This window comes from Oryzias latipes, chromosome 14, assembly GCF_053564925.1.
Source record: "Oryzias latipes strain Hd-rR chromosome 14, Olatipes_Hd-rR_3.1".
In the NCBI taxonomy this organism is placed as follows: Eukaryota; Metazoa; Chordata; class Actinopteri; order Beloniformes; family Adrianichthyidae; genus Oryzias; species Oryzias latipes.
Genome location: NC_136250.1, coordinates 30064713 through 30186608, shown reverse-complemented (window position 1 = coordinate 30186608; position 121896 = coordinate 30064713). Strand labels below are relative to the sequence as shown.

At 41.4% G+C, this 121896-nt stretch overlaps 4 protein-coding genes across 11 annotated transcripts; 3 read left to right on the top strand and 1 right to left on the bottom strand.

Annotated features, from left to right (window-relative positions):
* The first annotated feature begins 600 nt into the window (after positions 1–600).
* LOC105355710 (rho GTPase-activating protein 24-like) lies at positions 601–8055 on the top strand. Its single transcript, XM_020709172.3, has 9 exons — positions 601–785; positions 2038–2151; positions 2267–2474; positions 2557–2689; positions 3114–3187; positions 3829–3950; positions 4527–4749; positions 4948–5802; positions 6687–8055. Exons 1-9 carry the CDS (start codon positions 734–736, stop codon positions 6922–6924), a joined length of 2019 nt encoding a protein of 672 aa, XP_020564831.1. The 5' UTR covers positions 601–733; the 3' UTR covers positions 6925–8055.
* A 1176-nt stretch (positions 8056–9231) lies between these two features.
* LOC101158222 (putative monooxygenase p33MONOX) lies at positions 9232–20418 on the bottom strand. Of its 7 annotated transcripts, none has more exons than XM_078930874.1 (9): positions 20148–20418; positions 17413–17530; positions 17284–17347; positions 14833–15008; positions 14636–14750; positions 14332–14459; positions 13713–13813; positions 13448–13635; positions 9232–10842 (listed from the first exon to the last, which is right to left on the bottom strand). In XM_078930874.1, exons 3-9 carry the CDS (start codon positions 17306–17308, stop codon positions 10637–10639), a joined length of 939 nt encoding a protein of 312 aa, XP_078787000.1. In that variant the 5' UTR covers positions 17309–17347; positions 17413–17530; positions 20148–20418; the 3' UTR covers positions 9232–10636. The 7 variants fall into 7 exon arrangements, with proteins under 7 accessions (XP_078787000.1, XP_023818505.1, XP_078786999.1 ...); XM_023962737.2 differs by having other exon boundaries at positions 9232–10845; positions 20148–20403; XM_078930873.1 differs by having other exon boundaries at positions 9232–10845; positions 17284–17313; positions 20148–20308.
* Positions 20366–54204, top strand: pof1b (POF1B actin binding protein). 2 transcript variants are annotated; one of them, XM_023962734.2, is made up of 13 exons: positions 20366–21138; positions 23105–23185; positions 37507–37778; positions 39927–39960; positions 40083–40163; positions 41333–41425; positions 42742–42855; positions 43361–43513; positions 43600–43716; positions 44947–45087; positions 49730–49800; positions 49999–50113; positions 51372–54204. In XM_023962734.2, exons 1-13 carry the CDS (start codon positions 20452–20454, stop codon positions 51390–51392), a joined length of 1980 nt encoding a protein of 659 aa, XP_023818502.1. In that variant the 5' UTR covers positions 20366–20451; the 3' UTR covers positions 51393–54204. The 2 variants fall into 2 exon arrangements, with proteins under 2 accessions (XP_023818502.1, XP_023818503.1); XM_023962735.2 differs by having other exon boundaries at positions 20369–21138; positions 51417–54204.
* Positions 54205–69105: 14901 nt separating this feature from the next.
* Positions 69106–88494, top strand: LOC101169966 (protein sprouty homolog 2). Its single transcript, XM_023962612.2, has 2 exons — positions 69106–69656; positions 83345–88494. The coding sequence occupies exon 2, from the start codon at positions 83445–83447 to the stop codon at positions 84306–84308; it is 864 nt and encodes a 287-aa protein (XP_023818380.1). The 5' UTR covers positions 69106–69656; positions 83345–83444; the 3' UTR covers positions 84309–88494.
* Positions 88495–121896: the final 33402 nt, after the last annotated feature.

Here is a 121896-nt window from a genome sequence, read left to right as displayed (position 1 = left end):
TCCACCACTTGAATCCCTTAGAAAATGTCCAAAGTGTGGATCTTTTGACTTCTGAAAAGCAACAGATAAAAGGAAAAAAAGGGTTTGCCAGAGGATTTTACCATGGAAGCCTAATAAAAACGGAAGTGTTGATCCAGTTCAGGCATCCTGAGGAACAAAAACATCCTTTTGCATATTTGGGACAAACCTTTCAAAAGGATTTGTCTTCTGTTGTGAATATGCAAAGGTTTCTCGTTGGCTTGTGCGAGGCTGTAGGACTCGTAACAAGGACAGGATTTTTTTCAAGATGCATATTTTTAATGCAGCCAACCAGGGTTCTCTTTAGGAAGAAGTATTGTGCTCTAACGTTCCCAAGATGCAACATCCATCGCGGACAAGATGAGCTTTATTTAAAAAAGAAAACTATGCAAACCGTCTCAGCATTTCAGCTGACTTTGCTGGCGTTTTATGATGCATTCAGTGCAGCGTATCTGCTGCAGACCAGCGTGTGACAATAACCAAGCAGCGCTTTTCCTTTTATGGCTGCATTTGGCTCACACCATTTTCTGAAGATCTATCAAAAGGACCTTCACTTTGGATTTGCATTATAGATCCAGCTTGCACATCACGGTTGGTCTCTTTTATTTATAAGGTTTTTCTGGTGTCTGTCAGGTTCATCAGGATGTAGCAGCTTTGCATTCTAAAGTCCACAAAAGTCCCTGAGGATCCTCAAACAGACCAGAAGTCAAGCAGCATGGGACTCAGCTGCTTCAAGTCTTGGAAGCATGACAGGACAGGCCACAAAGGTAACGTGGAGCTGCACGCACCATCAGCATCACCTGAAAATCCATGCAGACCCCCTCAGCTCTGTGCCGTCCTTCAGCTGGGACATTGAGAGAGACAAAGAGCAAAGCATGATGGGAGAAAAGGACAATGCATGGAAGGGTCTGAAACTCTGAAGGTCAGCAGATGTGGTTGGGTGGAGGCTGTGTTAGAGCTAAGAATAGATTTACCTGAAAATGTCTGAACATTTAAGATCATTTAGGACCATTTTAGTGTCTTGACGCATGCCTGAAACAATTTTAACAGCAAAATAACATCAGTAAAAACTCAGAAGGCTCTTAAAGCTGTTTTGGTTGAAAATAAAGTCTTAAAACTGCCCCTAAAAAAGCATTCATCTTTTAAATAAACTGTTCAGCTCTCTAAAAAAAATGAAAAGCCAAACTCTCCAACAGAAATCACAGCTAATGTGTCAAAAGTGTTTAAATGTGTCAGAAAAATCAAAAACACAACAATCCATATTATAAAATACTAAGTAAAATTACACAAGACCGGTTTAAAAAAAGTGCAAACAGAAATAATGACAGTAGAAATGCATGAATTCTTGCTGTGTTAAAAAAATAAACTTCACTGTAAAGCATGGCAGTGGAGGAATAATGATTTGGGCTGATGCACAGCCAAAATATATCTTTCAAACCGATTTAAAATCAGATTCAGACATGGGGTGGAGCAGTGTTGCCTCACAGCAAGAAGACCCCTGGTTCAATTCCGGTTGGGGGACCCGAAACAGAACAACAAGGTGTGGAGTTTGCATGTTCTCAGGCAAAAAGAAATCATTTCCAACAAATCTATTTGTAAAACTTGCTTCCGCTGGTTTGCAGGGTGGGTGGGTCCCATCCCACTATTGTCCACAAAGTGATAAATTAGCATTAGCCTGTGGAGTTAGCATGTTCTCCAGTGCATGTGTGGGTTTTCTCCGGCTTCCTCCCACCGTCCAAAAACATGCTTCATAGGCTAATTGGTCACTCCAAAATGTCCGTGAGTGTGAGTGTGCATAGGTGTGTGATATGTGTGACCCTGCGACAGACTGGCGACCTGTCCAGGGTGTCCCCTGCCTTTGCCCACAAGTGGCCGGGATAGGCTCCAGCAGCCCTGTGACCCCGAAAGGGATAAACGGAAGAAGATGAATGAAAAAAATGAAGGAATGTTCCCACTAAGATTTTCCTTTGAGCATCTGATCCCAGTTCAGATGATTTTTATCTGGATCGTTATCTGCAGGTAACAGAGACGTGCTGGCCAGCCCGGGTTCCTACTTCTTCCTATCCAACAGCGCCGGTCAGGGTGATGAGTGGTTGAAGAGCCTTAACAAGGGAGTCTGGATCCCTTTTACAGGTGCAAGTGTCAATACTGAGGTTTGGCCAATAGTCGACCTTAAGTATGGACTCAAGACGAATGTTCAGGTCACAGGTTGGTAGATGTGGTTGTCTGCACTTGTTCTCTCCTGCAGGGGTGTTTGGTCAGCGTTTGGAGGAGACCGTTCTGTATGAGCGACGCTACGGCGTACGTGTGGTTCCCATAGTCGTGGAGCAGTGCGTAAACTTCATCAGGGAGCGGGGTCTAGAGGAGGTGGGCTTGTTTCGGCAACCTGGACGGAACAGTTTGGTCAGAGAACTGCAGGAAGCTTTTGATTCGGGGGAGAGGCCGTCCTTTGACAGGTTTGGTCAGCTGTGGCTCTTTCAAATGCATTCTGATCACATTGTTGCAGAAGATCTTCATTACTGTGCATTCCCAATGCAGTACCACAGATGTCCACTCAGTGGCATCACTGCTGAAGCTCTATCTCAGACAGCTGCCAGAACCTTTGGTTCCCTACAGTTGCTACCAGAACTTCCTCTTCTGCGCTCAGAAGCTGTCGAGTGATCGCACACTGGTAACAATTCCCTATTCTTTTCAAAACGTCCAAGCATTTAGCTTCTTTAAAGTTTTTGTAAATCTAAAAATCTTCCTGGGATGCAACCTCAGCATTCTAACAAACTGGATGACTCCCTCCCCAAAAAAACAATGTGCAATGGGGAGGTTCCATCCTATCAAACAGTTGCATCAGTAAAACCAGCATTTAGTAATAAACAGCTACAGGAATGTTCATTAGCAAGTACTCACCTATGTGAAACTCTGTTGTAAAACGGACCGTCCTTCTCACCAACAACAGCTTGAAGAAATAAACCAATGGAATACCAAATAAAATGAGCAGAATTAAAACCAGCCGATTTACTTACCTTGTTTTACGTTCTTTAGTATTTCTCCTCCATTATTCCCTTTATTACTTTCCTTTAACCTTCTGCTTCTTCTCCAAGGGTATGATGGAGTTGAGGAGTCTTCTTCACGAGTTACCGGTTTCCAACTTTAACTTACTCCACTTCATCTGCCAGTAAGGAAACCTCTTGTTCGGTTGGACAGTTTGTTACAATTCAACGTAAGATTATTGTTGATACTTTCAAGATGATCAACTGTGGCTGTGGCTCCGGGTTCTTTGACTCTACTTGGTAGAGTCTCTAATGATTACTGGGTCACTGCTTTCTATATAAGGGATGGAAAACATGCATGTCCAAGGACCACTGTCTCTGTTTCCTTCCCAAAAAACACTCCTATTGGCTGGACAAGGTGGACGAGTTAATCTGCTATGTTTAGGCCGTGGGTGTCCAAATCCAGGCCTTGAGGGCTGCCCTCCTGCTGGTTTTCCACATATCCTACTTTACCAGCTGTTGTTTACCGGGACCAGGTGTGTTTAGCCAATAGCAAGCTTTAATGGCCGGTTGGTTTATAAACATGTAGGACCCAGCCCTTCTAGGCCTGTAATTGGACACCCCTAGTTTAGACTGTTCAAGGCAAGAAAGGATATCTAACAAACCATGACAGTGATGTTTGAGGGCAGGAACTGACCCTTAAGGCACCAACAAATAGCCTCAGTGAGGTAGATGTAATCTGTAGGGTCCTAGTTAGAGTTTGCTTTGAGCAAAATGAATGAAAGTAGAGCAAAAGAAGACGATCTGCACCAACGTTTGTGAGCAGGTTCCTGAATGAAGTCCAGTGCTACTCCAGCTGCAATAAGATGAGCGTCCAGAACTTAGCAACTGTGTTTGGGCCAAACATCCTTCGAGCCAAGGCTGAAGACCTGCAAAGCATCATGGGAGGTAAACTAAAAAAGAAGATCCACGCTTACAAAGCATAATTAAAGGCTGTGTCATACAGCCACTTTTTGCGTACATTTGGCACATTTCCCACGTGTGAAAATTCGGGCTTTCGTGATCCATGCGTGATATACGTCATTCATAGGTGTTTCTCGCGTTCGTCACTCGTCGAGCGTGTAGATGTCAGTTGAGGGTTTCGGCCGACAGGTCTTTGCGTGAATTCGATTTTGAGATTTTCCAAATTTGTAGTTGGATAAGAATAAAGCGGTTTACGCATATTTTATAATATAATAATAGTTTGTATTTATCTGTGCTATTCCAGACGCTCAAAGTTCTTACAATGTGTCATTCATCACTCATCCATACTTGGTGATGGCAGCTACTGATGTAGCCACAGCTGCCCTGGGGCAGACTGACAGAGTTCGCACCTACTGACCATCACGGGGACATTCCTACGCATTCACACACCTGTGGCGCCACACTGGATGCAGGGAGGGTGCAGTGTCTTGCCCAAGGAGAAAATGTATGCAGTGGCTGTTTGACACGACTTTAAGTTGTTCACACTTCCTGTTTCCAAAGGTGCAGCTCTAGTCCAGACTTTGATGTTGGAGCTGATCAGAGAAAACGAGTCCCTGTTTGCTAAGGTTCCTCCACCCATCAGAACACGGCAGGCCGAAGGTTCACGTGCGTCATCCAGCGCTCTGACGCAGCCTCATCTTCAGCCGCCGCCCTGCCTTCGACAGCGGTCTCTGCCTCTCATCACAGACAGCTCTGATGAAGATGGACACTCAAACAACTCCAGGTAAGAAAAAAACAACACATCCATCAAACACAAGATGGATGAAGCTGCTTGAACGAGTGACCAATGGTTTCAACAAGAGAAGACGTCAAGTCCAGAAGCCATGACTTAACTTTAAGATGACGCAACCATCAACCTGACATTTCTCCAGGTTTTATGGTTCTCTCTTCAGTTCTGACCTTCTTGCTTGTTTTTCTTCAGCTGCATCTTCTCTCCAGCAGTCAAGTTAGACTTTTCCTCTGGTCAGAAGAGGCGTCTTGGTCATCGACACACTTCGTCTCAGCCCGAGAACTGTATTTACCCCCCACTGTCCTGTAGTCAGCCTCTTCAACACACTTCTGCCAGAAACGACGTGGATTTATGCCAGCATCACGACGGTCAGGGACCATCTCATCTCCTTCAAGCTGCCAAATCCAACCTGCAGCTACATGACCAGGAGCCAGACGGCTCTGTGTCCGCCGGGCTCAAAGGTTGGGAAAAGGCTTGGTCAGGTCTTCAAGAGGAGGAGATGGGTGTAGTGCCTGAGGCAGCCAGTGGGGGCAGCAGTGAGGCACAGGAGGACAGCACCCCCTCTGCCTATGACAATCTGGATAGAGCCTCTCTGGATCCACCAATGGAGATCGCCACATGTGCAACCAACTTCTCAGAAGGCCATGTTGGAACTTCTGCACTAGAAGTTGAAAAACCGGAGACAAAGCAATCGACTCCGTGGTCGTCTGCAGAGATTTTACCATTTGATGAGAGCAGTGAAGATGTGGAGGCAGACACTCCTGGTTTGTCACCAAAGAAACCCAAAGAATTCTCCTCGTGTGAGAAACCAGAAAAAACTGAAGATCTTCACAACGACACGCCCCACCCAAATTCTCCGGCCTCCTGTTCTGCTCTTAGCGACAGTCCTCTTAGCACAGGAAGCTCAGAGGTGTTTCTCCCCTCTGCTCCTCCAAACCTCCAGGAGGCAGAGCATCTTTGTGCCAGCAAGGATACCCACTCCTTGGTGGCAAAGCTGCAGCAGCAGATGGTCCAGCAGAAAACAGAGTACCAGACACGGATAGAGAGGTGAGCAAACACTCCGGGACCTTTGAAACACAAATGTTTTGTAGCTCTCTGCAGGTCGTGGGTGTAGCGGTTGACACTCTTGAGAAGGGCCTGGTTCAAATCCCTGCTGGCTCATGAAAAAGGGGTCAGGTGGGTTTGGAAAATGGATGGGTGGCTTCTTCAGGAACCATCACCGTCCACCAGTTGTACATTTCTTTACAGAAACAGTGTTAAAGTGAAAGAAATGTTTCAACAATGGGAAATGCCACCATTTGTGGCAGCGTGTGTCAGGCAGTACACACACACACACACACAGGGTGTGCACGTGATACGCAAGTACCTCCACACAAACTACACTCTGATTGGCCTCATTTCTAACGAGTCAGGCTGCAGCAAGGAGCGTGCACGTTACACGTGAACACCTCTAACGGGCAGCTGACAGGATTTGAAAAAAGGCAGAATCTGCCTACTTCCCACTTGTGGGTTGTATACGTGTTCACTACGACCCGTCGCCAGCGGCATGGTCACCTGGGTGCCCCGTACAGGTTTTCACCCAGAAACAGCCCATATCCACCCGTGGAGCAGTTGGGATTAAGGCGTCAGTAGTAAAGTAAATTATATGTTCCATAGTAAAGTTTTTAACACTTTTAGTGTCCCATACTTGTAGATTTATCCACCTCCAGGCACGGTCATAGGCCGCAAAGGCATTCTGGGTAAAAACTGAGCCAAATCACCCTGTGATTCTTTAGGCAAACAGAAAGACAGCTTCACACCAAATGCTGTGAAGCCTGAGACAAAGAGGAAGTGGTCATAACTTGATGTACACATGTTGGACTTTACAATCTTTACTTTTCAACGTTGGGGTAATTGAAGAGACCATGGAGGTTTGTACATGTCCTCTGCAGGTTGGAGCGCTCCAACGACGCCCTGGAGCGGCAGGTCGCCGTCCTGAGGCTCAGTCTGGAGCAGCAGAGGCGGAGCCAAAGCGTCGCCGAGATTAAAATCCGCAACATGGAGCGAGCTAAAGTGGATGCAGACCACCGGAACAGCAGCCTGCAGAGGGAAATGGAGCTGTTCTTCCACATGTACGGAGAAATAAAACGGAGAACCGACAAAGGGGGAAGAGAGGCTGGAAGCATCTGAAGAAGAGGGAACAACTACAAAGACTTTCTGGGATGGGGAAGGGTCACATTTTGTCCTTGACGGGATCTTAAACTAAACTTTATCATTCTAATAGGGCGGATCCAGACTTTCAGAAAGAGCCAGAGTCTGACTGCAGGTTTGCTGAAGTGGCCGTGTTTCACTGGGATGGAGGGAGATTTTACAATGATACCAAAGCTTTGTCACAGATCTCAGCTTCCCTGTCTTTAAGGGGTTTCCGTTGTCTTACGGCTGTCTCAAATCCACAACACTCAGTTCAGAGCTGAAGAAACGTTGTGGGAGGAGTTATAGAAACCTGTCAACTAAACAGGGACTAATTGGAATTAAAAATGAGATTGTGGCAGCAGAACAGGCAGGTGATAACGTTTAGTAAAATGAAAGAACTACTGCAGTTGTACTCATAAACGGTCTTCAGACGGTAAATCAGTCAAGATTTGTATCTCAGGTGTTTGATTTGAGGTCATTTGACTGAAACTTGTTCGGTCTTTCTGCATGAGTCACTCCTGAAAATCTGATTTTTTTTAAACTTTAGCTCAACTCTGTCACACTTTTTGCTCACGGGTCACTTTGACTGACTGTTTATCCTAACCTCCACCTTTCCACTCCTAAAGATAAAAGAACATTTGAGAAGTTTGAGACATTTTTAAGCAATTTATCAGGCAAATTTCAACAAATTCCAGTGAAAAAGAGGTTCTGAAGAAACGTAAAGCCGTCTGTCATCAAGTCCATCCATGTCAGTCACTTTATGAGTCGATGACAGATATTTCTATTCGCCTTTGCTCTTCTTCAGCAGCTGCAAAAACACGTTTAGGTTGACAGACTCACAGATGTTCAGCCTCTAGAAGAGTTTCCAACTTTTTCTTTTAAATGGACTTGTTGACTTCGTGTTTAGACTGTCCACATTTCTTCAAACTTCCAACAACTCTGGAGGTCAAACAAAAGAAATTCAGATGAGCTGCCAATATAAAACTTTTATCGAAAAAAGAAAATGTGTTTTCGTCCCATCACCACAGACTTGAACGAGAAACGTCCTCACCTTCATTTATCTGGAGAAAATGAGCATGATTACGTTTTTCCAATAAAACATGAAGCCATTCTTTGATTATTGATGCATCAGTTTGAATCATTGAAGTTTTAAATGACATCCACAGATGTGACTCTAAATCTACTGCTCAATGAAAAGTCCAGGCAAAATAGTTTGAAATCCACAAAGAACTACAAGTCCCAGAGCCCCAACTCTTCATATTTTGTATGCCTGGAGAGCCCTAAATGTCCTCAAGAGATCCAAAAGGAGTCCGTTCAGTGAGTGGGTTTAGAAATGTCCTCTACAGAGAACACGTTAGTCAGGAGGATAGAATCAGCCCAGAGAACTACAAAAATGGCTCTTTATAAAATAGATATATGCGTTTAAGCAGCTTGAAGAATGTGAGGATATGACATGTCTGTGTTGTCATGTTTACATTCAAAAACTGAAAGTTGGAAGAGTTTCCATATTTGTGGTCTTTCCTGCAGAAAACTGCAGTTATTCAAAAGTGGCTCCATCAGCACTGAAACAGGTAACCGACAGGTGAGAGTGAAGCTCGCCAAGCAGCCGAACCTCTCTGACGCTACCACCAAAAACCGCCAGAAGGTTTTTCCAAGAAGGAATCAAATGGTTTCAATTCCTCGTCTTAAATCTAGGATCTCAAAAGTCTGTAACGGACAACATTTCCCTTCATGCACCTTGGCGTTGTCTCACATTGCTGATCAGCTGACTGAACACACCTGATCCAGGGGATCAGCAACAACTGAAAAACTAGCAGGTGCACGGGTCCAGAGGGTGGCGAGCTCGCAAAAGTGGCGTTCCCCTGCTGAGCGCACATTTGTTGCGTGAATATTTACGTGACGTACAACATTATCGCATTAGATATGTGGGCGTGGCTAACAAAAACTTCTGTTGCCAAGGAAATAATGTTTGCCAATTCTTTAAAAAAATTACATTGACCAAAACATAAATGGTTGCTATGGAAACTACAACATCCAAGTCTCATCGGGGGGGGGGGGGGGGAGTGAGGGGCATAAACTGGCTGCTCAGCCGGGTGAGGGCTGGTCAAAAGGGGGGGGCTAGCGGCTCCAGAACTCTAAATTTACTCCCCAACATGATCTCAAATCATAGAATAAATGTCCACGCTAAAAATGCACAGAGCTGAGGAGAGAGTTTAGCATAGATCTACTAGAGTGAAAGGATTTTTTTCCAGAAGGGACTGAAGCTCAAAGCTGCAGACAGATTTATGAATTCACACTCGCATGTTTCTGTTGAGAATCGGACTTTTATTCTCACGTCGTTCTGGCAAAAACAAACAAAAAAAGAACTTTACAGTCTACAAAGTCGTCACAGAGAGTGGGAGGTTCAGTCAGTACAACGGCGGTCAAAGGGGGGTCAGAGGTCACGGGGAGCGTGTCGTACTGCTGTGAGAAAAACATCAACACAAACATCCAACACTGACTGACAGTAAAGGAACCGAGCGGCTGCAGAAGGACATGTGACACGGTTCCTTCATCAGACAGACAAGGGCGAACCGTAACGGCGAGATGCGTAACGGCGAGCTGCATGCGCTTCTGAACATTCCGCTGAAAGTCTGAATTCTGCTGCGTCCTTTCAGAATAAGACGCGTTTTTGACAGAGGGCTGCAGGAAACATCGGCCATCGTTTGATGGAGCTGTGGTTTCTTCTGCTGAGCCCCACGTGGAATGAGAACAAAAACCCAAAGAAAAATCCAAGAAACAGACCGAACTTCAGTGATCAGGAGCTTTTCCTGAGACGCCTTCACAATGAATATGGAATATGCCTGTTCTACTCATTTGGTTTATACCCAGCTGGAGCAGGTGAGTCCTCTGGAGTCTTCAGAAGAACGTTTCCTGCGTTCTGAAGGAGGGGATAAAGTGCTTCTGACGCGGGATCTGTCGGAACCAGCGGATGGACCTCCAGAAGTGATGGGAATGTGGGTGGAGAGGGGGGTGGGGGTGGGCTCCCGTCAACCTGAAGGATGAAGAGCAGCAGAGGCTCAGATGAAATGTCCTTCCTGCCTCCCGATGAGCTCAGCAAACACGCAGACGTCAATACCACAAAGTCCACGGACCGACAAACCGCCAGAGCGGACTGTGACCCTTTAGGAACACAAACACCAAGACCTGCAGGAGAACTGTGGGACATGACTGTGGGACCTGCCGCTGGTTATAGCTGCCAGTAAACGAGGATCAGAGCTCACAGGTCAGGTCCAGGTGAGAGCTGGGGGCAGGGTATGCCTTTCAGGTGAGAGCTGGGGGCGGGGTCTACCGTCCAGGTGAGAGTGGGGGCGGAGTCTGCCTTTCAGGTGAGAGCTGGGGGTGGGGTCTACCATCCAGGTGAGAGTGGGGGCGGAGTCTGCCTTTCAGGTGAGAGCTGGGGGTGGGGTCTACCATCCAGGTGAGAGAGGGGGGCGGAGTCTGCCTTTAAGGTGAGAGCTGGGGGCGTGGTCTACCGTCCAGGTGAGAGTGGGGGGCGGAGTCTGCCTTTGTCACCACTAGGCCTTTCAACATTGTGATTGAAAAGAAGCAAAGACGGATGTTTTGGAGCTAAAGGGGGTCCATATCCAGACAGCTACAGAACCAGAACACCGATTGAAGGAAGCAGAGGTGGGCGGGGTCACAACGAAGTTACGGGTGCCCCCCCCCCTCAGAAGCCCGATGGCGTCAGGATGTTCATGTCTCGGTGCTTGAGCTTGTGCGGACGCGCCCCCTGCCGCCGGCCCTCCACCGTGGGGATCTCCATCTTGGGGGGGGACACCTTCTGAGGGTCGTCAGTCAGACGAGCCGCCTGCGACTTCATCACCTCCATGGGCGTCGGCTTCTGGGCTCCGCGGTACGCCTGCAGCGCAAAGCCTGCTGGGAAAGAAATTCAGCAGCAATAGGTTTTTGTTGAGAAATCCGGAAAAATGATTTGAAGGTTAAAAGTTAAACATCAGAAATGTCTGAAAGTTATACATATAATAGACTGTTTTTTTTAAATATTTGATTCTTTTTAGCTTGTTAAGCCTTAGTCTTTTAAAAAATGTTGCCCACTGTGTTTTTAAAGAGTCGCGTTACAATAAGTTCCATGTTTTTTTTCTAAAACGAACAAAATTCTTCAAGTTGAGACTTTTCTTAAAGTCTCATCTTCTTAAAGAGTCAGCAGATCAAAGGTCAGGTTTTCCCCTCCACAAAGCTCGTTTTTCAGCTGCAGAAGGATCTGGAAGGTTTCTAGAAACCTTCTCAACGTGACACTGCAGAGACGCAACATTTCCTCGAGTATTTCTGTTTAGTTTCTGCTTTAAATGTCTTATTAAACTATTATAAAACTAACTTTCTAGTAACTTTTCAATCAAATGTAAAGACTTGTTTTAAGGCAACAAACCCCAGTAGCTTGTGGAGTCATTTGATGTTAATAACATCTTATTTTAGGTTATTTCTTAGATGAAACTGTTTTTTGAAACAAGCATTTTTAGGTTTTGTTGTGATCTTGTTTTGACAAACATATTTGTTGGATTTGAATAACTGGAAGGTTTTGATTGAGTAATTAAACTTAAAAATCATCCAAACAAATTGATCTTTTAATGTGTTTATCCTAGTCTGACTAAGATGATTATGGTCTGTTGTAGCTCCTAAAATGGGATCCATTTGGGGAAGGAGTGCATAAATATACCTAATTCCTCAATTAATTACAGTACATTTTAGTATTTATATTCTTACGATTTAATCTTGTTTTAAAGCACAGAACATCCCAACTCATTTTCAGAAATCTCACAAAGGCAAATTCTACTACAGCTAGTTCAATTTTTCACCTAAAACAACATAAATCCTTTTAAATTCCATTTTTATTTAAACTTGTTTTTAAGAAGAATCTGTTGTTCCCAGTTTAAAGCTCTTTGGTTGTTTAACTCGGCTCTATCTGACTCAGTGATGAAAGTCAGGTAAGGAAAAAATCCCTGAACTTTTCTTTGAGCGATATGGCGGGCACAGAGCGAAATTTTGGAAAAATACGTGGTCTTAGATGCATTCTGGTGCATTCTGGCAGCTAGTTATTCACTTCTTTATCAAGAAACTAAGACTAATTGGAGCATCATGATTTGTCATTCAAACCCCTAGTTTGACTCTCCATTAAGGACTTGCTGGTCCCAAAAAAGAATTTGGAAAATTGCTCAAAGTAACACAATCCTACAATCTACGCTTTTCCTTAAAGCTGCAAAACATACAATTGCTAAAATATAGTAACATCAAAGCCCCAAATGGCAAAAAGAACACCAGTAACTATGATATTCTATGAAAATACCTCAGTTATTTATACATTATTTCTGCTTTAGAAATGACTGATGTACAACATCCACTTGCACTGTTTTCTCAAACTATAATTACATCAAAATATGGGATCTGCTTTAAACTATAATTCTATAACATAATACATCAATTCTTTAACACCAATACTAAGTAATCTGGGAAATATCAAAACAAACATACAAACTAAACTAAACATTGTAAACATTATTTTTTAAGGGAGTGCGGGTCCAAACCATCAAATACTTATAATTAATGTCAACTATACTGAACTAAATCATGGTAATTAGGAAATACAAATAAATTAGATAAAGAAATGTATTCAAAATAAAAACTGAAACTCAAAACTAAAGTTGAAATTATTTCAAAATGTGGTTTTGAGATTATTTTACACAAAGAAGTATTTGACCTACACTACCTTAAAAATCTTTTTTTTCCAGCCAAGACCACTTCAATTTGTTTTTTATCGTCTTCTCACAACTGAGGTCGTGACCAGGCTCAATAATGACGATGCCTGCCATTATTTTAACACAAATTTGATCGCAAACTCTTCAGATGTGTTTGTGAAAGTTTAGCGTGGGTCCGCCAGTTTTGGTCTCTAGGGAAGCAAGTCACGCTGACCACGTGGTGCAGACAGAGCCAATCAGACCCATCGACGCATCCGAAAGCAACTAAAACGTCCCGTCATTGGTCAATTAGGCCCGGAAGACGAGAGATGGCCACGACCATAGAGGAAGCGATCTGCGGAGAAATATAGAAAATAAAGCTAAAATTAGCTGATTTCAGACCATTTTCTAATCCGGAAAGCGATTTGTCCGTAGAGATCAGGTCTTTATTTCCCGGAAAGTACGTTCGGTTTGCTCAAAAACCCGGATTTCCGGGAATTCCCGGAAGACTTTCATCACTGCTGACTCCAAACTGATCACCTACCTAAAGTCATCCTGGAAAAAAAGACGGTAAAAGTCTGCAGCTCTGCCCAACGTTCCCATGTGTAAAAAAAAAAAAAAAAAAGTCAACTCTGCTGGTCGTCAGTCACCCGGACCTGAACCCTCTGAGCAGAACCTGCGTCATGTTTTGTACGGCCAATGGGGGCTCGGGTTGCTGGTTTGTTTACAGTCTGAAGGTCCGTCCATCGCGTTGTCGACGCGGATCATGGAAGAACCAAAGAAAGTCAAACCTGCAGCGCTGCCGTCTGATCCCAGGTCAGAGGCTGAATGCTGAACTAGCGGTCGAGGTCCGAACACGCTCCAGCGTTCCACCGCGCCGCCGGCTCCTCCTCCTGCGGCCGGGTCCAGCCCCCCCATGTCCACGCTGCTGTTGGAGGAGCTGAGGCTGACCTCTGAGCCGGTGCTGCTGAACCAGCCCCTGCACAACACACAGCACGCCGGCGTCAGCTCCATGCGTGTCCGTCCCCCCGGGGGAGGGCGGCTGGCTGAGCGTACCTGCGCTGCGCTTTGGGAGAGCTGTGAGGCGTGTTTGACGGCGTGGACTGAGCGGACGAGCTCTTCTCCTCCCTGACGTCCAGGTTCTGGATCTGCAGCTTCTGAACCAGAAAAGATCCCGTTCAGAAAGTCTCATCACTTTTACCACATTTTCAGCAGATAAACGACCCGGAAGTCAAAGAAAAAAGACAACAAAAGATCAACAAAATATAGAAAATTATTTGTCGTTTTCATTTTTACGTATTAATAAAGTTTTCTTCCATTCAATTCTGTTTTTTAATCAATATATTTAAGACCAAAAGGAAAAACGAAGAGGAAACAAAAGAATCTGATCTGAACACATTTAAGGGGAAAACTAAAATGAAATCTATAAAGATAAATATGGAAACTAGTAATGCAGATGAGATGAAAACATTTTAACTAATCAATAAAAAGATGAATAAATAAGCCAGACTAGTGTATTTATTTATAAATTGTTTCTTATGTGAAAAACAAAACAATCTCCTGAAGTTTTGAGGATTTCTCCGAAAACTGCATCTAAAATGAAAGTATTGAAGCAGCGTCAGGAATGTTGCAGTGAAGTATTTGAGTGATGGGTTGGTGACGGCGTCCGGCTCACCTGCAGGGCCTCGGGCATGCGGTGGTGGTGCCGGGTTTCCTCGGCCGTGAGGCCTTTGTGGGGGGTGTAGCTGGTGTCAGTAAGCCCCGCCCTCTGCTCAAACTTGGACATGCTTTCGTGGGTGTGTTCTGAGTCCAACAAAAGAAGCATCGTTAAGGTGTTTTAGCAAGAAAAAACTAAAACTGGGAAAATCATGATCAGAATGAACTCCACGTAAATTAAGATTAATTCGAGACCACTATTTCCAATTAGTTTTTTCCCCCGTATTTTCCAGAAATCCTGAGGAAGAGGAGCGGAGACGTACTGGTGATGAGAGAATTCATGATGATGGAGGAGGCCTTGGTCTTCACTGCTCCTGGAACCTTGAAGGAGGCGGTGTCCGGCACCGCTGACTCTCTAACCGGGCCGCTCTCGACCTCCTGGAGGCGAGGGGACAACGCTTAATTGAATCTTTTCAACCCCCCCCTCGGCTGAAGTGGGATCAACCGGCTCAGTCTTCACCTCTGCCAGCTGGGAGAACTTCCTCTCTGGAATGACGGGGCGTCTCCACAGGTTGTTGATGCTGATGTCGTGCGGGGGGGTGGACATGGGGGCCTCCAGGTTGTCGTCGTAGCTGAGGGCCCGGCGGGTCATTCCCACGGGAAGCTTCATCCCCCCCATTCCAGAGCCCTCAATGGCTGCAAAAGAAGAGCGACAAAGAAAAAGTTTGGCGTGAAACACATTTGATAAATAACAACAGATTTTTATGGATATCAGACCAATGTAAATATGTGTTATTTCAGAGTACATTTGTGTTACTTCAGAGTAAATTTGTGTTATTTCAGCGTAGAAAATGTGTTACTTCAGAGTAAAATCAGAATCAGAATCCTCAGAATCCTTTTTATTGTCATACGCACAGCTTTTACACCGACATACACCGAGTAACGTGTGTTTCGTCAGTGTACATTAGTGTTTTTTCCCAGTGTACATTAGTGTTTTTTCCCAGTGTACATTTGTGTTTTTTCCAGTGTACATTTGTGTTTTTTCCAGTGTACATTTGTGTTTTTTCCAGTGTACATTTGTGTTTTTTCCAGTGTACATTTGTGTTTTTTTCCAGTGTACATTTATGTTTTTTCCAGTGTACATTTGTGTTTTTCCAGTGTACATTAGTGTTTCTTCCAGTGTACATTAGTGTTTTTTCCAGTGTACATTAGTGATTCTTCCAGTGTACATTAGTGTTTTTTCCAGTGTACATTTGTGTTTTTTTCCAGTGTACCTTTGTGTTTTTTCCAGTGTACCTTTGTGATTTTTCCAAGTGTACCTTTGTGTTTTTTCCAAGTGTACCTTTGTGTTTTTTCCAAGTGTACATTTGTGTTTTTTCCAGTGTACATTAATGTTTCTTCCAGTGTACATTAGTGTTTCTTCCAGTGTACATTAGTGTTTTTTCCAGTGTACATTAGTGTTTTTTCCAGTGTACATTAGTGTTTCTTCCAGTGTACATTAGTGTTTCTTCCAGTGTACATTAGTGTTTCTTCCAGTGTACATTAGTGTTTCTTCCAGTGTACATTTGTGGTTTTTTCCAGTGTACATTTGTGTTTTTTCCAGTGTACATTTGTGTTTTTTCCAGTGTACATTTGTGTTTTTTTCCAGTGTACATTTGTGTTTTTTCCAGTGTACATTAGTGTTTCTTCCAGTGTACATTAGTGTTTTTTCCAGTGTACATTAGTGATTCTTCCAGTGTACATTAGTGTTTTTTCCAGTGTACATTAGTGTTTTTTCCAGTGTACATTAGTGTTTTTTCCAGTGTACATTAGTGTTTTTTCCAGTGTACATTAGTGTTTTTTCCAGTGTACATTTGTGTTTTTTTCCAGTGTACATTTGTGTTTTTCCAGTGTACATTTGTGTTTTTTCCAGTGTACCTTTGTGTTTTTTCCAGTGTACCTTTGTGATTTTTCCAGTGTACATTTGTGTTTTTTCCAAGTGTACATTTGTGTTTTTTCCAGTGTACATTTGTGTTTTTTCCAGTGTACATTTGTGTTTTTTCCAGTGTACATTTGTGTTTTTCCATTGTAATCCTGCTTTACTTGAACTTTTACCTGATAAATGTTTAGTGAAAATGCCTAAACCTGAGCAGCAGATTATTCAGCAGTAGCCTCACTGACACAACAAGCAAAGCTGATTTACTTTCTGCTGTGACCATTTCACTGCAGGAAGATCCAGTTTCAGGCAGAAATCCCTTGAAGGTCACCAGGAGAGACGGAGTTTGAGGTCAGGAGATCCTCTTACCGTCAGAATTCAAGTATTGTCAGCAAACAGAGCGATGCTTTGTGAGTCTGTGTGGCTCTGCTGTTACACATGTGTCCTTCTAAAGAGGAAGGTTCCCTTTATCCTTAGATAATTATCTTAGCTTTGTCTGGCTGAGACCATTTTCTTGATCACATTATGGTAAAAATAAATTTTCTTATCAAAGAGAGGGTTGTGCATTACTGTTTCATCAACTTGGGTAAGATCCACAACCTCTAGATTTGATTTGGTTTAATATAAATTCCTTTAACTGAAGTAACAAGAACATTTATTTGTGGGAATTAAGAATTATGAAATTTTTTAGTCAAGAGTCAAGACTGAATTAAAGTACAAGTTTTAAACACAGACTATCATTAAAGTTGTTAGATTGAAGAAAAAATAACACAGTTAGCAACTAATTGGAAGTACCTTATAGTAGAAGTACAAAATATTTACCAAATAAACTATGAGTAAATCACAGCACCAATAATTAACATCAGTTCTTCTTTCTTCATACAGCTGAATAAAAAAAATTCATTTGTCTTTTATTTTGAAGAGAACAACTTGTTTAAAGCTGTAGAAACTATGAAACAGGAAGTGACACAAAATAGCTTCCTGAGTTTTTTTCATGACATTTGAAATATTTTTTTGTCTCTAAAATGTCCCGTAGATGAAGGCGGTTCTTCTAACCTGGGAGATCTCCAGGGCCAGACATGGCAGCTGAGACGCAGAAGAAGATCAGAGAGAGCAGACGCTGCAAACAGAAACACCTGATGAAGACTTGGAAATCTGAACAACTTTCAACAGACAGGATCATACCTTCCAAGGTGGATGCTCTAATGTGGATTAGATGGAGTGGTGGTTACACGGGCCTGTTTGACATACACGACTGCCTTTGGCAATGCATTGTGGGAGAGCAGTAAGGCCACAGAAGCAACTGAGGAGACAGGAGGTTCAGCTGCATCACTCAGATACGGAGAAAGGACAAACGTTGGAGCTGGACGTTTCTTCTGCCTGGACTGATGGAAAACAGTTTGACTGAAAGTCTCATCTACTGTCCTTCCAGCTGCACTGAAACTGAGGATTTTATTTACATTTAGCAGAAGATCTGATCTAAAGTGAATGAGCACCACAAAGACACCTGATGTGATGCTGAAAATATTCATGAAGAACCAACCTGTGAGACCAAAGAAACATTTAGAAATCATTCAACAGCGAACGAAGGACATTTACTTAAATGTTTAGAAACACAATTTGGCTCCGAAATCTGCTGGGTCTCAGTAGAACTTAGTGTCAAAAGTCAAAGCAAAATTTTGATTTATTAAAAACAGAAAATTCCCAAATCAGTTTTTGTTTGGTTATAAAAAACTGCTTTCACTGCAGATGCACTAATATTGATTTTCTTGGGTGTAAAAAAAACAAGAGACACTTTGTTATGGTCCTGAAAAACAAATCAAGATATGCTTTAAAAGGAAAATAGATTTATAGATCTGATAAGGTGATGATGAATCTTTAAAGTGAGGATCAATTTGATTTGATTGTTGAACCTATTGAACCCAGTCTTCTTCTTTTTAAAAAAGAAAGGTTTTGTGGAAAAACATTTAAAAAACAACCAACATCAAACTGGTCTGTAATATAAATTCATCAGATTGATTAATCATTTTTTTTCTTCAGTTTTAAAGGCGTTCGTTAGTTATTAGATTAACTCACATTTTCAAAATAAAAGCTTGACCTTTGATCAGTTTGTTTTGTTGAGGTGAAAACTGTTTTTCAAACCATGCAACTCTTTTCAATGGAAATTTAACAAAGATATCGATGCTAGGATATTCAACCCAAATGAAGTGACACTCTTCAATCTATAGTAACAATCTTAAATTCAACAGACATTTAGACTATAGAAAAACACTACCCTTCTGTTTATTTATTAACCAAACTTTGACAAACCATCAAATTAAAATCAACTTATTAAGATCCAATGCATAATGAAAATAAACCGTTTAACCTTTTTTTAAATTAAATGTTGATTCAAGAACCGACTACAAAAGATAATTTTTGTTAAAACTAAATCCAAAATATTTAAGTAAAAACTAATTTCATGTTTGATGTCTTCACAGCAGTTTGAACCCTTAATTCAAAATGCTGCTTTGTAAAAATGAGGAAAAATTAAGGTTTACTATTCAAAGCTTGATCTTACAGGATGGTTTCAAAAACGTGATTCCTGGTTTTCTAAATGACAAAAAGATGTTTGCGTGTTTCTTATTTATTGTTTTAATCACTGCGGGGTCGTTCAGGCGACGCTACGTCACCTCTGACGTCACTGACGGAGTTGCTTCAGAATAAAAGCATGCACTCTGGAATAAATAAACAAAACTGTGAATTAAATGTTTTATGTTGTTCCCCAATAACGAACAAACGAACCCCCACAAAATTCACAAAATATCATGAACTGTCACGCGACATACTTAAATGTAGTTAAAATATAAGAAGATTTCAGATAAGATACAGTACATTTTCTGCGTTTATGAATTTTAAGGTGAAAGAACCGAGTAGCTAACACTAGACAGTAAGCTACGTTTACATTAAGACACAAAATACAGCTATACTTTCTGACCAAAGACGAAATTCTGGTGGTAACAGGAGGATTATTGCCTTCTTATGATGTCAAGCGTGTGAATTAAACTATTATCAAATTTCTGCTTGCTGGCTTCTTTCCTCGCCTTACTGCTTATAGCGGAACCGGAGGAGGAAAGATGCTAGCAGCAGCTTTCGGTACAAGCAGCCCAAAGCGGCGCTTCTCTGAAAAACCTCCGATGTTTTTCTCTCACCTTCGGTCAAAGGCAGCCTCAGACCAACGACTAAGACAACGCGAATCCCTTCGTTCTGACTGGTAGACTTAAAGAAGACGACAATACTCGGGTTGCAGCCATTGTACTCTGCACACAGAAAACCCTTCTCGACGGGAGCTGGCTTTGGCTGTTCTCGGGGAATCTCGCGAGAGTATGTTGAGCTTGCGTGTCATTGAAATCTAACAACACGAAATAACAATAAACTTCATTACAAACCCAATTTACACGACAAAACACGACTTAAATTATATTTTTGAATAAAAAATAAAAATTCAATTCTAAACAACCTAATATTTGACACGTATTTCACTTATTGGTTCTAATTTTGGAATAGGTTTATTTCAAGAAATCACGACAAAACAAATTCTTAAAAGAATTCAATGAGTCAAACTCCTTCGAGGATCAAATTTATAATAAATGTTTATCCTAAAACAACAACAAAAAAAACGATGTATTAATTTATGTATTCATTAATTGCCCGTAGTTATAATTTTCCAACTCTCCGGAGCAACATTATAGTTTTTGTAGTAAAATCTAATTTGAATTCTATTAATTATGAATTACAAGTTTGAATTTTAGAAAGACTCAATTTTTTTAGAATCAGGAGGTAGTGACACTTTTATGGCATTCAGTGAGTGAAGTTTATAAAAGAAGCATTAAAACACATTTTCATTGTTAATAATGAGGAAAGGAGACAATTTAACGGACCTGTTGACTCGCCAAAGTTTCAGGAATTTCTTTGTCTTTGTCTCCACCTAGCGTCTGGTATGAAAAGTGCAGCTTCATTGCTTAGGTAGACGAGGTAGACTGTGCTCGGTGTTACGAAACATCCCAGTTGGTTTTTCTTTGTAACGAAAGTTTACAAAAATCCCAAAGGAGTTTCTGGTTCCAAATGACGCGTTGTAAGCTCTGCAGGCCTGCAGGAAAAGGTTCTGCAGCTTCTGCAGCTGTACAGTTCTGTCAGCTGGTTCTGGCAGTAAAGTGTGAACTTTGAGTTCCCTCCCAGGTTGTGATGCACATTCGCATTTGCATACAGAGGAGCAGGGCGCCTCCCTCCCTGGGTTGGTTTTTGGCGACTTTACTGTGCGCAGACGTTGTTACAGCAGAGGAGGAATTAAACAGTCCGGTCCGGTGGGATCAACCTCTGTCTCTATTCCCCCCACTGAGATCTCCGGAAAGAATCCGCGGATACCCGTCCAACTTTTTTCACCTCCGCTCTCCTCGCCTCTCTTCCGGCGTCCGTCACAGGTCTGAGCCCCGCCGCTCCACCGACATCATGTCCATCCAGACGAGCGAGAAGACGACGCGGACCTTCAGGACGCTGGACATTGGCTCCTCGAACCCGGTCCCCACCAGGACGATGACCTTGGGTCGAGGTCCTACCAAGACGCAGACCGTGCAGGCCATGCCGTACGCGCTCAACGGCTCCTACGAGTCCGTGCGCTACCTGATGCCGATGCAGCAGTCCGCGCCGCAGCAGTCCTACATGATCATGCAGCAGCAGCAGCCGGTCATGCAGCCGGTCATGCAGTCCGTCATGCAGCCGGTCATGCAGCCCATGATGCAGCAGTCCGTCATGCAGCCCATGATGCGCTCCGTGGTACAGCCGATGTACGTGCAGACCCTTCCGCGCGTCAGCAGCACCGCCAACCACAGCCAGGAGTCCGAGCAGCTGGTGGTCCAGAAAAGTACAGTGGAGGTGAGTTTCAGCAGTCTGCTTCAATGACTAAACTTCACTACCTTTCCTGTCAGAAGGTACATTTCAGAAGCAATTGACTGTTTGGAATTTGGCCAACAAATTGTTATTTTTAGATCTTACGCAACAGGTGATTTTTTTTTTAGTGGTAGAAAAGATTAGAGCCTGGCTTCAGCATCCTCACACCTGAAGCCCCTGGACATGTCTGACCTCTGTGACCCCAGAGAGAGCTCATAAATCCAGTTTCTGCTCACAGTCACACCAGGCTGCAAACATCTCTCTTTATTAGTTTGCCAGGCGCAGTGGTTCTCAGCTGACAGACAGAGCAGGAACCTGGACTGCTTTTTCTGTTTGGTGATGGATGGAGGAGATTTTTTTTTTTTTAATCCAGCAGCATCTCAGCCTGGATGGTCTTTTTTTGACAGGGGTCTGCAACCTGAGGAATGAATGATTCACTGAACGTGAATGATCGGAGTATGTAATGGGATTGTGGTGACTTTGTTTTAGTTTAGTACATTGTGGTTTATTATTTAAAAAAAAACAACTTCAAGCACTCATCATCTCAGAGGCAAAATTCTTATACTATCTTATTGCGTTGACACCATTGTCGTAATTTTTTTAATATTTGGCAGAAAAGAAGAAACATGATGGATAAACATCAGAGTTATAATAATAAAAAATGTCATGTTTGATTTCCTGCATTTCAAATTCAAGTACAGCAGGAGGATCTTATTTGACAAAGGTGTATTTTATTTTGAAAGGAACTCGTTTGTGCTGGTGTCAAGAGTAGCATGAATTGAAATAGTTATAGAAAAATAAAAAACTGTAATAATTCAATCATTGTAAGAAATTAAGAGGTACATTTTGTAAACGAATAAACATAAATGACGTGTTATTGTTTTAAACAATCTCTTGCTGGGATTTGGTCAGTAAGACACTGAACTAAATGGCTCTTTTAGTCTTAAATTCTGTAGACTATGTAGTAAAGTTGTTTTTATTGAATTTGTGTTCATACAACTATAGAATAAAACATTAAGGAAGATCTACATTTCATGGTTCTTTAGGTGAGGCATTCATTTTTGCTTTCAACTTACGTTCATTTATTGGCTTCTAGATAAATCCGTTCATGTTTTTGTAATGGCGGTTATTTACACAGTTGTCGGCTGGAAAACGTGTTTCTTTAGCTGTTTTGAATCCAGCTTAAACACAGTTTAAGGTCTGCTGATGGTTCCATGAAGAGTCCTGCTCTGGTTCACGTCTCAGTCCCAGCATCCAGAGGCAAGTTTGGTCAAAAAGGAAAAGAAAAAACTTTAGAAGCCAGTTAGGAAGAATACTAATAAACCGCAAAATTAAGAAATATGTTGTTGGGAAAACAATCTGACCGATATGAGGGAGTCGTATTTGACTGGCGTATGCCGAGTGTTTGTCTTCATAGCAGGAGTAGTTTTCACCTTTTAAAGATCAGAAGATGCTTCAGTAGTGATTTTTATGGGAAAACACCCAAAATACTGCAGAAGCAATGTCCAGGTTCTTCGTCTCTGTTTATTTCTCCGTTTTGGTGAAGGTGACATATTTTCTTTGTTGATGTTCCCGCCTCAGTTTACTTTACTCTCATTGAAATGTTGGTTTGACTCGTTCCTCAAGGCGCCTTCAGGGCTTCACCAAAGCTGCTGTTCAGTCAACATTCACTCCATGGGAGAAGTTTCTTTGTTTTGTGACATTAAAATTGATTTTTATTTAAAATGCTTGTAATCATGAAGCCATTTTCCTAATAGCTCATCTTCATCATGACATCAGTGGGCAAACACGGAGAGTCACAGCCCACTGGTTTTATTAGGCTTTGGCTGGATGCTTTTACTTAACCTGTGGGTCACATGTGCTGTTTTATTGGGAGTTTCACACCATTATCTGTAAAATAAAAGGCTCTAAACTCCGATTCTCCTCTCTGTCTGCTGCTCTTCTTCTCCAGACCAACAGCAGGAAATCCTCTTCAGTCTTCAGCCAGTCATCCAGTCCCACCAAGAGTCCTGCGCCAAGCTTTGAGGAAGAGGTGAGAACACAAACAAAGCTGCAAGTCACCGACACACAGAAAAAAAGAAAACTTTTTTACATTCAGAAAGATGGATTAAGATAAAAAGAAAGCAATGTGGCTAAAATTCACAGATTTGGGGGGTTATTTGACGTTTCACTCCAGTTTCTTGTTCCCATGGTGGCCAGTCATAAAAATAGGATGTTTAACCTCTGCAAAAAACAAAAAAACAAAAACTAAAGAAATAATGAAAAACAAAAAGGTAAGTGACTAAACTAGAAAAGCAACTGAACGCAACGAGCTACCACTACATTCCAGAAGGAGAAGAAATACGGATTTTGAACAACTGTAAATACATTTTTATGCTTTTTCTGTTTGGTTTTGGGGGTGTTAGATGAGAAGTGGTGGACGGTAAATTTCATAAAGTCCAGCTCTGGAGGAGGTTTGGTTGTTGTTGTCAAAGCTCCACGTTCCTGTTTACGTCATTAAAAGACGAGCATGAGCCACTGTCCTGGACCTGCGTTTTCCCTCCAGGCTAACGCGACGCCACATGGCAGTAACTATGAATTTATGACGTGTGGAGGGATCATAAATCATGGGTTATATAGATTCAGGTCTCTGTCAGGTATAGGCCACACCTGTGAAAACCCTCCCACTGTGGACCGAGATAAGGCGTTCAAAGCGGCAGCCTCAAGGGTGGGGTGGCACAGTACTCAAAAAGGCTCAGAACAAAGTGAAACAATTTCACCACCAAGAGAAGTTCTTGTAGATAAAAGTATCTGCAAAATGCAAGCTTGGTGTTTGTTTTGAAGATTTGTACACAAGGTTCTGGGTGTTAAGTCCAAATTGTCGTACAGTAAGATGTTCACTTTGGTTCCAGATGCAGTGAAACAAAAGTGCCAGAACTTTATTTTGAAAATTTTTATATGCAAATCTGCCTTTTGCTTGTAGAAACACCAAAAGTATTTGTTTTTTGTATTTGTTGGATTTCTTTCTGGAAAATGAAAACAGAAGAAGATTAAAAGAGACTTTTGTCATCAGGCGTCTGATGCCAACATTTTGCTACAAGTTCAGACTTCTCCTGCAGGTGCTCCACGTCGAGAACGTCACACAAATACATTATGGTTTGTTTGGCTTGTGGCTTGTTTGGACACGCTGCTGCTGCATTCTTCAAAAACTGAAGTTAATAGAAGCTCCAAGAACATTACCCTGAAAACTTCAGAGACGTTTTACTGTGTTTGATGCAAAAAGGAAAGAATCATGAAGAAGAATGAAGGTCAACAGATATTTGGTTTTAGGTTTATACAGAAATAAGAAGAAGAAATCGAACATCCTATTAAAGTATCAGCATTTCAAAATATACTTAATTGTTTAATTTTTGTTAAATATTTGGTTGAATTCAACTTTTCCTGTCTGAGGCCAGCAGCAGAAACGTCTGAAGGCCGAATCTTTCTGCTGAGGCCGCAGAGACGCTCGCTGTACCACAAAGCCTCACAGCTGTGTGAAAGTACAGCCGTTCGGCTCGGAGCGCTCCGCTCCACTCTGGCACTTTGTGTTCGTGCCACGTCCCGCCTCCGCAGTCACACTGTTACAACAACATTTCTCATCACAGGACCTTAAACTGTTGCGCTCCTGACGAGGCGCGAACGTTAAACTGAGGCGTGTCTGGCGACTTCCCAGAGGCCTCTGCTGTAGGCGGGGTCCCTCCTTTTGATCCGTACCTGCAGCGTCATGCATCTGGCTTTTGTCACAACAGGGCGGGTTTGCAGGCTCTGCAAAAAGCTGAAACTGTTCACATTTACACCAGCAGAGTGATGAAACCCAGTGATGCAAAAGCTGTAAACAAAGCTGCAACAAAGTTAGAAAATGCAGTTAATTCAAGTCATTTTTAATATTGACTTTAGAGTAAACTATAAAGATATAAAGAAGGGAAATTGTTCATCTAAAAACAGAACAACCTTTAATGACTTTTGTCAGCTAATGTAGTCCATTTATGAATCATTTTTATAATTTCATGACTGGTTACAGGAAAAAAAGAGCTGCTAAATGTTTTTTCTTCTTAGTTTTATCAGACAAAGGTTAATTAAGCTTTTCTTTGTGTGTCAACATTTTCTGAAGGAGTAAATTAAAGTAGCAATCGTGCAAATGAAGCTTGCTTTAACCGGACTGCAGAGGTTCTGAAGAAATTTGTTCGGTTTGGTGACAACAAAGTCACATGAACCTGGTTGTGGGCTGCGGGTTTTTGGGTTGTCCGGGTTCGTGGAGGGTCGTAGACAGGAGAGGCTTAATCTTATAGTTCCCTTGAGGTGGTCGTACGAGTCTCATTAAAATGGAACGTACCAATTTCTTGCGTGGGGTAACTGTATTGTGAAGTACTTGTAAGGTTAATGGAAGTTTCATGTACTTATGACGTACGGGTGATGCTGTCATACGGTGTCCTTATGCCAAACTTTAGTCGTTAGTAAGGTACGAGTACTGGCTCTTTACTCATGCTGCACAAGCAGGTTGTGCACGTGATCCACAAGTCCCCTTAGGACGTCCGCACAAACAACACTCCATCTAATTTCCTCATTTCTAATGTCAGGACACAGCAAAGAGCGTGCACGTACCACGTGAACAGCACCAAGGGGCTCCTCATGCAGTCCGCAGGATTTAGAGGGTTCAAAAAAATGAACAATCCGTCTCACCTATTTCCCCCTTTCCTTCCCCTTACGTGTTGTATACGTGCTCATCACTACCTGCCACCCGCAGCATGAACAGCATGAACGTAGGACAAATGTGGATGAGCATTTTCTCCCTACAACTTTGATATTTCATGCAGGTTGCCTGTGTGTCGCGTACAGGTTTGATCATTTTTTAGCCCCAGTCCACCCGTAAGGGCAGTTGGGATTGAGGCTTAAGGTCAGGTGAGGAGTTGTTGACTAAGGGCTGCTCTTGTGCACAAATATGTTCATTCAGAATTTCTTCTTTTAGCTCATCAGTGATCGTATTCAAGACTGTTTAAGCAAAATGTTTTTCAAGAAATACTGACAACTGTATTTAGTGACATCAGGTGATTAATAAAAACTCAGACAAAATGATTTACTAAACAATTTATGTTATATTTGGTTCATTTATACACTGAAACACCATTAATTATAGGGTGTGCTTTTCTTTTTTGTCCTTTAGAAAAGTTTTTGGTGAGAAAATTTCTGCCTCAGTCTGATCTGTTTTGGTAACAAATCCCTAAAATTACGCCACAAAGCCTAAACTGCACCAACAAGTCAGAGAATCTAATCCTCTCATTGACTTCCCAGGTCCAAAACTAACAGTGAGGATGAGTGATCTGTAAGGACAGGTGTGGTTTAAACCAACAGACTCCTCTGGATCATTCGCTGTCCTAGAAGTTGAGAAGAAGTCCTCAAACAGATCAAAGGAAGGAAAGAAATGTTTGACTTTTAAAGTTCAGTTATTGTTTGGTTCTGAGTCTAAAGGAACGCTGTCAGGCAGCAAAAATGTCTGCAGTGAGTCTCTTCTTCTTCTTGCCGCTGTGCTGCAAATGTCCGCACACCTGCACAGGTCTGTACAGGCTGGAGACACACCTGTGTATGCTGGGATGTTAATGACATGGGAGCAGGAAGGAGGAGCAGGGGGTCATCACATGGTCACATAACTTTAGAAAAATAAACATGCTGCTGTGCTTTTGACTTTACTTTTGTTTGTTTTTTCTTAAATCTACCCAAAGACAATCTCGGTACTTCATACCGGTGCCGTTTCTTGACGTTAAAGCTAACATGACGTTCGTAACAGCGATGGAGGAGAGGCTTTCTCACTGCACTGCCATGGCTGCTGCCGGTGGAGACGCTGAAAAAGATGCACCCCTGCAACCGTTTGCTCTTTCCTCATGAGGTTCAGACGAGGGGGCAACAAATTCCTTACGCTGGATACTTTAGCGGTACCAGCGTGTGACCCGGCAGCTGACTGTCACCAGGATGACCCAGATGCAGGACCGGGCGACAAACCGAGAGTTTGTAATAACTAAAGAGCCGCTCCAGGTGGGAAAAATCCACAACATGACAGAACTCAACACTGGAATATCAGATAAAGCAAGCTGCGTTAGAGCAGCAAACTAGAACCGTTTCATTGCAGCTCAAACTAACTCACCTAAAGAGCAGGCAGCTGTGTGCCAATCCATGGAGAGCCACCAGAGAGGGGGCGGAGCCCCCCAGCCAACCTGCACAGAAAAACACTAGAAAGAGGAAAAACACAACAGAACTGACAAAAATGCATCCACGCACGACTTTTAGGACATCTCAGAAACGCTGAGAATTGTCGCTGCAGCTTTGTTGGTTCCGTGCCATAAAATATTCATCCATTGTTTTCCTGTTTCTCTTTCTTTATTCTAGTATCTTCCACCATCTTTTGCTGCTTAACTCTGTCTAAATCTTTCATCTATTTCAACCGTTCAACTTTTCAAATGTTCAGCTCTTTTAGCTTTTTCCAGCTGTGACGTCTGCTCCTTCAAATCCTTGAACTTTTCCAGATATTCCAGGATTTCTAGGATTTCTTCCTCCATTGAAATACATGGGGAATCCTTGGTGCAGAAGCTCGCTGGTTCGATACCCGACTCTGACATTTTTCACAAGCATATTTTTTTTGTTATTGTGCTGTTTTCACTTTATTTGTAGTCAGCTTTGATCATTTCTTAATTTAACTATTTTTTTTCCAATAATTCCCTCTTAAGTTTCGCTGCATTTTCTTCTGGAAATGCAGCTCCTTCTTGTTTTATTTGAATTTCAAAATGTTGCTTTTTACATTTAGCTTTGATCGATTAATTGTCGTTGTGATGTTTAGTTTGTTTTTGTGAGGAATGGTGTGATTTGTCCTTCTGGACCACCATAGCTGACAGATACTGTTTGTTAATAGATTTTTTTTAATAATATCAGTTTGCAATGGTTTCATAAATGTGGTCTGCTTTTGCAAATATTTAGGTAAATGTTGCCATAAATTTTGATGATTTGTTTTGGTGTTTTCTCATTTTGGGCATTGAGAAATCGACCCAAATGGCTCTTTATGCGTTAAAGGTTGCAGACTTCTGGCTTTAGGGTTTGGGTTCAACTGGACCTCCTAACAAAACAGAACCAAACCATAAATAATTTTGATTTTTGAACTTAATTTGTGTTTATTTCCAGCTGATTAAAGTCAAACTCTTGCTTTTTCCAACAGTAACGTTAACAGACTGTGGAAGGGGAGATTAAAAAACACAAACCATGCAGTAAAAGTGAGGATAAGCTGGTTAGTTGTTGACAGAGGATTTGATTAAATGATGTTCCTTCACAACATTTGCGGAGGATCAAATAAATCCGCGATGATCTGATTGGAAGAAAACATGTTGGAGCAGTGTTCATGTTCTTGAGGCCTTTGTCACTTCTGCAGGGTGTGTCAAGAATTCAGGCTTAATTACAGGACGCCACAGAAGGGCGTCACTTTGCGGTGAGTCCAGAAAGCGTAACATGCATGTAATGTTTTTACTGTCAGGGCATAAATCTGTAGAGATTTCTGAGCCAAAGAGGAACAAACATTTAGCTTCTTTGCATAAACCGAGATCCAAATATAAAGCCCGACGGTCAACTTTTTCCTTCGCTGACAAACGTGATGATTTGGGTGTTTGATGTGGCTCTGCTGCTGCTGCTGCTGCTTTGCCTCGGCGTTCTGAGTGAACGGATCATTCTTTTCAGCCTGCAGGCACACAACGCTGCAGATCTTTGTACTGTAAACCCAGATTGCTCCACTTGAGCAGCTGGTTGGGATTCAGACATCATAGACAGGTCTTTGCTTCGTCTGCTGGCATCCGTGTCTGCCGCCTCTCTGTAGATGGTTGGGTAATTCTAAATTAGGCAGGCAGAAAACATTGTGGTTTTGCATCGTCATTCGAGCTGCAGGCAGAGCTGAACATGTGATGGTTGGAGCTCCAGTTCGGTTCATCGCAGGGACTAGAGGACACTCGGAGCTTCAGAAGGTAGAACGTTTAAAACTGACAGCCTTCAAACAGATGCTGGTCCATAGCAACTGCCCACTTATACAATGCAGCTGGATGTTTTCTCCTCTTTGCTTCAAATAAATGTTCCTTAGCAACCAGTGTTTACATCAAGAATCAAGAAGAATCAAGAATTTTTATTTGTCACATACAAAGTTATATTATATTTAGCAAATACAACCAGTAGTGAAATGTACGCCAGGTCCGCTCCGTGGACAGTGCAAATAATGCAAATAATTAAGAAAAAAAACAGCATAGATGAAAATATACATAATATACACAAGTAAAGCTATGTAGAGATGAAATAAGAAAAAATGTGTATTGAAAAATTAAATATAGAATGCAAAATAAAGTGCATGAATGTAAACTGTAGACTTAGATAATTAAGATACACGTTTACCAAAGGCTTAAATCCACATTGAGACAGTGTATGGGTGGAATCAGTTAAGGACACGCTTTTTTGTGCAAAAAGAGAATTTTGTCTCAATTACAATGGTCGTGTCTCCATCTGTCACATTCTGGTGAGAAAGCAAGCAAGATTGCAGGTTGAAGGTCAGAGGTCACCACTAATAGTTGTTATGAAGGCTAATTGAGATTTGAAAAAAATTGCTTTTTCTAAACTGAGGATGCTTAAGTCTGAGCTGGGAAATGCATTTCCTCTGTTTTGAAGGCTGGTTTGCACAGCAGGGAGGTAAACGTTTCTTCTTCATCTAAATTTGGTGTTATCACCATGGAAACATTGTTTGATAGACAGAGTAATTGATCTTTAAAAGAATAATTTAAATGTTTCATTTTTTTGATAAATCCATGCTTAAACCAGCGACCTGTGTACGACCGGTGTACCCCGCCTTCACCCAGCAGTAGCTGGGATAGGCTCCAGCATCTCCTCGAGGCCAAAAGGGAAATGGCGGGTTTAGAAGGCGGATGGATGGATGGATTTTTGGATAAAAAAGTAGTAGTTGTAGTTCCTTACAATCATAAAATTGTCTTTTTCTTCCACAATGAGCGTCTGACATGATTATTTCCCCAAAAACAGAAAACAATAAATGGATATTTTTATTCAGCATAGTGAGGAATTTCCTCATATTACTGTCACTAACTGGTGAAAACCTCTTGATTGGGAGGAAATGTTCTCCCACACAAAGACACTCAGAGACTCACACAAAGAGGCTGTGTTGTAAGGCGACTCCCCTCGCTCCAATAGCAACCTCTTGGGTTACTCGGTCACTCAGAGTTCTGAAAGCCGGGCTGCACACAAACCGTCCTCACGCGGACCTGCCGACTGCACGGAGGCGTTAGGTTTCTGCGTTTTTGGTGTTACCGCTTTGTGATACGTCACCTGCAGGCAGGAGCGATGAATCCAAACCAAACGTTTGCTTTGGAAACAGGAAAGAGCTGCTTCTGACACACAAACATGACCTCATCTCATGGTGTCATTGTTCTGCTCAGAGAAAGTATAATAATAATAATAATAATTGATACTTTATTTGTCCCACAATGGGGAAATTCTTCTCCACATTTTGCCCCATCCCCTGGGGGGGGGGGGCGGTGAGCTGCAGACTAGCTGCGCTCGGGGGGGCGACAGCTGGCTGGGGGGAGCGGGGATCGAACCGCCGACCCTTCGATTGTTGGACGTCCTGCTCTGCCGCCTGAGCTGAACTGCCGGGCAAAAGATTTCTGGTTGGAAATTTCACACTGGAATTTAATTAACAGAAGTTTATTGGATTTATATAAATATTACCATAAATGCAGAAAGTACTCATCTGCGAAAGTATTTTAAAAGGTAATACATACTGTAGTAAAAAAAAAAAAAAAAGTTGTAGTTGCAAAAGATAAAAACTGATTTGGTGACAGAAAAAGATGTTAAATTTCTCAATCCTGAAGGATGTAACAAATCATTGATAAAATGATGGACACTGCTCCTGCTTAAACCAGACTCTGTCTGAACCAAAATCTATTTTATTGCCCCCCACATATGTATGGCAATTTAAAATGTACTGCCCTGACTATGACAGAATCCTAACATTTAATACAAATGCAGAGAAAATCAATTATTTACTATGAAGACAGACCTACAGAGAACTTCTAAAGGTTTAAACAACTTCTTGATGCAAATTTTTTTTAAATGGTTTATTTCAAGCAATCAAATAGGAATAATACACAAAAACAATACAATCATCAGTTATACATTCATACAATAACTAATCAAACTTGGTATAATTAGACATAAAATTAAGTATTGCTTGAAAGGGAGTGGAAGGAAGCGAACTTATATAATCCCACCCTGTTATACTGTAAGCATTTTATTACATGATTTATCAATTATCAAGAAGTATCACATGCTGTAGTTTCACAGATGACCACTAGAGGCTGGTTGCAGAATGAATAGTTGAAATCCCAGGTTTCAACATGTAAAGTCTGATTTAAAGAATCTTTTCAACACATTTTGCTTGATTTCTTATTCATAAATAACCGCTTCGGTGGAAGTTGATGTTTGGATGAGGGTGGTGGTGGTGGGGGGTGATTCTGTTGTTATGCCCCTCTATGTACCCCCAGACCAAAATAAAGGTGTAAAATAGATTGTAGGGGTGAACTGCCATAAATCTAGTACTCCTATTCTCCAGTTTTTGTTGGTCCAGGGAGGTTAGTGTTTGTCTTTGTTTCCCCTTTTTCTTTTGGTTCAGGTAAGATTGTGTTCTGGGCTTAGATAGTTGCAGTTTTGTTTGTTACCTTTTGCTTCACTTTTAGTTCTTGTTGGTTTTTATTCATTTATTTGTAAATAAATGTGTTACATTTGTATCGAGACGTTCTTTTGGTGTTTTTGTTTACTTAAATTTGGTGCCGAACCATTACTTTTATTTTATGCTCCTCGAGGTTCCCCTAGACATCAAATGGGATATAACACTATGACATCATTACGTTTTACACTACAGAAAAAGTCTAAAACTGATGAAAACCATCGGCCTTGTTCTTGTTATTCACATGTTTTTGTTGAACTTGTAAGTTAACTAAAAATACTTTTAGAGCTTCATTCCAAAAAGGCTCAATTGTTTTACTGCATTTCTGATGACCCACATCACAAATATCAAACTCCAAACCTGGGGGGTGGGGGGTGGGGGCAGCATATTTTCCAAACAGCCTGCCATACTGTGAATGGGATCCAGGTGAGGTTTCTGAAAAACCAGCAGCCTGTAGCCTGACATCCCATAATGACCAACAGATTAGTAGAAAATGTTGAAGTTAGGGAATTGTTGCTTTGTTTAAAATAACATATAAAACTTTTTCGGGACCCAAGCAACTGTAGTAGTAGTTTTTAGAGGATTTAAGTACATTTTGACCGGACAAAAGATGTTTTTCTCTGGTAGTCTGGAGGTTTAGAGCATCCATATTTCAAAAATTGTCATGCTCAATGAGAATTAGTTTTTCTATTTTTGTTTTTTGTTTAAGTAATTTGCTATTTGAATGATCTTTGGAAATACTGTGCAAAAATGATCAAGGTGTTTCTCCATTCTGGAATTTTAGGCAGCAGAGTTGTGGCGAGGCTCCTGAGTTTTTTTCAGAGACCCCGCCCCTCTTAGCTGTAACGTTAAATTATGTACATTGAAAAAGGAGGAAAGAGTTATTAAAAGTTAAATGTTTTAATAATCCTCAAGCTCAATGTGAGTCACATGATCACTGAAAGAGTGCAAAACAATTAAAAAAAAATATTTTTAAAAAGTTCTTCCTGTTTCTGTTCTTTAACTGGGACGGTCCTCACAGAACAGACAGAGGTATCCGTACCTGTTGGTTTAGTTCCCTCCTTCACCTGAGGCACTTCTGTTCCAACTGTAACTGGACCAACTTCTTTTTCAGGAAAATGTACAGATTCCATAGTTTATTTTGGAAACAAAGCAGTCAGCCTGCAGAGGTTTCAGTTTCTAATTTAGTTGAAAATGTTTGTTTTTTTGTAATTTTGAAAGATTTTCTGATGCATCACAGGTCTCTAGTGGGTTTGGATTGGGGTCAAATTGACTAAAAATGTCAAATAAAATACAGATTTTGCACACTCATGAGGTCATTTAGTTCATATTTCCATCCATCGTCTCTTTTGTAAACATGCAAACCAGTTTTTGATCAAACTAAGATAGCTTGGAGGATGAAAATAGTGTACAGTGTGACCGGCCGTCTACTTCACCGCTCAAAATGGGAAACTGTAAAACAAATCCTACTGATTAGAGAAATAAAGATTTATCTGCTTCCAAGGTGTGGAGTTCAACTGTTGAATCAAATAAAGGCGTTGGCGACGTTTCAGAAAGTAATCAGTTTCATGGAGGATAAATCTTCAGGTCCAGCCCTTCTTCTGAAACCAGAGAAACTCAGAAGCTTTCAGGAGGACGGAGATGTTTTCAGACGTCAGCTGTGCACTTGGAGCGCGATGCGTTCAGGATCGTCCGGACAAACCGGAGGTCTTGTAAAGTGACCGGCCGTTAACCGGGAGCTTTTGTTTTTGTCCAGACTGGTTCACTCTCCCTTTCAGTCACGGCGGGAATGACTGGTATGCTTGTGAAGCCGCCACAGCCCTGCAGACACACCCACCTGCTCGCTGCTCCACCCGCTAGTGGCTCATCTGCTGCTTCATTGTAACAGGCAAAATAAATGCTGCTTAGTGACCTTTGACTGTTCGGCTGTGCAGGAGTGTAAACCAAACTCGCACTGTCAGCCAATCAGGATCACATATCTCAAAGCCTGTCTAAGTGTCACTTGAGTTTCTTGATTTGATGCCAAACTTCTTATCCAAACGACGAAAGCTGGCGGGGTTTGATGAATGCGTCTTCGTGGGTGTGTCATTGCTGTTGCTGTTTGATTAATTATTTGCCAGCAGAAGCAAAAAAAAACGTAACGAGTGTCTAAATGTCACATGAGAACTCGCTGTGACAAACTGCAAATGGCATTTTTGAGGCAATCTTCTGCTTCAAACATGTTTTTAAAACGTGCAAAATGTTCTCAGAGTCGTCCCGCGGTCTGGAATCTGTGTCAAACTGTTCCAGATTCACGAGGATTGATGCAGTCAGACCTGGTTTCCTCTGATGGTCCTTTTGGTTCTGCAGGTGTGAAAGTTGAACTCTGATTTGGACCACTACTATAAAAAAATGTGTTTTTAACACGTTCTTTTGGCTTTTTTTCATGGCAGAGGACATTTACAAAGAAAATTAAGCTCAAAACAGATTTTTTCTGTTCAAATTGTGAATCAGGATCAGAGGATAAAACCGCATTTGAAAAACATCATAATTGTGATGTAGAAAATATGATGGGCGGGGCCACAAGCTCCCTGCTCCGCCTCATTCTGATGCAGACATGTAGATCCAACGTCTTTGTTTTCCTGGTCTGACCTGGAATCTGGGTCTAAACTTGACGACTGGATAGCTTCAATATAACTCGCCATCTTTGTTGCACCGGTAATATTAGGTTGGCTTTTGTGAGGGGCTGTAAGCTAGCAGGAGAGCGTGCAAACAAATGAATTACAAGACGTAGGGAAAGAAGAAAGAAGATGCTGTAAACTTTGTCCGAACTCCCTCTCAACCCCAAAAAGTCTCCATAGTGCAGGACTGTCCAGTGTTCTGAATTTCAACACAATTAGGACACATGCTCACTACTTATTTTGTAATATTAAAAACCTGATAACTAGTTAACTATTTACATAAACCGCTTATGAATCCATGGTGTTCTGATGATAAAAACTTTCTAAAAAGTAAATGTTCATACATTTTTCTGAATGACACATTCAAATGCAATGCATTGTGGTCTATATTTGCCACTCTACTGGACATCAGTTTACTTTGGTTTTATGCAAAGACTTCTGAGAAATTCTGAATTTTGGAATTGATTTGGACAGGTTGAAAGAATGGGGAAGAATGGGGGGGGGGGGGGGGGGTGAAAAAGAATGAGAAGAATGGGGGAAGGAATGAGGGAAGAATGGGTACAGTGAATTAATCGAGGAACTTTGACTCAACCTTCATGAAGGAATTTGGAAATGTCTGCTGGTTAATGTGGTGCAGTGAGGAGCCACAGGCGCTTCTTCAGACATGATAGTGGACAAGCAAGACTTGCTGCTTTTTTCTTTGTTCATGTTTCAGGCAGTAGCCTACTCCCCCCTCATTTATCACGAAGACGTCCATGTTTGTAGGAAAAAAGTCAAACTTTTAGTCCCCTTCTCTGGTATTAGGTGTAATAAACCAAACAACACTTAAGTTACATTTTAATAAACATCAGCTATGACTCCAAAGATTACTGTAGAAACTTTGGACTAAAATGTTTTAATTAAACCACAATTGAGAAGCTCTCGACCTGAAGGAAGAACCCTAATGTACAGCTCAGCTTCATGCTAACACATGAAAACGAGTGTGAACCTGGAGCAAGTTTGGCTTTCTAACTCAAGTAAAAACAGTTTTTTATTAAGTTTCAAGTCTTTCGAATGCATAACGGTCTATCCTCTCCGCATCTGTTTTTCTTCTTTATTTCTCCTTGTTTTCTTTACAGTTTGTGTGTCTGCGCTTCTGCGTCATTCTTCTCACACCTTCAGGATGTTTCTCTCAGTAAACTGAACTCTCAGAGCAGAAGGTGGTGACAGCGAAAGGTTTACTGGGCAGCTCCGATGTTTCGTTTTCCTCAGAGCTAGTGTGGAATCTGGTTGAACAACGTTGCGCAGCTACAGGTTGGAAATTTTAGAAAGCATTGCATCAGCATCTGTCCTCACCTGTGTGGGAAAATCCAGGATTTCACACCTACCTGACAGTCCTGACTAAACCCATGGGCGAAGGCTTATCCACTGAATTTGTTTGTGGGTGAAGGAGTGCTCACATTCTTTTCTTCTGACCTGGTCCAGTCTAGAAGGTCACCAGAGGCCTTTGCACAGTTCCAGAAAGCATCTGCATAACTGCAGAGAGGAGAACCGTTTCTAAGATTCACTTTTATCATAAAGAGCATCACATGATCTGAAACAGTAGCAGATTTTCCAAAGGTTCTTCAGACGGAGAATCTTTAGTGCTCGGTGGAAATGACGCTCAGGTGGCTTCAGAAAACCAGGTCAGATGCTGCAAAGACAACATCTGTGATGTTTGGCAGAGTGGAAGAGAAGCATGGAGTTTGCAGGGTGACAGGTTTTGTAACCCTCCAATCAAACTCAGCTGTGACTGTTCTTCGGTGTGTGCGTTTGTGGAAAGTACGAGTGTGGCATGAGCGAGTTTTGAGTTTTTAATTGCAGTCAGAGACAGCTGTGTTGGTTTTCAGCATTAAAACCTGTTACTTCTGCCGTTTCACGTTCTTCTGAACTCATAAACCTTCCCGCTGAACTGCAGGTGCCATCAGTATTTGGATTTATGGATGTCAGAACTCAAGGAGAGACACTTTGAAATATCACCAAAACAAACTATTGATAATGAAAAAATGATGTATTTTTTACTGAATCAGTGCAGTTGTGTGAATCTTTGTGCAACAGGAAGTGTTTTAGGCTCTGCAACAGAAATGTGCTAAGTTGGAAAAAAAACAACTCAGATGCATTTTTTGGATGCCAACCTCCCTGAAAACAAAACTACTGATGGTAAAGAGCAGCCATGGCTCCTTTGTTTATAACCATGTGGTTGACAGAGATGACTGAGGATTGAACTGTTGTTATTGCTAAACTATGCTAAAAAGGCTAAACTAAACTGCGGTAAGGAAAACCCCCCTAAAAAAAAGTCAGGAAAAAAAAGGAGAAACCTCAGGGGGGTCCACATGAAGGAGGGATCCTCCCCCAGGACGGACAGGCGATGCACCAGAACTCTTAGAGAGGAATTAGCTAATCTAGCTCTACAACTACACGTCTAAATAGTCCAGCAGATGATCTTTATCCAGATGGAGTTGGAGGACGGAAAAATAATCTGAAATCTCTTCTTTGGATTTTAGCTTGAGGCCTGCAGCTCTGAGACGAGCTGCACGGGGGGGGGGGGGGGGGGGGTTGTGTCTTCTGTGGCAGAAACTCTTTTCAGTAATTAACTTGTAAAGAAGGAGGAGCAGCTCCCTGCAGCTACAGAGCAAAAGGCCATTTCAGTGGAGCGAAAGAAAACATGAAAGAAACTCTGGAATTCCTTTCAGTTTTTGTTTTCCTGCACTATGAGTGGTGTTTTGTAGTTCTTGATAATTCCACTTCAGTTTTTCTTTATTGTGCAGTTTTTTCCACACAAAGTCAAACTTTAAGGTTTTTTTATTGTCTGCTAATTTACGCTTTTTATTTCCTAACAAGATGAAGAAAAACATAAAAACGCTGCAGGAAAAACAGATGACAGAAATCTTTTCCTTGATTTGTTTCCAGGACGAAGTCGTACAAGAGGTGGGGGAGGATGAGTATGTGGACGATGGTGGAGAGGTGGAGATCGAAGAGGTGGAGATAGTGAACGTCGTGCAGGCGCCGCCGCCATTGTCGAAGAGGATGTCCAGGATGGAGCTGAGCTCTGAGCTGCGGGAGATGCCGGAGGCCCCGAAGCTGGACACGCGGTACTTTGGAGAGCTGCTGGCCGAGGTCTACAGGAAGAACTGCGACATCCACTCCTGCATCTCCGACCACGTGTCCAGGATCCGCGGGCAGTGAGTCTGAAAACCTGGAACATCTCAAATGAGGAGAAATTCATATTCTGAAATGAAGACGCAAGAATTTCTGCTGATTAGTTCAGTTTCATTTGACCACGATGAGCACCAAAGCTCAGAGACAGACAACAAAGCTGCTGTTTGATGTTTGCTCAAAGCACGAGGAGGAGGAGGAAGAGGAAGAGGAGGGGAAACGGCATCAAATACTGATTTGAATAGTTCCAACAGGAAACATTTCAGCTCCCTGGTTTTTATTTCCCTCCAGAATGTTTGGAATTTCTTTGAATATTCATTTGGGCAAAAAAAGAAAAGAAAATCCTAAAAAATTTCTTTTTTCTTCTTAAAATTTTCTCTTGTCAAACACAAAAGTCTGAGCGATGTTATCTACGGAGGCCCAGAAGGGTCACAACATTTAGATTTCGCAACACAAAACAAAATAACACTCTTGTCACTTTTGTCACAACACTAAGAAAATTAATTCACAAAACAAAATAATAACTCTCAAAACAATAACACAACACAATAAGTCACAATGCAACACAATAATTCAGAATAAAACACTTTATCTCTAAATAGAAGTATACCTACAACGTGAGGTTAAGTTTTAGCTAAAGTGTTGTGTTGTGAGTTATTGTGTTGTGAGTTATTGTTTCGTATTCTGAGTTAATTATTTTAGTGTTGTGACGAAGTGCAGTGTTATTTTGTGTTGTGAAATCTCAAGTGTTGTGTTGAGACCCTTCTGGGCCACCGTAGGCATCAGACTAGGGACGACAGTCAGAGTCTGCACTGGAACGTCCAAACCGGGTCCAGCGTTTCAAAAAACCGTCTTCCAGTAACGGCCCGTTTGTGACGGCTTAATCAGGGTTAATGGTTTTTGTTGTTGTGTCTCAGACAGACGTGTGCCAGTACAGGCACAGAAATATGTGGATGTTGTCATGGCAACAGACGGCGTGTTTTGCCGCCTGGTTCATGTGCGGCTTGTTCAGGCAGGTCAGTTTCGGTGGATGTCGTCCGCCTCGTCATTCCTGTGGTTTGATGTCACCGGTGTTTAGTGCTTACAGTAAACCGTCATGTGACCTGCAGAAGCCATTAACAGTCAGATTACTCAGAACTTCCTGTTAAAGGAGGCGTTGCTTTCATTCGTCACTCTACCACCGGCCCACTCCTGTCTGTGGAATCGTGAGGGGGCGGAGTCAGAGGATGGTAGATGGTTTTTCCAAGTCTCTGAATTTTCAACAGATTTTAGATTAAACTAGAAAACATAAAGGTGAGAATCCATGTTTTCCTTTACCTCTACAGTATTTAGTTTATTTTTTAATTAAGATAAGTCCAGTATCATCACAGAACTCGGTGAAAAGTCCATCTTTCTCCCATCCGTCTGCAGTTGTCATGTCTACACGATTACACCCAGAGTTGATCCCAAATAATTTAATCTGGATTAGAGGGTTGCTCACGTTCTCCTTTCAACACCTTTTCCCGAGAAGATCATTTTGGAGATAACGCATTTCAGGATAAGAAAGGAAGATGTGCTGCAGCCTGTCAACACTTCAATCACCATGACAACCAGCATCCATCCATCAGCTGACAGTCTTTGCTGAATAAAACAAAATCTTTCAAAGCTTTGGTCCAAACTCAAAACTAAGCCAACCAACAATATGCCAATAACTTTTTTTTGTTGCTCCACTTGCAGAATGAATCAAATAAATCTGTTTTTAAACTTGAAAAGTTAAAAAGAAAGTGTAAAAAATGCATTTTTGACTAAAAAGCGACAAATAACCTCCGAGGTTGTTGTGGTTTCTGGCTGCTGGAAAAGCTGACAGAAACCCTGGCCATCAATATTCAGAACATTCCAGGGAATCTAAAACGGCACCAGATCTTTAAACATCACAAAGTAATCAGATAACATGAATCTGGATCTGATGAGTGTAAACGAAACCAAAGGGACGCTTCCACATCCCAGTTATCCAATCAGTGAAACGCTTCTGCAGCAAAAGAGCAAAGACGTTTATTTTGAGTCCTGTCTTATCCCAAATGCACGTGAGAAAAAGTTACACTGCGGACTGTACTTTCACCCGCACACAGACACACAAACACTCCTCTGTCAAGCTGCCTCATTCACTGTTTGTCTTTCCTGTGTTTGTTTTACAGGAAACACCAGCTGGATCCCAGCAACGACTACAAGGTGAGAAAAAACCTGCAGCAGGAATGCTGAGAAAGATGTCCGAGCTGAGCCTGCCAGACACGACTCGGGTCAAAAGAAGTCTCAGTTTGCTTATGTGAATGTTTTGTTTTTTTGTTGTGTAGCTGGAGAGAGATGAGGTGGAAGCTCTGATTCCCAAGGGAGCAACTGAACTCACCAAACAGCAAATGCGTTACCTGCTTCAGGTGAGAAAATGTGGACAAACCAAGAGTTAAAGTAGACTTAAACCCCACTGACGTAGTCTGAACCGCTGCACATCCAGAGGTTCAGACCAGACCAGATGTTTCCTCTGGTGATTTCCTCCAGAAAATCTTCACCAAACGCAGCAACCAGTGAAACCTTTACGGACTTTTCCTGACGCCGTCAAAGACCTTAAGAAGGTCAGACTGAGCAGAGAGACGCGTCAAGCAAACATCTCTTTTAACCTCGCAGCACCAACTAGCATCAACCATAAACGCAGTTGGACACGAAGGCCGTCCTTATGCAGCAGAACACCCCCCCCCCCCCCCCCCCCCCGCCAGCTTCAATGGCTGTTCATGCAGCCGTTCAAATCGACACACACGACCCCCCCCCAAAAAAAAGTCAAAAATTCTTAAAGTTGGAAAACTTTTCAAGAGCTGAGTAAAAATCTGCCAAAGAGGTGAGAAAAATAATGTTACCAAGAATTCATTACAAGACAGAAATACTAGTCACTAAAACATGTTTTCTTAAACTGATATTAATTCACTTTTAAATGCCTTTATGACTAAATCTTGAAACAAGTATGAAGTTTTAGTGATGTGATGATGAACAGCAGTTTCAGCTGAAGAGGAGCTAAACTCCTAAAATACTAAATAAAAAGGTTAAAATGAATTCCCAAATTATTTTGGAGAGAATGGGTTCTATAATCTGACATTTGGTAATATCATGTAAAACAGCTAAAAAAGATACTTAAAAGACTAAAGTATACACCAAAGGAAGATATAAAGAAGTTAAATGATTGTGAGCTGAATGGAAATTGCTGAAAATGCTAAATTCACTGCTATTGCAATGTTTATAAAAGAAGACACAAATGCCAAATCTGTAAAGTTTTAAGTGAAGAACGTAAAAAAAAAGCTAAGAAATATAATTATTTCCACTGAAATAAAATACAACTTTTGTTTGATAAAGTGAATCATTTACCCTTAAACAAAATTAGGCTTTAAATCGTATAGTTTAGTGTAGTTTGATGATAAAACAGACAAAGATGTCCTATAATTCTTCATAGAAACTTCAAAATAAGGGTGGAGGTTTGTTGGAGCAGAAGAAAAGAGTTTCAGGTTTTTGTCTGTCCCTGTTGTCGCCTCGCTCATGTTTGTGTGTGTTTGTGGGGCAGACCCGTCTCACCGCTGACAGGAGCATGCGCCTGCTGCTGTCCACCTTCAGCAGCCTGAGGGAGGAGCTCATGCAGATGTCGGAGGACCTGCGGGTAAGAGCTTCATCCATCTGACGAAGATGAGCTGTGGCTGCGAGGCCGAGCTCAAACCGAACCCTGAACGCCATGATGTGAGCAGCTTTCTGCAGAAACAGAAGAAAATCGACGTTTGTGACGAAGCAGAGACGCCGAGGAGTCCATTTTATGAGCAATAATAACTAAAAATGTCTAAAAATAGGTGAACTTTAATGTAAATGACTGCAAGTCAGGCTGCGTTTACTGCAATTTGAACATTTATAATTAACACTTTTTTCCCATGGATCCACATGAAGTCAGGAGTTTTCGTCTGTTTTTACTGAAACACTTCGTAGAAAAGTTCCAGAAAATGGTTTTAGATTTATAAATGCTCTGTTAACCAAAACAAAATCAGAGGCAGGAAAGAACTGAGCTGAACTCTTCTTACCTGTGGGCCTAAAGACCTTCACTCTGATGAAAGTTCAGATGTGTTGGAGAAGCTTTTGTGTCCAGGACGTTTATGTTTCCCGGGAAGAACTTTGGGAGCAAACATGTGAAAAGTTCTGGACCAAAACAGAAATAAAACCTCTTAAGATGCATGAAGGTCGGGTCTGCTGCTCCGTTTTTTAAGGTTTCACCTTAATGCTAAACAAAACTAAATATTTTTTGACAAAACTTTTTTGTTTTCTCAACTCAAAAACTGCATCCAAGTTGCAAATTTTCCTGCAAACCATTATTCTAAGAAGAACACTGGAGAGGAAACAGGAAGAGACCAGTTCAGGTAGAGCTCTGATAGATAAGGTGAAGAACAACGAAACTTTTAGGCCAAAGTTCTTGATATTAAAGATCTGAATTCAGGAGAGCAGTTTCTGTGGACAGTCTGACTGAACTCAGGTCTTTTCAGAGGGAATTCCTTCGAAGAGCAGAAACGTTTATCTTTCATTTCAATCAGAATCTTCTTCCTAGTTTTGTTTTGTTTACCGGGGAGGCGTTTCCAGCTGAAGGTGCACGCAGAGTTCCTGAAAAGCCTGACATAGTAAAACCTTTAAAGGCATCGTGACTTAATTTACCTGAACTAAATGTTCAGGTAACGTTCTTACACTAACCTCAAGTATAAGAACGCGGCAGAGGACCCAGATCCACCTGCCTGTGCACGTTCAGCACATTTACTCTTTTCTGCTGTCACTCACTCAGTAGAAAAGAGCCTTTCTGCAGGTGTGCACGCCACGTTCATGGTTTCAGCTGCTGCAGACGCCTGGAAGTGATGAAGAAATATTGAATGAATCTGCGGGACTGGCGATCGTTTCATCAATAAATGAAAACCGATACCTGTCCTCATGTTTGTGCGTCTGCAGCGTCTGGAGAGCGAGAAGGAGTCCCTGGAGAGGGATCTGAACTTTAAAGCTGATCAGGCGCGCCAGTATGACTGCCTCCTGGAGGCCGTCCGCGAGAACAACAGGCAGCTTCAGGTACGCCGTCTCATTTGTCACATGTCCATCCTTTCTTTAGAGCAGTGGTGTCAAACTCCAGGCCTCGAGGGCCGACCCCCTGCTGCTTTTTCAGAAATCCTGCCTCATCTGCGGTTGATTACCTGGATCAGGTGGGATAAGTCAATAAGGAGCTTGAATGGCAGGTTGGTTGGAAAATATCCAGGACGCCCCCTAGAGTTTGACACCTGTGCTTCAGAGCATGGAAAACGATGCCTCGCAGCTTTGAGCAGCATCTGCTTCTGCAGAAATGTCAACTCTGTTGCTTGCATTTTGGTTTTCCTACATTTTTTTTCCTATTGAGTTAAATTTCTAAAATAAATCCTGCGTCACCTTTTAAGTTCTTTTCCTGAGCCAATCAGGTTTTAACCAGATTTGACAACTTCCTGTTTCCAGGCCGCACCGCCTCATTGAGGATACTTTTTAGCACTTGTTTCTGTTTTTTTGCATTTTGCTGTGAACTTTTGTGGACGTTTTCTCGGAACAGGTGTCTCTGAAGGAAGCCCACTCCACCCAGCGCTCTCTGGAGAGTCAGATCATGAGCTGCCAGAGCTCCGACTCCAACCGCCAGTTCAAGATGAAAGAGCTGGAAGGAAGGCTAAGAACCATGGAGAAGGAGAACGAGATGCTTCGGCAGAAGGTCAGACGCTGTGCAGAAATCAAGATTGGTCCCCGCTGTAGATAAAAATGGGAATGTTTCACAGTAACTTGTGCTCCGACCTTTAGATAGCAGGCCAGGGCAGCAGCACCCTGCACATAAAAACGGAGGAGCTGTCCCGTCAGTATAGGGAGCAGCTGGACGCCATGAGGCAGGAGAAAGACCAGGAGATCCAGAGGCTCAGGGTAAGACGGATGTGAAGATCACAAACAAGACAGACAGTTTAATTTCATGGAAAAATCCTGGAAATTGCAGTTTTCTAGCAGTTTTGCAGACAACAACAAGGGATGATTTTGGCTTCATTTCCTAATCTTCTCAAAGACGGATTCATGGGAGTCTGGCTCACTTTCACTAGTGGAAAACCAGGAAATCCAACCGTCAACCTTCTTCTGGTTCTCGTTTCCAAACTGCTTTTTGAGCTCAGACTCTGGCAGTGCAATGAAAGGAATATTTTATCAGACAATACTGACCTCTAGTGGCCAATTAGGAAAAGACGCCCATCAATAGACGTTAGAGTCTATTGATGAGTAGATTTTAAAAATAAAAAGTGGTGGATGCAACAGCCTCTACTGGCTTCTACTCTGGCAACAGTGTTCAGAAGCCAGAGGTGGAGCTTGTAACTCGGTGACTCACAACACATTACCGCTCGATAAAGTCAAAGTAGTGACAAGAAGATGTTTTTATTTAATCTAAATGATTCTGAAATTTTTAAAAGTTGGATATTTTTGGTGACAAAATCATATGAAAGCATTTGGCAACATTCATTTGACACTAAATAGGTGAGACTGCATAAATAAAACTGTTGTCGGTTTGCAGATTTGATCAGAAATTGTGGTCACTGCTGGTTGTGTCCACAATGACTAGAACAAACCAAAGCAACTTTATCGTGAGATTCTTTTTTTTTTTTGGTTTTAGATTTTATCTCAGAGAAAAAAAACTAATTTCAAAGATCTATTTGTCTGCTAGTGCATGCATCAGAATGGAGCTAAGCAGGGGGCTTGTACTGTAGCCCACGCAGCGTCCTTTCTATGACACAAATACGATCTTTTTTTAACGATATTTTTTGTGATTTACAACATTTTAAATTGAGAAATCCTCAGAAATGCTAATTTGAGCTTAATTTTCTTTAAGGGCGTCCTCTATTGTGAGAAAAATGCCACATGAACATGTAAAAAACACCATTTTCTGTCTAAAATGTAGTCATCATCATACTCTAGAACACAACTTTAAAAAATGTTTTTCAGCCACACAGGGCCTGTTATACCATCAGTTAACTAAATAAATATTTTGTTCATATAAAGATATTTAGAGATACTTTTATGATGCAGGTTCAATCTGTAAAACTGACTTTTCCATCAGAAACTAGAAAAACTAGTCTGAACTGCAAAGGAATTGCTGTGTTTTTCTGCTTTCAGTCCCAGATAACAAAGATCCAGATGGAGGTCAGCAGCAGCACCAGCAGCTCGTCCTCCTCAGAGAGGAACCTCCAGCTGAAGATCTCCGAGCTGCTCACGCTGTTGGAGAAGCGGCAGACCACCATCACGCACCAGGAAGAGGTCAGCTGCACACGGCCCGTTCAGCCGTTCACCCTCATTCCACAGCGGGCGGGGAAACTCAGCTGCCAGCCGCTGAGATGCTTTAGCGGTGACGCCGTCCGTTCCCCCGCCTCACACTTCAGCTCCAGCTCCAGATCAAATTTAATGAACTTTATTTTAAAGCCTTTTAATACAAATGTAAAACATGGGTGCTTTATAGTAAAGAAAAAAACAAGCACAAAAACAGTCAATTTCCGTTAGAAAAGTGTCAAATGTGATCACTTTTTCAAATAACCTAAAACACTCACAGATTATATGACATTTCACTTTGAATTGAGGCATATTCCAAAATATAAAAGCAGCTATGATCAATAATGACTCATGCAGAGCATTTTGTAAAGATTTTTCCTGCACAGATTAAGTTTTTTCACAGTTTTCAGGAACAGGAAAACTGGTTTTTAAAGCACAACAAGCCAACCGTTTGTTTCCTGCTAATTATTTAATTATTATTATTATTATTATTATTATTTACCAAGGCTGTGTCCCACCAAGGTGGGGTAGCCTAGACAAGGCACACAATTTTAGCTCCCTCTGTCTCTTCCCCAAACCCTCCTCCTTCAGTGCGTGAGTGCGTGTGTGCGTATGTGCGTGCGACTGGTCTGAGATCTGGTCTAAGCCACACCACACTGCACCAGGGTCAGCTGCACAGCCCAGTGTGGGCACCTCCACTGCAGGGCCTCAGCCAGGGCTGGTTTCCCCTTGCCGCTTCATCCCAAGACCAGACCTCTACCACACCCATCCATTCATCCATACACAAACTCTCTCCACCCATCCCTGTCCTGAGCAGCCTCTCTCCCCTGCACCACAGTCATCCCTCTTGCATTCAGCGCTCTTTTTACACCCTCTGTCCATCCCATTCGCGGTCTTCCTCTCATTCTCACTCCACTCACATCAGATTCATATACCTTTTTCACCAATCGCTCCCTTTCCATTCTTTCAACATGTCCAAACCATCCCAGTGCCTTTTGCTCTGCTCTTTCAGCCAACTCTCGCGTCACACCAGTTCTCTCTCGGATAACTTCATTTCTCATACGATCCATACGCGTCACACCACACATACTCCTCAAACATCTCATCTCAACTACATTCAGCTTCCTCTTTTCCGCCACTTTCAGACTCCATGTTTCAGCCCCATATAACGCTGCAGGCACCACCACACCCTCATACAATCTCCTTTTTGCATCCTTTCCCAGTGATCTACATTCAAACACTCTCTTCATTCCCCCCCATATCTTTCGTACTTCATTCATTCTAAACTCTACCTCTCCCCCCATTCCACCATCCACACAGACACACGACCCTAAATACTGAAAACACTCTACCTCTTCCAACAACTCCCCATTTAATGCCACATTCAATCTGCGTTCACCCTTTAACCTCGTACACCTCATCACCTTACTCTTTTCCACATTCACTCTCAACTTCCTTCTGTCGCACACCCTTCCAAACTCCTCAACCAGACGTCCCAAGTTCTCTTCTGAGTCAGCCACTAGTGCAGTATCATCTGCAAACAGCAGCTGATTCACACTCCATTCGCTGCCGTCAGTATTTATCATGCTCACACCCGTACCCGACACCCTTTCATTCACCTCTTTTACCACACCATCCATATACACGTTAAACAACCACGGAGACATCACGCATCCCTGACGCAGACCAACCCTCACAGGAAACCACTCACTCATGCTATTTCCCACTCTCACACACGCTCTACTGTGTCTATAGAAACTCTTCACACCTTCCAACAATCTACCATCAATACCATACATACTCAACACCACCCACAACGCCTCTCTATCAATCCTATCATACGCCTTCTCTAAATCCATGAATGCCCAAAACACCTCCCTCCCCTTAGCCAAAAACTTTTCACACACCTGTCTCACAACAAACACCTGATCCACACACCCTCTACCTCTCCTGAAACCACACTGCTCTTCACCAATCATACACTCAGTTCCCTCCACTACCCTATTAATCAGCACTCTCCCATATACTTTGCCTACAACACTCAACAGACTAATACCCCTAAAACTACCACATTCATACTTATCACCCTTACCCTTGTACAGGGGAACCACACACGCACTCATCCAATCAAGCGGCACCTGCCCATTTGCAAAACACACATTCAACAATCTCACTAACCACTCAATCACGATCGCTCCACCACACTTCAGGCATTCCCCAGCACACCCATCCACACCTGCAGCCTTTCCTACTTTCAACTTTCCCACAGCTTGCTCAACTTCCTCTCCTGTAATCAACGTTTCATTCAACTCTCCCAATACATTCAGTCTACTTTCCCTTCCATCCATCCCAATCACAGCATCCCGATCTTCCTCCACATTCAGCAGCCTCTCGAAATACTCTGCCCATCTTTTTCTTACTGCATTCCCCTCATTCAACATCCTTCCATCCTCTGTTTTCACTTTCTCCTCCCTCCCCGACACTCCCTTTCGCACCCTCTTCACCTCCTTCCAAAACATTTTCTTGTTCTCTCGAAAATTATCAGTCAACTGTCTGCCCCACCTTTCGTCCGCAGCCGCTCTTGCCTCACGCACAGCTCTCTTAGCATCCCTTTTCTTCTCCTTATAACACTCATATGACTCCCTGTCCTTTCTCTGCAGCCATACTTCGTACGCACATCTCTTCTCAGCTACAGCCAACCTTACATCCTCGCACCACCATTCACTTCCCTTTCTTAGACCACCCCCAACACGTCTCACACCACACACTTCCTCTGCACTTCCAACCACTGCACTTTTGAACTGTTGCCATTCTTCCTCCACTCCAACAACCATTTGCTCCTTCACCATATTCCACTTGCCACCTAATTCCTTCTGATACTCACACATTTTCTCTCTGTTCTTCAAAACACTCACTCTCAGAACTTTTCTTGCCTCCCCACTCTTTCTCGATCTCACCCATGGCATACCCACACGCAACCTTCCTTCCACCAAATAGTGATCAGACATACCTCCACACTCTCCCCTCCTCACATTTACATCTAGCAATCTACTACATGCAACCTTTGAAACCACCACATAATCCATCAGTGCTTTGTCAATCACTCTTCCACCACTCTGCCTCACCCACGTATACTTATGGATCTCTTTCTTTCTGAACCATGTATTCCCAATCACCATCTCTCTTTCAGTGCACATTCCTATCAGTCTCTCACCATTATCATTCTTTCCAGGAACACCATGCCCGCCAACAACACCCTCAATTTTCTCATCACCCACTCTAGCATTCAGATCTCCCATCAGCACTACATTCACATTTGCTCCAAATCCTTGCAAGCACTCATCCAAGTCGTTCCAGAAGGTCACTCTCTCCTCTTCATTCCTCTCACTGCCAGGACCATATGCACTCACGAACACCCACAGCTCCTTCCGAAATTTCGCTTTCACCCATATCAGTCTTGGTGAAACCTCCTTCCATTCAACCACACATCGTCTCACCTCACAGCTCACCAGCAAAGCCACACCTTCTCTTGCTCTCCCGCTCTCTACACCAGACATTCTCCCACTCACACTTCCAAACACACACTCACCCTTCCCTTTCATCTTTGTCTCACTCAGTGCTAACACGCTCATTCCCCTCCTTTCAAACATCCTTCCAATCAGATCTCTTTTGCTTCCGTCTGTACTACACCCCCGCACATTCAACGACCCAATCTTAAGGGTTTGGGGAGGTAATCTCCCCTTCCCAACTCTACCCTGTCCGTAATTAGGAATGTAGTTACAGGGGAGAGGATTCCCAGTCCTCTCGCTCCGTCCCTTTTAGTCGCCTTTTACGACACGCAGGGAATACGTTGGTAGTATTCTTTACGACCCCCCCTAACCACATGTTTATTGGTTAGGGGGGGTCTAAATAAAATGTTTATTTAATACAAACATTTTTAATGTTTTATAATTTTGGTGCTTAAAACCTCAACTCTTCCCCAATAAGGGAAGAATTACGACGAATTATGAACCCCATGGAGGTGACTAATGCTGTAAATATTGGGCTATATAAATAAAATTGAATTAAATTGAATCCGTTAGTTCAAAAGGAGCCCAAGTCCACAATGGTTTTCAAAATAGAGATATTATATGTTCTATGGTCTTCAAGGGAAAAGATGTTTTTGATTATGTGCAAAAAAGTCCCAAGTCCGTTGTAATGTATTGACTATGCTTGACATTTAAAATGCATTAATGCAAATTCCTGGACTTGGGCCTCTCTTGCATGTGTTTAGCTTTATCCCATAGATGGCAGCACTAGTTATCCAATATGGCAGCGCCCCAGTTTAATTCAAGAAGGGCCCAAGTCCAGAGACTTTAGTTTGCTAGTCCTCTGAAATGATAAAAGTGAGGTGCTTCCTATTATAGCATTTGGAAGCTATGAACTGGTGCTTAATCTGGGTAAAATATTAATCATTTGGTGTAGCCTCCCTTTAAGCTATGCAATTAAAATCATTTCCTGGAAAAAACAAACCTCTTGGACTTGGGCCCCTTTTGAACTAACCCATTCAATTGAATAAAGGATTATTTCAAAGACGGCACAGCACCACCTGTGTTGATGTTTCTGCTGACCTTCGAGCGTTTCTGACCCTCAGGAGATCAAAAAACTCAGACAAGAGAAGATCGACGGCTCCAAGAACGTCACAAAGACCATCATCACCAAGAGGTACGACCCCCAACCGTCCCAGATCCCTCCAAGGACTCTGCTGCTGCTCTGCTAAGAGCTTTTCAGCCCAGATTCCTTCAGAAAAAAATGAAGGAGAAGAAATAGAGAAATGATTTTCAAACTCTATACACGACCTAAAATAAATGAGCCGGCTGCTGTAAAGTGAATCAATCACAGACGGACACTTTGGTGTTTCAGGTACAGGAATCAGTACCCGATCCTCGGCCTGCTCAGCGATGATTACCAATCCACCTCACCGGTCAAAGAAGCAAAGACCATCGTCATTGAGAGAACCGGGGAGATGATCAAACAGGTAAAGAGCACAGGGCCTCCGTTCTCCGGCTGTCAGCCTCATGTTGGTGTAAAGATTTTCTCAGAAGCTTTGTGAGAGGATTGAACCGCAGGGATGGAAGCTCGCTGACGCTGTAGCTTCTACTCCTTCTTTTATACTCCTTGCTGTAGCTTTTTACGTAAACATTTCCTCCCTAAGATTACACCACTGACTGTAAACGAGAACTGGATGGAGTGACTCCGCCCCCCTGACGTTCCAAACAGGAAGTAGACTCAAAATCCCATAGACCTCTATAGTGAAATAAACAGCCGTTACTCAGTCATCCTATTGGTCTGAAGAACCATTCTTGGTCTGATGCCCTTTTTTTTTTAACATATTCTTGATAATCTTCTATTTTTTCATGAATTTTTTTCTGTAGTTCAAGTTTTTCAATTTATAAACTGACCAATCAGATGCCTCAATAAACGTAGGTGGAGCCTCCTGGTCCTCATGTCCATCGTTCAAAACATTTGATTGACAGATTTAGTGTAGCCTGCTTAAGTGGTAGGGGTGTGGCCTCCCAACAAGCTCACTTCTGATTGTTCAGAGTGGTTGTCATAGTAACGATGACTCCAAATTACCACTTCTTATTGGCGATGTCTGGCTTTCGTATTGAGAAAAATGGGGTCTGAATTGATTTGGTTTTCACAGGAAGTTATCCGGATGACGTCACACTGACTCAGTCCAGTTCTCTGATACAGTCAATGGTTTATTACGTAGTTTTTCACTTACATTTACGTCTACATTGCAAACATAAAATGCCTTACATATCTTTTTCTGAATTTTCAGAATAACATTTACATTTACACATTTTTATAATAATTAAATACATGACTCACAAAAAGTTATGGACATCAAAGTCTGGTGAAATGAATAATAATTGTATAAAGTCCATAAAATGATCAAATTTCATCCCAGTAAGTCTCAATTTTCTCAGTCGTGTATTCAAAAAAAATGGTTTCACTTTTTACGTTCACTGTGTGCCGAGGCTCCGCCGTTCGTCAGAACCAGAACTTACATGGTTCTTTCATGAGCCTTTTTGGCGCTCAGTCACCTCAGAGCGGTTGGGCACGTCTGGAGAATGTTCTAGTGCGTTCTCTGTGTGAATCCTGGATTCTCACCTGAAGGCGGCGTCTCTTAACTTTTTGTGAGTCTGGAAGGTCACGATTGACTGATGTCGTATGTCTGTCCAACATCCACACCTGCTAAGGTGTAACACCTGTGCTTTATTTCATGACAGGAAATCATTACAACCCCTTAAAGACACACTGCTTCTCTTCGACAGGAATGAACGAACTACGAGAAGAAGCCGATGTCGCCCTCCCTGCATGCTCTTCCCCCTCCCCTCAGGGCTCTCTGGGTTGGTGGTGGTAATAATTTCCCTAATCCTCCCGCACCTATGATTGGGATCTTTTGGTTTGAACAAATAAAGTTTGTCGCGTGGTGATTTTTTTTTTTTTTTAACTGACTCTGCTTAGAAATCCCAGATCTGAGGAGTCTGCATGTCCAAAAGTGACAACTGGGAAATCTGTAAAGTTCACTTCCTGTTCAATTACAATCATAACCTCAATCATTGTTACTAATCTCAGATTAAAATCTGAGCTGAGAAACTTGTAATGTTTTGTGGAATCACATCATTCTCTGATTCTCATCTGTGATCCAGAAAAACATTCATTCTGTGAGAGAAACAAACATTTCAGGGTTTGCTTACATCACTGACCTAAATCTCAGCGTCACAGAGGAATCTGGATTCTCAGCGCATCCGTGCACTGAAGTCGATAAAAAGTCCAAAGGTCTCGGCGTGGATGACGTTTCCCTCAAAGCCAGGATTTTCCAGAGTCCATGTTCGTCCAAACAAGTCCTGGAAAATGTTTGCTCAGTTTCCTTCAAGCTTTGAAAATAAAACCTATGATGATAAAATGAGAAATCATTTCAAAGACTCTTCTTTAGGCCTGATGAGACTTACAGTTTCATCCAAAATTAAGGATGTCCTTAAAGAAGAGAGTTAGAGAAATCTGTGGATGCACTTTTCCAAAAAAGTCCAATTTTGATTCTTTTTTTGTGGTTTTCTTTATGGCGAGAACTACTGTGTATGGCGGTGGGGGGCTTTAACCTCAACACCCCTCTGGACACATTTAAAAGAACGTTTTAATCCTATTTAAACAATAAAGACGTGATTTACGGGACTCCTGAAGTTACGAGAACATAAAAGGGATTTACAAAGCAGCTGCATCTTTTCTGATAGACCGGTTCAGACTAGTGGATGCAAAGACACTTTCACCTGCTTTGATATTTTTTTACAAATGCGGTAAAGACTCAGAGATTTGGGCCCAGATCCACCTGTGGTTTCAATGTCACCCATAAATGTTGCGTCACCTGCAGCCTTTTTGTGGCCCTTGTGTCAGAGGCTCGCCCTGCTTCCTGCGGGCCCCAGGCCTGTCAGCTGTTGCAGCTCGATGGGACTCACCAGTTCCTGGTGAGTTTTGGACTCTGACTCGCGTGGGTCTCTTAAAGAAAATGCTGTTTTTGACACGTTTTTCTGACACTTCTGTGATGATGGAGGCCGTATATGAAGAAAGTAAAGATTTGCAAATTGTATTTCTGAGTATTTCTTTTACTGAAACCGTCATGGCTAAGGAGCAGACGAAAAATTAGCCTATTTGTGATGTAGAAAATATGCTGGCCGGACCACCAGCTCCCTGCTCTGAGCTCTCAGCCCCGGGGAGGGAAAGGGGGGGTGGAGTTACTCCACAACACTGGTCCGACCCACAACTCAGAGGTGAATTTCTAATAGACTCCTGCCACTCTAAAAATAGATCTGAAGATGATGGGTTTGTGTCTGTAAGGCTGGAGTTTCTGGACAGTTAAGCTTTTATGTTTGACCCTCAACGCCGTTTCTATATTTCTATCTCCAGCAGGGATTAAAATGGATTTGAGCCCAAATTTTAGATTTTGTCCGCAGGAAAGATGACAGTTCACAACCAACCCCCCACCCCCAACACACACTCACAACCGAACCGTAAATTCATCTTCCAGTTGTCACCAACTCAGAAGAGTTCAAATCTTTTTATCCTGAGATTGAGCTGTAAGCCACCACGCCCATGCTTGCCCCGGGGACGAGGAAGTGCATGCTTCACCACGACTGTCCTTTGCATGTACATGTGGATGTATGTTTGTACGGTGGGCGTGCTCGGAGAATGTTTTCTGCAGAGCTGCTCTTAAGCTTCAACATTTGCTTTGGTCTCAAACTGTAATTCTGAGCTCTTCACCTGGAACTCGGAGCTGCACGGAGTCACATGGAGCTTTGAGGTGTTTGTATATGTATGTGGGACTTAATGCAGGTTTGTAGCAACACTGTGTGTGTCTGTGTTTGTGGAGGGAGGGGTAGAAGATAAGTGCCTAAATCTATGGAACTATTAAATGCTTTTAGGGGGAATTATGCGTTTTTAAAAAATCCCAACCTGTCTCATGCCTTTAGTTTTTTTTTCTTTCAGATTTTTCCGTAGATGTTTTCACTGAACTTTTGTTTCGGCCTTTGTGTCCACTGGGTTAAAGCCCAAAAGGCTCCACAGTTACAGAAATCAAAGCACAAGCTGAGCTAATATAAGAAATCTTTTGTACTGGTTTTACATTTGTTGTGTAACTTCAGCTTTGTGACTGAAAATGACTCAAAATCCAAACATTTTGGTCAGAATGAGAACATTTCAGGCTGAAGAATTGTCCACTGAACACAAATCTTTTTGAAGCGGCTTCATCGTGTTTGTTAGCAGGTTAACATCAGCCGTTGGCTTTGCTCAGATCATCCATCTGTGAACGGCCAACAGTAATGTTAACGCTGACCTTTTATAACTGGAATCACTGGAAAATCTGTTTTATTGTAGCAGAAAACCCATTTAATAAACTGTCAGGAGCTAATACTACATAATTTTGTCTACAAATATGTTTGTATCTAGTTTTCTTTAACCTCGCAAGAACATGTTTGATCTTTTCCAGGCTAAGAGGTCTTAACCTTTTTACAGAATGAAATGTTGCAGATTTAAATGTGATTAAATTTAGTAATATATCTTTCCAAATGTGTACTTGCTTTTATTTCCTGTTTAATCTGACCTCAGTCTTCATCAAGTTAGTGCAGTCCTCCTCTCTAAGTCCCGTTAAGTGACGGTGTTTGTGTCGGCTGTGGTTCAGCGTACGGTCTGCCCTGAAGAGACGGGTCTGAACAGGGAGGGGGGGACCCCACCAACCCAGAAAAAACAGGGTCCTGAGGAGATGAGGAAGAGCAAACTAAATTTAAGAAATATATTTTGTTCTTTGAAAAAAGTCTTTTTTAAAGGTTTTTCCAGTTTTTATTCGTTTATTTCAAGACAAAAACAAAGACGATGCAAAATGACAAAGCGCAGAAGTATCTTAATATTTCAGAAATGAAGTCACACTTTGATTAAAAAACATAGATGAAAGAAGATGATCTTCTTGACAATTGCAATTACTTGCAATTACTCTTAATTATATTTGCAGCTATAAAGTCACTGCAGGGTTTTTCTTAAGTCAGGGATTCATCAGATCATGTTGCCATAGAAACATCATAAAACAGTTCATCTTAACCTAGAAATGTCAGATTAGAGATTCAATGCTAACAAAAACACCAAAAAGTCTTATACAATGTGTTTTTTTTTATTAGCACAAAATAAAATGCTGGCATAAAGTTTATTAGGGTCAGTGAAGCTTAAAACCATCACATGGTTTCTTTATGCAGCTCAGGGAAAGGCAGAGACTGAAGTACAGCCCATCAGAGGAGATTTCAGTAAAAAGTGCTCCAGAAGATATAAAAAGAAAATAATTTGCTTTATTTTAGAAATGTATCTCAGAAAATACATGGGTTTTAGGTAGAAAGCACCATCTGTGTGCGTTTTGCTGTGACTCCAGCAGAGGGAGGCGTGTCGTGTCTGCAGGCCGTTCTCTGCAGCCTGAAGGGCTGATGGAGGCGGGAATGAGGTCATCTCAGCTCTGAGGGCTCGCCTGCTGCTCAACCACCGAGACTCCAATGTTCTCAAAAGTCCTACGGAAACCCAAAGCATCACAGAGAGCAGCAGACGAGTCCTTACTGGGTAGGTAACACACACAGACAACCAAAAGGAGTCAGATTCATCTAGATTTGCTTAGAATAATACAAATTTAAGCTCATAAAACAGAGGAAAAGAATTAAATTTCAAGAGCTTTACAACAAATCCCTCAAACCTGGGATTTAGAAACATGTTTTTTTTAACATTTTTGTTTATTTTACTATTTATTAAGAAAATTTAAATTAAAAACAAGTATTTTTTGCATAAATCAGGGGTGTCCAAACTTTGTGCAAACAAGGCCAGATCTGTAAAAATGTGTGAGGGCCAAAGCATTTTCTTCATCATCTTCATTCCAATTCTCACCTATGGTCGTGAGCTCTGGGTCATGACCCAAAGACTGGCATCCTGAATACAAGCGGCTGAAATGCGCTTCCTCCGCTGGGTGGCTGAGCGCTCCCGTAGAGATGGGGAGGAGAAGCTCCGTCACCCGGAGAGAGCGCTGAGTAGAGCTGCTGCTCCTCCACATCCAGAGGAACCAGCTGGGGTGGCTCAGGCATCTGGTCCGGATGCCTCCTGGAGGGCGGTCCCGGGGAAGACCCAGGACACGTCGGCTGGCCTGGGAACACCTCGGGGTCCCCCCCCCCCAGGAGCCGGAGGAAGTGGCCGGGGAGAGGGAAGTCTGGGAATCTTAGATTGCTGCCCCCGCGACCCGGATGAGCGGAAGAAGACGGTTGGCCGCATTTAGCCCACAGGTTGGACTTCTGAAGATGATCATTTTCATGGAGTGAAAAGCAGGGGACTGACTTTTCTCCTATTACTGACACATCGACTAAATCAATGATTCAACTTAATTTTGTAAATTAGGAAGTATACACAGAAGAAAAAAATTAGATTAAAAGTTATTCCAACACGCCACTTTAAAAAAACAATTGTTTAATTTAAAAGAGAAATTCATTTTGTCTTCCCACTTGTCAACAGATAAACAAAAGCAGACCACAAACAGGGCAGAGAACCAGGACTTACTGAGCAGGGAAGGTAAATACACATATTATTGACCAAATTAAGATTTACTATAAAAACGTATCGATTAAAAACTTTGTTCTTTTTGTTGAGGTAAAAAGCAGCGTTCTGGTTAACTCATTTTGATAGCAGAAATGCTGGATTTGCTGAAATAACAGCACAAATGTCTTCTGGTGTTGGAAACTCCAACAGAAAGCTTGCATTAATCTGCAGTCTGACCCGCACACATCCCAAACCCTGACGGCTGCTGAATGCGGCTCCTCCAGACATTTTCTGCAGTCAAGACATCCTTTTTTTACTAGTTTCCACCAGACCAAAAGTTTGGACACAACTTGTGTGTCCAAACTTTTGGTATGTACCATATTTATTCTGAGACTTGATTTCTGTGACATGTTAAATAATAATGTAAATGAAAATCAACGATCAATGCCAGTACTTTGTTTTGAAGTGAGAGCTTCATGGCTGGATCACTTCATTTAATGAGGAAATTCAGTTTCCACTTCAGATGAGCTGCAGCCATTAACCCATTTAGTCACACATTCAACCTTTTATTTTTATTTTTTGTAAAATGACTCAGATTGTTGTAAGCTCACACTGTCAGAACCAGTCGCACGTCGATACGGACACACTCGCTCTTGCTGCGTCTCGCTCTGAGTGAACCCACTGTTCTCTGAGGCCGGAGGGCTTTAGAGGGTAAAGGCAGGAAGAGGGAGACTGCATTATCCACATCAAAGAGCCATAATCAATGCCCCCCCATTACGCACTCCCGTCAGCCTCCCGCTCACATTGGCTCTATAATCAGATCAATATGCTTTATTGGCTTGAATGGAAGTATGATATTGATATTAGACAAAAAAAAGGGGGGACAATTCATCAGAAGGACAGTAAAATCCTAAATGATACACCAACAGTGAGCGGTGAAGCAGTTTTCTTCAATGGGAAGCTCTTCTGGAAGTGAATGGTTACAGAATGCATTAGTCTTTATATTTTTTCACACCGATCAGTTCACACTGAAGTTTCTGCACGCCCCTCCCTCTCCCCCTCTGCCTTGCCACTCTGGACAAAAAGAAGGAAATACTTCCTTTTCAAAGTGGCAGCTTTTTTGTTAAGTATGTCTCCATAGCAACCATTTAATTTTTTGCTCGCCTGGCGGGGACGAACAGATCTATGTAATTTTTACAAAAAATGAGCAAATGTAAAGTTTTGGATTTCCTCGGTAACAGATGCTTTTGGTTGACCACGCCCACATTCCTTTAGTCATCCTGTACGCTGTTATACTGTTTCCTTCATCTTGAGCCAACGATTCACGTCTTACATGTTTAACAATATTCTGGTAAAAAATGCGCGAGCAACAGATGAACACCATTTTGGCGAACTCGCCACGCCGTTCAAAATCTACAAACTTTAAAACCAAAATTTTTTTTTTTAACCAAGTAGCTTCCCAGTGATGCTTGAGGAGTTAGGAGGCGATAAATTGAAATTCCTTGGAAAAATCTAAATGTGTAGTCGCTACTGAAGGTTTTTTTTGTGAAAAATTCAAGATGGCAGCCTCTGCCAGATGTCAAAGGTCAACAAAACTCAGGTTGTAGTTGTAGACTTAACCTTGCAGCGTGTGTGTGTGTGTGTGTGTGTGTGAAAGAGAAATTTGGTGAGGATTGCTCGAACAGACGTTTCTTTCCCATATTGTGCAAATATGTGAAGAAGTACCAAATTTCACACATTGATCCAACATGGCCAACTGTGGCCATCCCATAATAACTTCAAAACTTCTCTTGGATGTCCCCCAACATGTGTGCACATTTTGGTGAGTTTTTGAGGATATGACAGGGGTTCAAGTTTTTGCTCAAAGGGAGAAAAAGGAAAAAAGAATTGAACATCCATCCAGGATGGCTGCAGAACAGATTTAAAATTTGAAGATTTCGTCTCATGAAGTCCTTAATGCCACAAAGTGTGTCATTTCTTACTGTCCACGTTGGGTGACGTGGATGTGACCTCCACTATCAACCCCTCTCTGAATAACCGGGGCCCGTTCTGGGGGGCCAACGGCCTGCCGAAGCCCCCTGACAGGCAGCAGGGTCTGGAGCTGCAGGCATTTCCATGTGTGTGTGGTGCCACACAGTCAAAGCATACATGACCATCGACACCCCCCCCCTCCCCCTCCACACTGCGGCACAAAACTTGCTTTACAAAAAAACACTTTTCTTTTTTTTTTACATCCTCATTCTGTGTTTGACGATCTTGCAGCCAGCTTTTCCTAAAAGCTGTTATTCCAGCTCTCAGTTTATCTGTTCAATCAGTTTGAGTATTTTCGTCCCAATCCTCACGCTGCTTCCTTCCTGCTCCCCACCCTGCCCGTAAAGTGATGACAGCTCTCATCTTTCTCCCAGTTGATGTAGTTATGCTCCCTTATGCAGGGTTTAAGCTCTCGCTTCACATTATATAATGGATGAAAGTCTGCTCTCACACGTTTCAGAGCCTCTCCTGATGTAACAAGCAAAGGTGTGATCAGGTTCTCAGATAAAGGCTGACAAGAGAATAAAATGACCAGCGTTTCATGTTCTCGTCAGGAATTCTTTAAATTCAAACTTTTCTCCACCTAATCAGCGTTTAACAGGGACTTTAACATGTTAGAAAGAGGTAGGTATTTCTCCAGAAGCTCCCAGTCTTATGCTGCTTTATATTCAGCACATTTGTTTCTCACTGAAGCCACTTTGGGTCATAAAAAAATCACATCATCTTAATGTCGCTCACACACGTGAGAGGCAGGTGAGGTATGTCTTTACCTTACTTTTCAGCAGATTCGTGTATCAGCCTGGGCTCCATTTGAAAGATTCATCAGTGTCAAAGTTCCAACTTTCATTCATTTCAAATTCATCCTCACATTTCATGATTAAGTTGCTTTAAAAATCCTTTAAGCAAAAAAGCAACCCATATGATGATGCTGCCACCTTTGTGCTTTACAGCTTAAACGGGGATATAAGGTCTGCAAGCATTGTTGTTTTTTTTCTCCAGATGGGAAAATAATCAGAAAATTGTCATTGAACCTTTACTGACAATTCAAAAATAAAAGCTCTTGGTCAACATGTGAAGCAGTGGTCTTCTTTGTATTTTATCACCTGTTCCAGGCAGCATTCTTAAGCATTTAAAGGATCATGAATGTTGCTTTAAATCCATCCATCCATCTTCAGAACCTGCTGAATTGCTTTCGGGGTCCCAGAGTCGCGGTACACCCTGAACGGTCTGTTGCAGGGACACACATTCACAGTGAGGGGCAGTTTAGAGACTTTAATTAAATGAATGTTTTTGGACTGTGGGGGAAAAACCCACGAGGAGAACATGATAATCCACCCAGAACCCAGCCAGGGTTTGATCCAGGACCTTCTCACTGTGAGGCGAGAGCACTAACCACTGCACCACCATGCACCCTGTCACCTTAAATATGTAAGATATGTACGTTTGAATCAATGAATTTTGAACCTCAACACAGCTAGAGATAAAGTTGTACTTTGATTCTTCTGTTATATTACATAATGAATCTGAAAAGCAAATGTATCACAAAGTTCTAGTAAATGCATCACTAAAGAAGCTGTAGATTCCATTATAAACATGTCATTTGTGGCCATCTGCAAACACAAGGCTAACCTTCTGAATGTTTTGGGAAATGTCGCTCGTCTGTCTTTGTGTTTAGAGACTTCAGTTTCACCAGACACAACCAAACGTCTGTCAGATAAACAGGAAGAAAACCAGCTGTAACACGAAACCTTTGGGTTAGACAGGAGCATTGAATACTTTTGTTCAAATCCCCAAAAAAAAAAAAAAAATCACAGATAAACTTCTCCAAGATTTTAGTTCAAAGCTTTTCTTCATGAGAAATCCTCAGATTTTAGAAAAGAAAATCCAGAAATCTTTTCATTCAGGTTTTTTTTTGAGAGTTCTAGCTGGAAAAAAACAGGAAAAAATCTTTTTTTTTGGCATTTCTATTCTTAGAAACTTCAGGAAAATACTGTAAATTGGTAAATACTTCCGAAACAAAGTTTTAAGGAGGCAATTTTTCAACCGAATCTCAAATCTGTGGAATTACGCAAGTCCAAGACGGTAAAACTTTACTTCAGACATTTAACAGTGTTTGTCTATTAGAGTAGTACAATTTTATAAAAACAAAAGTCAGCAGCAGGCAAACAAAAAAGAAAATACAACAAATTAAAGAAAAAAAACTGAAGTTTATCTCCTCTCTCTTGATTTACCCCTAATGTTTAACCTCCCATGTAGGTTAAGCATGTCTACAAATGACACTCGAGTTGAGCTGATTTCAGAAGCAACAACCCCAGACAGGAATGAAAACAAAAGGTCACAAACTGCTTTTTGCTTTAGTCCCAACCAAATTTGAGAATAGAAAAAAAAAAGAAAACTCAACACGCACCGTCAAACTGTAACACATGTTTACATTCTAACTCTAGAAGTAATACTGGGGGGTATTCCAGAAAGTTTAAACTACCCTGACTTTAATCCTGAACTCTGGCTGAAATCTGCCTGAGATTGCTTACTCTGGGTATGTCGGTTCCAAAAGACCAGTTATGAGTTAGCTTAAAAAGTATTATCTGAGCTTCTTCATCCAGTAAATCATCTTCAAATGGACACGCCATGCTGCTTCACCTCTCTGAAAACAAACTAACCTTCAACTAAATCTGCTCCAGACCAGGTTATGTTCAGAGAATGAGTTGCTATGGCAACTTACCCTGAAACATACCTCCATTTCTGGGACCGAAAGCTGAGGTTCTCCACTTCCTTAGCCTCAAACTTATCGTGGTAACTACCTGCTTTCTGGAATACCCCCCAGGTCCTCCTGACTACATTGATGTTTTAGGTTCCCAAGGTTCAGATCAGGACGCACTTTGATGGCAGTTACTCCGATAAAAGTTGGATAGAAATGTTAAAATGCAACCATTTGAGTAGAAAAAGGGAACATAGGTTTACAGGTCAGTCAGTCCCGTTACAGAACCTAAGTGCAGGAAACCAGCAAGGAGGACAAAAACAAGTAACTAATCCAACCACAAGGGGGCACAACCCTATGCTTTTGTGAGCCAGTCCTAAGTCCGGAAACATACAGATGGTTGCATCAGTTATGGCTGTGGCCGTATTTGGTTTTGTTTTGTTCTGTTTATTCTGTGTTTTGTGTATTTGATTTGAATCAGAGTGGGACTTCTGTGTTTTTTGTGGATCCCTGTGTTTGTATGTCTATGTCTGATTATTTCCAGGTGTGCTGGAAAGGGTGTGGCCTCCTATTTGGACCCAACCTGATGGAGGCAGCCTTTAAAAGCACCACATGGACCTCCAGTCTGTGAGAAGGGCCTGTGGCTGCAACCAGTCTACAAGCGTGGTCCTCTTCTCCATTTTGTTCTGTAATTCTCCATTTGTTTTAGTTGTGTGTTGCACTTTAGTATTTAGTATAGTACTAAACACAGAGTAAAAAACCACAAAAACATGCATAAAACCCAAACACAGGCATAAAACCACAAAAACTACAGTTTTTGTGGTTTTATGCCCACCTTTTGTTTAGTCTTTTGGTTTGTAGTTCTGTTAAGTGAAGCTGTAGGGGTGAACTGCCATTTTCTTACTTGTTTTCTCCTGTTTTTGTTAGTCTAGGGAGGTTAGTGTTTTGTCATTGATTTCCCTTTTCTTTCATTTACAGCTAAGATTACATGTTTCAGTGAGGTGGGAGTTTGTTTGTTATTTTGGCCTTGGTTCACCCTGAAGCCTTTTTGGTTCACTTTTAGTTCTTGTTGGTTGTTGTTTATTTATCTGTAAGTACATTTGTTAAATTTTGTATGGAGACATTCTTTGGTGTTTTTGTTCATTTAAATTTGGTGAACAAAACCATTACTTTTATGTTGTGCCCCTCTAGATACCCCTAGACCAGTGTTTTTCAACCAGTGTGCCGCGTCACACTAGTGTGCCGTGGGAGATGGTCAAGTGCGCCGTGGAGAAATTGCCCTCATTCACTGATCTAAAAACATTTCCCATCTCCAGGATATCAGCTCTGTGTTCATCCAAACAGGCCCTGATAAAACACTGAGTAGTTAGGAATATAAAAGATCTTAAAATTACTTTTACTTTGTGTTTATTTAATTCTATTAAAGACATTTTGATAAGAATCACGGTACCGCGATTTAGCTGCAGCTATAACTGTGTAAGGAAAAGTCCCGCCCCTTTAACTGTCTCCGCCAATCATTCTTGAAGACTTAATCACATGTCATCAGTCTGACCAATCAGAAGTGGTTAAAGTCTTCACTTCCTTGTTCTTAATTCTGCTGATAAAGTCACTCAGTTCTAACAAAAATACCTGGTTCATCTCTTAGAAAAAAACAGCCGCAACTTCCTGCTTTTTCTGCCACAATTATCACAAAAATCCACGTGAGATTGCGCGCGGGGGGGGGGGGGTGTCGATCAATACAGACCATGAATTTCTGCTTTTTTTTTTTTTTTGGATGCTGGTGTGCCGCGGGATTTTTGTCAGGGTTAAAGTGTGCCGTGGCTCAAAAAAGGTTGAAAAACACTGGCCTAGACCACAAATGGGGCATAACAATCAGGAAGTAGAACTTTGATACAGCCACAATGACTGCCATCAGTCCTATTGACCTGCTGTGTAGTAACTGGACCACAATTGGCATGTTCATGTGCTGAAAGAGAACAGGAAAGACTTCTGAACGTAGAAACCCTGACAGGAAAACTGGAGAGTTGGTCGACATGATGGAAAGCAGAAAGGTGGTGGAGATAGCAGGAAAGCAGCCATGTGAAACAAGACATTGATAAATCTGGAAGCTGTGGTTTCAGAAGGCTCCACTCGGGTTCAGACAAGCGTTTGGTGTCGCGTTGTGAATCTGTGTTGAGTGAGTTCTGAGGTAAAACCAGTGTAACACTGCAGGGAAACAGACTGTAAGCCCCCCCCCCCCCCCCCCCCCCCCTCCAACTTTTAATGTCTCGGCTCTGGCTTGTCTCACTTAATTATATCTCCTCATCTCCTGATTCATCCATCAGTGTCACTTTGTCTCTCCAGCACTGTCTGGCGTGCACGCGCCTTCGCCTCCTCATAGACTTGGATCCCATCGTGTCTCTTTGGAACTCATTTTCATTTCCATCAACCTTTCCTCTGCTCTCCCTCCCTCCCTCCCTCCGTCGATGAGCCGGTGAATGAACACGGATGAGCGGGCGTAGCCGCTGATGCACTCCTGGTCATTAATAAAAGTTTTATACAGTCAGGAAATGCATTTGAGCCCCGGTGGCTGCAGCTCCTCCCAGACGCACAGGAAATGGGTGCTTGGCCGGCGGCCAATCCAGCTATTTCAAGGGATCGTCCAGAACCGATCAAGCAGGGCCTGATCAGCTAATGCATATCCAGCTTTGCTTTCTTCACACCCAAATATTTGGAATGTTAGTGTTTGTTTGAAGTGTTGTGGTTCAAGTTTGGAAGGAAAAAACATGTGTTATATGTAAACCCTTTAACACTGGAGCTTTGTCCCTAGTTTTGATGTTCTTTGGATTACCATTAGTATTCAGCTTTACCTGCAGTTCTGCAGATTCTGATGCAGACAAAGGTGGCTTTACGCTGATATGCAACACTTTACAGTTGTCACATGTTTACAGGATTAGCGTAAACCATCCGTTTCTGGTGAAAAACGGCTTTACTAAAAGGATACTTACTTTGAAGGTAAAGTAGAGTGGCTTTTTTTCTGTGTCCATTGAATTTGACATTGTTTGCCGAAACAGTCTACGAGTTTCAGGAATTCAGAGGGTTTGTTAATTTGCCGTCACCGGTGACAACTCTGCTGTTAGAGTCAAAAGGTGATAGCCTGTTACTCACTAAATGTTGAGCGATCAGAGGTGTTGTAAGAACTAGACTGAGTGACCCCTTCCCCATGGCGTTAGAAACAGGAAGTACCCGCGGGCTCCAAAAAGACAAAATTAAATAAAACAGCTGTTACTCAGTCATTCTAATGGTCAGAATAACCATTTTTAATGTCATACCTTTTTGTTTTTAAGATGTTCTTTATAATGCTCATCATTATTTTTTTCTGAAGTTCAAATTATTTAAGTTATTAACTGACCCATGAGATGTCTTCATAAAAGTAGGTGGGGCAGGCAGGCCACTACGTCCAGTGTACAAAACCTTTGACAGATTTCATGTATTCTGCTTTCAAGCGGTAGGGGTGTGGCCTTCCAACAAGCTCACCCCTGATTGGTGAGAGTGGTTCCCATAGAAAAGTTGACTAGCTGGATTTAGACTATTTACGGACAACACTGGTTCCAACATGGTGACTGAATTGCCTCCATTTGGTTGGAGCCAGAAGGAAACCATTTGCTGAGTGTTTCAGCTGACAACTGTTGGCTTTGCCAAAGAAAAACCAGTTGGTTTTTACATCATCTCAAGATTTAAAATACAGTAGTCCCCCGTTATTTTACAGCTCAGTTTGGCCAATTTTTTTCAGTGCAATTTTGCATGGAGGTTTTTGAGTTCATTGAGTTCTGCGTCCTGATTGGCCGTTGACCTTGTCAGTCAATCTCCACTATGCCGTGTCCCCTGTACAGAATGCACTTGGTTTGCCACATTTGCATGAATCTTTGTTTAAGCAAGAGAAACCAGACTGAAAAGGTTCGTGTCTGTTTGAGAAAAGCGTAGAAAGAGTGAAATGAGGAGTTTTACTGCCTTAAATATTTGTAGTTATTGTAAAAATAAAGTTGACTACCTTTAGGATTTCATCTTTTAAGAATTATTCTTGGAACTTAACGGCTGCGATAAATAAGTTACTATCATAAGGTTATTGAAAACAATGTTGCAGTATAACCACGGTTGAATTAGACCAAGGTGATTCAATTATTACACATTTGAAGACTTGCAATACTGTCAAAAAATGCTGAATGGTACACCACCACTCCAAAGATCAAATCATGTGTCTGGGAAAAAAAACTCCAAGGCTGAAGACAAACATTTGGTCTTCAAACTTTCATTTTCTTCCTGTTTTACCTATTAAAAAAAAAAAAAAAAACTAAAACCACTAAAACTGTGAATGAGGCCAATTTCTGTACAACTCTGCCTTTCACACAGTTATACATTGGATCTGTAGATTGCCGGCAGAAATAAAAGACTATTAACTGTATACCATGAACCAGGTCATCTGTCATTGATCTGCATGACCCAGAACATCTCTGTGCCCTCTGTGCTTAGATATTTTCACTTTACTCAAATGGTAAATAACAATCTTTGTGCTTCATTGAAACAACACAAAGCCGGGTTCAGCCTAAAAAAAAACCAGTGTTAATTCAATGTGTGACAATGGATGAGCAACAGCCACCACTGGACCATAAGGGGTGCTGGGTAATTGTCAAGAGCGGCTAAAGACTTTAAATATATTTTCAGTCAGTTTTACAATTTAAAGTGTGATGCATCGTTTCTGTCATAAGTGGTGCAGCTAAAAAGTAAAACAGAGGATAATCGGTGTTTCTGAATTTTTACAGTCAGGTGGCACCTAAAACATTGCCGACCATGAATCGTAACTATTTCTTGGTTGGGGGTTCAAGACCTTGCATAAATTAAGGGGTCATGCTGTCCCTTGTAGGGTCTCCCATGGCAGACTGAGAGAAGTTCCAATGTATTGGACAACAGACAACTTAATTATAATAAAAAAAAAACAATCTTTATTGATATTGCTGCTTTTTTTGTTAATGGGTTGAATTAAATTGTGTTTCTGCAGACACTGTGAAACGTGTTGTTAACCGTCTTTCAGTCCTGTTGGTAAAATAGACAAAATATGGTTGATTTTGTGCATAAAACTTGTATCTTGTCACAGACCTTAGTCACAACTGTGTGTGACAAATGGTCAAACCGGTCCTGGTCACGCCGGTGCCCTGTCATAGTAAAAAACATATACAACATGTGAAGGTAAGGGGTAAGTCAGCGAGACGCAGGCGAGACATTCAGACTGTTCATTTTTTTAAACCCCCCAAATCCTGTGAAATGTACAAGGAGCCCGTTAAAGCTGTTCACGTGATACGTGCGCGCTCCTTGCTGCAGCCTGACTGCTAGAAATGAGGACAATCAGAGTGCAGTTTGTGTAGACATCCTACAGTCACTTGCGTATCACGTACACATCCCAGACCATTTGTCTGTAAAGAGCCAGTACTTGCAGCTTACTAACGACTAGAGTGTGTTGTAAGGACACCGCAAGACAGCACCACCCGTAAGCCTTACGAAGACTTCATGATACCCTTACCACGCGCCTGACAATGGTACGTTCCGTATTATTGACCCTTAAGGCGGCGTACGAACCTGCGCTTCCACATAGAAGGCCGCTCCTCTCTACGCCCCACAATGGGTCCAGACAACCCCAGAACCTGCAGTTCTGTACCATACGGGTGCATGTGGCTAAGGCTTCATGTTTTCCGTATTGTTAGACTAATCATAGTTGATCTTTAACCATCTGAAATCTCTCTCAGATCAACCATAAGAGAACAATTAGAGGTCTCGAGTTTAAACCCATGTCCCTCTTTTTTGTCCCAGGCCAAACATGTAAAGCATTCTCTTAATCAGTCTGCCCTGGTTGAATAAAGGTAGGTCAAAACTATTACTGATTCATAACACACAAAGTCATTCAATTTTGTATAAAAAACATCTTTTGAGAACATTTTTCATGGGAAGGTTCTTCACTGAGGGTGGATTTGGTTTCTTTTAGATAATCTCATTGTCTCTGTCTTTCCCTCCATCTCATTGTCTCTCTATCAGCAGTTTGTTTCATCTCAGATACTTTCCTCAACAGGAAACAGAGCTCCCCCTCAACCCCATTAGGGACCAGTGTCCAGTTACATTAATGTGGGCGCTTCTATGCCTGCACATTGTCTCGCTGGATCTCGCTGTAGCCTGGATCTTGCTGAGTAAGGGCACAGACCAAAAAGATAGAAAGACACAAAAGAAGGTACACATACACACCTACATGCACATGAAAGAGCATCCCCATGCGCACAAATGATGAAGTTCATGTTACACTTCTGCAGCAATTTCAGCTTTTTATTCACCTGCCAATGTCACCGTCTTTGTGGCGCAAACGACGTGTAAGAATGTGGGTCTGTAAGGAAGGGACATGGAGTTTTTAAAAGTCATCAAGTGTTTGGTTTGCTAATGTTACATCATTTCTAGATGACTAGACATCTTTTATTTCTTTGTCATGTGCACAGCTTTCACTGAGAATGAAAACACTGAAAGCACAGACGAGACGGCGCACCTTAACATGATTAACAAATCTAGTGCATTCATCGGAATAATTGCCTTTTCTTTTTTTCTTTTGTAGCTTTTTCCCCTTTGTGTTTGCAGTGCGAGTAACAAAAAGTGGATTTTTATAGTTAGGAAGTATATAATAAAGGCACAGGTTGTAACAAATGGAAAATTCAAATTCCACTTAATTCAATACAAGTCTCACACATGTCAGCAAAAAATGAGGTTTTGCTGCAATACTGCAATAAAATACTAGGGGTGTGGCCTTCAACAAGTTTACTCCGGATTGGTTAGAGTGGTTGCCATAGAAACATAGGTTAAGACAGAATCGGACTAATCACTGCTTACCAACGCCATTGGGCTCCAAAATGGAGGTGTCTGTATGGCAAAAGAAAAAGACGCCTAAAATGGTTGGAGCTGGAAGTAACAAAAGTTCTTCGGCTGACGTCACACTGACTCACTCCAGTTCTCAGATACAGACAAAGAATTTAATGAAACCAAAAAAGGTTCACACAACAAATCTTGAGTTTTTTTTGTCCTTGATTCAGTTTCCAAGAGCCAGATTTTATGAAAATTGTTTGACAACTTTATGAAGTGTTGGTGATGTTGATCTTTTCAGAAAGGACGGATTAAGATTTTACCCTTTTATTTATCTAGCAAGCAAAACAAGTTTTTTAGTGGACTGTTAAAATTCAAGACCCTTTGGGCGTAAATGACAGTCTGTGATGAGTAGTCAACTGAGATTTTTTAAAATGTTATTCTGCAAAAATTAAAGCAATAGTTTTTGCAGAATAGACCCAAAAAAAGTGACGCCTATGCTACTAGCACAATATTCCAACCTCACAGTTGACAACGCTTAGAGTTCAGTTTGAAAAAAAAAATGTTTGTGGCGATTTTTGGGTTTTGGTGGTACAGAAAGGTTACTAATAAGAAAAACAAGAACCAGGAACAGAGGCCATTTCCTGATAAAGCATCTCTGTAGAGCATCACAATCAGACTAAAACAGAACAACAAACAAACAAACAAACGAACAAAACTCTTCTGTAAGAAACACAAAAAGAGACATTAGTGAGTGACTGCAGCCAATCGCATGTGAGGTGAAGGCAGAAAGTCTGGGTCCATGGAAGCTAACAGAAACACATACAGTCATCTCATTGAGTTAAAGGATTTTTTTGTTTCCTTATTTCTGATCATTTAATGACTAAAATACTATTTTTTTCCATTTTATTTTGCAGCATTTGCAGCAGTTTTAATTCCTATTAAAGAGGAACTGCTCTGTGGTTGTTGGTCCAACATCTCAATGATGTAACAGAGCAACTTTTGACATGAAGTTCAGGTGCCTCTTTGTGGCAAACGCACACAAACCCGTTCCTGATTCTGAGGGAAGTCTGGTCCAACGAGAGCAGCTGTGCTCAAACTGTGGAAAAAAAAATCATGCAAGACAGGTGTTTGTGAAGAAATGGGAGGGGGGGCTTTGCTGTTTTGACTACAAGTTTTGCCCCCTTCAGTTTGCTCGGCTGAAATGAAGCGAGTCTGGGGATGGAGGGGGTGGAGTCAGCCAGAGGAAGGGAGGAGGAGGCTGACAGTGGCGTGCCTGTGGGAGGGAGGGGGAGAAAGAGAGCATGCAGCTCTCAGTCATTCATCTTTGGGGGAGACGAGGGGAAACTACAACAGAGAGGAGGAAGGAAGACGCTTCAAGCAGAAAAGAGGAAGATTTTCCAAACCTTTCACTCCAGAGCTTCACTTGTTCTTCCGTCTCAGAAGCCCAGCAGCTAAAAGCAGAGCTTCCACCTCTCTCTGATAAGTTTATCTTCAGCTTTCAGAGAAAAAGAAGAGGAAAAAAAAAAAAGAGTCTTTTGGTCCATCAACGCCAGAACTAGCTTTCAACTTAAAGTGTGGGAGTGGAACTTCTCTGCTGCAACCTGCATTAAATGACGGCTTCCCTCTATTTGGGGAGGTGGAGGAGGTGACCTGAAGAGGAAGCACCGGGATCCCTGGGGCTCCTGGAGGAGGAGGGGGACACTTAACGCTGAGAAAGAGCATCCTACCGGGCTCTTCACGTCCCCTCAGACGGAAGGACCCACTATAGGAACAACCCCAACAGTAGTTCACCCTGAGGGATTTAACAGAAGCAGCATCCGGGACGCTCCAGCACAGCGCTGCAGAATGGATCTCCAACCAATCAGAGGTGAGCATAAATGAATCCAGCAGACATTTGATCTGCTGATCGGCTATTGATGATGGGTCTGACCTTGGAATGACCAAACTTCCGCTGGCATTTTTGATCAAATAAGGAATTGTTTACCTGCAGACGGACGGGTTCTTCTTCAAAAGCATTGCACAGCTGCACATGTTTACTTAAATTAGTTTGACTTTTTGAAGGAGGAAATCAAAGTTTTTCATTCAAGAATTAACTTTATTTGCTGAATTTCAGTTGAAGTTTGGCCCAAACGTTGGAAAGCTTGCTTCATTGTGTAAAAGAAGTAGAGAACAGCCTTGAATCTTGCCAATCAGCGATGTTTTCTCTCTTTTTTTTAAGGAGCAAAGAAGTGAGCTCCAAAGTAGTTTAGAAAAGTTTAAAACCGTAGAGTTTAGAGTTCAGAAATCAAGAGTAATCCATTAGAACTGTTGAAGTCATGACAGGAAATCAATGGAACCTAAAATACAGAAAACATCTTCCTGTTTTTTTCTGTTTAAAAACCGTTCGATAATCTGCAGTTAACTTCATTTGCTTTGATTTGTTACTGTAATTTAATCCCTAATCTAACTTTCTTCAATCACAGGATGGATTTTTGCCATACATGGAAATCAAATCTGTCTTTTTCCGCCCCGTCCACTCAGATTAAAGCAGGGAGTTGGTTGGCTTCAAAGCCTCGGATCCCATCAGTTTAACGTACGAACAAACACAACAGGAGTAAAAAAAAAAAAAAAAGAAAAGAAAGTGGTGTTTGAGCAGCTCTGGTGGGGACTGTGTGGGACTGGGATTGATTGTCCTCAAGGTCGGATGTAGAACGTCAATATCCATCTCCACTGGGGTGGGTCTAGGGGGCGGGTGGATGGGAGAGCGACAGGAGGGAGGAGCAGAGGGACCGACCGGATGGGGGGGGCAGAGGAATATGGCTGATACATGAACAAATGCGGAAATGCTGAATGTGTGGAGGGAGGGAGGGAGGAAGAGGATGAATGAGGGTTGAACGACGTTTCTAATGTCACAGCAGAACCACTAATGCAGCAGCTAATGCTCTACAAAAACCACAAATCCCAGCACTAATACTGCAGGAGCAGAACAGGAAAACCGCTCTCTGAATGGGATTTTGGTTTATTTTCCTTAACAGCAGCAAATATCAAAGCAGAACATCAGAAAACTCCAACATAGAAGACGTTTTTGCATCGTTAGGAACCACTTGAGCATTTAGCGTTCAGGCTTTTGGTGACATCATTCATCTTCACTATGTTGAAATACCCTCCAAAATCGATCACATGCAAGAGTTTAAGAGATTCATAGGTGTACATTGACCAGAAAACCAACCCCTGTGGAGCAGGACTCTCCTGTCAAACGTTAGAATAACCTCCCGCCTGCGTACGTTTTAGAATCCAGCTGGCCTTGATGGCTCAATCTTGACATCTGATTGGCTGATTCAACATCTGCCGCTGCTGCTTGCAGCACCAGGCAGCCTGCTTCCTGGATTCAGAAGGCCTCAGGCAGATTTCATTGAACCTAGCAACCCAAACGACCTGAAATATCATTGGACAAAAGCTCTCCCATAATATACAACACTTCCAAAAAGAGGACGGCCTATAAAGAATATTTGCCTTAGAAAAATGTAAAGTGATTTCACTAAATATCATAAAAAGTAGAACTATAAATGTATCTTCTAAATAACTTTTGGCCAGCAGAAAAAGCCTTGGATGTCCTGATAACCTACAAAAAAGCTTAAAACAAATTTTGTACTAGGATTTTGTATACACTTCTTTTATTTTGAAAGGGAGCAATGCAATTACTTACATTTAAAGTAATAGAATTTTACAGTCAAACATTATGTTTAAAGCACTTTGGTCATTTTAAGTTCTCTTTCAGTTATTCCATCTTTGTGGACCATCTTGGCACAAATTCAAACATCTTAAAAAGCAATTTAAATGATTAAAAAAAAAACTTGTTCACTGTTTCTTTTTAGGTAAAAATATTTGTCAAAAGTTCATAAAAACATAGTCATGAAGCTCAGCTAAAGGCCACATGGATGCATAATCTGTGTTTTTTTTTCCATCTCGGGTCAGAAGGATTATTGTGAGGAGCAATCATGGTCTGGATGTCATGAGCAGAACCTGACAGGGTTCTTGTCCTTCACCCAAAAACCAAACTTTAAAATAAAGTGAGTTTGTCCTAATTCGTGTTCGCCTCCATCTGGACATCAGGACGTGGTTGTTGGTCGAATAAAACAGATCGTAATAGCTTAAAAGCTTTCAGGAGAGACTGATAGCATCTTGGCTGTTTGATTTGATGCATTAGATGATACATTTCTTAGTTTCTTCCATCTAATAAAAACTGTTTTTGTTGCATTAATTTACCCACATGTCTCTGTGAAGCTGCTGAAGTTGGTAAATTTCACAACCACCGCTTGTTTTCAAGGTTTTCATTCATGTCCATTTTTCTGCCTTTGGCCGCCACTTCCTGTCCTTTTTCGCTGCTGCCCTGCCTGGATGCGCTGCTCTGCAGTGTCTATTTCAGTCTTTCCGTTGGGGTCACATTCAGCACATCCGGTGTCTCATCCAGTTTACTGTCATCCAATCAGGCTCTGCTCCCTGGGGGCATCGGCAGGAAACCCCCCGGGCATTCTCGCCGAACAGGCACACAGCTTAGCCGCCAGAAAAATCTGCTCCTCTGTGGTCAAGTGTTTTGACCTCATAAATCTGATGGTGTGAATGCTCTCAAACTCGCCGTGGGACTTCTGTCCGTCACTGAAATGCACACAAATGAGCTGCAAAGCCAAGTTTCTTCTATGAGAACAAAAGAGATTTGAAAAACTTTTGATGACTTTGAGGAACAGTCATTTAAAAAAACACACCAAAAAAGGCGTTTGAAGCAGATTAATGAACCTTATTGCCTTTTTATTGTGTCCATATAAACAACAGTTTTGTGGAGAAGTTCAGCGTTTTCTGCACAACAAATCTCATCTCAGATTAGTCAAACAAGATGAAGATATTTTCAAACGGAGGAGTGAGGCAGGTTTGTGCGTGGATGAAGGTTCAAAACCATCTGTGGCCGTCTGGAGCTAAATGTGATGTTTGAGGAGGACGAGCGCAGACTTTGATGCAACATTTGTGAAACTGTTCATTGCGTGTCCTTCCACAGAAATGTGCTCATTTGTGAATTTTCCTCTCAGTTGTGTCCTAAAGATGAACTCAACATTCACTGGAAGCAGACTTCAGCTACAACCACTTTCATGAACACAGTCGCAAATAAGACTGCATGTCGTCATTTAATGAGTGCTGCTTTACGCCTTCAGAATGGAAGTTTGGAAGCTTCACAACACTAACCTATTATTGTCTGCATTTTAAGTATTCTGCTTGATTAATATCAAATTTTTGGCCCAGAATAAAACGTCTCAGTTGTTTATTGGGACAGATTTCGTTCAGGTTGATTAAAGCAGATCATTCTTTTGATAATACTTGAAAATGTAACAAGCTAACACTTGTTGGTAGAAAGTGGATAGTATCAGGACAGTTGTGTTCTGCTCTCAGTAGGACATCCTGCATCACTCAGCCTCTAATATTTCAGAAAAAAAGAGCTTGAGATGGTCCTGCTACACTTAAAAGACAGAAGTAAAGTAACTAACATACCACAGACAGTGAAATGGATTATATTATATCTGGATATATTAATTTCAGTTTTTCTCCACTGGAAAAACGTTGCTTATGGCATTTCACTGCTGCCATTAATTGAACGAGCTCAAAGATAAACTGAGCGAGTGTATTCAGGAACTGACTTTACTGGGTAACTTTACTGGGGAAATATACATGTATACTTTAGTAAGCCTGAGACAGAGCTAATACGCAACCCAAAGTACAGGAAGCGTGTGCGGTTATGCTAACAATGGAGCAGCATCTTACCCACGCAGTATAAAATGAATCTTCGTTTTACTGCTTCATTTTCTTTTGTATCGCTAATTAAATACGGACATGTTGGTTAATCATTACTACTTCGGGCTTTTAAACTATATTTACCTAATAAAGTGATTTTCAAATGAAAAACTTGCAGCCAAAAAAACCCGCTAAACTTTCCTACCTTGTTCTTGGCCGTTCGTCACCGTTTTAATCCAAGTTACATTTTTTTTTATTAAAGCCTCTAAAAAATAAAAAGTCCCGCCCCATTGCCCGGATTTGACCTGCAAAGTCCGGCCAATCAGATCGACCAGAAAGGTTACCACCCCCAAGTGACAAACACACCCCTGAACACTGCTAGCAAACGCAGCGAGCGCGCAGGAGCGCTGCTCAGTTAGGATTGCAACCGTGCAGTTGTTAGTCTCGTTCACTCAGTTCATGAATACAATCGCTTAGATTTTAGTTAGACTCCTTTTTTTGCTTTTGGTTCAGTTTAAAGGCTTAGGATGAACTCCTCTCATGCATTTTTTGATGCAGCAATATAAAAAGATGTAAACAATCAGGCTTTGTATTCCATCATTTAATGCATTTGTTCCAGAAGGTGTATACAATACATGTCCTATTAAGCATCATTTCAGACAGAAAGTTCACCTCTCACTGCTGGTTTTTGTTCAGATGATGAAGCAGAAGTTTGGTTCAAAGAAACACTCAAATAACCACAGTTTGTCAGACTTTTAATGAAAGGTTTTTTAAATAAAACTTAACAAATTTAGGACAGTTATTGTTGTTTTTCTTTGCTTTTCCATAGAGTTCTGTGTACAACTTTTTATTGACTTTTAATTTGAAAAACCTGAAGCTAAAGTCTGAGTTAAGAAGCTGGTGGTAAAAATAAATAAATAAATAAAAGCAACACAGAAATTTCAGACCATAAAATTCACAGAAATGCATGAGTAGGGAGTATGTGGAAGTGCAGTGGAGGTAACAGAGGGAGGTAGAGGGTTAGAGGAGAAGACAGGAAACGAGCAACCCCTCCTCATTCCTGGGGTCAGTTTTAAAATAGCCTGAAACCATGATGTCATCTGGGAGAGGTGCAGCGAGCGATGCTCCATCCATTACGGGCCATTGATCATTAGCAGGTTAATGCCAGACTCAGGAAGGTAGTCATGGGCAGGAATGGGGGGTGGGGGGCAGTTTAGACCCCAGGTTTCTAACATTTCTGTCCAAAGAAAAACAAAAAAAAAATCAAGGAGGAGGAGAAACCCATCTGCAATGTAATGATGGGTAGTTTACAGTAAATGCATCCTGTTACCCTTGTGCTATCCTAGACACTTTAACATTGGGAGCTGGGTCATCTAGACCCACTAGACAGTGCTCTGAACCTTTTTTCTTCAATGATTTGTGATCTTCACTGGTGTCCATGGATTACATGAAATCTTTCCACCTTTATCCACCTTTCTCATGGTAGAGAGAACACGTCAATGGAATGGGGGGGGTCATCTAAGATAGCACAAGGGTTAACATCTGCAGTCGACTACATTATTTGAAACAAGTTTGGTTTTATTTACATTTTTTGAACTTTTCGTGAACAAATTTCAGAGTTTTGTTCCGTCTCTGATTACGTCTACGCGCAAAACGATTACTCACATCATGAAAGGGTTTTCTAAAAGGCGGGAAAAAATATAGATTTAGCAAAAAAAAGTAGAAAATCTAAAGAAGTTCAGGAAAAAGGATGTCAGATAAAAATTAAACAACAAAGCTAAGAGTGAAAATAATAAGAATATGATTTCTTAAATTAAATAAATAAAGTGGAATAAATTAAAAAGGCTAAAACACCACACTCACTGGAAAAAGAGCAGAACATCTGAAAAAATTCTAAAATAAAATAAGTCATAATAAAAAATAAATCTAATTTAACTAGCAATGTCAAAATACCTAACAGCCTATATCATACTTTTCTTAAGTCTTTTTAAGTAAACTACATTATATCCGTATATACATATACATATATATATATATATGATCAAATATTTCCTTTGGAACACTAAAGAACGATTGTTTAATGAAATATGACTAAATATAAATAAGACGACCTGATCTCTGAGGCTCCACCTTTCTCTCGTTGTGGGTCCCGCCCATTTCATGACGTCAACTTAGAGTCTGTGTTTGGCCCACGAAAAACAAACAACATCCAAAGATGGATGTGCATATTGTGCATAGAAAAGGAACGCCTGGGGGCGGGGCAAACTTCTCACTTTGTGATGTCACAATGCGAAGACCCACAGGTTTTGGTGGGTTGGGAGGGGCTGGTGCTCAGAGGGCAATAGAGGAATTCTCAGAAAACCGTGAACGCCAGGCAGTTTGTCATAGGTCATCGTCATCACAGCAACATTGTCTGATTGACAGGCCCTGCTGTCAATCAAGAGAAGGATGTGTTCACAAAAATTGGAAACCGCAGAACAGAAAAAAAACAGAAAAGAGTAGCAGATAGGCTGCTGAAATATTCTGACACAAAAGGTTCATTTTCTACTTTACATTAAAACATATTACTAATTCAAAGGAGTAAAACAATGCACTGCAATGCCTAACACTTGCAAACAATTGCAGTAATAAAGGGTTATTTTTGGAACTAAACATTTTAAATCCATCAAAAAGCTTCAAAATTGTTTACTACTTGTTATTAAAACTTTGAATTGATGTAGGATGTCAGTAAACTGGATTATACATGTTTATCATTTTAGACCAGCTGTCAATGAAATCCACATTTACTAAAGATTTCAAACTTTCTCTGCAGTTTTTCAATAGAAATTCAAACACATTTTAATAATCAAAAGCAAAATGAGCTAAATGTTTTGATGTTGAATTGTTTTTTAGCTTGAATTGTGTTTAGAAGTTAACATGAACGAAATGAACGAAAGTAGGAGTTTGAACTGACCACCTCGCAGGAGCGGAACTGTTTAGGGAGCGTTCCCTGCATGCGTTTTTGTTGAAAAGAGTGAAAGTGGAGGAGTGTGCATTTGTGTGCATGTTCTGGAGCACAGGCTCAGTCATCAGTGATACTCCCTCAGCTCTGAGCGCCATCCTCAGATTACCGCTGACGGCCTCTTTAAACAACACTTCTCTTTCACTTTTGCTGCTCGTTTTGTTTCACAGATTTACATTTCAATCCGACACGTAACATGTTTGTGTCTTTGATAGCTCCTAATTTATGCTCAAACTGCATCGCATTTTTCAGGAAGAGTCAAAACAAAAGCGAGAGGCGTCCCTCTCGCTTCCTGGACTTTAAGCCAGATGGACCGTGTTCTAGCAAAGAAAAAATAAAGACACCCCCCTGCACAGCCGGTAACATCAGTCAGGATTTAACCCCTTAACCTCTAAACAGACAGTGTAAAATCGAAATAGCATTTCAGTTAACAAAGACAACAGGAAAAATGAGCCGTTTTAAGCATTGATTTATTAGTTATGGAGTCAGAAAGAGTGAGGTTGGCCTATAAAGTAGTATTATAGACTGAAGTACGGTGGTCAGAAACTTAAAGAAATATCTTATGTCAGAAGATGTCACCATGCTGAAGAACTTCCTGTTGAAAAGGTAGACAAATGTCATCATCAAATTGGGGGTGTCCCATAATATCCACCTTTTCCGGTTTTTGTGATTTTGCTTCCTTTTTTTTTAAATTTCATTTTTATTTCAGTTTTCCGAAACATTTTTTTTTTATTATTTATTTATTTATTTATTTTTTTTTAATTGTCGTTGTGAACTTTAACGTTTTGTTTTGAGGGATTTGTTGATGTGATTTGCTCTTCAGGGCCTCCGTACTGATATGTAGAAACATGGCTTAAAATAAAAGCTTTCCAGTGAACATTTGACCACAATTTATTTGTCAAAATAAAAAAATGTATGGAATCAACTAAAGCAAAGATGTCTGGCTGTGTTGCGGTGCATTATTCCTGTAAAAAGACAAATCAGGACTTTCTCTCCCATGCTTTCATATTTGAACAGGTCATAAAATAATAACGCACGGTGGCGCAGTGGTTAGCGCTCTTGCCTCACAGCAAGAAGGCCCCTGGTTCAAGTCCCGGCTGGGGGACATGAAAAAACACAACATCAATGGGGGACCTTTCTGTGTGGAGTTTGCATGTTCTCCCCGTGTATGCGTGGGTTTTCTCCGGGGTCTCCGGCTTCCTCCCAAAAACATGCTTCATAGGTTAATTGGCAACTCTAAATTGTCCATAGGTGTGAGTGTGAGAGTGAATGGATGTGTGATTGTGGATGTTCTACCCTGTGACAGACTGGCGACCAGTCCAGGGCATCCCCTGCCTACGCCCAAGTAGCCGGGATAGGCTCCGGCAGCCCTGTGACCCTGAAAGGGACAAAGCGGTACAGAAAGTGAATGAAAAATGAATAAAATAATAACAGCAGACCATGTTTTTTTATTTTTAGTAGTAAATTGAATTTTGTTTTTACAATAGAGAGTTCTAGTATAGTACTAGTGAAATATAAACCCCTGGTGGTTATTTAGTGAACACTGTTCACTAAATAACCACCGAGCTATTTTAGCTTGTTGGTTATTTGGCTATTTCATTCTAGCTATTTTGACTTTATCACAGTATTTTTATTTCTCTTTGTGAATGCAAAACTACATGAAGCAAAAGTTAATGGGGAAACACGGGAATCTTACTTTTATTAGTATTCTGACTACATTTTCTTTAAGCACTAAAAAGATTTGTTTGCATTTCTGCTCATGTTTTTTGATCGTTTATCATCTTGATGACTGTAACCCTTGTTCTATCCTAGGCACTTTAACATTGGGAGTTGGGTCATCTAGACCCACTAGACAGTGCTCTGAACCTTTTTTCTTCAATGATTTGTGATCTTCACTGGTGTCCATGGATTACATGAAATCTTTCCACCTTTATCCACCTTTGTCATGGTAGGGAGAACACGTCACTGGAAGGGGGGGGGTCATTTAAGATAGCACAAGGGTTAAACAAACCAACTTTAGCACCTTACATGGCTGCTTGGACTCTTGTCAGACTTTTATTTTTAGAATTTATCTCATTCACACATTCGGATTTGTAAACAATATTTCAGTTTTATTTCATTTTCCATCTTGAACTTCTGTCAAAATAGTCAAAGGAGAATTCTGAAAATTTGTACCAATTAAGTTTTATTAAAAAAGATATTTCTAAAAAAGGAAACTGAGGAATTTGTTGTGTTTGGTAGAAGGATGTAAATGGTCTTTTTTTGATAAAGATAGTGATAAGGAGACAGAACTATAATAAGAGTTTTAGACTTCTCACTGCTTTTTTCCAATCATGAAGATGTGTGGCCTTATGTTGTGTACTGAACATTTTATTGTTATGTGGTATTAGTCATGAAAGGAACAAAAAGAAACAACATTTCCGACAGTTTTTGAGCTAAATAGCAGTGCAGATGCATCCTAGTTCAGGGTACTGTGGGACCTTTCTGTGTCTACTATGGCTTATTGTACTATTAAACTTCAGAACTATTAGTTAATGCCTCCAGAGACTTGAACTACTTTAAAATTTGGGACTTGACTCAATACAACAACAAAAAAAAGAATATAAAATAGTCCCTCTTCTTCCTTTTAGAAGTACTTTTCGTCGATACCTGTTCCTGTGTTTTGACGTACTAATATAGAAAAGAAGTGAAATATCCTTCTGTCATGAACCGTCCTTTTTGAATTAAGCCTTTTGTGATGTTTTAATTGGGAAAAAACAACAAAAAAACCCTCTGATAATGGCTGCAGATCATCCCCCCCAGCCTTTTACTGGAAGATGTATCCATGGAAACCACATTTGGGAAGTGAGCTACCCACAACCCTAACACACTGGGATGCATAAAACAGCAAACATGTGGCATAAACACACACACAGCTGCACTTGCAATATGAGAGGGGAAGATGCTGCCCGCCCCACCCTGCTACATCCTTTAACGCACAGACACCCAACGCCAATCCCAGTTCCTGTTGCGATTGGACTGAGAAGACTCAGAGGCTGACCAAGCTGCAGAGAGGAAGTTGATTTAAGGTCATGTGTTCATGATGCAAGCATGTTTAACACCAAAGAGTTGGTTTTAATGACGTTTTTGTGAATGAGCTTCGTTTGCATTAGGACGAAGGAAAACCGTGTCAAAGTTTTCTCAAAGGTCAACGTTCCTAACAAGTGGCAGCTGCGTTTGCTCGGCGCAGTGGATCGCAACGGTTTGAAGTAAATATGAGGTCATGGAAATGAACCGCAGACCTTTTTCTTCTTAGCAATTAGATGGACTGATAGGCAAGCAGACAATGAGTGAACAGAAGCCACCATTCTGTCTGATGTGATTAGTTGCCAGGACCTCTCCCGTTTTCTCAGACTAATTTGAAAAATGCATCCTCCTCGAGCTAACCTGGCCCTTCTTTATCTGCTGCTTTATGGCTGGACCCGGATGGATGGATGGATCGGGGGTCCGGAAGTGCTTAGTAAAGCACTTTTCATCCAAAAAAAACAAAAAAAGCTCTCCTTAAGGAAGATTTTAAAAGATTGAAAGCTTACAAGAAGCAAAAACCTTTGTTATATATATACACACACACAAACATTTTTTCTTCGGTCAGTGGACAAAAAACCCAAATTTGTGCCTCCATCCCTTCTTTAATGGTACCATTGGAACAGGGAAATCCAAAGGACTGGGATGGTTCATTTCAGCATAAATTTTACAAACATTGGAATGTATTTGTCAAACTAACAGCATAAATGAATCCTTTTGTGAACTCTGACCTATGAGGAGCATTCAACGTAGAAAATGTAAAAAGAATATGGAGGTTACAGCTTTTTGTGTCCAGATTGCTTTTTAAAATCGTTTTAATGTCACTTTGGCAAAAGTGCAATGACAGGAAGCACAAAAGTATTTAAAAAAATACTTTAATTAAAGACAAAAATAAGACAACAAAATCTAGCAGCTGAAGTCTATTGTTTGGGTAAAAGCCACCATACTAAATCCATCCCATTTCGCAAAGTATAAGCTACTTCATCATTGTTACCAAGGCAACTTGATAAACAAAACATCGGGTCAAAAAATAAAATAAAAATAAAAAACTGCATTTTTGGCGTGAATATTCAGATATTTGGACATTTTAGAAATTATATATATATATATATATATATATATATATATATATATATATATATATATATACTATTAGGAACTCCAATAACCAATAACTGTTAAATAAACTTAAATATGTCACACCAAGAAGGAAATAACACATAACAGACAACCTGATGAGAAAGCACTGAAAACCAGGCACCTAAATACACTGAGGGGTAATTAACTGGAATGGAGACAGCTGTGGATGATTATCAACTAGAACATGGTGTGACTGGAAGGACGGAACGCACAAAATGCGACAAAAACCAAGAAAACCTAACAGAAAAGAAACCAAGGGGTAAAATCTTTCAGGAAACCACCAAAATATCATCTGGTTAGAGGTGTCAATAATATACTTTTCTCCACAGACTTGAACATACGTTAAAAATATATATATATATATAAAAAATATATATGTATATGTATGTATGTCTTGGATTACTATTTTTTCACTAAAGTGACGAGCAGGGTTCAGTGACCTGCTGTGGAAAACAAAGTTGAAGAGACCAGGACTGTTTAGGTGCTGCAGGGTTGATGGTTTACCACAAACCCAGACAGGAACTGGGTTAAAAGAAGTCTTTAGCATTAACTTTATGGACATATATAAGGCTAAATAAATGTATTTTGTATTAGCTTAATATCAGTTTTACCTGTTGTTTTATGGAGTGATTGTTGTGCCATTATTCTAAGCGCAACGCTAACTGTTTAGAGCGTAAAACTTTAACAATTTTGTGTGCGCAAAAATGATTTTGCATTCAATACAGAAAAATGCCTTTGAAAGTCAAAAATGCGTGCACATAAAAGAATTTTCACAGGAGAGAAATTCTATCTACTCTGTGCTCAGAACAGAGCAGGGCATGGCGTTACCACGTAACCACCAAGTTAAGATTGTTTTTTTAAAAGGCTATAACAATGAATAAGCTCTTATGTCACTGCTCTTTGATGAATCTTTGATCTAAAGTTCTTTACACATTAACAGCTTTAGAATGAGTGATCCAAAAAACTGTTTATTTTACTAATAGGACAAGTGCTCATATCCCTTTACCCCTTAAACAGCAGAGATGTTGCCATGTCACCTACCCTAACCATCAACTCATCACACGATCAACATCACTCAGCTTATTCTGACGTGGAAAATATATAGACTTTTCTCTGCAATAGAATCATAGGATGTACATTGATTGCATGAACACTTCTTCTCAAAGTGTTGCATATCAGCGCAAAGCTGCTTTTCTCCTCTTCAGAATCTGCTGGAATTATGTTAATTGCGTAAACGGTTGAAGACTTAGAGAATCAGAAGAATGTAAACACTGGAGCTAAATCTGTGTATTCAAGGGTTAAAAAAACAGCCAGAGATGAAGGACACTAACTGACTATTGCAGTTCTTCATTTATAAAAAAATTTAAAATCAGGAAATCAGTTCCGATGCAATGTTAAGAAATAAGGAAGTACCGTCTTTCATCAGCTGCAATGAACTTTCAAGTCCCACTCTGATCATCTTTTTTCTGTTTTTATCTCTCTCAGTGGTCTTTTAATCATGATGATTCCTTTTTTGGCCTAAATCAAAGAACCGGTGTTGCCTTCTAGGACATAGTTTCCGCAGAGCGGCAGGAGTCCATTAGAGTTGGGCGGGACCGCTGGAGTGGAGCAACCTCCTTTCCCCTCCCCTTTGCTGAGAGCTCTCTGTTTCAGTAAAGCAAGGAGCTGGTGGTCCGCCCAGCGTATTTTGATCACAAATGCGACATTTTTCCAACGGCACAACCATTAAATTAACGAAATACTCAGAAATGGAATTTTTCGATTAATTTAGTTTATATATGTCTTCTCTCATCTGAACATTTTTTTTTCTGAGTTGTTCTTTAGCTTTATGCTTTATTTGCAATCTTTTTTGCGTTAGACTTGCATTGCTGCACCTATCCAGTGAAATCCTCCCTTAGCTCTTTTTTAGCCTCATATTGTAATTGATAAATGTTGGGAATTAGAAAGGACTTTATCGTCACTATGCTCCGTTTTGGAATAATCAAGTGTATTCAATGTTCTTTCTGAGCTGCTCGGCTGCACTGCCAGACGAGCGTTGCAGGTGGGATTCCTCCATGGCGGCGGCGGCAGCTGCGCTGGACAGATGCTAAATTACAGGGTTGTTCACTCTGGCTCTGGCAGGCTAATAACAGCGTTAGCTTGTGGAGCCCGAGCGGTCATGATGACATGGCGGCTGCTTGCGGGGAGTCTCTGCTGCCAAGATTCATGTTTGGCCAAGTGATGCCTAGTTTTGTGGTGCAATATGTTGCCTGCTTAACTGTCAGTCCTTTTCCTCATTATATAAGTGGGGGTTGTTGCCCCAGAGCAACTTGTAGCAATAAGTGCAGTTGGTTCGGACTGAAGGTAAGTTAGACTCAAAAAGTCAAACAGATTGAATTCATGTAGCACGTTTTTAGTGATTACTGGGTCTGATGAGTCAGAGTTGGTTGGATTGCATCAGCTCCCTCAGCAAACAGTCTTCTCAGAGTCAACTTGTGCCATAAAGGTCTTCCAAATCAATTGGGGTTGAATTGTCAACTGAATACTCCCGATCTGGACCTTTAAAGTCCCGCTGCCCCTGATTGACGCTGCTTCCTCTTTCTTTGTGTTTGCAGGAATATCTGATGTGCCGTGAGCCTTGGGAGCACTTCGCTTCAGCCCTGGCTTCCAGCCCTGCCTCTGTTCCACGGGAGCAGACCCACCTCCTTCCCTGAAATGGAGATGGACTCTGTTTTGTCGCTTGACCAGATCCGTGCCATCCGGGCCAACAATGACTATGTGGACCGACCTGTGGCGCTGGAACCGGCCTCTCAGTCTGGATTTTTTTATGCCCACGAGGACCGTTACCCTCATGGAGTTTACCCCTATTACCCCCAGCCGTCCTACCCATCAGTGCTGTCCCGCAGCCAAAGTCAGCAGCAGCACGCCTACTTTCCCCACCTGAGCCGCTCCAGCACCGTAAGCTCCTCCATGTCTCGGACCAGTGCCACCTCAGACCAGCGGCTCCTTGCCGGTTTGACGCCGTCTCACTCAGGTTCAGGTCCGGTGGTCCACGCTCAGCCTAAAGGGGAGCTGAAGCCTGGCGTGGGTAAAAGCCTGTCACGTGACGAATTTGGACTTCACCAGTTTATCTGTGAGGAGTGCGGTCGCTGTAAATGCCAGGAGTGCTGCGCCCCTCGCCGCCTGCCCTCCTGTTGGGCCTGCGGGCAGCGGTGCTTGTGCTCTGCTGAGCGTGCCGTTGAGTATGGCACGTGTCTGTGCTGCGTTAAAGGCTTATTCTATCACTGTTCTGCTCAGGACGATGAGGACAACTGTGCAGACCGACCGTGCTCCTGCACCCCTGCCCACGCCTGCGCCCGATGGAGCACAATGGCGCTGCTGGCGCTCTGCCTGCCGTGTCTCTGTTGCTACCCGTCCGCCAGGCTGTGCCTTGCTTTGTGTCAGTGCGCCCATGACCGGGCCACAAGGCCCGGCTGCAGGTGCAGCAACACCAACACTGTGTGCCGCAAGATTTCCGCCTCTAATCCTAACTCCCATCACCCCTCGCTCCGCAGCAAAGCTCTGGAGAAGCCGTTATGACAGACTTAGGGAATCCTCTTCACTCCACTGTGGCCAAAGCCACACCCCTTAACGGTTGTAACGAACAAACCTCGTGACCCACATACCTGTGTTTGACAATCCAACCACGAAGTGTTGCCTTCCCAACAAACCTTGAATTCTCCACCTCAGGAGGGACCAAAGCTTTACTGTGCCTGTTCACGTAGAAGATTCTACAAAAGACTTTCCTGCAGAAGATGGCACTGAAGAGCAACCTTAACCAAAAAGACCCCTCTGCATTCTTTGCTCAAGTCAATGCCTGACAGAATCTATTTATTTATTGTCGCTAAACCTTCTTCCTCCCCACCCAAAGAGTTCGCACAGAGAGGGGCGATGGACCAAATCAGGAAGGAAAGACGGAAGTGACGACGGTCGCTGCCAGTGCGTGCCTGTCCTGTCGAAGCACGAAATCAGAGCAAGCGTGAGGACAGAATGATTAAAACTAGCAACAACTTTGAGGAGTGTTGCACTGAGCTCAACGCCTGACTGTGACTCCAAGCATAAAGGGCATAAAACAAACCAAACTTGTATCAAAAAGAGACAGAATGAACTTCGGATGCAAGGCTCATTTGTAAAGGAAAGTCACTGTCATGTGGTGAACAATGTTTTCTCTGCCACCTCCAGCTGCGTGGGTGATTGTTTAACCAGAATGGGGGATGCATCCATTGTGATGAGGCAGCGTGCGTGTTCTCCTACTGTACAACAACCTGTGTGTGTGTGTGTGTGTGTGTGTGTGAGAGTTTGTGTGGATGTTGTTTTGTCAGCAAAAAGAAGCCTCCCTTGTCTTTATTTTTAGCAGTGCTGCTTCAGTTGAGCTAGGAGGGCCCGGTCGGGTTTCCTCTCAAAGTCAGTCTGTCGCCAACATGCCCCTCTGACTGACCTCCATCCTCTTCCTCCTCCTCCTTCGTCCAAAGAATCCACTTTTCTCAACAAAATGAACAAGTTTCTCCTTGTTACAGACCAATACTCTCCTTAGTCTAGGGTCACTTAAATGTGGTGTAAACAACAACAACAACAAGAAAAAATATGTGAACAGGAAAACGTTGTTGCTCACCTTCAGACACTTTAATCGAGAGAAAAAGTTTAATCAGAAAAAGTACAGAAATAGTAGTCAAAATTCCTTTAAGTTGTATTTTTTTTCCAAAGTAAATATCCAAAGCATCCATTTGCATTCAGTGTTAACTGCTGCCACACCTACGACATAAACATCCATGCATTTTGCAAAGGGATGTACCAATTCTGCAGTTTCATGACGACTGCATTAAATATGTGCAACGTATTATGGTCTGAGTCTCTACAGTAGACGGCTGACAGGCAAGTCTTTAGTCTTTTCAAGTCGTAAGAGTGATGCCTCATTTTGACTTAGGATGGTGCCTCAATGATACTTTGTCCTCATCACAGAATATGAAGCTTATTTTTGTCCTTTTCATTTACTTTTCCATACAAGGGCGCTTTGACAACCCTACCGTTTTTTAAATGTCTCTCCAAGACTTAAGGTAAAGAGAAAAACGTAGAAAATAATCAATAGTAAGATTTACAAAATGGCCTGTTGCTTTTGTTTTGAGGGCTTTGAGCCAAAACCAATGCTTGAAATGATGTCAGATGTTCAACCCCACCCAGTTATCTGCCGCTGGTACCCACACCAGGTAATCGGACCAAGGGCTCCAAATGGCGCTTTGGCAGAAAATATGACAAAAAAAAAAAAACAACAACAACATTTTTGTGCTTGTTCGTTTGTTTAAATTTCTTTAACTACTAAATCTGTGGATAATTCTTTTTTATTTTTTTTAAGTAATAGAAAACATTTAGTTATAGCAAAGTATATAGTCCAAAACAAAGGCTGACATAAAGTTTTGCAGCCCCTTGTGCATATTAAGACCCATCCTAATAGGTACGCACTGAAAAAAAAAAAAACAAAGTTAAAAAAGCCAACACAAACAAACACACAGAAAAAATGGACAGCAAAGATAATCCCAACAGCTCTGCAAGAACAATGGGCTCCATTCAAACAATGAATGCTCCGTCTTCAGCGGCACAGTTTAAAATGAACAGAAAGTCCAACATAAATCTATTTTAATAGTAACATGTGAAGTTTCAATGCAGGCAAGCTTTGTTTCATCTGGTGTCTAGTTCTACATTTTTTTCAGAGCTTCACACAGAACAGCATTCATGAAAACAACAGCAACAAACAAACAAACAAAAAACAGTTTTCAGATAGCTTATGTAGCTTTATAAAGGAGATATGAGAAAAATAATCTCCTAAATTGTTCCTTATTTTTCTCTTAAAGGTGGATTTATTGTGTTCAAACATGATTTGTGGAGAACAACTGCTGTAATCTCTTTTTCAAGCCTTTTCTGAACCAACCGTTAAAATGACAATCCAACGGTGCTCCAGCTGCTATTCCAAAGCATCCATACTGTATCTTCCCTCTAACGCTCAGACGGCTAAAAGCCTGGACATGCAGCTCCACTGAGGGTTGATCAGAAAGGCAATTAGCCCCATGATAGCTTCTAATGGGCCGGAGAAGACTGGAGTGTGGGAGGGAGGACAGGATGAGCTGTGGTGTTTCTCTGGCTGACGGAGATTACATATGGGAGAGAAGGATGGTCAGAGAGAGAAAAGAAAGGTGTTGGAGGAAGAGGAGGAAGAAGATGTGGATGAGACTGTGGATGTTTGGGGGGGAAAAAAACAGAAGCAAAGCTGCTTCTTTCACTGGAACGCACTGTTTTCGTAGAGAGAGGATCCTGAAAGGAGAAAAACAATACATACACAATTTTGTGAGCCCTTTGTGAGTGTTTTAACTTCTTGAGAGAGTATTTGAATGGCTTGTTTGCACGCATGAGTGAGAATGTTCCGTAAGCACAGCCATACCAATTCTGTTAAATGTTAGTTTGCTATATTTTTATATGTAAATATGGCTTGTACAATGATTTCATTTCACTCTTTCTTTCCATATGAGTAATAATGATTACAGATCTTTTACATTAATCATGAAGATTTAACATTTAATTGTCATGTTGTGACATTTCCAGGAACATTTTGGGCAACTCTGCACACAAACACTGATTTCCCTTTGACAGAATCAATATGCAAGCTCCTCAAACAGAAGGTTAAAAGGCACACCGCCCTGCTTGTCAATGCTAGCATGGTTAGATAAAACGTTGCCCTGACTGTTCCTGTGCTCATCACTTTCACATAAAATGTATTTTTGTTTTAAGCCATGCCTCACTAATGCAGAATTATCTTAAAAAGTTTGAACATTTTGGAAAATGTTCACATTTTAATTTGATCATGTATTGTTCTGTTGTGTCCTGCATGTGGCTCTGAAAGATCCTGCTTGAAAAATTAGCACAAGAGCTTTCATGTGAACCAGATTGAACTGCATTAGTGTGGACGAGGCCTTTTTCTGCTTGCAATGACACAAAAAAAGCCACTGCTTTTTGTTTTACAGTCCAGTTTCACCTGCTTTTAAATGTATATCTGCAAACTGAACTGACACAGAGGGAACCAAAAGCCTAACCCACATCCAGGAATTCTAACTTCACTGAAATATTCAGCTAGCTTACCAAAGAATGTCTGACTGTTTTACGAGGCCAACCTTGTGCTTTCAAATGTAAATACAAGCAACAATAGAAGAAGCAGAACAGAACAACCACCTCGTGCTTTGGTACATTGTTTTTCTGTGTGCACAAACCCCTAAACACTTTTAACATTCCTCCTGCCGGACCTGCACTCCTGTCAGAAATCTAATCCTGTCAAGCTGCCGGTGTAACCACTCCACTCCTCCTCTGGTGTCTTAGTAAGCAATGCTCTTGGTACAGATTGGCATCTTGTTTGTTGTAAAACAAAATAATGAGAATATATATATAAAAAAACTAAATATATATAAACATACAAATCTATGTATAAGATATATTATATACAGAACAATTTGCATTTCTCACATGCGTTTCATTGCAGTTCTTGCTTCATCAATATTTATTTCAGTGGTTGCAACAATAGTGGAAACACTGATCATGAGGTTATTTATTTTACACTGAAAAGTGGAGATGAAGAGCACTAATTTTGTCGTGTGTTTTTTCTTTCATTTGTTCCTCTCAGTGTGGTGTGACTGCTGCTGCCCTCAAGGCTACAGACAAACCAATAAAAACAAGTTTCCAAACACAACAGCGCCCAACTGCAGACTGGTTCTTTTCATAATGACCTTTGGTGGTAACGTCTGATTCACCAAGAATGAGGTTTTTATGAAATTAAAATCATTTGAAATCAATTTCTTAGGCTTTGGGACCCACCAAAAAACCAGGTGAGCCCCTTCACCTACACATGGAGGAAACAGAGATTGTTCCTAGAGTGAACGAACACAGGGGAGCACTCATCCAGGAAGTCCTGAAAGAAGCAGAAGATGTACCGGTACTCAAGGCCTCACTGGAGTTTAGGTCTGATCATGATCCAAAAGTCAGAAAGAGACTTTAATGCCTCGTACCCACCAATGCACGTTTAAGAATGCCCTCTTTTTCATGCTCTTTGTATATGGTGTTCACACTGGAGTGTTGCATCAGACGGGGTTAGACCTGGGGTGAAGTCAACAGCAGTTTTTCCCCACCCCCCACCCAATCCCCTCGCTTTACTATGTTGAGCTCATAAATAAGTAATCAAGGGTGGATCAGACTAATGGCTTCCTAAAGCAGTGAATACAAATGTATGCACACAATGTGTCTCTTTCTACGTGCATGTTAGAGGCACACAGAAAGAGACAAGAAATGGAATATTGGTAAAAGAAAAAGAAAATGTGTGGATACAGACTTGTATTTATGACCTTTTGAGGCCCCTCTCTGGTTTGACCACTATCTTTGCGGGGACAGTGGTCCTCATGAGGACCAAAGATACGTTCAGACAAAGGTAAACATGCTGAGATAGTGGTTTGGTATGGGGGTATAGTATGGAAGACCGTTAGATTATAATAAGGCATTATTTAATAATATTTAAAGTCATTGATAGGGTTTTGACAGGCTTGAGAACATGAATGGGAGTCAAGAGAATAATGTGTGTGTGTGTGTGTGTGTGTTCATTCACGTGCAACCCTGGAGGAAATGAAACAAAGAAGCAACCTTGACTTACAGTAAAGTGCATCGCAAATGAGCTTTTAGCAAACCCCCTCTCCCTCCACTAGGATCAACAAGCCTTCTGGAAGTGACCATGTTCTTGCTTTCTGTCTTACTGTCTGATTTGACCCCTCCAGTGAAAATGGTGCTGTGATTTTAGTGCACATTCCCAACATGGATCTTTGCTCCAGCCCAGGTTAACCAAAGAAAAAACTACAACCAGATCAAACCGCCCCTCAACACCCCTAATTTCATGCAGGTGCTTTTGTCCGCTCAGAGAGAAAGCTTGCCAAATTAAGATTTTGCCATACCCTAATCCTTCTTTCAGGAACTTTACAGCGTGAGTGTTTTAAATGGAGAAATTGATCCATCAGAGACATAGATAGATAGATAGATAGATAGATAGATAGATAGATAGATAGATAGATAGATAGATAGATAGATAGATAGATAGATAGATAGATAGATAGATAGATAGATAGATAGATAGATAGATAGATAGATAGATAGATAGATAGATAGATAGATAGATAGATAGATAGATAGATAGATAGATAGATAGATAGATAGATAGATAGATAGATAGATAGATAGATAGATAGATAGATAGATAGATAGATAGATAGAATTATTAGTCCAGTCATTTAACAAGAACACATTACCATTAAATAGTGCTTCGCGTACAGTGCCAAGACTTATATAGAAAAGAGCAAATACAGTAGTAAAAGTATACAGAAAAGATTAAAATAGTTGAAAAAACAGTACTTAAAAAGCGTGATTGTTAGAAAGCAAAACATAAATTGATTAATGAGGGAGGGTAAGGTATTAAATTGAAAGGGAATGGTAAATTTCTAACAAAGCTATTGGACACCTAAATAAAAATGTTAATTTTTAATCAAAGATTTTATCTGATTAAGAAATGAAACCATCACATTGAGTAACAAAACATGATGATTCAGAGTCTTTGGCCACATAAACATGAATCTATATGGACACAGATGGATATTCACAGTTCCTTATTGCACCTTTTCCTGCGATAACTGCAGGATGGCTACGGTAATGTTTATTTGGACAAGTGCACATGTAGTAGAATCAGTAGTATTTCCAGAATGCTACTTCGATTGAACAATTTTTCTTTGTTTAGACCATTTATACATATACTGGGGTTGATATTATTATTTTTTATTTCTTATACAATTCTAAAAGTATACACACTATTTTGCACCACTGCTATCAGCATGAAATCATTTCTAAAAAATCAAAATCCATGCCAAAGTAATCATCGCATTCAGTTCAGAAAGCTTTTCAAAACAGACGCTCAGCTGACGTTGAGGGCTCACTTCCAGTCACGACTCCTGACCCCGATCTTGAGGCAGTGGGTGACTAGAGGTGAAAAGTTGGGTCCCCCCGAACCGGGTCAGCCCTCTGCCCTCCCAAGCTGGTGTATCTTCACTGTGATTCCTGTTGTTTCTACAAAGCTGCTGCACCCCAGGAGCCGCCCTCACAGTGAATCAGGAACAAAACTGCCTGTCCATCAGAAGCCTATACAGCTGTCAATCAATCCCAAAGCCCATTCTTAAGATCCGCCCCTCGCCCCTCTCACTCTGCCGCCGCAGTCCTCACGTGAACTCCCAGCACAACTGCTGCAGCTGGGTTTTATAGCTGTCGACACTACGAGAGAGAGCCAAAAAGGTTAGGGTAGATTCTGAAGAGAGAGCAGTTCAGGAGGTGTGGAAGGATTCCAGATGTTGCTCAAGGACACTTCGGCAGCTGCTGAGACATTCCATCATTTTAGGCAGCAACATTAAAATATGCTCACTAATTATATATACAAACAAAAACTTTCACTGTATAGAATTTCAAAATAATAAAAAATATCTCATGGTGCAAAAAGGTAGCTGTGGCCTCATTGCATGTACTTTGATTTGATATGTACAGATTATGAAAATTCAGAAGGTTTTACTGGAGGATCAGAAAAACGCTTGCTTTGCTTTTAAGTTTAGTTAAAGTTTCCACTTTGTTAGTTTGCAAACATTTGAACAGAGCTCAACAAAGTCTTCTTAGGATTTTTTTCAACTGAGCAGATGATTTATGCTTTTTTCTTTCCAGTTCATCTGCAGAATGTCCCACACTGGCTGCCTTACGTCATGATTTCATTATCAGAAAATTTAAACAAATAGTCAGTTTTCACATGGAAGTAATTCTCAGTGTTTCCTCAAACCAGTCTTACAATCTAAAGCCTTCAACCTCTCAGTTTAACAATTAGGTTTTTTATTATTTATAATAGTTCTTGTGTGTTTTACTTCAAAGTAGTTGAAGTGTACAGAAGACAGCGTGTGTTGGTGAGTGAACACGGCCCTATTCTAGACAGAAACTTTGACCTTTTTTTGTCCGTATCGGGAATGATCGGTTGCGGTGTCTCATCACACTTCACACAAATGTACTCATTCATTTGTAAAAGAGCACAGAAAAGCCTCTGAAGTCCCTTGACATGTGCCAGAAAACACCATGGTCCGGGTGTGTACTATTTTCATTAAAAAGTCACAATGATCACCTAAAAAAGAAGTTCTGATTACATCGCCTGAATGATCTATATTATTGCGCCAGCCTAAATATCAGTTGGTAACCAGATCAATAGAAACTTGGAACATAGATGGACAGACGTTATTCCACAATGTCTCAAAACAGCAAGACAATAGAAAAGATCTCTGTCCTTCAAATGTCTCTATGATGGACGTCTCTGTCATTTTACCATCAACAGCATTGTTGACTTTACTTGGAAACAGTTCATTTTCTGTCTTATCGTTTTGCTTGATACAGTGTAAAAACACATTCACAAGTATTTTTATTATTATCAATTAATTAAAGAAATCGTTTGTTGATTTTGCAAATTTTTTTGTCAGAGTTAATGGTGGATATTTCTTCAGTCAAAGGAAACTACTTGTGCACTAGCTTCATCATCTTAAATAAAAAAAAAACAGCGATAGAAGGCGAACTTTCCCTCCCAAATGATGCTTTGGATTACTTAACATGACGTTTCGCATACATACCACTTTCATCTGCTCGTTCATTCTCATACAGCGGATGCAGCAGCAGATTAACGTCAGTGCAGACTCGGTAGCCATAACCATGACATCGCGTCACACCAAGTATCAAATAGTCCACATATTGTGAAAAATCATACTGGATTTATTTTTATTTTTTGATTTTGTAAGTGGGCATGGTAGTATAAGCAGGACATCACCCTTCACTGTGTCAATTATCAGAAATCTATGGACGTTGCTTCAGTTCAACCCTTTGCATCATCTATTGACTTCTGATCATGTAAACCTCGTCGAGCAACATTCCTGATGTATGAGCATCAAATATGGTGTGAGAAGAATAATCACACTGAAGGGAAAGACAAAAACACATTAACCATCATAATTTACAGCCTCTGTTATAACCTCTATTTGGCATCACAGTCACAACAGGAGTTAAACAGCCTTGCAGTCGTAAACTACATAAAAGTCACATTTTTTCTATGAAGGCAAGAGTCTTGGCTGGAATTTGTGATGTTGCAATCATAAACAACAATCAACATTATTGTGTGTTTTTGCAACATTAACCATCAAAAATATCAGTAATTTACACAAATTATTTTGTAGGGGAAGCATTGTGCAAAAAAAAAGAAAAGAAAAAAGAAAAATAACAGTAAGTAGATTGTCTAGTTTGAAAAACTGCCTCCCAAAAATTCTCCAAATCCTGGAGGGACAGCTCAGAAAAATCCATCACATTTCCCTGTAAACAGCTGAGACATCCACTTGGGTTTTCCAGTGCGAAACAGCCTGGAAATGACCACAGAGCTGTCCCCAAATTCGCCTCTTAAACTGGCTTAAAGTGATTTATTTCATGTCCCAGAAACAGACAGTGGGGCAGCAGATTCATGGATTTGGATCAAGCTACAGGAAACCAGCAGAGGGATTTGGGGAGCTGAAGGGGGGGGGGGGGGGGGGGGCTGCATGCAGCTGCACAGACGGGGGAGGGTGGGAATGTTATCTGCGGAGGTCGAGAGGTCAGGAAAGAGGTTTTAACTCACTTCCTGTTTCTGCTGCTGGGATGACAAATCTCCTCTCCCGACTCTCTGGAATTCACATCCCTCCCTCCCACATTCATTCTTCAAGTTCAATCCTCAGCTCCTGCTGCTCAGACATTCACAAGATTTCAGCTCCCATTCAGATATTTCCAAGCAGAGAGCAGCGTTTCATTAAACTGAGGTTTCTTCATATTTAATTTCCTTGTACCTTCCTTTGACCCAAAACCGTTTTTGAGCAACATCACATCCCCGAAGACTCAACCCGGATCTCTTCCCGTCTGTTTCACAGATGCATTCTGCAGCTGTGGTCAAGGACTAAAACAAACCACTCAGTTCAAATATGTTCCCACCCACGTTAATGGCTCCGTTTAGACATGTTTGTTTCATCGGGTCACAGAAAAGATCCAAAACAAGACATGGTGTTGAAAACTGAGAAGATAACTCCCGACAAACAGAACCCAAAAGAAGGACAGGACCATTTTGCACCTGCAAAACTAAATGAAAAATGTAAAACCTTCCATCTGCAAGGAATTCAAAAAACTAGACAAACTTCTTTAACTTTAATTATGAATTTCTTGTTTGGTTTCCTTTAATTCTTTATTTGTTTCCTTTGGTTTCTGTGCAGGCTGGATGTGACTCCGCCCCCTCACCTGTGGATCACGTTGAGCATTCACAGTTGCCTCCACTTTGCTTAGCCACACTGCATTTGATGAACTCTTTTTGAGTCTTCGGTGTGGACTTTGTTTCATACCTAGTTGTCTGTGTCTATGTACAATTTAGTTATGTGTTTTGGGAATTAATTATTGGGACTTCATCACAGCTTTGTTTGGGTTTTTTCTCTGCATCTGGGTTCTCCCTGCTTCCCTGACTGTAACAATAGTTTGTTGATGTTTATAATTTGAACTTCTATAATTTGAATCTTTCATCACTTTTTAACCTCTTAACACAGGAGCTTTAACTCTAGTATTTATATCCTTTCAACTACCAAAACTTTTTTGTGCAACTAATTCTGTCACAAAGAAAAGAAGCTTTGCACCGATAAGCAACACTTGTTGGATGTCAAAGATTCACGGTGATTCAAAGAGAATGTGTTATTTAGCTGTCAGCGGCGCCTTCTACAGTGTCATGTCACAACGCTTGGTCAAGCAACCACTTGCCACGAAAAGCCTATGTAAATTGCCGTGTTTCGAGCGTCCATGTTCTGTTTTCGGGCTCTACATGCAGAACGCACAGCCTTTCGACCAATAGGGGCCCCAGCTTTGGTCGTAACATATGATTAGTGTCTTTTATAATTAATGAAAGTGCCAATATTTTTGAGTTGTTTTTTTGATTTGATTTGAAATGTTTTTTTCAAGCAATCAAATAGGAATATTTCACAAAAACAATACAATCATCAGTTATACATTCATATAATGAGGTATAAAATTTGGGATACTTAGACATAAAATTAAACATTGCTTTCAGGGAGTGGAAGGAAGCGAACTTATGGAATCCCACCCCTGTTCTACCCTAACCGTTTTATTACATGATTTATCTTTATCCGGTTCATAACTTTATCAGACAGAACTAAGAATCCTTAGGTATCAATAAAGAACATGACAAAGATGAATTACTTAAATTATTATGTAAAAAATAACTATTTTAGAAATCATCATGGCAAATGCAGATCAGTAATCTAAATTTTATGCAGATTATGATAATTATAAAATTAATGCATATGATTAAAAAAATATTACTACATCAGTAAATAGACATAACACTGTCTCAAAAATCTTCATAGCAAAAAATTAATCAAGCATCAAAAGTTAAAAATATGTGCAAATTATGTTTCATCTGGAAAAACCATGAATCAATTTTTGGAGCAAGTGAAGTAATATAATTAAAAATCAATCAATTAATTTCAATAAATGATTAAGCATGTTTTTATTTTTTATTCTTATTATTTTATTATAAGGTAATGCTGAGAAATAATTGATCATGAAGGATAATTTAATAATATTTCCCGGCTGGAATTATGAAACCAAGTCTTCCATGTATCAGAGTAGAGCTGTGAAGAAAAGATTTGCACCTCTATTAAATTTCAGACCAAACCTCCCTCCAATTGTGCGTACTTACACTAGTTATCGGGTAGCGACTGTCCAGTGTGAACACCATATGATAAAAGTGCATTCGTGAAAGTGCATGACATGCCCGGTGTGTATGCAGCATCAAAGGTAGACTTTATTGTCACTGGTTGTAAACGCTTCTTTTCACCACTCCTCCTCAACTGCGTGGCTAAAACTGCAAAGTAGCCCCCCACCATCATACTTCTACCACCATCTTTGAGTAATATTTAGTCCAGATGTTTGTGGTTGTCTTCTTTGCAGAAAGTTCTTTTTGTGTCTCATCAGAACACTTGTCCAGAGGTTTTGTGGATCATCCAGATGTTTCTGTGTTTTTGTTCACAGCAGAATCTTTGTCCTTCAACTCTCCCATGGATCCATGTTTGTCCAAATGCCTAATGCTATGTCTGAATTCCCACACAACTCTCCAACCCCTAAAAGACTGTCTTATGCGGGACTTTCCAGTGTTGTGGATTTGATGGCAAGACACCATACTCACTAGATTTGTATTATTATTATTTTGCCAATATTGGCATGTCACCTATTTGCTGAAGTAAAAACGTACATATACAAAGATTTTACGAAGATTGTTTTTGAATCCACTGAGTTATGATGATGAAACTAGGATAATATAATCAAATATAAATTAATTATTACTTTTTGTTGAAATGAAAAACGTTCAAATGCGATGCATTGTGGTCTATATTTGCCCATCTGGTTAATCTATTTGCACACTAGATTTCTGCAGAAGCTTTTGGGAAATTACTAGGACACTGGATTTTGGAATTGTAGATTTGGACACCTGGAAAAAAATGGCGAACACCCTATATAGCGCACTAGGTAGTGAGAGAATTTCGATACAACCTCTTTCTGACTGTTGGATCATGAACTCTGACCGGAAGTGAGTCCAGTGAGGCCTTCACGCCTGTGATGATGAGTCTGTCTTCATTTTGGGACTCAGTAATAACAACTGATTGCTTTCAGACTTCATAGGGTTTTATGTCCACAAAGACCTTTTAATGGAAGGTTTTTATTAGTAAGATCACCCTGCTATCCTCTTGTTTCATTGAAAGAATGTGTCAGTACTTTAAGGCTCGTGTCACACAGCCACTACGTACATTTTCAGATATTGCACGGTTGGAAAATTGGTCATAAATGAATATACGTGAATAAAGTGAGAAAAGTTGTGGTCTCTACGTGAAATCTACACAGATGTATCATGAAATCAGCACAGAGCGTATACGCAATTTAAAAGTTATACATCGGTGGTACATGCACGAAAAGTCCGTTAGACACACGTGGACAAACGTGGAACAAACAAAGTTGGGGATTCATCTTGTAAAAACCAAGCGTAAGATTTACAGAATATTTGTGCATAAATTACGTGAAATACTCGTAAATTGTGTAATTCTCAACCGATCAAAAATTCTAAACATCTCAAAACCAAATTTATGTAAAGACCCGTCAGCTAAAACTCTCGATGGACATCTGTGCACATCGACAAATGACAAACACAGGAAACACTAATGAATTACGCATATCACGCATGTTTCACAAAAAAACGAAATTACAAATGTGGAAAATGCGCAAAATGTACATAGTGTCTGTGTGACACAGCCTTAAGGCTACATCTACAAACTTCCACTTCTTATAACAGCAGACATAGCCTGTGATAAAAACTAGCCTGAAAGTTACAATGATGTATATCTAATTTAGCTGCACAAACAAAAATGGGGTTTATTTGCTGGTAAAATGAACAAAATATTGTGTTTTATTGCTGTTGTTTGTGTTTGAAGACCCTTTTGAAGGCAGAGGAAGGATGTGGGTCAAGATAGGCCATCATCAGTCAGAAGACACAAACACTCAGAAACAAACACAGACGCATTTCTGCTACTTTTCTGTGGCACTACACATCCTGCAGGAAGTTATTGAATAATTCAGCATATTTCCTGAACAGTAATGGCCTGCTGCTGATGATGGTGTGGTATTCAGCCATGGGGTTAAGTGCTGTGTGTGCTCATCCAGGCGTTCAGCTCTTCATCCATCCGGGTTGGGCTCGGTTGAACGTTATTTAGAACAAAAGCTTAAAAATTACACACCAAAGAACAGCTGTGAAATGAACAAAAATGTGTTCTGCTGCTGTATTTTGGGGAATTGGTGACCCTGGTATATTTAGCAGTTTGGTCCAGGAAGCAGGATGAGGGGGGGGGGGGGGGGGTGTTAAGATATTAGAGAGCCTTGTGGGACAAACTGGAGTTCCCACTTTCCCACAGTCTGAGCTCGAAAACGCTGGATGGACGCCCTGACAGCTGGCCTCGCTGGGGACTTTGGGTAAAAAACTGCCCGCTGGCTTCACAGGAAGGAGAGGTCACAGTGCAAACACACACGCAGAGCGGCACAAACAGCACTGTCCAAAAATATCTTCACTCTATCATCGGTCTCTCAGCTGATCAACTTGATGGACTGTTAAGTTTTCAATAATCAGACATTCTGAGTCCGTCCTCAGTTCTCAATGGCGTAAAAGCTTCAAACAGAGACTGTTTACATGTTTTATCTAATCACTTGGAACAAACATCAGTTCATTAAAAGACTCATGTAAAAGGACTTTCTGACAAAATGTAGAAAAAAAACAAACAGCAGTTCTCTTAATCACCACAAAATGTAAGTCAGAAAATGATAAACTAATATGAAGCTTTAGGGTAATTTTATGAAATTATTATGTCACACCTGAGTGTAAAGGAGCTTAAGTTTGCAAATTTCATCAACTGTGATGTCAAACATGGAGTCCTGAAAGCTGAAGGAGATGAATTCTTATCAATCTGATCATTTTTGATCAAATAACAGCAGAGGAAAGAGAAGATCTTCTCCGTCATGCTCATCTTGGTTCCTCTCTTCTAGTAGTTCATCTTCACATACCTGCAGTTCTCCGTGTTGAGTAAACACATGAAATCAAATTATTTTTTATCTTAAGTCCCCCAGCGGTCTTTAATCACGATGAGGCAGTTTTTAGCCAAAGTCTAAAAACCTGCGTCGATTTCTAGGACATAGTTTCTGCAGAGCGGCAGGAGTTTGAAATTCACTTCTAAATTGTGGGCAGGACTGTTGGTGCAGAGGTAAGCCTCCACTGATTTCCCATCATCCCTTTGTTTAGACTCTCTCCTGCTAGTTTAAAGGCCCTCACACCGCCAACCTAATACTAGCAGAGCAACAAAAGTGGCAGCAAAAGCAGAGCTGTCCAGCCATCCAGTTTACATCCAGATTCCAGATCAGACGAGGAAAACAAAGACGTTCATGGATCCATTTGTCTGCAGGTGGGTGATCAGAATGGGGCGGAGCAGGGAGACTGTGGAGACTGTGTGCCCATCGTATTTTCAACGTCACAAATACGATTTTTTTTAAACGGCATTTTTCTTCGTCTGTTCTTGATCCATCACGATTTAAATAAAGAAATACTCAGAAATGCAATTTGAAGCTTGTTTTTCTTTATATATGTCCTCCATCTTCAGAAAAATGCTACAAGAACATGTTAAAAACACCAAAAACACTATTTTCATCAGAGTGGGTCTTTAAAATATGTAATGTCTTTTGTACACCCACTAAATGCAGAAAGATGCTAAACATCACTAATGAGATGAAACCAACAGGGGGCGCTGCAGGGTAATAACTCCAGAGTTTTGTCTGATCGGAATCAGTGATTTTTGTGTAGGATCCAAAGCAGAAGTGTCCAGCCCTGGAGGGACAGCCTCCTGCTGGTTTTCCAGAAATCCTGCCTTATCTGCTGCTGATTACCTGGATCAGGTGTGTTTGGTCAATAAGGAACTTCATGGTTGGAAAACATGTTGGACACCGGCCTGGAGGCCTGGATATTGATCCAAAGTGAAAGAGGTAATCGGGAACCAGGAGTCAGCAGGAAGCTGAAGTAATGAGAATACGTGATGGGCCAATGATAGTAATAAGAAAAGTCATTTTATCAGCGATTACAGTCATGTGTCATAACAGTACAGCCTATGATTAGACCCACAACAGCGGCTAATGACAAATGTAGTGATCAGAACAAACACACAATTATGGAAAAGACAGAACTAAAATATGACGTGTGTTTTTGGAAGATTTTTTTTTCTTTAGATAAATTGACTTAATTCTGACAAAATGGTTCATTGTTGTCTTGTTGACTTCCAAAAATGCTCTTGGTGCAGCTGTAACAAATACAGACTCGCTCATTTGAGGAAGTTAAAGCTCTGATTTCCAACAGTTTTATGCTACGAAGACGATAGACATACAATTTGATCATGAAGGCGACTCTCAGTGGAAACCCATGATCATGTGGGCTCTCTCCATAGTTTTTACTCTCCCAATAAAAACATCTATCAGCTTCCAAAAAGTTTTTAAATAAAATGACAGAATATCAGTTTGCTTTAACGAGTCAAAAAGCCTCACAATTTTAGAGCAAATTATTCCAAAACTCTAGCTTCAATGTTCAAGAGATTTTCAAGTTGGGTTCTGTCATCAAAGCTTTTCTAGTTCATCTTTATAAAGATTTTGTGATTTAGATAGAGAGTTAGATAAGTTAATTCTTCTCTATGAGTTCTGGTACATCGCCTGTCCGTCCTGGGGGAGGATCCCTCCTACATGTGGACACCCCTGAGGTTTCTTTGTTTTTTCCTGAATCCGTTTTTTTTTAGGAGTTTTTCCTTACCGCGAAGGGGGGGTCTAAGGGCAGGGATGTCCAATTTATTCAATTCAGTTTAGAATTTTTCCTTTTGAATTCTATGTATTCATGATCCTTATGATTTTATGTTGACTATACAATTACGAAGCCCACTGAGACGACTGTTGTTGTAATATTGGGCTATAGACATAAAATTGATTGAATTGAATTGAATTGAATTGAAAGAAAACAATAAAGAACACAACTTTGGGAGGGGAGGTCAATGACACTAAATTATGACTTGAGACAAAAATTCGATTTTGACATTCTGGGTGTGAAACTCGAGTAATACGTGCTCAAATATAGTACAGAATTTGCTGAACCTTTTTGTAGAAAAGCGATTCAATGTGACACAAATGGAAATTTCTAGCTTTGGATCTGCAGCTGTTTAGGAAAACGTCATGCAGAACAACATAAAGACGGAAGACAGAAGTTGGACTAGGATTGGCCTCAGAAATCAGCAAACGTCAAAGCAGAAGCCACTTGAATGTTTGACAATGTTAAAAGATCTAGCAGCTGAGTTTGTCCCTGGTGGCAGATCTGCTCCTCTGTTGCTCCCATTTCTATTCTGTTCATTTCTCATTGCTTGTGTTGCTTCAGGACCCTTCATCTGTGTGTTTTCGTAGAGAAATGCTTCAATGGTCAACAACATCTCAAATCTATCCTGAAAAGCCTTTTTCTGGAACGTGATCACATTTTATGAATTATAGGGGGGACGGACCAGTGCAGTAGGAGTGTTTATGAATTTCAGACACCTCTGGGAAGCTCGCCCAGGAATTAAATAAATGTCGCCATTTTTTAAAAAGATATTCTCCAAAACATCTGACAAAAACAACAAAAAGAGTCTAAAGGAATGAGAAGCAGCTGCTTCTTTCTATTCCAAATATTATGAATAACTTAAGATACAATCGTGATGTTAGTAAGTTTTATTGCTGTTCCTCCTTCCTTTTTGCGTATTTTTCTGGTCACATAAAACAGAAAATGATTCTGAAAAATGAAATCCTGAGGCAAACATCTAGAAACTGAAATAAAAGAAAAGATGATCTACAATATTAGTCTACATTAACCCTTGTTCCATCCTAGGCACTTTAACATTGGGAGTTGGGTCATCTAGACCCACTAGACAGTGCTCTGAACCTTTTTTCTTCAATGATTTGGGATCTTCACTGGTGTCCATGGATTACATGAAATCTTTCCACCTTTATCCACCTTTGTCATGGTAGAGAGAACACCTCAATGGAAGGGGGGGGGGGGGGGGGTCATTGGATGGCACAAGGGATAAACTATGTTCTTGAGTCTATGTTGTCCAGGTTTTTAGCTCACTCTAGTGGTCACCATGACACACGACGTCCATTAGAAAACATGATTGAATTCCATTTTTATGCAGGAAAGGACTGAAACAAACTTTGTTTACCTTCTGCGTCTAGAGAGCGGCAGTAGAGCTGTCTGGAGTGGAAACTGTCAGGTTCCTCTTTGTAAAACTTTGTTTTACTTAAATTGGCCTCTGTGAAGAATGCCAGACTGGAATTGATTTTCCAATAATCCGTGTCGAGTTTTATACTTTAGAGAAAAAAGAAAAAAAAATCTAAGTTTTTGCAGTATCAGCAGCAGCACTGTATGCATATTTAAACAGGTTGATCTGATGATTGTTTTTTTAACTTTTTGACGAGTCTCTGTTTTTAAATAGCTTATTTTATTCTCATTCTTGTAAAAAAAAGGCAATCTAGAGATAAATGCAGCAACCTACATTTGCTAAAAGCATTATGATAGAGGCATATGGGTAGTATGTGTTTTTATATCTGTCAAGTGCTCCAGAATTGTTTGCATCCCCTGCACTTGAAAGGGGTTCTACCTTGCTTTTCAGAAAGATGAAGCAGGATTCCACTCAGATTGTTTCTCTTTTCCTCTCTTATTTTTGAAGTCATGTGAACAACCAGGTGAAAAACCTTCAAACACAAGTGAAAATCTGGTGATTACCATAACAATTATCACAATTAATACAATTTTCAAAGCATAAATATAAAGAACAGATTATTCTAGTCAATCAAACAATTTATGCATTACTACAGCTAAAATAAATGTCTGACTCTTACCAGCTGTATCTTCACAGGCAAGATGTTTTCTTACTGAACAATACAAAGCTTCTGCTTTTCTCTCTGGTCAAATGTTTCTGAGCACTTTTATATGCTCCCACTGACAACAATCAGCTGCTTTGCTTGTTCTCTCAATTGTTCCCACCTGGTGTGATTAGCGCCAGTGGAGCAGATCAACAAAACCCAACAGGTCCCTGAGTTTACCGCAACACCTCCCACTCGATCTCTGTAAAGTCCTGAAAGAGATCGTCAACTTAGGCAAGGTGGGAGTGGGTCTTTTGTTCCTCAATTGGTAGAAGTATCACTAGGCGCCTGACATCTCTCCGTAATGTTGTGGAAAGGCCGGACCCTTCTAGGGTCTCTGATGAGTGTTTGTCAGGCTTTAGTCTTGATGTCACAGAACTTGGGACTGTTTTAACAAGGACGTCTCTGACCACACCTTTAGAGTCTGGGTTCGTTTTGATAACTCTGCCCAACTTGAACTGTCCTCGCAAAGCATTTTGATCACACACCCAAACAATGTCTCCCACAGCGACATTCCTTTGAGTTGTGTGCCACTTACTTCGAATGAAGAGATTGGGGCCCGCCAGTTGACTCCAGGTCCTCCAAAACTTTGATACTTGTTTCTGCATCTCAATGAATCTTTTATACGGGTAGTTGTTGAAGTCAAATGTTCTTATATCACTACTCAGAAAGGATCTACCGTGAAGGAGAGAGTTAGGTGTGATGTAAAGAATGTTCTCCTCTCTGCTTTGCACTTGTGCATCAATTGGGCGATCATTTGCTAAATTGGCTGCTAACTGAAGGGTTGTGTAGAATTCACTGAAGCTTAAATTTGACTCTGCTCCAAGGGACTGCAGAGCCCGTTTTAAGATCTTCACAGCCGCTTCAGCAGCGCCGTTGCGGTGGGGGGAGTCTGCTGGGTGCAATTTCCACAAGAAAGTTGTTCCATTCTTGGCTGCCAGTCTCTCAATTGCTGGTTTATCCAAACTGTCTAAGTAGGAGTTTATTTCTTCGAGGACTGACTTTGCACCTACAAAGTTTGTTCCTGGGTCAGACCACATTTTCTTTGGATGCCCCCGAATCGCTGTGAATCTTTGGAATGCCATTAGGAAACTCTCCGTTGACATAGAATTTACTAGCTCTGCATGGATTGCACGGCTTGCCATACAGCAGAACACAACCCCCCAGACCTTCATGGTTGTTCTTTTTTTAATGTCATCTTTGACCATATAAGGGCCAAAAAGGTCTGTGGATGTGAATGCAAAAGGGGCGGTTTCACCAGTCCTCTCTATAGGTAAATCACCCATCACTTGTTGGCACCTTTTTGCTCTAAGCTTTCTGCACAAACAACAAGAGACAACAGCTTTTTGAGCTAGTCTTCTTCCTCTAATCACCCATGCTTGCTTCCTCATCTTCAGAAGGGTAGCAGCAACACCAACATGGCCGTCTTTGTGAGCATCTCTTGCTATGAGGGTGGATAACCAAGCACCATTTGGCATGAGTGGTACAGCAACTTTGTCTTCTTCAAATGCTTGGATTCTGCCACCACAAAGCAGTAGTCCAGAATTTTTATCCCTGAAAGCCACAAGTCGATTGGTTGTTGAACTGGGGAATGAGTATCCATCTTGAGCAGTTAACATTAGGTCTCTTAGTGCATCCTTTCTTTCCTGTACAGTGATGGTCCCAACAGAAGTAACAGCCTCCCACTTTGAGCCATCCAGGGGCCGTATCAGTTCCAGAAATCTTCTGGCTGCCCTCCATAACAGCGCAGTTGCACAGACCAATCGATTTAGACTACTGAATCGATGCATCTCAATTAGACGTCCTGCAGTTGATAGAGGCCTTTGTACAACTTGATTCTGACTTTTTCCGAGTTTTGAATCTTGCCTTGCTTTGGTTTGAGCTCTTGTCAATAGAGCCGTGACATATGCTTTTTTTTGTAGCTTGGTAATTTCTTCTTTAGCTTCAGTCGCCACATCTCTAGCTGATTTTAAGGGCCACTCCTCTTCTGGTAGGTACAAAAATGGTGGACCTCTTTGCCATTCTGATTCTTCTTTCAGGTTGTCAGAGTCTGCTCCACGAGTGAGAATGAGAATGTCAGAAATGTTTTGGTGTCCTTGAATCCACCACCAATCTTCAACATTTGTTGTTACTTGTATCTCTCCTATCCTGTTGGCAAAAAAGGTCTTGAAACCATAGCTTTCCCTCTGAATGGCACCGAGAACCGTCTGGCTGTCGATGATGTGGTAAAACCGCCTGATGTTTATATTGCAGTTCTGTACAAAATATTTTTTCAATAGGGCTGCAAGGACTGCGCCACAAACCTCAGCTTTGACTGCTTCTCCTTTGTGGTCAAAGGGGGTTAACTTTGCCTTTGCTTCTACTAATCTCACAACTGGTCTTTGTGGACTGATCCATCTCAAATACATAACAGCTCCATAAGCTTGCTCACTTCCATCAGAAAAAGGTAATAGCACAAGTGTCTTGCAGGGCATCAGTGGGGGTCAGTGCCCTGGGAAATGTCACATGAGCCAACTTAGTATATTCTTTAAAAATATGGATTGCCTCTTCTCTGATGTTACAAGACAAGGCTGTATCCCAAGTCTCTTTTGCATCTGTTGATGATGTTTTAGCTTCCTGAAATGCACGCCGTACCAAGATGGCACCTTTTTGTTTAACTGGTACGGCCAGACCAGCAGGATCATACAATGTTGCTATCTGGCTTAGGAGCACTCGTCTTGTGAGGGGATCTGGTGTACCGTCCTTGACCTGTTCTTCTGAGAGATCTTGACCAAGACGCATCTTTTTCTTCTTTTTAGAAAAGTTGATGGCTACCATGACGTGTAATGTGTCGTTGTCTACATCATAACCGTAGCCAAGGGCTTTGTTCTCATCCTCGCTCATTTGGTTGGGTAAAATCATTGCCTTGGGCACCTTCTTTACATCCATTTGTCTTCCTCTGTTTTGACCAGATATCACCCAAGGCTTAAGGTGGAACCCGCCAGCTTTAAGAATGTTCTCCACATTTGTTGTGATTGTGTATAACTCACTCAGATCATTGTGGGAGGTAAGTATATCATCTACATAGGTATCCTCTTGAAGGATACGCCGTTCTTCTTTGAAATGATTGAACATAGGGAGGTTAGCTGTTTCTCTCATGGCCAGCTGAGCAATGCAACCTGCTGGTTTGTCACCAATGTTGACCCTGGTAACTGCATACTCCTCGATTTCTTGTTCTCTTGAGTCACGCCAGAGGAAACGATGCAAGTGTTTTTCTCTTTCTTCGAGCCAGACTGAGTTATACATCTTTTTTATATCACCAAGAGCAGCAAACTTCCCGCTTCTGAACCGAAGGATTACACCACGGATTGGATTCAACACATCCGGGCCTTTCATTAGCAGGTCATTTAAACTTAAACCTCTAAACTTCTGACTGCTGTTCCATACAAGCCTCACTGGAGTTGTTACAGAATGTGGATTTGGAGCAACCAGGTGACTAATATACCACACAGGACCAGACCAGGAAACAAGCTCATCACTGGATATTTTGACTGCAGCTCTTCGGGCAATCATTTCATGAACTTGTTCTCTGTAGGTAGCTTTCCATTTTGGGTCTTTAGAGAGTTGCTTTTCTGTCTTTAGGAATGTGGCTTCAACCCCTTTTCTGTTGTTTGGAAGTGTTGTAGGATCTACCAACCAAGGATAGCTGCTGTGCCAGTGTGGTTCGTTGCTGTGGTCATCATTTAACACGTAGGTCAGACCATTTTTCACAACTTCCAACTCTCTCTCCTCTGCAAGAGTCATATCCTTACCCCCTGGCTGGCAGTTACCACACTGACACCCTCCGCACTTTGGATCACATGCTGCTCCAATGCTGTCCCATCTCCACCATCTTAGGAAATCACACCTTTGGGTACAGCAGGAACTTCTGGCAGTGTGGCCTCCAAAGCCATCTCTGAGCTCTTCGTACCTTTCAGCAGCTGACCTCATCGAGCGTGCAAAGTGAGTTTTTGACATGTGGGTTTTCAACGCAAGTTCTTCAAACAGTTCAGGGTGGGTGCCCCCAACAGTCTTTCCTAAAGGTCCATCCCATAGTACTAAGTCACCAATTGATTGAATCCTTTGGGGGGCGAGCCTGCCTTCTTTATGACTGATGAGTAAGTCTATACTTCTAGGTCTTTTGAGTTCATCCAGTTTGACCTTTGGAAAAAATTTGGAAAGCTGTCTTGCTGAGATATGTTGTTCTATGTCTGCAATAGTTTGAAGTCCATAACACAAGAGCTGGTGGGATTTGAAGGTATCTTGTGGTGTACGAATTCTGACTTTTAACCAATATCTTTTTGTTTCTACTGAGATATACATTCCACCAACTCCATGTACAACAAGGGTGACATTTTCACTCTTCAGATTTAATCGTTGCGCAGCTGCTTGGGTGATGTAGTTGGTATCAGATGCTAGATCAATAAGTGTACCAATCTTCTGTCCACTATTTGTTGTCACTTCCAAAATCATCATGATGACTGGTATATCTTTCGGGTCTCTATCATCATGTAAACCAGCTTTGTTTGTTGTGGTATTCATTGTTCCGGATACGACGTTGCAGAAGGCATTTTTACACTGCTGAGCGAGTTCAGGTGAGAGTTTAGACAGAAACTCTTCTTGTGCTTCTGTGTTTTTTCCACTTGTTGATGTGTCTTTGCTTGCCTGTGGTAGGACTCCAGTTTTCGGACAAAGATAATAATGGTGGCTTGGACAAATGTTACATTCCGGTTTCCTACACAGAAATTCAGAGGTACACAAGATGCTTTTGTCATGCACTTCTAAACACCTGCTGCAAGCTCCGACTCTATTTACTGCCTTTTCCCGGTCTGTTGAATTCATAAACTTGAACTTCTTGCAGAGATAAAGTTTTAGAGCATGCCTTGGATCACCGCACACTCCACAATTGGGCATACTGTTGGCCACTCTTGTTCTGGCTTGTCTTGACTCTGGTTTGATGTCCTCCCCTTGAAGTTGTTCCAACTGTTCATAAATGTTCTCTTGCCCTTTCAAGAACCGTAACAAAAAACCAAAGCGATTTTCAGATGTTTCATCATCGGATTTATCAGAAACGTACATTAGCCACTCCTTTTTCAAAATGTCTGGTAACTTGCTTTCAATGGTCTTTGTCATCAGGAGTTTTTTTAATGCTCCTGTGTCACCAAGATCTTGAAGGTCACTCAAAGATTTTTCAACAGTCTGGATCAAATTTATCATCTCCCTTGGCTCTTGGCCCCTAATGGGTGACAATTTTTGAACCTCTTTCACAATTTCCATGGCAATGGTTGCACGGTTGCCAAAACGGTTTTTTAGAACATGGAAGATGTCATCTGCAGTCTTGTGAGAAGTTAGACCCAAGTCTTTAACAATCCTGTCATCTATGCTATCAAGTAGCTGAAACTTACGAATCTCTTGTGAGCCCGATGGTTCTCCTTGTGTCTGTAGAGCCTCCCAATCTTTCCACCAACGATAAAAGTCCCGTTTGTTTCCTGAAAACTTTGGCAAAGACATAGGCTTCAACTTGATAAGCGGTGTTGTAAATGAAAGTGCTTGAGTTGAAAGAACAGAGGCTCTTCTTTCATCTTCTATAACTTTGGCTTGAATAAAGTCTACTGTTTTGGAGACAAGATCAGGAAATTGACGCTCTAGTACTCTAAGTCTTTCAGTAATGTCTCGACCCTCTGGTTGAGGGACCCAGCGTTGCCATTTCCCAAAGGTGATCTTTGCTGTTTTTATTAGCCTTTCAAGGTGGTTCAACATGAAATCATAGGAATCTTTACTGATGGTAGGTTGGGCAGTTGATACTTTATTTAGTCCTCTTTCTGCATTTTCCAATGCAATGTTTATCTCTGGTTATCCAAAGTCCACCCAGAGTCTTCCTTGAAGTAGTCCTTTGGCTTCTTTTAGTTTTCCTTCACACTCTTTAACTGTTTTTCCCAGGTCAGCTCTTTGATCAGGAGTTAACCTTGGGTCTTTAGTGCCTTCAGCTTCTGCAAGCCATTCTGCTTCAATATCATCATTGGTGTCAATCAATTTGTTAGCATCTGAAATCAGTTTGAAATAGGAATCCTGCAATTCTTCTGCTGTCAGTTCAGCATATGCTCTTTGCACACGGTTTACAGTCTTTGTGAATTGTCTTTTTGCTGTAGTTCTGATCACTTTCAGTTGCTCAATAGAGAATGACTCAGCCATTTTAAGTTGAGTCGAAGGCAGGACTTGAGTTTAGCTGCAAAATACTTGCATAGTGAAGTGGTGGTTTTTCACTGTCAAGTGCTCCAGAATTGTTTGCGTCCCCTGCACTTGAAAGGGGTTCTACCTTGCTTTTCAGAAAGATGAAGCAGGATTCCACTCAGATTGTTTCTCTTTTCCTCTCTTATTTTTGAAGTCATGTGAACAACCAGGTGAAAAACCTTCAAACACAAGTGAAAATCTGGTGATTACCATAACAATTATCACAATTAATACAATTTTCAAAACATAAATATAAAGAACAGATTATTCTAGTCAATCAAACAATTTATGCATTACTACAGCTAAAATAAATGTCTGACTCTTACCAGCTGTATCTTCACAGGCAAGATGTTTTCTTACTGAACAATACAAAGCTTCTGCTTTTCTCTCTGGTCAAATGTTTCTGAGCACTTTTATATGCTCCCACTGACAACAATCAGCTGCTTTGCTTGTTCTCTCAATTGTTCCCACCTGGTGTGATTAGCGCCAGTGGAGCAGATCAACAAAACCCAACAGGTCCCTGAGTTTACCGCAACATGGAATTCAATAAATTAATTCCATAATTAATTCAATAAAATAAAATTCAATTTTTTTTCAACAGGATCCAACATTTTCCTGAAGGCAAAATCTGTGCAGGAAACCAAAACAGGAATATTAGATGATCCATCTCAACCTTTAAAGCGTAACTAAAAACACTTTGTTTTGTTTTGTTGCACATTTTTGAACCAAAAATCACACAACTTACTTCTGGATTCTAATCACTACCTTGCAGGCACAGTGATTGCTTTTTCCAAGTCGACTCACACTGTGGATCATTTAGCTCCTCAGTATCAAACTTTTGTGTGAGATTTCGGTTCTGCAGAATCTCAACCTTTCTAAGTTTGAGGTTCCACAAACATCTCTTCGTGTTCTACGCTCCAAAGCTGCAGGCAGAGATCTGAACCTTTTCCTGTTCTCCCTCTATGTTTGGACTTGTGAGAAGAAAGCCGGCGATGCAGAAATAAGACCACGCCCACACCTGGGAGAAATCAAAGAGGGGCGGTCCTTCTGTTTTGGAGTCTGCAGCCTTCACCTGAGAGTAAAGGGTCCACCTTCACAACAAGTCACCATTCCTGAGGTTGGACTTTTACTCTTCACAGCTGAAATGAGGGTTTAGGAAAGAACTTTTCTTTTTGACATGAAACTCTCAAAACTCTGAACAATTTAAGTGTTTCAGCAAAATGTTAAGATGTGACGGTGACAAAAACACACACAAACTGCCTCCTGTTATCCTCATTATGGTTCTGGTAGATTCAAGTTTTGTAATGCTTTTAAGGAAAGTTTGACTTGTATTGAACATGTTTTTTTTTCTTTCTGTGTTCTTCTGGTTTTTGCATCTTGTCAAATCTTTCACGTGACAAAAAAGACCATGAAATAATGAGGTCAGGAGCTAAAATAATTAAAGTAAACTGGTGAGGGAAGGTACAGTACCGCGTGTCGCCACAGAGTGTCAGTGTTGTGACACTTTTGGGATTAGAGCACTGGCAGAGTTCTCCCGCTTCATGAGGAAAAAAAACTGAATCGGGTTCAAAGGTGAGAATCCACTTAACCCGAGAAGCCTCATCGAAACTCCATTTAAAAAAAAAATTCTGTTACTTAAACCAAAAATTGGTCTGCAGAATCCAGATGGAAGATTTTGGAGTAAAGAAATAAATTAAGGTCCCCAGAATGTTTTACTTTGGCTTTAGAATGAAACCCTTTGCCTGTTGTCTTTTAAATAAAGGAGGGGGGGATTTTGTTTGAGTTTGAAAAGTTTGATCAAATTAGCAAAAGCATCTGGTATGGTATTTGAGCCGACTTTTCCTGTAGTGGCTTCTACCAGATGTTTCTGTTCCTCCTCATTTGGCCTGTTTAACAAGTCAAAAGCCCAAACAAACCAGTTATGTAGAGGATTGATGGACAGTTGTGGTTCTATTAGAAGCTGATTGACCTGCTGATCGGAACTTGGTTTTAGAAAGGTCAATAAAGACAGAATCTGTGTTCTGTTTGTGCATCATCAGTAAAACTCTCTACATGAAGATCAACATCGTCTTTGGTTCCCAGAAAGTTGTTGCTTCTTCAGTGTTGAATCTCCAAAAGACACCAGCTGTGATCAGCTGATCACTGAATAGATTTAATGATTAAGGAGAGCTCCGACCTTTACTTTACTGTGAAAAAGCATTTGTACCCGTCTTGATTATTATTTATTTTTGAAAGTTTATCACAAAGCAATTCTCAGATATTTTTACACATAATAACCCCATGAACTGCAAAATCAAGTTATTAATTAAGGAACAAACTTAAACAAGACATTTCCCAAGAATTAGTGACAGAAATGAGTCCATGAAGGGTCCTGAACATTAAGGAGTAGTTACATTTATTTTTCATTACATTTAGTTACATGTATAAGTGGCCCTTTGAGGACAGCCACCATGCTGATGTGGCCCTCGGTGAAAATGAGTTTGACACCCCTGATCTAGGCGATCCACAAAACGTCTTAATAGATGTTCGGATGAGACATAAAAGGTGGTGTTCTTCTGAGTGGTGTGCTCCCTTTTGGGACAAAAAGATCACAAACTTAAAAAAAGCAACAGCCAAACACGGAGTTGGTCGTGTGATCACCTGTGGCTTCTTTGGGGCTTTGGGACCTGGCTCTGTTCACTTGCAGATGAACTGTGGTGCGATTCTCGTCAGTCTGAATGCAAACAGAAACAGACCTTTCACTGACCCAGAAAAGGAAGAGAACCAAAGGGAGGGACTGACATGGCAAAGTTAAAAAAATGACATTTAAATTGTGTAATAAGGAGGTAAATGTGATGGCCAGAGGAACACCTGGAAAAGCTGGTTTGTTTTTTTCCTTCCTGGTCAGAGCTCATCTTTGGTAATAAATCCAAATGGAACTCCGTGAGGTCCCCATGTTTTGGTCATTATGACAGACTGCACGAGTCTTGGAAGAAGATTTTGTCTGACTGAAAGGTTTTGAACTTCATCTTTAGGGAGCTGCATTTTTAATTAATTTCATGATGATAATTTTTATCCTTTTTCCTCCTCCATGGTTGGTTTTGCAACCAAATTTTCCCCGCTAACTTGCACAAAAACTTGTTCACATTCTTGATCACGGTCCATGTAACTGCAGAAAAACTTCCCATAGGTCTTTGCAGCTTTGTGCAGAAGAGAAAGATGCAGACTTTCACTGTAAAACAGGAAAAAAACAGGTGGACTGAGAAGATGTCACACTACCTGACAGCTACAATAGAAAGAAACAAGGTTTGATTTTTGTCAGGTAACTGCAGAACCAACGAGCCGGGCAGAGGAGCTGCTGAGAGCAGGAGTTTTCAATGCGTTTGAGCGTCAGGGTGACAGGTGGAGCGAGCAGGCAGTGATACAGGAAACCAACAACAAAAACACTCGGGGTGCAGCCGTCAGAGGAGCAGCAGTCAGGCAACCAAGGAATGGATGGGAGTGCACGTGGGCGCCGTGCACTCAAAGGGAGGCGGGATCCAGCTCTGATGTTGCAAGAGCCTCTGATCCGCCGTGAAGGTGGAGCAGGAACGATCACTTCAATGCGGCCAGAAGCGGAGCGGCCGGCGCCGAGCTCCCTGGTGCAGCTGCACGAACAGGCTTCAAAGGCTGCCAAGCTCCGAAAAATCTGCAGGATGGTCTTCGTTATAATGATGAATGCTGAAAAACCAAAATAGTTCCGAGTCCCGATCCTATGGACTCACAGAGAACATAGTTCACAAATGCTTCATTTTACAACAGGACGGGTTGCACAAGATCTGTAACACAGTTTGGAATGGGAACATTTTTCCCATTTTAGCTTCTTTTTCTCAGTTTCTTCTCCTTTTTTGCCTGTTCTTTTTATTTTATAGGACAGGTTCATTTCAAACTATAAAAAAGGCCTAAAATATGAAACTAAATGAAGATATTTTGGCATAAATTGATTAGAAAATATAAAAAAGATGTCCAAGGGTCTAAACCACCAAACATCATCGAATTTTACAAATTTAGCTTATTTTAACAGGATGTTTTTTTCTCTCAAACTGCAGGATGTTGCCGTTGTAAACCTCTCATTCCCTCCCCTAGCTGACTGTTTTAAAAAAACTAAAGACTAAACCCAAAAGTCAAAGCTCCAGAGGTCACAGTGTGGAGGGACCCAGATGTTAAAGGGCCTTAACCACGCAAAATATGTTTTTGAACTTTTAAGTGTATTATGATGTTCATTCCTAACTATAAACAACCCCAAAGCGGCAATTTGATCTGTTAATGCCTTTCTGAGCATTCCACTAAAAACTTGCTCTCTCAGCACCAGCCCCTCCCAACCCATGAAAACGACTGGGTCCTCACATTGTGATATCAAAAAGTGGGGAATAGCCCCATCCAGGAAGAGTCTGTGTTTCCAGCTCCGCCCACAGGCTAACACACACGCCCACTTTCTCAGTGGAGCTGGCAGTAACTGGCTAAACACTTTCCTTCGCGATGTACGCACATCCATCTTTGCAAAAGTTTGGAATTTTTGTTTTTGTGGGAGTGTCATGGTTTGAGTTTGTTGTATCTTATTTTTCGTTTTAGTTCTTGTTCTGTCTTGTTTGGTTCTGTTTCCCGACTGCAGGCCCGACCCGCCGGCCGACTGCAGGCCTGACCCGCCGGCCGACTGCAGGCCCGACCCGCCGGCCGACTGCAGGCCCGACCCGCCAGCTGACTCAGAGCCTGACTCCTCCATGCCTGACTCCTCCAGGCCTAACTCTTCCAAGCCTGTCTCCTCCAAGCCTGCACCCCGACCCGTTCCGGCCCCCAGGGGGGTGCTGCCTGAACCCCGACCGGTCCCCGCTTCCACTGGCATGCCTGACCCTCCAGCCGGCTCCACGCCTGACCTGCCAGAGCTTGGCTCCACGCCTGACCCGCCAGAGCTTGGCTCCACGCCTGACCCGCCAGAGCCCGACTGCTGGCCCGACCCGCCAGAGATCCACTGCTGGCCCGACCCGCCAGAGTTCGACTGCTGGCCCGACCCGCCAGAGTTCGACTGCTGGCCCGACCCGCCAGAGTTCGACTCCTGGCCCGACCCGCCAGAGCTCGCCTGCTGGCCCGACCCGCCAGAGCTCGCCTGCTGGCCTGACCCGCCAGAGCTCCACTGCTGGCCCGACCCGCCAGAGTTCGACTGCAGGCCCGACCCGCCGGCTGACTGCAGGCCCGACCCGCCGGCTGACTCAGAGTCTGGCTCAGAGCCTGACTCCTCCATGCCTGACTCCTCCAAGCCTGACGACTCCACGCCTGACGACTCCACGCCTGACGACTCCACGCCTGACGACTCCACGCCTGACGACTCCAAGCCTGACGACTCCACGCCTGACGACTCCACGCCTGACGACTCCACGCCTGACGACGCCTCGCCGGACCTCATGCCGGACCTGCCTCGCCGGACCGCTCGGCCCCCCGGCCAAAGGTTTGGACACACCTTCCCATTCATTTGAATGAGAAGGTGTGTCCAAACTTTTGGTCTGTACTGTATAGCCATAGGACGTCCACACAAACTAACTCTGATTGTCTGATTTCCTGGTTTCTAACAGTCAGGCTGCTGCGAGGAGCGTGCACATACCACGTGAAGAGACCAAACGGGCACTTTGCGCACTTTGCAGGACTTATGAGTTGAAAAAGATGGACAATCCAGATGACTTGCCTTCGTCTCACCTACGTTACATCACTAACATGTTGTAGCATGCCTGTAGTAAACATGAACCACCTGCGTGCCCTGCACAAGTTTGCCCCTTTCTCCAAAACTGGTAGACAGAACAACTGTGACTAAGGCATTAAGTTTGTGGAAAAATAGTCTAAAAACCCTCTTTTAAAGCCACTGAGCTGATGCATCTAGGTAAGGTCAAAGGTAAAGCATTCAGAGTGGTGGATTGGGGAGAACAATGATTAAATGTAGAACCAGCGCAGACAGACACCACCTCGTTCTCATGCCGTCCTTTAAAAGCTGCCAGTGAGCCGTGTTTTTAGCTTTACCAAGTCCAGGTCATGCAGTGCTGCAGGGTTCTTCTGACGCTGAGAAAGCGTCTGGATTTATGCCTTAATTCTTGTTGGAGTAAAGGTTTCAAACTGCTGCAACACTAATTATTGCTTCATTCACCGCATGCAAAGACTTTCCTTTGCATACTTTTTGAAGCTGCACGTCTTCCAGACTTCTGTTTGAACTTTAGCCAAGAATGAGAGTGAGGATGGAAAGGATGCTGCTTTAGGGTGGCGGGGGAGCTGAAGTCTTCTGAGAAGAAAATAGAATAAAATAGAGAGACGGGGAGGATGATGGGGGGGGGGAAGAGTTTGTGTGATAAAGAGGTGTCTGAAATCAAATATCATAAGGATTTATTTATTTTGCAACAAGGGGAGGGCGAGGAGAGGGCTTCAAAAATTGTATGGGGAGCTTTCTGCATGGAGGTGCTGCACTGAGAAATTTCAGGGCCAGAGAAATTAAAGAAAACAAAAGTGGAAGAAAATAAACTGCATGCATATATATATATTATATATATATATATGATTGTCAATTCGAAGAACAAATAATATATTTCATTCTCAGAGAAAGGAGGAGATAAAGAGGATGGATGTTGGGGGGGCAGTTGATTTTCTTTTTTCTCTGTTATTTTCATCTTCTCCTTATTTTTCAACAGATGTAAAAATGATTGAAATCCCAGCAGGCCTCATTACTGTGGTCCTCCAGAGAGGCAGGAGACGGCTTGAGGTCTTCAAGTAACGATTGAAACATGATTTGTATTAAAGCCAACGATCTTTCTCGCCAGAGCATCAAATTAGCAAGAACCTCTGGTGAAGAAAGGAAGACATATCGCCAAAGTATAATTGTCTCTGATGCCTCCGGCCATGGAGAAGATTAGGAGTTAAAACCCAGGGAAAGCTCTCATGAAAAGTTCACTGACACTGTTGTTGCAGTTTACCGCCAATGTTTTCTGGAAAAGGCTTCGTTGAATCACAGAATCGGATTGCTGTCTTGAATCTCTCCTAATTTTTTTCAGGATCTGTCTTTGCTGAAACACATTGGCAGTGGGACCATGAAGGGTTTGTTGCTACTGGTTGGTAACAGGCTTGATTTAACCTTAATACTTTTTGCAGTAGAAAGGTCCAGGATTTGTTTTTTTTTATCTTAGTAGAAGAATTCAACTACTTTTCCATTCAAGTAGTAAAAAAAAGTTGTTGAAAAAGTCAGCTTCACTAAACCTTTTCTGGCTTGTAGCAAGAAAAAATAAAAAAATTCTAGTGTCAGTCTGAAGGCATAAGTCTGCGTGTGTGAACATGAGTTGCTTTATGGCCATGTTTTTCTGAACGTTATTGGAGCCAACGGGCATGTTTGTATCATATTAGTGTGTGTGTGGACAAGCCCCGCCCCTTTTGATTTGTTATACATCCAAACCTGATTGTAATGATTATAAACATCCAGCAACTCGTTGCTTTATGCTGCTTCATGGTTTTACACCCCCCCTTCCATAATCACCCTCCTAACCCCCCCCCCCCCCCCCTCTAACATCCGTCTCTCTTCTTCCCTTCTTTTCTTTTCTGTCCGGTCCAGCAAAAAACTGATACAAATATAACAGTAAAAGATATCCAACTCAAGAGGCCTTAAGCTCTTTTCTGTTTGCTAAGCTGTTGGACAGGACAAGTTAAAAAAAATAGTTACAGATGGAGATGGGGATCTGAATTTTCAAACCCCTTCGGATAGTTTTGGTGTCTAAACCTGACAGTTCAGAGGAAATAACAGGGACAAAGGATTAAGCTGCTTCTTGAGCTTTTGGCCACCTCTTTTTGAAGCGTTCTCAAATAGTAGGTTTTAAAGGGTGTTACTAAAAAACTTTAACACGTCACGGGGAGCTGAGTTTGTCCAAAAGTGGCAAATGTTGAGTTAACCACCACTGTCTCACATTTCTTGTCTACTTGACAAAAATGGCTGCAATGTGAGGTGGGTGGAGTAAACTTTAAGGTTTGTTATAGAAGTTGCTAAATGTGATGGTTGGTCTGAAGAAATTGTGTGGTGTTTTGGACCGATCATCCCTGTGGAGGCTGCCGTTTTGAACAGTTTTTTCTTAATTGGGTCACAATTTTTGCAGAATATTTCCATGTATCGCTGAGAAAGCAACACATGAACGCTGCTGAAGGCGTTCAAAAGGCTGAACAGGTTTGTGTTTGGTGGGAAGGAAACTGCAGTGTTGGTGTTCACTACGCTCAGAGGTGAGTTTTAGAGGAATAAGGAGAGAGTAGAAAGCAAATGTTTGTGTTCAAGAGTGTCTGAGAGACAAACTGCAGTTGAAGGTCAAATATGCAGCAAAGAAAGACGAAGGATGGAGAAAAAGGTATGAAGGTATGGGGAAGAACATCAAGATGATGCTTAATTGATATAATGACCTTCAGGTTGAAAGTATTGAGCAGAGACTACGGGAGCCTGACCCCTGCAGAGCCCCGCTGAGGGCAAACTTTCTCCGTCTTCATGCTCCCCAGACCCTCAGGTTTATTCCATACTGCATCAAATCACAGCTGACTCCAACACCTCCAACACGACGCACCCTCAATCCATGTCCATCTTCTCCTTTAACTTTCCTCGTCTCCACTGCCAAATTAAACTGAAATCACAGACTTGTCTCTTTTTCTTTTTCCAAGTCTTCTTCATCTAGTCCTCTTCACCTTAACCCCCCCTGTCTTTCCCAGGAGTGACCCAAAAGTAAGAGTCCAGAAAAGAAAATGCGCAGACTATTGTCATTCACTTGTTTCCTCCTTCTTTCACCCACTGCTCACGTCTGCTTTCCCTCACCGTCTCCATGAATGAAAGTCTCTGAAGGGGGAGAAAAGGAGTCGGTATTGATTGGCCCTCTGAAAGATTCAGCCGGAGCAGCCAGACCCCCGCTGCATTGTGAACGCGCCTCCCACCTCTATCACACCAAAAAAATAAAAAATAAAAATCGATAGATCTCAGCTCAGAGCCGAGAGTGAATGTGGTGTGAAGTGCTTAAGGAGGCAGACGAGGAGGAGGAGGAAGCAGAGAAGAAGGAAGGAGAGGATGCTTTCCACAGGATTTACTGAGGAGAAGCGAAGGATTGATGGACTGACATGTGACAATTCTAAGCACATCTGAGAGATACAACACTTCATCTCAACAATTTGCAGTCGCTAAAAACTGATTTTAAAGGCAAGCTTTATGTAAACTTTCTATCAAATAGGCATATTTTGTTGTTCCAAGCAAAATGGTGAAGTAATTTTCTTTAAAAGAATCTGAAAAGGGATAACTAATTACTTTGGTGGTGTATTCATCAACATTATCCTGAAACAGGAGAACTTTGGTCGGTCTGAGAAGGTCTTGGTTCTCCAGTGAAAAACACACACAGACCTTCTGTGACCACCGAGTGGAAGCAACCGATCTATGTAAGATCTGAGAACCAGATAAAGGAAGAACACGTCAATCAAATACAAACCAGGGTCACACATTTAGTCGCTGCTTTTTTTTAATTAAAAATTATTTAATGCATTTTGTGTTAATGGTTATTATTTCATTATTTTTCATTTATTTGTTTTTTAATTTCTGGATGCTGTTCATTTCTGCCACCCAGAATTAGCTTTAAAGGTCCAGAAGAAAATTGTTCTTGGGTTCTCCAGAGTAAAAAAAATACAATTCTATTCGTCACACAAATGTATTCTACGACTACCTAATAAAGCACAAGCCCTAAGTGTACAAACTGTAGGCATTAGAAAGTATAAGTATCTAAATATAAATATAAGTAATTTCTAATAAAGATATGATAATGTTTATTATAAAGTAATTACAGTTTTGAGGTCACAAAATGCAATAAGTGTCCATGAGCGTCTGCAGTGAAGACCCTGTGCAGAGAGCGTGTAAAGTGGTGCACTTAAAGTGAATCAGGGTTTGTTTCCTCCGATAATTCGGAACAAATCTTCAGTCTGAATACACCCAACCGTACCCTGGTCCGGTACCAGGAGCCACTCTCTAAACCCATCTTTCAAGGTGGTTTTGGGTTACTTCAAACTGGACAAATCGGTTCAGTCTTTTATTAGATCAGGAGAAACAAGAATACACAACTTGTGTTGATTTTTTTTCCCCCCTACTGGACTGGTTTAGCACCCGATCCGATGATTTTTCAAAATAAAAGATAGTTCAGACTGATAATAAAAGGAGTAAAGTATTGAATATTTCTTCAGCGGACTGGCCTTCTTCCATTCATTTTCTTAACCCGCTCTATTCGTGCTCTAACCTGCGTTTCTTGTGGCCAGTCTAAGGCACACCTGTGCAATAATCATGCTGTCTAATCAGCATCTTGATATGGCACACCTGTGAGGTGGGATGGATTGTCTTGGCATAGGAGAAGTGCTCACTATCACAGATTTAGACAGATTTGTGAACAATATTTCAGAGAACTGGTTATCTTGTGCATGTGGAAAATGTTTCATATCTTTGAGTTCATACCATAAAATATGGGAGCATTAACAAAAGTGTTGCCTTTATATTTTTGGTCAGTGTATGTTGCAGTTGTTAGTAAGGTGTAAGCACCTTGAGCTACCACCCATAAACTTGGTTTCTTATCCAACAAGAATTCAATTACTCTCAAATACTAAATGAGAAAATGTTTTTCCGAACCACACGGCTCCCAGCATCCTTTCTGCAGATTAGACCCTGTCTGACAGAGGTACTAAAAAAGAGGGAAACGAGTCTGTTGGCTCATTTAGAAAACATCTCTTGTATCTTTGTTGTCCGTGACAGATAGATGTGTCAATTCCCCTGGAAGGCCCAGACTCTCAGGGCAGAGGGGGAGTGGGTGTGTGCACTGATGATGCCTTGATCAAGCCTTAATCTGGGGAATAAGACCCTCTCTATGCAGAAACCTTGCACACACCCACATGCATGCACGTCCCACTTTCCCCTGATCTATGCAAACAACATTGCTGAATGGTAAACAGACTTTTTCCCTCTCATGGAGGCAGATAAGAGCAAACGAATGAGGGGAAGAGGAAACCAAACGAGTGTCATCTGCTCCAAAACATGCTGCTTTGGCCTCAATAAAACAAGAAACTGATTTGAGACTTATGTAGGACTCTTTTTAGGCTGGCCTTTGTATTTCTGATGGATTTAACAGCCGGATTTTTATGCAAAGATATGGAAAAACATGACCAAAATGCACACACGTTTTATATAAAATCATAGAAAAGATCTGAGCCCCACATCTACAATGCAACAGTAGGAACATGTCATAAAAGTCCCAGACTCAGCTTTTGTTTCTTTGTTCTCTGCAGAAGATCTTCTCTATGAGTTCTGGTCAATCGCCTGTCCGTCCTGGGGGACGATCCCTCCTTCATGTGGCCACCCCTGAGGATTCTTCGTTTTTTCCGGAATCTGTTTTTTTTAGGACTTTTTCCTTACCGCGAAGGGGGGTCTAAGGACAGGGATGTCCAGTTTGGCTTAGTCAGTTTGTTAGTTCCATTTAATATTTTCCTATTGAATTCTATGTATTTACGATCCTTTTGATTTTATGTTTAACTTTTTCAATTACAGATACAAAACCCCATTGAGACGACTGTTGTTACAAATAAAATTGAATTGAATTGAATTGAATAGATAGCAGCAATGACTGAAATCCATGGTAAAGACAAAAGAATCAAATCTAGCAGTGGAGAAAAAAATTGTCTGTAAATGATCACAGATGCCCAAAAATAACTAACCAACAAGCAATAAACTTTTGGCTTTTGTTGAAAACAAATCATTTTTGGAGTCATTGAATTTTTTAAATCTACCAACAGTTCCATGAAACATCTGTGCAGTCAGAGGACCTGCAGAACCGTCCCTCTTCCCACTCTTTGTTTTGACAAATGCTGCCCCCAAAAGAGCACCTGTTGGTACCGCATAGTTTTTAAGGGACCGCTTCCCCCCTAAACCTGTAGGGTTGTAACATTGTAGTTTGTCGAGGTTCCTTTGCTGCTACAGGCCTTTGCTTTGCTGACAGAAGCTGTCCGGCATCTGAGCTTTAGCTCCCCTGTTGACATTTGTTCGATTATCGTAACTTTTCAACTGTTACACAGTCAGCATAAGAGAGAGAAAAGCAGCTTTGTGCGTCAATGCAACACCTCACAGTAGAGAAGTGTTTACAAAACCAACGTTAAGCAGCTGATTCTGTCGGGGGGAAAGCGCCAAAACACTTTAACTAACTAAAGTTATAGTGAAGTTAAAGTGATATTACTTCACTTGTTCCAAAAATTGAAAAATTGATTCATGATTTTTCCTAATGTAATTTTGCACATATTTTAACTTTTGATACTTGATCAATTTTTGCTATGAAGATTTTTGAAACAGTGTCTATTTTACTGATATAGTATTATTTGTTTAATCATATAAATGACTTTGATAAGTAACATAATCTGCATTTGCCATGTTGATTTCTAAAATAGTTATTTTTACATAATAATTAAGTAATTCATCTTTGCCATGTGCTTTATTGATACTTTATGATTCTTAATTCTGTCTGACAATAGCTAGAAACCGGATAATGATAAATCATGTTATAAAATGGTTACGGTAGAACGGGGTGGGATTTTATAAGTCAGCTTCCTTCCACTCCCTTTCAAGCAACATTTATTAATATGTCTAATTATCCTCAGTTTGATAGGTCATTGTATGAATACAATTATTGTTTTGGTGTATTATTCTTATTTGATTGCTTGAAATAAACCATTTCAAATCAAAATCAAATCAAAAAGTGTTGCATATCGTGCCAGGCTGACACGAAAAGCTGCTTTTCTCTGCGTCATAATCAGCTGCAGCCTGAGTGTTAGGACTGAGGAACGTAGACAGTCAGAGTGTAGTTTGTGTGTGGATATCCTACAAACACCTGCGTGTCACACGCCATGCAAGCGGCATTCGCGTGCAGTCACTAAAGAGTCGATCCTCACACTTTACTAACACCTAGATTGTGGCGTAAGGACGCCGTACGACAACATCACTCGTACGTCATAAGTGCGTTTAACTTCCTTCATCCTTAAAAATGCTTCCCGACTCACACCCATGACAATGGTACTTTCCATTTTCAGGACCCATACAGGTCAATCCCCCTAAACGGGTGCATGGGACTGAGGCTTACTCTTTAGTTCATTAAGGAGTTATTAACACAAAGTTGTTTCATGCAGCCATAAATAGACATTG

Coding starts and splice junctions, on each gene's coding strand:
- LOC105355710 (XM_020709172.3), top strand. CDS start 734: ATGGGACTCAGCTGCTTCAAGTCTTGGAAGCATGACAGGACAGGCCAC. Junction 2,690..3,113: donor TGTCGAGTGATCGCACACTG/GTAACAATTCCC, acceptor TTCTTCTCCAAG/GGTATGATGGAGTTGAGGAG. Junction 3,951..4,526: donor CCTGCAAAGCATCATGGGAG/GTAAACTAAAAA, acceptor CTGTTTCCAAAG/GTGCAGCTCTAGTCCAGACT.
- LOC101158222 (XM_023962737.2), bottom strand. CDS start 17,308: ATGTCTGGCCCTGGAGATCTCCCAG. Junction 15,009..17,283: donor TGGCCCTGGAGATCTCCCAG/GTTAGAAGAACC, acceptor CTTCTTTTGCAG/CCATTGAGGGCTCTGGAATG. Junction 14,751..14,832: donor AGTTCTCCCAGCTGGCAGAG/GTGAAGACTGAG, acceptor CCTCGCCTCCAG/GAGGTCGAGAGCGGCCCGGT.
- pof1b (XM_023962734.2), top strand. CDS start 20,452: ATGCACATTCGCATTTGCATACAGAGGAGCAGGGCGCCTCCCTCCCTG. Junction 37,779..39,926: donor GTGTCCAGGATCCGCGGGCA/GTGAGTCTGAAA, acceptor TTTGTTTTACAG/GAAACACCAGCTGGATCCCA. Junction 40,164..41,332: donor AAATGCGTTACCTGCTTCAG/GTGAGAAAATGT, acceptor TTTGTGGGGCAG/ACCCGTCTCACCGCTGACAG.
- LOC101169966 (XM_023962612.2), top strand. CDS start 83,445: ATGGAGATGGACTCTGTTTTGTCGCTTGACCAGATCCGTGCCATCCGG.